General features: G+C 40.1%; 3 gene segments (V, D, J or C); all 3 read left to right on the top strand.

The window, feature by feature from the left end:
- Window positions 1–804: 804 nt before the first annotated feature.
- LOC123952182 lies at window positions 805–61,790 on the top strand. The segment is given in 8 exon segments: window positions 805–957; window positions 1,052–1,363; window positions 29,634–29,639; window positions 36,306–36,356; window positions 44,197–44,526; window positions 53,578–53,703; window positions 59,345–59,389; window positions 61,193–61,790. Coding segments are annotated over 8 exon segments (1,056 nt in total).
- A 16,942-nt stretch (window positions 61,791–78,732) lies between these two features.
- Window positions 78,733–94,473, top strand: LOC123951551. The segment is given in 5 exon segments: window positions 78,733–78,757; window positions 78,852–78,902; window positions 87,528–87,857; window positions 92,253–92,300; window positions 94,076–94,473. Coding segments are annotated over 5 exon segments (637 nt in total).
- Window positions 94,474–107,555: 13,082 nt separating this feature from the next.
- LOC123952180 lies at window positions 107,556–108,402 on the top strand. The segment is given in 2 exon segments: window positions 107,556–107,715; window positions 107,810–108,402. Coding segments are annotated over 2 exon segments (369 nt in total).
- The last annotated feature ends 13,494 nt before the right edge of the window (window positions 108,403–121,896 follow it).

The following is a 121,896-nucleotide window of genomic DNA, read 5'->3' as shown; positions in this document are numbered from 1 at the left end:
CAACCTGGTTTTATAGGACTATTATATTTCCTGAAATTCTACACTATGAGGACCCCAGAAATCATCTACTGCAACCAATCCAGTTTCAGATGAAACACCAATCCCCAACATTTCTCGAGCTTTTTCTATGCATCTGGGACAGGCCACATGCTTTACTCCCATTCCCTGCTCGCTCTGCATGCAACCTAATAAGGTCATTTTGACCAATGAGGAAAAGGAGACGACTAGCTAGCCGAAGACTGCAGAGCTGTCATGTCACGTTAGGGCATTTATCTTCTGAGGAGACCTCTGGGAGAAATGCTCCAGGGCTAGCTCAGGCGACCTGTTGCTTTTTCAGCAGGGATCTCTACCCTGTGCTTACCCCTGTCTCCAGTGCAGCCTGCATACCCATTGCTTTGTCAGTACTGAGTGGCCAAAGGAGGCTTGAGATGTGTCTCCAGCCAGACCTGGCTCACATCCCCACCTAATTCCCTGTAGGCATGCAGCCTTGGAAGAGTTACTCAAAATACCACCCAGGAGTTCCCTATTTCTAAATTGAGGGTAGTAGCATTCATCTCAAGGGTGACTTTCCGGATTCGGTCAAATGAGAAGCAGAAACCAGTTAGTGTGGTGCTCAGGTCCAGTCAAGGATTGCTGTTATACCACCGGTGCTCTCCTTGCACCAACAGTCCTCAGTGATTCTCATCCGCCTAACCGTTGATGTTCCCTCCTGCCTTGTGGTCAGACCTGCCCCAGCCCTCTGGCCCCTCCCTCTCTCCTCCCAGCCTCTTTCTCACTAGTAACTGCAGGTGCCTCTGGGAAACAGACACTCAGGTCTTCACCTGCCCTCTGCAACACACCCAGGTAGTCTCTTCCCAGAAGGTGCAGCCAGGAGGTCTCCCAGGGTTTCTTTCCACCAGGTGGGAGACAGAACCATGCTGGGTCCCCTTGCCATCCTGTGTGCTCTCCTGTTTCCCGGTAAGTCCTGACTCTTCCCTGGTGCAGAGTTAGGGGACACCCTGAGGTTCCTGGCCATCACTCTCTCACAGCTGTTCCCCTCTCCCCTCGGCAGGCGGTGGAGCATGGCTCAAGGTGAGTCAGACTGCTTTGTTGGTGGCACAAGTGGGCAGTTCAACTACTCTGGATTGCCAACTGGACAGCTCGGTCATGTACATCCACTGGTACCGCCACCAGGAGGATACGGCACCCAAGAGGCTCCTTTATCTAGACATGTTCAGTTCCAGTGTGCAATGGGATTTTCCCATGAAAGCGGAAAAAGTCAATGCCAAGAAGGGCAAGGATCGCTCCAGCTGTACACTGTCGGTGCTGAAACTGGAGAAAAGCGACGAGGGCGTATACTACTGCGCTGCCTGGGAATACCACAGCCTTGTGCTCTGACCAGATCCCTGAGCAAAAAGGTCTCTGTCTCCCAGGGCACTGAAGACCTGGCACATTCCAATGATTCTGGGTTTCTGGCATTGTCCTGGAGTCAGCTCTCAGCACTCCGACTCTCGCTAATGCCCCTTCCCCTCTGCACTGGTCCACTGCACAGAACCCTGGAAGCTAAGGGGCCCCTGGCATGCAAAACCAAGTAGCTGTCCAGTCTGGAGGGACTGCTCTGAAGGTCGTCTAGCGCAGCGTTTCTGAAGCATTTGGAGCAGAATCTGTGCGGCCCAATGGAGTGGCCACTAGCCGCTAGCCACATGTGGCTCCTGAAAACTTGAAACATAGCTAGTTCAACCTGAGATGGGCTGCTTGTGGAACATACAAGCCATGTTCTGGAACTATTAAAAAAAATACATGAAATACCTTCTTAATAATTTCCATGTTAATTACATGTTGAAGTAATGAAGTCGCCCTTGAGATGAATGCTACTACTCTCAATTTAGAACTGGTGAAATCCTGGTTTGGATATCTCACAGCAAAAATAATAATAATAATAATAATAATCCTAGAACTTATTTGTTTCATTAACTTTTTTTAAAATGCAACCTTAGAAAATGAGTCTCATATTGTGACTATCTTTATTTGTACTGAACGGAGTTGTGACAGGCTGGCGATTAAAGATTCCGGCCATCACCAAGGAAGAATGTGGGAGTAAAATATTGTGCAAATCATTTCAGATAGAGACTTACCATAAAATGATTGAAAACTGAAACAGGAAGTCGATTCTTGATTCCAGTTTTCAAACTGCTGTCCTGCCCACGGCTTATTACTTTGCAGTAGAAACTCAAGAGCAAAGCACAGAAAACAGTTGGTAGAACTAACTTCTCAGCACCCTCATGCACTGGCGTACCTGGTGCTCAACTCATGTGGGTGGACATGATCCTCAGGCAGGTTGATGCAAGAGCCTGGATGAGACCCAGGGCCCTCACTTCCAATTCTCCTTGAATGTTGCTCCATATGGAATTTGGGGGGCCTATTCCTTGGACTTCTGTTCTGTCATCTCTACAGGGAGGTAGTTTAACTACCACAGTAATGGGGTTGATCCTCTGTAATAAAGCAAAATTATACCAATAAGATATCACGATGTTTACTAAATTTTTATAAAATTTATCAACTTCTTGAGGGAAAAAAAGAAAAGAAAAACTCTATTACTGATCCTCCAGTACCAAACAGGAAAACACCTGCTGTCATATGTGGGGGAAAAGAAAAAGCTCTCTGAGGAAGTCTAAGCTGAATTAAATGCCTTCCATTTCAACTGAAGATTCAAATTTTATGTACAACTTAATAGCACTGGTAAACATGATTGCTGAAAGGAAAGCCCAAAACACTTGTAGGTAATTAGTCCCTCAGATTCATTGACTCCTCATCTGTCTCCCTGAGTTTTTGCACTAGGAGATTTATATTTAAAATGTGCCTGTTTGTGAAAAAGGCTATTGCCCCTTTCCTCTAATGAAGCCTGGGTCAAGACGAAGACCTCCAACATGTACAGGAGGTGGAGGAGAGGGAGGGACAGAAACTTACTTTTGCTCTGTTTTGGGGATATTCCTTCATTTGCCTTCCCCATATCCTAGCACTGAACCCTTTCCTCTCAGTGCCTGACACCATAGGGAAGTGATTCTGAGACCTGAGTATTAGAGAGAAATTAGCTAAATATGAAGACACTATCAGAGAAGTCATCCCAGGTCAATGTAAATCTGAGTTTTCAACATAGGTCCATAGTGTCTTTGAGTTACAACCTAAAAAGAGAGTGGCCCTGTGCATGGAGCAAACAACCCCTATGTGGAGGGAAAAACAAGTCATATTTGGAGTCATTTCCTCTAGCTGCCCTTCTCCTTGTGGAGAATTATTATATTATATTATATTATATTATATAATTATATTATATTATAATAATGTGGACATTATTAGAATGTACAAGACCAAGTATGGTGGTGACGCCATTGATGTTTGCTGAACTAGGACTGTCATTTTGACTATTAGAGAGGGATTCACATTACCTCATGGGTGGGGGATTTTGCATAGAGAGATGCTTGAAATATCCTGATGATTTGATCTCAACTCATTTATTTCATTTTTGAGATGGCTGAGACACATGATTTGACTAATAGATGCAGCATTATATTATGAAATTAATGCTGAATAATGTCTAAGAACATCTCATAAAATCATAGTTTCTTTGTTTTATTCTTTTTCTTCTTTATATTATTTATTTATTTGACAGAGATCACAAGGACGCCGAGAGGCAGGCAGAGAGGAAGAGAAGCAGGCTCTCTGGTGAGCAGAGAGCCTGATGCGGGGACAGATCCCAGGACCCTGGGATCATGACCTGAGCTGAAGGCAGAGGCTTTAACCCACTGACCCACCCAGGCGCCCCAGAAAATCATAGTTTCCATAATTCTATTATCCATTACCAACTGATCACACACATTAGTACTGTGGAAAAATTCTTGTCTGTTACATCAGAGTCATCTTCTAAAAATCACAATTCTGAAAATTTCTGGGCACACCTGGGGATCTATGTTGACTGTTTTGTGTTGGATGTTCTTTATGTTCCACTCCCTAGAAGGGGTTCAGGAACACAGTTTTGGGTAGAGGAAAGGGCACAACTTGGAGACGTCACTTCTAAACATTGGGAACAGGAGAGTTTTTACCATGACACTCATACCCTTATTGATTCATAGAAAAACCTGTATGGCTTTTGATTTTTTTAAGAAAGTTACTGAAAAACAGTATTCACATTTACTTAACATTACAGTTCTTCCATGTTATTGAGCACTTAGACGTACCATGTGATTTCTGATGGTTAGAAATATTTGGAATAGCCTCTGTCTTAATCACTATTTTCCCCCTCTTCTCCATCAAACTTTGCTTCATTTACAAAACAAAATCTTTTTTTTCTGCTGATTTGTACTGGCTCCATGTGCCAAGTTAGAGACAAGGTTCATGTTGGTGGAGCTCAGTGTACCTTCGTGGCCTGAGTGTTTCTTTCCCCCTCTGCAGAACAGATGCCAGGTATAAACAGTGACACCAATTCTGAGTCTTCCAACACTGCATTTTCATTTCCTCATTTTTTTAAAAATCCCTTTTGTCTACTTGCTGATGAGAGAATGAGACCCTCTCAAGCAGAATAGTACACAACCATAGCTTTATTCAACACAGTTGTTTCCCACTTTTATTGCCTGAAAGCCTTTCATAGAAGGTTGCTAGAAAATCAGCCTCATGTGTTCATCTGGATATGGAGAGAAAGATACGCTTTCAAGTATGACCCCGTGTTTCTTCTGCTGTGGGGGCATGGATTTCTCCCCAGGCAAATTAATAGTATGGGTGCTGAGGGGCACAAAGAATGGATACTGTGAAATTTCTCGTTTCCTCCTCAGGATTAATGCTCCACTTCCCCCCCTCCCAACCCAACCACCCATTGCTCTGTGTCCCAGGATCCTTGATCTTTGTAGAAACAGTCATGGGAATCTTTTTCCCATTTTCAAATGGAAAGTTGGCCAATGGAACCTGAAGATAAAAAAACCATCCCCATGTCATCTGAAAAAAGCATTTCTTCGTGGACACTAGATTTCCAAGCCAGTGGACCCTGGGAAAAAGAAACAAGTCCCTCCAGTGGGTTAGTTGGTATAAAAGGGAATGACTTCTCCCACATGCACCTCTTGTTCCTGAGCATGAACCTCTGGGTATGGCGGGAGTTGGCACTATATGTTGGCCCCTCTGAGAATGCAGGCCCCCTTCAGGGAGGGAGCCCAGACCTCACTCTCTTCCACTTCCCAGTCTCTTGCTGATGCTTCCACTGACTGGTAACAAACAGCAACCAGAGGATAAGGAAACCCATCTGTGCAGTCCCTGAAGGTCCACCTTGTAATGCCCAGGGCAACGTAAGGAGAGATCCACTGTCCACGTGGAGGAGCAAAAGAATAAAAATCAAGTAGTCGTCAAGTATGTGGGTAATATTTGCCCCCAAATAAGGAAAACAAATTGCAGAGTTGGGAGATTTTATCTAGTTCCTTTCATTTCACCTTCTACAAAGTCACCAAAGTCCCATCTTTAACAGAAGAGGATGGGCCCTGGGAAACTGGACAAGTATTGAAAAATTATCATTAAATGTTGTGCTTTTCTAGTTCACTAGCTTAATAGAGAGGAACGTATAGATTATTTTTAATGCTTTTGTTCTTCACTTAAATGAGGGATTCTTAGGGATTTGTCAAGTTATTAGGAAAGTCATCATCACCTAAGTAGCAAAGAAAATAAAGAGATCTCTATCTCTGTGTCAATAAATGATTACAGGGCTTTATGAACGAGTGTTACAATGAATTCAGTTCAGTGTTCTTGATGTTCTTTAATACAATAAACAAGTGTACAGTACTGAACCAATCCTAACTCTTACAAAAAGAAAGTAGAGAAATGCCTGCCACTTTCATAATGTCAACGAAAATTCTGCTTCTCATATTGGTTATAATGTATGTATCATTTCTGTCCTTCCTTCATCTACCTTTATGTCATGTATGAGTTAACATTTAAATGTCTGATCACAAACTGATCATTCCTATCTACTGTGAGTTCTGTCCCTTTGGTTTCTGTTTTTTACTTTTAAATAGAAGTTACCAAACAGTTACCGAAAATCTAGTTTTATTCTGGAAGTGGTAGAATCAGTATTTGTAATCCGTAGGTCAATAGATTTCTTTGATTCTTTTCTTTGTTCATTCAAAGAAAAAGAGCTAAGTTCTTTATGAAATTTAATAAACATAATATTCTGATAGGATGTTAATAGCTATTTTTTACTGAAAATTCCTTATGTAGTAGGTAGGCATTGTATTAAGCAGTTTATATACTTCTTGTTATGTAAAGCCTCAGTATTTGAGGAAAGAAGAAAGGGAGTCTGATGGATATCAATGTACCCCCCACAGATGTCACTAACTTTGTCCTAAATGTCTGGTTTGACATAATTTCCCATTGACTTGCATTCCTAGTTATAGACTATTATGTTGAAATGGTGTGGTTATCTCAGAGAGAAGTAAGCTGTTCAGAGATTTTCAGTAATTGTGAAAAGCTCATTCTCCAGGTTCTGGCAATGAACAAAGTGGAATTCCATCCATTTAGCTGCTAGCCAATATGCTTGATGTTCAGTTTGTGGAGGAAATCATGTGATCACCATGAAAATCCTGCAAATACACTTATATCATGGCAGAAAGAATTGATGCTTCGACAAGAACAGAATCTGCAGGGTGGAAACTTTACATCCCATGGCATGGTGTGAATCAGTGGTGGTGGGTTCAGGGCCGGTTATTGACAAGAAGGTTCTGATGAAGCGACCAGTCCTAAAGACCAGCTGGGCAAAGGGCTGGAAGAGGGTGGGAGGAAGACCGGAAGAACAAACTCTCTCCGCATGCATAGTGATGTCAACATGAGAATGAGCAGGAGACAAACAGAGAAACAGAGACGATGAAGAATGTGCCCAAGGAGATTGTCCTAATTTGAAAGAAGCTGTTCCAAACCAGAGGACACTATTTTCAATTGGTAAGGTTAGAACCTCCCTCCAAAATCAGAATGAGGAAGAAATGATTTGTATATCTTATCAACAATAATGACACTTCCTTCCCCTGTAAGGAACCCGGAGCTGCAGCCTCTGTTCGGTGTTACCAGTGTGCCCTGCTCATATATGCCTAAAGGAGGGAGCACCCTGGGCCCCAAAACCCATCCCATGCCCACCCTCCTCTATACCCTGAGCAGGGCTGTGTCAACCGGGAGCGAGAGTGACTTTTTCTAATTATTCTGCAAAGGATGTGGCCTTTTTTGTTTACTTAAAAAAGGAAACCTCTGTGCTAAGAGACTGTTCAGAAGGTAGTAACTACATGAGTTATGTAGACAAGATACAGCGTTTAAAAATAAAAAGGCTTTCTGACTCTAAAAATAAACTAATTTACAAAAAAGTATTGTCAAAGAATGAATGAGCATACTATTGTTTGAATCTAGGAACCAAATTTTATAATTTAAAGCCTTGAGGAAATCTGTCCATCATGAGCAATACAGTAAAAGAGCAACAACAACAAAAGTCAGCGTTTGCATAGACCCCATGGGTCTCGGACTGTGGAGTCAGAGGAGATCAGCTGGAGTTTCTCTAGTTGTCTTCTGTGGAAGAGATGCTCCCTCCCCAGTAACTGCTTTGAGATTAAGAGATGAGAAATCCAAGAACTAAGCATACAGCCTAGAGGAGGACTTGGTATTATCATCAGACATCAGTTTTAAATTTCACATCTGTCTCTACTCCTTACCATGAAATAATTGGGACAATTAATTTGGGAAAGTCTTCCTTGACACTCATTTGCAATATTTCTATCTATACTAGTTATACCTGCGTCTACATATCTGTCAGTGTCTGTCTCCATATCTATCTCTATCTACATATCTGTGTCTATATCTCTGTCTCGCTCTCTCTCTTTCCAGTTAGTAGCCTAAATGATACAACCAGAAATATCTATATCTATATCCACAGTAGAAAAAAAGGATAATTACTCAATGCTGTACTTATCAAAAAAAAAGTGATTTATTGGTACCAAAAAAAAAATCAATCTTTGGGTATCTGATGTGTCAGATGTATTTGGTCTCTTAAAACACATGTTTAGAGCCAATATGATGAGAACAAGAAATAGACAGCACTGAGACATCCTGTCCCCCCTACTGAAATTCTTTTTATACAGTCCAGAGAACACAGTAGATGAAGCCACGTGCAAGATACAAAGTATTAGAGGAGCCCGACATTCAGCCCCAGGAACCTCTCTTCAGTTCTGGACTCTCATCATTTCCACAGGACAACCTCTGCCCCAGTCCCAGCCTCAGCCTCAGCCCCCACCCTGTGCTCCCTGACAGGTACCTCAGTCCTAGAATCAAGGGGAAATGAGCAGACAGACACCAGCTGTGCCTTCAGGATGCCAGCCTTCCTGCTGCAACTTCTCATTGACGTGATTCCCTCCTGTGGAGAGCTTCTGCCTGAGAGTCAGGACATATCAGTTCCTTTCCTGAGATTTCCAGGGAATATCAGTGGTTCAGGCTGCATGAGAAGGGGCTTAAAATGGAGAGAGGGCACATGACTGAGGTCATAGACATGAGTATGAGGACCAGGTGTGGTGCCAAATGAAGGAAGATGAAGACCAGTGCTCCTGGGATACAAGTGCTCCCAAGTAGGACATTTTCTCTGTGTCTGTGACCTTCTCAGACCCTTCTCAGGGTCTGCACAAGCCTTGTCTCTAGTGCAGCCTCCATACACACTTGCTGAATTAATCTGTGAATTTGAATCCCAGGAAGCATTACTGAGGAAGCGCATTGAGAGTATTTCCTGTAATGAATCCTAAGAACGCATTCTGGTACTTTGAGAGAAATATATAGACCCCTCTGAAAACACATACATACTTATGTACACATACATATATATTCTTATTACATAGTGGTATATATTATATTATATATTAAAAGTACATATGGAAGAAATAAAATATCTTTTTTTTACAGATTTTATTTATATATATATATATTTGACAGACAGAGATCACATTTAGGCAGAGAGGCAGGCAGAGAGAGAGAGGAGGAAAGAGGCTCACTGCTGAGCAGAGAGCCCAATGCAGTGCTCGATCCCAGGACCCTGGGATTACGACCTGAGCCAAAGGCAGAGGCTTTAACCGACTGAGCCACCCAGGTGCCCAGAAATAAAATATCTTATTTAAGATTGCGGGTTCTAAACATAGATCCTGTGGTACAAGTCAGAATGGCTAAAATTAACAAGTCAGGAAATGACAGATGCTGGCGAGGATGCAGAGAAAGGGGAACACTCCTACACTGTTGGTGGGAATGCAAGCTGGTGCAACCACTCTGGAAAACAGCATGGAGTTTCCTCAAAAAGTTGAAAATAGAACTACCCTATGACCCAGCAATTGCACTACTGGGTATTTACCCTAAAGATACAAACGTAGTGATCCGAAGGGGCACGTGCACCCAAATGTTTATAGCAGCAATGTCTACAATAGCCAAACTATGGAAAGAACCTAGATGTCCATCAACAGATGAATGGATAAAGAAGAGGTGGTATATATACACAATGGAATACTATGCAGCCATCAAAAGAAATGAAATCTTGCCATTTGCAACGATGTGAATGGAACTAGAGGGTATCGTGCTTAGTGAAATAAGTCAATTGGAGAAAGACAACTATCATATGATCTCCCTGATATGAGGACGTGGAGATGCAACATGGGGGGTTACGGGGATAGGAGAAGAATAAAAGAAACAAGATGGGATTGGGAGGGAGACAAACCATAAATGACTCTTAATCTCACTCAACAAACTGGGGGTTGCTGGCGGTAGGAGGGGTTGGGAGAGGAGGATGGGGTTATGGAAATTGGGGAGGGTATGTGCTAGCATGGGTACTGTGAAGTGTGTAAACCTGGTGATTCACAGACCTGTATCCCTAGGGATAAAAATACATTGTATGTTTATTTAAAAAAAAAAAAAAGGAAAGATGAAAAATCAAAAAAAATAATAATAATAACTGGTGTGTCCAAAGCCTCCATTTTCTTATATGAAATATGAAGCCAATAATAAAATCACCCACTTAGTAGGCTTTGTGAAGATTAATGAGATAACAGAGCAATGTGTTCACCTACCATGTAGAAAATGCCTTCAATATTGGGTAAAGCTATTAGTTATGAAAAATAAAGAAAATAAAAGCTCTATTCTTGAAAGTGTTTAAAATAATAAATAAAAGATAAATTTTGCTTTCGTTTACTTCCATGTTTGAAATAATTCAAGGCGAGAAAACACATTTTTCCATGAATGTGTCTGAGATGACCATTTATCTCCCTTCTCGGCTCCGAGCATCTGAAACCCTCGTCTATGTCCAGGAAACACCACACCTTATGAATCTGAGTGAAAGAATGAATTTGTTCCCACTCTAGGAAGGAAAAATGTCAGACTGTTTCTTAGCCTTCCTTAAGCTACAGTTAGGTAGAAAGTGTGGGCTCCCCCAATTAGACACATTCACACAACTGCTACCCCTTCATACAACACATGCACAGAGACACTCATATGCACAAACACGCAGGACAGAAAGCGATGCAAGTGCATATGCACACTCATCCATGCACACACACAGATGCACACAGACATAAACACAAACACAGACCAGGGACTGTAGGGAAATGCCTAGCAGCCATGTGGGACCAGGGAACCTTTCTCCAGAGTGACCATGGGTGCCTTCTTTCTGTCTCCTAGTCCTTTTCATTCCCAGGATGAAGCTTCCTGCTTAGGAAGAGTCAGTCCTCTTAGTTGTAGGCCATTGACCTTCTGGTCTGCCGTCCTCCACCTCCACAACATTCAACTACCCCGTATGGATCACTTCAGAAATGGTATTTATTGGAAAGGGGGGAAAATAGAACAGCTGCCTCAGGAGGAAAACTCAGCCATCCTGGTTTTTCATCTCTTTTCTCCTCAGGCAGGACTCAAGCCAGAGTTCACATCAACTCCACATGGTGTGTGACAGAACCACACACAAGTTTTAGGCAGAACTGTTTCAAGTTTTAAGTCATGCAAATATTTAGAGAAAACCAGATGGAAATCATAAAAGGCAAGGTAAAAAGTTTTGCTGAAGAAAAGATAGAAGAAAACAGGAATATGGAAAAATAAATGCATAAACAAAATACTAATAATATGTGACTGATTTTCAAGGATAGTACTCCAGAGCGGTCACCAAAGATTTTTCACATGAAATTTTGGTGTAAATAATAACGGTTGACAGTATGAGGATATTGAATTTGTGAAATGATAGTAGTAGAAAACATATGTAATTATTATCAAAAGTTTAATGTTTTCAGAACCTGGACTAGCAGTTATTAGACTGAAAGGCTCTCAGTTATTTATTGTACACTATCTTCTGTGATAGGATTGTTATTGCAACTATTTTCAGATGAGGATTTTTTTTTTATTTGTTTATTTACAGCATAACAGTGTTCATTGTTTTGGCATCACACCCAGTGCTCCATGCAGTACGTGCCCTCCTCATTACCCACCACCTGGTCCCTCAACCTCCCAACCCCCCCACTCCCCCGCCGCCCCTTCATAACCCTCTAGCTGTTTTTCAGAGTCCATAGTCTCTCATGGTTCATCTCCCCTTCCAGTTTCCCTCAACTCCCTCTCCTCTCCATCTCCCCATGTCCTCCATGTTATTTGTTATGCTCCACAAATAAGTGAGACCATATGATACTTGACTCTCTCTGCTTGACTTATTCCGCTCAGCATAATTTCTTCCAGTCCCGTCCATGTTGCTACAAAAGTTGGGTATTCGTCCTTTCTGATGGAGGCATAATACTCCATTGTGTATATGGACCACATCTTCCTTATCCATTCATCCGTTGAAGGGCATCTTGGTTCTTTCCACAGTTTGGCGACCGTAGCCATTGCTGCAATAAACATTGGGGTACAAATGGCCCTTCTTTTCACTACATCTGTATCTTTGGGGTAAATACCAAGCAGTGCAATTGCAGGGTCATAGGGAAGCTCTATTTTTAATTTCTTCAGGAATCTCCACACTGTTCTCCAAAGTGGCTGCACTAACTTGCATCCCCACCAACAGTGTAAGAGGGTTCCTCTTTCTCCACATCCTCTCCAACACACGTTGTTTCCTGTCTTGCTAATTTTGGCCATTCTAACTGGTGTCAGGTGGTATCTCAATGTGGTTTTAATTTGAATCTCCCTGATGGCTAGTGATGATGAACATTTTTTCATGTGTCTGATAGCCATTTGTATGTCTTTGTTGGAGAAGTGTCTGTTCATATCTTCTGCCCATTTTTTGATATGATTATCTGTTTTGTGTGTGTTGAGTTTGAGAAGTTCTTTATAGATCCTGGATATCAACCTTTTGTCTGTACTGTCATTTGCAAATATCTTCTCCCATTCCGTGGGTTGCCTCTTTGTTTTGTTGACTGTTTCCTTTGCTTTGCAGAAGCTTTTGATCTTGAGGAAGTCCCAAAAGTTCATTTTTGCTTTTGTTTCCTTGGCCTTTGGAGACATATCTTGAAAAAAGTTGCTGTGGCTGATATCGAAGAGGTTACTGCCTACGTTCTCCTCTAGGATTCTGATAGATTCCTGTCTCACATTGAGGTCTTTTATCCATTTCGAGTTTATCTTTGTGTACGGTGTAAGAGAATGGTCGAGTTTCATTCTTCTACATATCGCTGTCCAGTTTTCCCAGCACCATTTATTGAAGAGACTGTCTTTTTTCCATTGAATATTTTTTCCTGTTTTGTCGAAGATTATTTGACCATAGAGTTGAGGGTCCATATCTGGGCTCTCCACTCTGTTCCACTGGTCTATGTGTCTGTTTTTATGGCAGTACCACGCTGTCTTGGTGATCACAGCTTTGTAGTAAAGCTTGAATTCGGGTAACGTGATGCCGCCAGTTTTGTTTTTGTTTTTCAACATTTCCTTAGCAATGCGGGGTCTCTTCTGGCTCCATACAAATTTTAGGATTATTTGCTCCAGCTCTTTGAAAAATATCGGTGGAATTTTGATCTGAATGGCATTAAAAGTATAGATTGCTCTAGGCAGTATAGACATTTTAACAATGTTTATTCTTCCAATCCAAGAGCATGGAACAGTCTTCCATCTTTTTGTGTCTTCTTCAATTTCTTTCATGAGTGTTCTGTAGTTCCTCGAGTATAGGTCCTTTACTTCTTTGGTTAGGTTTATGCCCAGGTATCTTATGGTTCTTGGTGCTATAGTAAATGGAATCGATTCTCTAATTTCCCTTTCTGTATTTTCATTGTTGGTGTATAAAAAAGCCACTGATTTCTGTACATTGACTTTGCATCCTGCCACGTTACTGAATTGCTGTATGAGTTCTAGTAGTTTGGGGGTGGAGTCTTTGGGGTTTTCCATATAAAGAATCATGTCATCTGCGAAGAGAGAGAGTTTGACTTCTTCCTTGCCAATTTGGATACCTTTTATTTCTCTTTGTTGTCTGATTGCCGTTGCTAGAACTTCTAATACTATGTTGAACAAGAGTGGTGAGAGTGGGCATCCTTGTCGTGTTCCTGATCTCAACGGGAAGGCTGCAAGCTTTTTCCCATTGAGGATGATATTTGCTGTGGGTCTTTCATAGATAGATTTTATGAAGTTCAGGAATGTTCCCTCTATCCCTATACTTTGAAGCGTTTTCATCAGGAACGGATGCTGGATTTTGTCAAATGCTTTTTCTGCATCAATTGAGAGGACCATGTGGTTCTTCTCTCTTCTCTTATTGATGTGTTCTATCACACTGATTGATTTGCGAATGTTGAACCAACCTTGCAACCCAGGGATGAATCCCACCTGGTCATGGTGGATAATCTTTTTAATGTGCTGCTGGATCCTGTTTGCTAGGATCTTGTTGAGAATCTTTGCATCCATATTCATCAGTGATATTGGTCTGAAATTCTCTTTTTTGGTAAGGTCTTTGCCTGGTTTGGGGATCAGGGTAATGCTGGCTTCATAAAAAGAGTCTGGAAGTTTTCCTTCTGCTTCAATTTTTTGGAAAAGCTTCAGGAGAATTGGTGTTATTTCTTCTTTGAAAGTTTGGTAGAATTCCCCAGGGAATCCGTCACGTCCTGGGCTCTTGTTTTTTGGGAGGTTTTTGATCACTGCTTCAATCTCATTGCTAGATATTGGTCTATTCAGGTTGTCAATTTCTTCCTGGTTCAATTTTGGGAGTTTGTAGCTTTCCAGGAATGCATCCATTTCATCTAGGTTGCTTAGCTTATTGGCATATAACTGTTGGTAATAATTTCGGATGATTGTTTCTATTTCCTTGGTGTTAGTTGTGATCTCTCCATTTTCATTCATAATTTTATTAATTTGGGCTTTCTCTCTTTTCTTTTGGATTAGTGTGGCCAATGGTTTATCGATCTTATTGATTCTTTCAAAAAATCAGCTTCTAGTTTCATTGATACGTTCTACTGTATCTCTCGTTTCTACCTCATTCAGATGAGGATTTTTGAGGCAGAAAGAGATTAAGAAATTTGCACAGATTCAGGCAGCTCCTAAGTGACATGAAAAAATGCTTTATTGACGTGGTGAGTTGCTCAGAATATGACGTGAACTGAAAGAAGAAGAATGCAAAACCCTGTGTATATTGCACCTGTGACTCATCAAGGAATCTGTAGCCCACACAGTAATATTTATGTCCATGCATCTGCGAAGAAGAAATCGAGAAATCCAGAGACCATAATGGAGAGAGTTTCCACTCCTGGTGAAATGCTCAAGGGAATTTTTATCTTCATCTTTGTCTTTTCTCCATTTCTTCAAGGATGATATTTATCCACGTGTCCTACTTAGCAGCTTTGTGAATTCCCTTGATTCAGTTGTCACTCCTCTCACCCTCGCTGTCCTGTTTTAGGGAGTGAAAAATACAAGCATCCATATCATGTAATTGCTATGAGGATGGAAAAGGTAAAGGACATCTAGAATAAAACATCAAGAATAAAAAATGCTCGCTAAGCATTAGCTCGTTTTTAGAGGGGTGAGGAAAAGCAGAGGGAGAGAGAATCTTAAGCATGCTCCACACTCAGCACAATCCCAACCTGCAGCTCAATCTTAAGACTTTGAATCTGAGCTAAAATCAAGAGTCAGACACTTACCAACTCAGCCATCCAGGTGCCCTACATATTTCCTCTTCTGAAAGTTAGTGTTTAATAAAGATGCAATATTGCAAAATATTATATTGAGAAAGTATGTTCATAAAATAGCTCCTGGCAAGTAGAAAAAAATCTCATTTCCACAGAAATCAAGATTCTTTCATTCCCTTCACATTTATGCCAACAGTCCTCCAGATACCACCAGTCTTATTTTGAGATGGGCACAGCAGCAAGAAGCCTACAAAACACAGTGCCCTCATTCCCTACAAGTGTACAGCCAGCACTAAAGGGCCAGAAATCGAACTCATCAACCACTTTTTTCATCCCCATTTCAGGCCATGCCATCCTGACACTAAGGCAGGAGGCATCCAGCCACCAGGTCCCCACTGTCCTGCCTGCTTCTGTAGGACACAGCCTGGCAGATGGGGTGTCATGACTCTAAGCATTCACTTTCTTCTTCTGGGCTCCTGAGTCACACTCCTGGACCATTTCCATCTAGATGAGGGGGCAAAGCAAATCTGTAATGTTTCTTATAATTATTAGAAGTTTGGGGAGCCTGGGTGGCTTAGTTGGTTAAGTGTCATCCTTCGTCTCAGGTCATGATCCCAGGGTCCTAGAATTGAGCCCTGTGTTGGGTTCCACTCAGCAGGGAATATGCTTCGCCATTTCCCCCCTTCTCGTACTCTCTGTCTGTGTCTCTCTCTCAAATAAATAAATAAAATATTTTCAAAGGAAGTTCATTTGGAAATGCTCTTCTTTTATTTACAGTTCCATCAAAGATGGAACATTTCCACATATCCATTTCACAAAAGTAAAGAAAAAATTATTTTAAGTAAAGAATAATATTGACATATATTGCAAGAAATCCAGGAAGATTTTTGAAATGGTAGTCATTCACTGGTAGGGGCAAAACCACAATCAGTCTTTGGAGCATCGGATTTTCGAAAGGTCAATAAAAATCCCAACTCAAAGTCATGTAGGTGGGAAGAGCAATGTTGAAGAGAAAGGTTTCTCAAATTTTTACTTCAACCCCTGACATAAATTTCATAGAAAAACAGGATGTTGTCATTTGCTACCGTGCCGATGGTACTCACCACCTTAGAACTGTGGAGACAGCCAACAGAAGATCTTCTTGGGTCTGTACCACCCACATCCTTCCCTACAGTTACAACCACAACCAGCCCCCTAGCTAGGGTCCCAGCATCAGTCTCCCCTGGTCTGAAACACTTCTAGAGCTTTCCAGGAAGCCATCCTGGATTATACTCGCACATATTTCCAGCTGACCTCAAGAGCTGTACTTTCAAAGTGTTCTTGGAGTGAAAGTCTTCTGTAGGGGCTGACAGCACACAGGCTGTACCATTGTCCATCATCTCAGCATCCGGAGAGGCAGTATGTGGGTAAAGCTCATGCTGAGACAGCGATTGATTGTGTGCCATTATTATTGCATGTAAAAAAAAATCCTTCTGTAACTTAATAATTATTGGTCCATTTTAAAACTAAAAAAAATTAGAGCTTAATGAATTTAGGCTTAATGTTTAGCCAAAGGTATTCTGTTCATGCCTTCTGAACTGGAATTCACCAAAAGGTTTAAGGGCTCTAATGCAATTCCTTAAGTGACCACTAGAGGTCCAGCGGATTAGAATTGGAACAAGGCCCTTTTGCTGGGAGGTGTGGGGAGGTTGGTGCCAGTATGATGTCATCACAACAGAGCTCAGAATTCATTGAGGTGGTTAGAGGGGCCACCATATTGGGTCACTGTTAATTCTTCCTGTGAAATATGAGAGAGAACCTGCCAAGAGCAGAAAAGCCTACCTGCATGTGTGTGGACGGAGAGTGTGTGGGGGGCTGGGTATGGATGGGTGTGTCCGAGTTCTTTCTATGTGTTCTCACATTTCAGCACATGTTACCCCTGTAACCCAGATCACCTAAATGTTCTCTTGCAGTGTTAGGAAGCACGTCCTACTCCTGAGATAACTGAAGTACTAAAGGGTCAGTGACTCATCCAGGTCACACAGCTGGTACAGGGTAAGGTGGCAGAGAAAGGGAGTGACGCAGATCAATTGGCTTCTCTTGATTATTGAACTAAACCACTTCTTCACTGCAGGACAATACAAGGAAAACTACATTGTCCCCGACATCAGGGGCAGATTAATATTGAACATTGAGTGACACAAATCATTCCAATGTGTTACAACACAAATGCAGGACCTGAGGGATTAGCTGTCTTCAGAGAATAAGTAAAATGCTAACAAACCATCAATTGACTTTTCAATATAAAATGCCTGTCGTCATGTTTATGAGCAAGTTTTCTGCAGTATGAGATTCCAGGGGGATGGTTGAATGGGTCTGAGAATCAATCCTGCCACACCCCAAAAGATCCATTTACCAGGAATTGCTTTCCAGATTGGGAGCCCACTTACACGGGGCACAGGAAGCCCCAGACCTGCTCACATCTGGGACAGATCAGGAACAACTCAGAGAAATATCTAAGCCACCACTTTTCTGAGAAACTTGAAGCAGCCCCACTCTTCAGCCCCTGACCTGTGGAGTTCTGTAACAGAAACCTCACTTCTTACCTTGTCACAGGGGAGGCAGCCCAGCCAATGAGATGCCACAGCTGAAATCATTCATTTTCTTGTCTCCCAAGCCTATGACTTGTCCTCCAGGAACTTCAGTCTACAGAAGAAACTCAGGAAATTATTTATTGTTGCTTTTTTTCCATATAATTTTTTTCTTGGGAATTTCTCTTTGCTTGCAGTTGGCTTTGGGCAGGTGAAGTTGGAGCAACCCACAATATCAATCTCCAGAGCAAGAGATGAGTGTGCCCGCATATCTTGCAAGGTTACCACCGAGGACATTAACAGAGAAGTCATATATTGGTACTGACTGAAGCAAGATCAGGGATAGGATATCTCACATTTTTCTCGACACATGTTACCTAGGGTCACTTAAGTGTGAAACAACAAACTTCCACTTCAACCTTGAAAATAAATTTTCTAAGGAAACAAGATGGGGCCATGTACTTCTGTGGCAGCTGGATTAGGACCCACAGCATCAGAGTTGACAAGAGAAACTGCACAAGAACCATCTTCAGGCCCTACTCAACCACATCCTTCTCAATATGGGCAACCACAGAGGCTGCACAGCTGGGGGCCCAGCCTGAGTCTCTCTGTTGTATTTCCTGAGGTTAGCAGGAAAACTTCATGGATTCTGTTCACACGGGTGAGCCCATATGAGTTTGACAATTATGGTACAAATGTAAGCAGTTTGCAGGACAATACAAGGAAATCCCACTAAATTATCCCACTAAATTAGGCTGTAAGGGAACCAGGAAAATACATAGTGAATGGTACCAAGGAAAACTGATTTGTCTGATAATGCACGGTAGAGACACATTTCTAGTACCTAAATGATTCAAAATGAAGACAGTAAATGTGTATAAAGACTATGCAAGTATTTCTTATTATTACTTTCCAATTTTATTCATGAGCATTACAGTTTTTTGGATCTGTGAAACATAAAAATTCCATGCTTTTATTACCATCCTATGGCCATATTGAAGGAACCCACTGATTGTTATATCCCTAAGTAAATGTCAGGTATCCTGGTCATAGAAGACACCAAGGTATAAATCGTGTACCATAGGGGTAGAAGCAACACTTCACTCCACATTCAGGGTCAATACTAGGACAAAAGGAGAACTCCTCCATTGGAACATATCCGGAGTACATCAGGTACCTCTAACATGGTGGAAACACCTGTAAGAACTTATTCTCCAGGATTCTGCAAGGAAAATAAAAATCCTGAATACAGATCAGATGATTAAAAAGCATAACACATGCTCCTATTATGTGTAAAGGAAAGATGGTGAAGGTCTTTCACAAATTACTAAGATTAAAAATTATGGTTGGGAATAATTTTCTGTACTCAGTAGCTGGATGATCTCCAGTTTTCAACATAGTGATACACACAAGTAATGTGGGAAATTACAAAACCTCCTCACCCATCCCCTTAGAGTCCCCTTTCAAATGCAGAGGAAAGTTCTTTACTTCAGAAAAACTTGATACTTGTGGTAATTGGATATCTGACCACAGAGTCACCATGCATACAGTTTACCTCTGGTTCCCTGAGATCATGACAACAGCTTCATTCTCTGTTTCTCCTTCTAAGAATCAGGGGGTGCTATCAAGGGCAGGATGTTATGGAAGCAGAAAGAATACCTGACCCAGCAGTGTCAGAAGCTTCTCAAGGTCAACCTGAGAATCTTTGTGTTCCATACCCTGCCCTTCATGATTCTTGACTGGAGTGGGTTCCAGGAGAATGAATCTGAGGGCCTAGATCTCAACAAGACCTCTCCTGTCTCCTAACACATCTACAGAAGAAAGGTAAGAAGACCCCCTGAATGAAATATGGAGTCAGAGAACAATGAACTCTTTCAAGAAAGAAGTGAATGAAGAGAGAGATTAAGCTTCTCAGAGTATCTGTCTCGAACATTTTTCACGGATTATTTTTTTAATTCGTTTATTTGTTTATTTACAGCATAACAATGTTCATCATTTTGGCATCACACCCAGTGCTCCATGCAGTACGTGCCCTCCCTATTACCCACCACCTGGTTCCTCAACCTCCACCGCCCCCCGCCCCTTCAAAACCCTCTGGTTGTTTTTCAGAGTCCATAGACTCTCATGGTTCATCTCCCCTTCCAGTTTCCCTCAACTCCCTCTCCTCTCCATCTCTCCATGTCCTCCATGTTATTTGTTATGCTCCACAAATAAGTGAGACCATATGATACTTGACTCTCTCTGCTTGACTTATTTCGCTCAGCATAATTTCTTCCAGTCCCGTCCATGTTGCTACAAAAGTTGGGTATTCATCCTTTCTGATGGAGGCATAATACTCAATTGTGTATATGTACCACATCTTCCTTATCCATTCATCCGTTGAAGGGCATCTTGGTTCTTTCCACAGTTTGGCGACCGTAGCCATTGCTGCAATAAACATTGGGGTACAGATGGCCCTTCTTTTCACTACATCTGTATTTTTGGGGTAAAAACCCAGCAGTGCAATTGCAGGGTCATAAGGAAGCTCTATTCTTAATTTCTTCAGGAGTCTCCACACTGTTCTCCAAAGTGGCTGCACTAACTTGCATTCCCACCAACAGTGGAAGAGGGTTCCCCTTTCTCCACATCCTCTCCAACACACGTTGTTTCCTGTCTTGCTAATTTTGGCCATTCTAACTGGTGACAGGTGGTATCTCCATGTGGTTTTAATTTGAATCTCCCTGATGGCTAGTGATGATGAACATTTTTTTCATGTGTCTGATAGCCATTTGTATGTCTTCATTGGAGAAGTGTCTGTTCATATCTTCTGCCCATTTTTCGATATGATTATCTGTTTTGTGTGTGTTGAGTTTGAGAAGTTCTTTATAGATCCTGGATATCAACCTTTTGTCTGTACTGTCATTTGCAAATATCTTCTCCCATTCTGTGGGTTGCCTTTTGTTTTGTTGACTGTTTCCTTTGCTGTGCAGAAACTTTTGATCTTGATGAAGTCCCAAAAGTTCATTTTTGCTTTTGTTTCCTTGGCCTTTGGAGACATATCTTGAAAGAAGTTGCTGTGGCTGATATCGAAGAGGTTACTGCCTATGTTCTCCTCTAGGATTCTGATAGATTCCTGTCTCATGTTGAGGTCTTTTATCCATTTCGAGTTTATCTTTGTGTACGGTGTAAGAGAATGGTCAAGTTTCATTCTTCTACATATCGCTGTCCAGTTTTCCCAGCACCATTTATTGAAGAGACTGTCTTTTTTCCATTGAATATTTTTTCCTGTTTTGTCGAAGATTATTTCACTATAGAGTTGAGGGTCCATATCTGGGCTCTCCACTCTATTCCACTGGTCTATGTGTCTGTTTTTATGCCAGTACCACGCTGTCTTGGTGATCACAGCTTTGTAGTAAAGCTTGAAATCGGGTAACGTGATGCCGCCAGTTTTGTTTTTGTTTTTCAACATGTCCTTAGCAATTCGGGGTCTCTTCTGATTCCATACAAATTTTAGGATTATTTGCTCCAGCTCTTTGAAAACTACCGGTGGAATTTTGATTGGAATGGCATTAAAAGTATAGATTGCTCTAGGCAGTATAGACATTTTAACAATGTTTATTCTTCCAATCCAAGAGCATGGAACAGTCTTCCATCTTTTTGTGTCTTCTTCAATTTCTTTCATGAGTGTTCTGTAGTTCCTCGAGTACAGGTCCTTTCCCTCTTTGGTTAGGTTTATTCCCAGGTATCTTATGGTTCTTGGGGCTATAGAAAATGGAATCGATTCTCTAATTTTCCTTTCTGTACTTTCATTTTAGTGTATAGGAAAGCCACTGATTTCTGTACATTGACTTTGTATCCTGCCACGTTACTGAATTGCTGTATGAGTTCTAGTAGTTTGGGGGTGGAGTCTTTGGGGTTTTCCATATAAAGAATCATGTCATCTGTGAAGAGAGAGAGTTTGACTTCTTCCTTGCCAATTTGGATACCTTTTATTTCTCTTTGTTGTCTGATTGCCGTTGCTAGAACTTCTAATACTATGTTGAACAAGAGTGGTGAGAGTGGGCATCCTTGTCATGTTCCTGATCTCAACGGAGAGGCTACAAGCTTTTTCCCATTGAGGATGATATTTGCTGTGGGTCTTTCATAGATAGATTTTATGAAGTTCAGGAATATTCCCTCTATCCCTATACTTTGAAGCGTTTTCATCAGGAATGGATGCTGGATTTTGTCAAATGCTTTTTCTGCATCAATTGAGAGGACCATGTGGTTCTTCTCCTCTTATTGATTTGTTCTATCACATTGATTGATTTGCAAATGTTGAACCAGCCTTGCAACTCGGGGATGAATCCCACCTGGTCATGGTGGATAATCTTTTGAATGTGCTGCTGGATCCTGTTTGCTAGGATCTTGTTGAGAATCTTAGCATCCATATTCATCAGTGATATTGGTCTGAAATTCTCCTTTTTGGTAGGGTATTTGCCTGGTTTGGGGATCAGGGTAATGCTGGCTTCATAAAAAGTGTCTGGAAGTTGTCCTTCTACTTCAATTTTTTGGAACAGCTTCAGGAGAATTGGTGTTATTTCTTCTTTGAAAGTTTGGTAGAATTCCCCAGGGAATCCGTCAGGTCCTTGGCTCTTGTTTTTTGGGAGGTTTTTGATCACTGCTTCAATCTCATTACTAGATATCGGTCTATTCAGGTTGTCAATTTCTTCCTGGTTCAATTTTGGGAGTTTGTAGTTTTCCAGGAATGCATCCATTTCATCTACGTTGCTTAGCTTATTGGCATATAACTGTTGGTAATAATTTCGGATGATTGTTTCTATTTCCTTGGTGTTAGTTGTGATCTCTCCCTTTTCATTCATAATTTTATTAATTTGGGCTTTCTCTCTTTTCTTTTGGATTAGTGTGGCCAATGGTTTATTGATCTTATTGATTCTTTCAAAAAACCATCTTCTAGTTTCATTGATACGTTCTACTGTATCTCTCGTTTCTACCTCATTGATCTCTGCTCTAATCTTGATTATTTCCCTTCTTGCATGTGGAGTTGGTTTGATTTGTTGTTGATTCTTCAGTTCTTTAAGGTGTAGAGACAGCTGGTGTATTCTGGAGAAGGTTCCGTGTGCACTTGAGAAGAATGAGTATTCTGTTGTTTTAAGGTGGAATGTTCTGTATACGTCGATGAGGTCCATCTGGTCCAATGTTTCATTCAATGCTCTTATTTCTTTATTAATTTTCTGCTTTGATGATCTGTCTATTTCTGAGAGAGGCGTATTAAGATCTCCTACTATTATTGTATTCATATCAATATGACTCTTTATCTTGATTAATAGTTTTCTTATGTAATTGGCTGCTCCCATATTGGGAGCATAGATATTCACAATTGTTAGATCATCTTGGCGGATAGTCCCTTTAAGAATTATGTAGTGTCCTTCTGTATCTCAGACTACAGTCTTTAGTTTAAAATCTAATTTATCTGATATGAGAATCGCTACTCCGGCCTTCTTTTGAGGCCCATTGGCATGAAAGATGCTTCTCCATCCCTTCACTTTCAGTCTGGGTGTATCCTTAGGTTCAAAATGGGTCTCTTGTAGACAACATATGGATGGGTCCTGTCATTTTATCCAATCTGCAACCCTGTGTCGTTTTATGGGCGCATTTAGGCCATTCACATTGAGAGTGATTATTGAGAGATAGGTTTTTATTGACATCATGTTGCCTTTGAAGTCTTTCTGTCTGTAGATTGTTTCTATATTTCTTTTTTTTTCCCATTTTATTTATTTTTTTCAGCATAACAGTATTCATTGTTTTTGCACAACACCCAGTGCTCCATGCAAAACGTGCCCTCCCTATTACCCACCACCTGTTCCCCCAACCTCCCACCCCTGACCCTTCAAAACCCTCAGGTTGTTTTACAGAGTCCATAGTCTCTTATGGTTCACCTCACCTCCCCAATGTCCATAGCCCCCTCCCCATCTCCCTATCCCACCTCCCCCCAGAAAACCCCAGTTTGTTTTGTGAGATTAAGAGTCATTTATGGTTTGTCTCCCTCCCAATCACATCTTGTTTCATTTATTCTTCTCCTATCCCCCTACCCCCCCATGTTGCTTCTCCATGTCCTCATATCAGGGAGATCATATGATAGTTGTCTTTCTCCGATTGACTTATTTCACTAAGCATGATACCCTCTAGTTCCATCCACGTCGTGGCAAATGGCAAGATTTCATTTCTTTTGATGGCTGCATAGTATTCCATTGTGTATATATACCACTTCTTCTTTATCCATTCATCTGTTGATGGACATCTAGGTTCTTTCCATAGTTTGGCTATTGTAGACATTGCTGCTATAAACATTCAGGTACACGTGCCCCTTCGGATCACTACGTCTGTATCTTTAGGGTAAATACCCAGTAGTACAATTGCTGGGTCATAGGGTAGTTCTATTTTCAACATTTTGAGGAACCTCCATGCTGTTTTCCAGAGTGGTTGCACCAGCTTGCATTCCCACCAACAGTGGAGGAGGGTTCCCCTTTCTCCGCATCCTCGCCAGCATGTGTCATTTCCTGACTTGTTAATTTTAGCCATTCTGACTGGTGTGAGGTGGTATCTCATTGTGGTTTTGATTTGTATTTCCCTGATGCCGAGTGACGTGGAGCACTTTTTCATGTGTCTGTTGGCCATCTGGATGTCTTCTTTGCAGAAATGTCTGTTCATGTCCTCTGCCCATTCCTTGATTGGCTTGTTTGTTCTTTGGGTGTTGAGTTTGCTAAGTTCCTTATAGATTTTGGATACTAGCCCTTTATCTGATATGTCGTTTGCAAATATCTTCTCCCATTCTGTCAGTTGTCTTTTGGTTTTGTTAACTGTTTCCTTTGCTGTGCAAAAGCTTTTGATCTTGATGAAATCCCAATAGTTCAATTTTGCCCTTGCTTCCCTTGCCTTTGCCGTTGTTCCTAGGAAGATGTTGCTACGGCTGAGGTCGAAGAGGTTGTTGCCTGCATTCTCCTCAAGGATTTGGATGGATTCCTTTCTCACATTGAGGTCCTTCATCCATTTGGAGTCTATTTTCGTGTGTGGTGTAAGGAAGTGGTCCAATTTCATTTTTCTTCATGTGGCTGTCCAATTTTCCCAACACCATTTATTGAAGAGGCTGTCTTTTTTCCATTGGACATTCTTTCCTGCTTTGTTGAAGATTAGTTGACCATAGAGTTGAGGGTCTATTTCTGGGCTCTCTATTCTGTTCCACTGATCTATGTGTCTGTTTTTGTGCCAGTACCATGTAGTCTTGATGATGACAACTTTGTAATAGAGCTTGAAGTCCGGAATTGTGCTGCCACCAACTTTGGCTTTCTTTTTCAATATTCCTTTGGCTATTCGAGGTCTTTTCTGGTTCCATATAAATTTGAGGATTATTTGTTCCATTTCTTTGAAAAAAATGGATGGTATTTTGATAGGGATTGCATTAAATGTGTAGATTGCTTTAGGTAGCATGGACATTTTCACAATATTTATTCTTCCAATCCAGGAGCATGGAACATTTTTCCATTTCTTTGTGTCTTCCTCAATTTCTTTCATGAGTACTTTATAATTTTCTGTGTATAGATTCTTAGCCTCTTTGGTTAGGTTTATTCCTAGGTATCTTATAGTTTTGGGTGCAATTGTAAATGGGATTGACTCCTTAATTTCTCTTTCTTCTGTCTTGTTGTTGGTGTACAGAAATACAACTGATTTCTGTGCATTGATTTTATATCCTGACACTTGACTGAATTCCTGTACAAGTTCTAGCAGTTTTGGAGTGGAGTCTTTTGGGTTTTCCACATATAGTATCATATCATCTGCAAAGAGTGATAGTTTGACTTCTTCTTTGCCAATTTGAATGCCTTTAATTTCTTTTTGTTGTCTGATTGATGACGCTAGGACTTCTAGTACTATGTTGAATAGCAGTGGTGATAATGGACATCCCTGCCTTGTTCCTGACCTTAGCGGAAAAGCTTTCAGTTTTTCTCCATTGAGAATGATATTTGCGGTGGGTTTTTCATAGATGGCTTTGATAATATTGAGGTATGTGCCCTCTATCCCCACACTTTAAAGAGTTTTGATCAGGAAGGGATGCTGTACTTTGTCAAATGCTTTTTCAGCATCTATTGAGAGTATCATAAGGTTCTTGTTCTTTCTTTTATTAATGTGTTCTATCACATTGATTGATTTGCGGATGTTGAACCAACCCTGCAGCCCTGGAATAAATCCCACTTGATCATGGTGAATAATCCTTTTAATGTACTGTTGAATCCTATTGGCTAGTATTTTGGCGAGAATTTTTGCGTCTGTGTTCATCAAGGATATTGGTCTGTAGTTCTCTTTTTTGGTGGGATCCTTGTCTGGTTTTAGGATCAAGGTGATGCTGGCCTCATAAAATGAGTTTGGAAGTTTTCCTTCCATTTCTATTTTTTGGAACAGTTTCAGGAGAATAGGAATGAGTTCTCCTTTAAATGTTTGGTAGAATTCCCCTGGGAAGCCATCTGGCCCTGGGCTTTTGTTTGTTTGGAGATTTTTGATGACTGTTTCAATCTCCTTACTGGTTTTGGGCCTGTTCAGGTTTTCTATTTCTTCCTGGTTCAGTTGTGGTAGTTTATATGTCTCTAGGAATGCATCCATTTCTTCCAGATTGTCCAATTTGTTGGCGTAGAGTTGCTCATAGTATGTTCTTATAATTGTCTGTATTTCTTTGGTGTTAGTTGTGATCTCTCCTCTTTCATTCATGATTTTATTGATTTGGGTCCTTTCTCTTTTCTTTTTGATGAGTCTGGCCAGGGGTTTATCAATCTTATTGATTCTTTCAAAGAACCAGTTCCTAGTTTCATTGATTTTTTCTATTGTTTTTTTGGTTTCTATTTCATTGATTTCTGCTCTGATCTTTATGATTTCTCTTCTCCTGCTGGGTTTAGGGTTTCTTTCTTGTTCTTTCTCCAGCTCCTTTACATGTAGGGTTAGGTTGTGTACTTGAGACCTTTCTTGTTTCTTGAGAAAGGCTTGTACCGCTATATATTTTCCTCTCAGTACTGCCTTTGCTGTGTCCCATAGATTTTGAACTGTTGTGTTTTCATTATCATTTGTTTCCATGAATTTTTTCAATTCTTCTTTAATTTCCTGGTTAACCCATTCATTCTTTAGAAGGATGCTGTTTAGTCTCCATGTATTTGGGTTCTTTCCAGCTTTCCTCTTGTGATTGAGTTCTAGCTTCAGAGCATTGTGGTCTGAAAATATGCAGGGAATGATCCCAATCTTTTGATACCAGTTGAGACCTGATTTGTGACCCAGGATGTGATCTATTCTGGAGAAGGTTCCATGTGCACTAGAGAAGAACGTGTATTCTGTTGTTTTGGGATGAAATGTTCTGAATATATCTGTGATGTCCAGTGTGTCATTTAAGGCCTTTATTTCCTTGTTGATCTTTGGCTTGGATGATCTGTCCATTTCAGTGAGGGGAGTGTTAAAGTCCCCTACTATTATTGTATTATTATTGATGTGTTTCTTTGATTTTGTTATTAATTGATTGATATAGTTGGCTGCTCCCACGTTAGGGGCATAGATATTTAAAATTGTTAGATCTTCTTGTTGGACAGACCCTTTGAGTAGGATATAGTGTCCTTCCTCATCTCTTGTTATAGTCTTTGGCTTAAAATCTAATTGATTTAATATAAGAATCACCACCCCAGCTTTATTCTGATGCCCATTAGCATGGTAAATTGTTTTCCACCCCCTCACTTTAAACCTGGAGGTGTCTTCGCGTGTAAAATGAGTTTCTTGTAGGCAACATACTGATGGGTTTTGTTTTTTTATCCATTCTGATACCCTGTGTCTTTTGATTGGGGCATTTAGCCCATTAACATTCAGGGTAACTATTGAGAGATATGAATTTAGTGCCATTAGTAGCCTGTAAGGTGACTGTTACTGTATATTGTCTCTGTACCTTTCTGATCTACTCCTTTTAGGCTCTCTCTTTGCTTAGAGGACCCCTTTCAATATTTCCTGTAGAGCTGGTTTGGTGTTTGCAAATTCTTTCAGTTTTTGTTTGTCCTGGAAGCTTTTGATCTCTCCTTCTATTTTCAATGATAGCCTAGCTGGATAGAGTATTCTTGGCTACATGTTTTTCTCGTTTAGTGCTCTGAATATATCATGCTAGCTCTTCCTGGCCTGCCAGGTCTCTGTGGATAAATCTGCCGCCAATCTAATATTTTTACCATTGTATGTTACAGACTTCTTTTCTCGGGCTGCTTTCAGGATTTTCTCTTTGTCACTAAGACTTGTAAATTTTACTATTAGGTGACGGGGTGTGGGCCTATTCTTGTTGACTTTGAGGGGGGTTCTCTGCATCTCCTGGATTTTGATGCTTGTTCCCTTTGCCATATTAGGGAAATTCTCACCAATGATTCTCTCCAATAGACCTTCTGCTCCCTTCTCTGTTTCTTCTTCTTCTGGAATCCCAATTATTCTAATGTTGTTTCATCTTATGGTGTCACTTATCTCTCGAATTCTCCCCTCATGGTCCAGTAGCTGTTTGTCCCTCTTTTGCTCGGCTTCCTTATTCTCTGTCATTTGGTCTTCTATATCACTAATTCTTTCTTCTGCCTCATTTATCCTAGCAGTGAGAGCCTCCATTTTTGATTGCACCTCATTAATAGCTTTTTTGATTTCAACTTGGTTAGATTTTAGTTCTTTAATTTCTCCAGAAAGGGCTTTAATATCTCCAGAGAGGGTTTCTCTAATATCTTCCATGCCTTTTTCGAGCCCGGCTAGAATGTTCAGAATCGTCATTCTGAACTCTTGATCTGACATATTACCAATGTCTGTGTTGATTAGGTTCCTAGCCTTCGGTACTGTCTCTTGTTCTTTTGTCTGTGGTGATTTTTTCTGCCTTGTCATTTTGTCCAGATAAGAGGATATGAAGGAGCAAATAAAATACGAAAAGGGTGGCAAAGACCCCGGAAAAATGTGCTGTAACCAAATGAGAAGGAACCCCAAATTGTGGGGGGAAGAAAGGGGATAAAAAGAGGTTCAGAAAAAAAAAAAGAAAAAAATTTAAAAAATAAAACAAATAAAGAAAAAATATAAAAGAGAAATAAAAAATATATATATTTAGATAAACTAGTCAAAAAACGTTAAAAAAGAAAAGGGTAAAAGTTTTAAAATATTTAGCAGAAGAAGAAAAAAGAAAAAAAAATTGAAAAAAGAAAAAAAAATTGAAGTAGCCGCAAGACTAAAGAATCATTGGGAGAAAGCCTTGAGTTCCGTGCTTTGCTTTCTCCTCCTCTGGAAGTGCGCTGCTTTCTTAGGAGTTGAAACTACTTTCCTTGATAGATGAACTTCGTCCTGGCTGGATATTTTGTTGATCTTCTGGGGGAGGGGCCTGTTGTAGTGACTCTCAAGTGTTTTGCTGGAGGAGGGATTGCACCGCCCTTACCGGTGGCCGGACTAAGTAATCAGCTCGGATTCGCTTTTGGGAGCTTCTGTTCCCTGAACGCTTTCCGTAGAGTTCCGGAGGACGGGAATGAAAATGGCGGCCTCCTAGTCTCCAGCCCGGAGGAGCCGTGAGCCTGGCGCCCCACTCCTCAGTGCACCCCCAGAGGACAGCACCCAATCACTCCCATATCCCCAGCCTCTAGCCGCGCTCTGAGCTCACCCAGCCCGCGACCAGTTCAAGGTAACCCCGAGCTGAGAGTTCAGTCCTTGGCTCTGTCTCTGCAGCCGGCTTCTCCGTTCTAATACCTGCGAGCTCTGCGACACTCCGACACCCCCGATCCTTCTGTGACCCTGCGGGACCTGCAGCCACGCTGACCCTGCGTGGGCTTCACCCTGGGTTAGCCTCTGGAGCAATGTCCCTCAGTGGAACAGACTTTTAAAAGTCCTGATTTTGTGCTCCGTTCCTCCGCCGCTTGCCGGGAGCCGGCCCCTCCCCACACGGTCTATCTTCCCGTCGTTTTAGATTCACTTCTCCGCCAGTCCTACCTTTCAGAAAGTGGTTGATTTTCTGTTTCTAGAGTTGCTGTTCTTCTTCTCTTCGATCTCCAGTTTGATTTGTAGGTGTTTGCAATGTTTAGATAAGCTATCAACAAAATATCCAGCCAGGACGAAGTTCATCTATCAAGGAGAAAGCAGATTCAATTCCTAAGACAGCAGAGCAATTCCAGAGGAGGAGAAAGCAAAGCACAGAACTCATGGCTTTCTCCCCATGATTCTTTAGTCTTGCGGCTACTTCAATTTTTTTTTCTTTTTTCAATTTTTTTTTCTTTTTTCAATTTTTTTTCTTTTTTCTTTTTTCTTCTTCTGCTAAATTTTTTAAAACTTTTACCCTTTTCTTTTTTAACATTTTTGACTAGTTCATCTAAATATATATATTTTTTCTTTCTTTATTATATTTTTTTATTTGTTTTATTTTTTAAATTTTTTTCTTTCTTTTTTTTTCTTTTTTTTCAGAAGCTGTTTTTATTTATTTTTTAAAAATGGAGGTAAGACATTTAAAATATCCTATAAGAAAATGGCAAAAGATATGAAAAGTTTATGAAAAGAAATATACAAATAGCTCTTAAACTTTTGCAAAGTTGATAAAAGAATAAAAGTTTGTAATTTCTCTGTTGACAAAGCTGTGAAAGAAAGCAGGCAATCATACATTTCTCATAAGATGCAAAACTACAGTCATTTCCTTGGGGAATTTGGAAATATCGAACAAAAGTTCATAGGCATTTGCTTTTCAACCTAGCAAAAATACTTTCAGAAATTTACTTTAAAGGCACAATCTCAACACTTTGAAAATATTATGTCAAAGGTATTCATTGGGTAACTGCAAAACGTGAAATTACATAAATATGCAGACGAAGTAGACTGCGTAAGTAAATGATGACACATGCTCACAATGGAGGACTATACAGTGTAAAATAGATGTAGGAGGCAAAATCAATTGTGTTTATATACTAGCAATTCACAATTGGAAATTGAAATATTAAAAAAATATCATTTATTATAGCCACAACTACAATATAAAAAAAAAAAAAAAACCTTTAGGACACATAGTGAAAATCTTTCTAAAATATGAAGGGTTTGTATGCTGAAAACAATAGAACTTTAATGAGAGAGTTGAAGAAGAACTAAATACATGGGGAGGTATACTATGTGCATAGATTGGAAGACTTAATATATATAAGATGTCAGAAGTTCTCCAAAGGGTAAGTAGATTTAGTGTAATCCCAATGAAAATCCAGGAGGACTTTTCATAGAAATCAATAAACTGGTTGCAAAATTCATACAAGTAGGTAAAAGGCATACCACTGCCAGATCAGTTTTCAAAAGAGTTTTAACACTACTATGAAACTTCAATGACAAGACTGCGGAGTATTAGTGAATTCATTGATACATAGCAAAGAGGAAAACAATTCAGAGCGAATGTGACCCTTAAGTGCTTAACTAATTTTTAACATGTTACCAAGGTAATCCAATGAACAGAAAATAGATTTTTCAACAAATGATATTGGAACCATTGTTCATCTATGTGAAGAAAACAACAACAACAACAAATAAAAAACAAGTAAAAATCAATACGAACCACCATATATACAAACTACTTAAAAATGTTTTATAGGTCGTAAATGTATAACTTGAAAAGTGAAAGTTCTGGATGAAAATACAGAAGAAATTTTTTGTGACCTTGGGTTTGGCAAAGATTGCTCAATTAGGACACCAAAAACAAGTTCATAAAAGAAAGGTTTGAGAAACTGTACTTTCTCAAATTTAACATTTCTCCTCTTGCAAGATTAAAAAAAAAAAAAAAAAAGGAAAATAGGAAATGTCAGGAAAATGGAAGGAAAAGCCATGTACTGGAATAAAATATTTTCGAAAGACAAATCAGGGATAAGACTGGTGTTCAGAGTACTAAGAGAAATGTCACAATTCAGTAAGAAATAAGCGTAATTTAAAAAGGGAGGGGCACCAGGTTGGCTCAGTGGGTTAAAGCCTCTGCCTTTGGCTCAGGTCATATTCCCAAGGTCCTGGAATTGATCCCTGCATCGGGCTCTTTGTTCAGCGGGGAGCCTGCTTCCTCATCTCTCACTGCCTGCCTCGGCCTACATGTGATCTCTGTCTGTCCAATAAATAAATAAATAAAAATCTTTAAATAAAAAAAATAAAACAGGAAAAGACAAAGAGTAGAATTTATTTTTCAAAGACAAATGAGGGATAAGACTGGTGTTCAGAGTACTAAGAGAAATGTCACAACTCAGTATGAAAATAAACCCAATTTAAAAAAGGAAAAGACAAATAGTAGAAATTAGGCTAAAATCATCTGAAATTTACTTCTCTGAATTATTTTATTATTTGTTATTATTTGTTATTTATCTTTAAGAACAATTTTTTGAGGAAAAATTTTTTAAATTTCAGAATATAAGACTTTCTACAAAATGATAGGTCAATGTTCTTCAAGAAAAATTATCAATGTCATTAAAAACAAACAAGCAAAATGCAAGCAGAATAAAAAAGAGAGGCAGAGGCAGAGGGTGGCAATGCTGGACTTTACCCCAGGACCCTGGGAACATGTCCTGACCGAAGGCGTCACTAACTGAAACACCCAGGTGCCCAGGTCTTTTAGACTTTTAATGTAAGGAAAATAAAAAAACAAACAAACCATAAATACGGCAGAGGAGACACATGAGCTCAGAGATGTAGAGAGGCAAAAACGGAACTGCTACAATTTTACAATAATATTCAAAAAAGTAGGAATGAAACTTAATGATTTGCTTGAGTCCTTCAGGGAATTGAGGTTGCAGGGTATATGAATTTTAGAAAAACTGGAGACAGACAGGCACTTGCAGGGAGAAACAGGAGGTGAGCCTTTACTCACCTGGGACAGAAGTTGTCAAACACATCCACCTGATCTGATGATTCAAGTAGAATTTGTTAATGCAATAAAAAAAGCTCCATAGACTGGAGGAAGAGTGTGAACCTTAGGAATATATAAGGGGTATTTTTGTGTCTTCTCCAGAGCCCCACACAATTCTTCCATGGAAGATCAGGGACAATCCAGAGAACACTTCCCTTGGTGCTGCAGGAGGAACAAGAGCTGCTATCCATCCAGAACTAATCTACCACCATAGAAAAAAGTGACTTCATTGCAGAGGAAGGCCCTGGTGGAATCCAATGGCAATTGAACGAAGGCAAAGGAGGCAACCACTGAAACTTTGCCCAGAAGATCTCCCCTCTGTCCAAAAGTAACAGGTTTTCATCTGCTCAAGGATGGGCATCCAACCACAGCTTGAAGTTGGTGAGTACCTCCTGCAACTGGGAATGCAATTGGAAATGTTCCACCTCTGGAAAAGAGGCGGGAATACTTGTGAAGGCCATGTCTTTAAGACTCGGTTTCACAGTATCTGCTTAAAATTGGGACTTAGTAAAATTATCAGTGAATGTCTGCTTCTGTGACCTTTTACCACCATGTTAGCAAACCTTGGGCAAAAGTCACAGTGGGACAGAGCTCAGAGAGCTTCGAGAGACAGACCCTTTCTGGGGAGCAGAACAAGGAGAGGATTCAAAGACAGGTGAAGAGACGAAGACAAAATACAACTAGAGGACTTTTACGTGTCTGAACTCTGACCAGAACAAATTTCAACCCCCATCACATAGCAACAACAAACTTCAAATCCAGCCTACTCCTGACCAGTTAACTCAAGCCCACGTGACCCAAAGTTACTTTTTCTTTATCTTTACCTCTGTGGGGACTAGGTTGGCTTTTGGACATGTGAATTTTTTCTGTTTCTCCATCTATAAGAAGTTTCCTGGGAAGGAAGCCATCCCAGTGTGTACAATGTTATACGATGAATGAATGATGAATGAATGAATGAACGATGGAAATTATAAAGCCTTTGGAGTGATAGAGAACTTCTTTGAATTCTTGCTCAGCCACGTAACTGACACAATCCAGGTAAGTTACTCAGTCTTTGTCATGCGGTTGTTGGGGACTGAAGAAGGTTGCATATAGGACAGGTCTAGCACAGGGTCAACACATCACAGGGTCCTTTCCCATTACAACAGAACTGCTTCCCTGACCCAGCTCAGCTAACACAGGAACTCAGAGACTATTTAAATGTCACAATTTACATTGTCCTCCAAACAACAGTAAAGTTCGCTTTCTTTGGAAAACCTAAGACTTGTGAATAGGAAGAGAGTCCAGGATAGTAAAACGAAGGATTTTTTTCCTCCAAGATTTCTCTTACTCACAGCAGTGTTGTAACCTCATAGCACCTAAAGTAATAACTATAGTAATTGTTCAAATTCTTCCAAATTGGTGAATTTTCTTCAGACTACTGATCACTGATCTATAAAATGTATGATGGTGTGTATAAAGTTCATTTTATAAATTATATAAAATGCATAAAGTTCTGCATAAAGTGGTGGGATTATTATCTCATTGTTATTATATACAGTAATAAGTCTTTTCTTCCAGTTTTCCTGATAGTCTTATACTTCCCCACACGCTTACCAAATAAGATGAGAAGTCCGTAACTCTGAGAGAAAAAGAGTTCAAGGATAGGTGGGTTTGAAGCAAAGCCTAAAGGAAGAAAGTGAACGTGTTGCCCCCAAAAGGAAGATAACATGGAGTTATTGTAACAGGGGTGTTTTGGTGCAGTCATCTGGGACCTGAGAGTTCTCTATGCCAGGGACATAGTAAAATGCCACTGAGACATATCTTACTGTTAAGGTCTTCCATTGGTTTTAAAACAAAACTTCCTCCCCAATCCTGGCCTCTGAAGAACAGGTTTGCTACCGCCTCCCCAGTCCTGATGCATGGCCATCTTGGAGAAAATTCTGACTATTCCAGGGAAACGCCAACCCCATGAATGAACATGTGACTCCAGCTTGATTTGTGTTGACTACACTCCTGTCTCTTGGGATCACTGTTTTCATGTCCACTGTCAATTTATGCAATTGCTTCTGACTTCTCTCCTTTGCTTTTCAAATGAAGATCGCAAAACGAGAATTTCTCAGGATCAAGTCTCCTTTGCCAGAACAGCAGACAGAAGCATGCACGTATGATGCAGTCTCTCTAGGGTCCTTGGAGAGCCCATTCGGCAGTGGTCCCAACAAAAAGAGAACTGCTGGAATGAATCCTGGATAGCTCATCCGGGATTATGAACGACACAAGCTCAATTCCTGCTTGGGATTGATAAGCGTCTTTTCCTTGATAACCCTTCATGTCTTTAAGTCTCTGGAAGCCCCACTATTGTGCATGCTGGGATCTTGCAATGTCACAGAGTCAGAAGGGATCTGTAAGGAAACCTTCTCCATCACTAACCCTCAACTCCTTTCTCACTTGAGCAGCCACAGCAGACCCTTTCTGGCTCTTAATCACAGCTTCATAAGCTGTTGGAAAAGGAGCAGCCTTTTGCACATAAGTAGCTTAATGCTCACACAGCAGATGGGATGTGGGAAACCAGGGAGGGCAATTGCCTTGTCCAAGCTACTTATCCACAGAGGCAAGGTCGCAGGTATATTTCCAAAGATCACAGAATAGCTTCCAAGAGGCTTCTTCTTTCAAGGTAGCAGAGGGTTTGTTTTCCAGTTTGAGTTTTAATAAAGAATCTGTTTTTCTGGGGCGCCTGGGTGGCTCAGTGGGTTAAGCCTCTTCCTTCGGCTCAGGTCATGATCTCAGGGTCCTGGGATCGAGCCCCACATGGGGCTCTCTGCTCAGCAGGGAGCCTGCTTCCCCCTCTCTCTCTACTTGCCTCTCTATCTACTTGTGATCTCTCTCTATATACCAAATAAATAAAATATTTAAAAAAAAAGAATCTGTTTTTCTGAGGGAGATAGAATTCTACAATTTTCCCCTTTATTCCAGGAAAATATTATCATCACAGAAAGTATTTTCTACTTTGCTTTCCTTGGTGAAGATTTGTGTAGCTGAATGGTAAATGTGGCTTACTAAAAAATGCAGACCATTGTCCACATTTCTCAATTATGTTTCTGTTGACATGTTAGCTTTTTCAGTTAGTGAAGCCTATTCCTTTCAGAAATATAACCCTAAACTGCTGACAGAGTAGGCCAGTGTTTGTGAGAACAGAAGAGGTTTCCTTTGATGCATCTCTGAGCAGTTTCACACACTTGAATACCTGGAAATCAAAACCGCTTAATTCTCTGAAAACTGTTTCTGGTAATTTAGAAAAGTCATTGGTTGACCACTTTGTCCTGATCTTTCTTTTCTTTTCTTTTTCTTTCTTTCTTTCTTCTTTTCTTATTTCACTTTCTTTCACCTTCCTCCCCTTCTCTCCCTCCCTCCCTCTCATTCTCTCTTCCTTCCTTCCTTTCTTCCTTTCTCTCTATTTCTTTCTCTCTCTCCCTCTTTCTTTCTGTCTCTCCCTTCCTCCCTCCCTCCCTTTCGCTCTCTTTTTATTTGCTTTCTTCATCTCAGTTTTCTATCAGCATTTTCCAGGATTGTTGCCTCCATCAAAGCAGACATTTTGATCAATTAATCTGAGGCAGATTTATAAAATATCACATGCCATGAAGCCTATATTCAAGATCTTTTAATGATCTCAAAAGACCAAACTGCCAGTACAAGGTTTCTACCTGCTGGCCCTGACAAGAACCTCAGGAGAAGGCTTACATTTCTGTAGAAGCTCTAACCAGTGTGGTAACCGTTAACCAGGCTGGATCAAGAGATCTGTAGAAGGAACTAAGCTTATAATAATTTCTCTTGGTAAGTAACTTTGTTATTTTTAGGTACTCTGAATGAAAAACTGATAGGTGCTTTTTAGAAAAAAATGTAGAATCAACTTAGCATTTAGACAGTAATTTTGCAGCTAATAAATGTTTCCATACATAGCAACAAATTTTCAGTTGTGTATGGAAATAAAACTACTTTGTGAATGGTTTATTGACTTCCTTGCTTGCAAGCATATTGAAATTCTACTTGAGAAAATATACACACAAAACTATAGATGCAGTCTTGAAATTAAAGTGTATCTGAGACCATGCCTGTGACGTATTTGTGTAAGTTATTTATTCAAGATGTTTTTCATGTAGGTGGCTTTTTAAGTGAGACACTCTTTGATGAAGTACCTATAGTCTTAATAGTGCTCCTTTCTTAATGAATACTGTTCCTTTCTCTAATAATCTGCAAAGCCTGCCTTGTTTCTGTGCTTTGTCTCAATCCTTAAGAGCATTTTACGGGGGATCTTCTTATTCCAATTTCACTGATGGGAACCTGAGACTTAGAGAGTCAGTTATTTGACTACATTCACATGACTAGTTACTATGGCAACGTTTGGGACCCGATAGATACTTGTTTGTTCCCTACTGCATGGTCTAACCATTATATGCTATGAGAAACATTAAGCCATAAATGTATTCTGAATATATAGTCTTTTGTAGTCTGACCTTTTAAATAGACTATGCAGTTGAATGAGTAATAGTGATAGCTCAAAATTTGTATGACTCTTCATGCAGAAAACAATGCTTCTGTTTCTCATCATGGCACTAAAATTGTTTCTCTTCCTCCCAAGACATCAAGTAAGTCATGTTGAATATGCATTTATTAAATTCTCACAATGTGATGCTTAGGGTATTTTTATAAAGGGACAAGTCCTTTTGAGACCATTCTTTTCTATCTTTCCGCATTGGGTTAAATCTGCTGGGACTCTGGAAGCTGGCAGAAGAACAGGAGCAGCTGTGCTGTATGCAGGACTCAGCTGCGGACCTTGGAGCTGCCTCTGCCCTCCTGCTGGGACAGCGGCAGAAAGACCAAACCAAGTTAGGATCTTCTGATGAGCAGCTCAGGGTTTTAAATCAATATCCTGGAACTTGTCAGGACAATCTGAAGTTCAAAGGAACAGTATTTCAGCAATAAATTGGTTAATATTTCTCACTCTTTAATAACTCATCTGTTCTTGTATCAGTGAGGGCCGAATTCTGGAAAGAATTTAATTTATAATCAAGCCAGATAACCACTCCTCAGCGTGTAGAGATAAAATATATATATATATATATATAATATTGAATATGCATATATTCAATTTTTAAATATTAACTTAAAAATTATTTTATTTTTAAATATTTATTTCTTAATATTATTTCTATCTTTATCCTTTTTAAAATCACAGAAATAGTAACTATAAATTACACTCTAGGAAAAGAACTGATATGATACATGAAAACCTTTTAAGAAAAAAGATTTAGAAGTTTCAGGAACATGGTGACTAAAGGTAAAATCAGACTCTCCAATGTGTGTGATTGAGATGGAAAAGACAGACCCAAGCTATCCAGGCAGAAGAGGGGTCAGGTTATCCATTCTTGACTATGTTCATATCTAATGTGAGTTTGCTTGAGATTCATCTTTATTTAATGTTAGCAGTGCCTATTTATATGTATATTTACATAAATATTAAAAGAATACAGAGACATTTTAAAGGAGGCACACAGGAAGTTTTCTGTAAAAGCTTTTCAGACAGTGTAGCTGGAGTAGCTCGTGGTACAAAAAAGTGCTTGGTCCTGGCACATTGCTCAGGGTTACAGGTAAGATATTTTTAAATTCTTCCCTATAAGGTAGGGGGAGGAAGTAGGTGATGTGGGTCGTGGTGGGAGGCAGGGTAGGTGCTGGTGCTGGCTCAGAATTCTAAGTTTGGTCCGAGTTTGGTCATAAATATCAGTGGGTTACTAGAAGAGGTTGTTGACTCTGTCCCAGTCCTGGGGGTAGTTGTGCCTGATCTAGCTTGCAGGACATTCACAAGGAGCCAACTAGCTAGAGCATCTGGAGTTCCTAAGAGGTAGAGCCGTTAATCCCTTAGGGATTTCTTTGTTGAGAGATTTGTAAAGAAATTTGTGTATCTTATTTATTAGATTCAAAAATAACCAAACGAAAGGAATGAACAAAAATTGATAAACTTGCATTTTTGTGTGAAGGCAATTCATATCAGATATCGACATATTTAACTGTACAAACATATCCAAGAATGTCAAAGCTAGGTTTGGTTTTTCTAAATTCAGCCTAGTAAATTTTTTCATTCTTCATTAGACTTAGAGATAAAATTTTGCCTGGATGAGGGAGAACATCTCACACGGAGGTTTCTACCCTACAGGATCTAGTTGAATAAGTGTTTTCAAAGAATTTTCATAAGACTTGTGAAACTTTGGAAAAATGAAAGGAAAGACATATTTTGGTGTTTTTCTTGCTGTCATTATAGGCACACATGGATTCACAAATTAAAAAGCAACTTTCTAGTCCTGTTTTTTTCCCAATTGACTGCAATATTAACTTTAGCTATCTAATTAATGATGTAATTCAGAAGGTCCTGAAAACTTGTTTTGGGAGATTGTGGTGCAGAGAAAAATGTAGAGTTTTAATTCAGGATCTATCACTTTCTATATAATCATCTTCAGCAAATAAATTTAGAGTTATTGATTATCACTTTCTTAAAATTATAAAGTTATAAAAATATATGCCCACTAGGGAAAAATGGAAAAGAGAAAAAAATAAAGTGTTAAAGATTTATAATGACATATATACTGTTAACATTTGCTGTATTTCCATCCATTCTGTCAATGTAGCCACCATCTCAAGTAGATGTTGTGAAAATAAATGAAATTAAATATGAAAATATCTACTGCATAAGTTGGGACATGACCCATCATTAAAAAAGTCAGTCCTACAAATTCCAATTGTCACCCAATGGAGTTCTTTTTAAATCGGGAGTATAGAGAAATGTATTCATTTTGATCTAGTCTACAGGACACTTTAGAACAATTTGGTCAGGATTTGCCGAATACTTTCAATTTCTAAGACTCATTGTTACAAGTTTCTAAAAATAAGCAGAATGTAGTAAGCAATACCTCATATATTGTTAGCCTCAACCTAAGCCAATCTCTCCCTTTCCAGTGGAAATGTCTGGATGTAAATAAGGGAGAGGTTTTATAATTGAATATATAAAATTATACTAATGTACATAAAAATCAAATATTTACTTTTTTAAATAAAATGTTGTATTTTTTATTTATTTGAGAGCCAGAGCATGCATGCATGAGAGACAGAGAGAAAGAGAGAGCACACAGGAACTGGGGAGAGAGCAGACAGAGAAGGAGAAGCAGACTCCCACTGATCAGGGATCCCACGGAAATGTGTTCTATCCCAGGACTCTGGGGTCATGACCTTGGTCATGACACTTAACAGACAGAGCCACCCAGGCATCTCTCACATATTCACTTTCAATAGTTTATGTCTTCATTGGGCGCCTGGGTGGCTCAGTGGGTTAAGCCACTGCCTACGGCTCAGGTCATGATCTCAGGGTCCTGGGATCAAGTCCCACATCGGGCTCTCTGCTCAGCAGGAAGCCTGCTTCCCTCTCTCTCCCTCTGCCTACCTCTCTGCCTACTTGTGATCTCTCTCTGTCGAATAAATAAATGAAATCTTTTAAAAAAATAGTTTATATCTTCATTGGACTATGCCTATAAATTAAAATTATATTATTGCAAATAACACCTGAGAAATACTACTTTTTGTGCCTCAAATTTCTATAAAAATTGTGTTCAGATTCTTCACAAGCTTCTAAAATGTATACATTAGAACAAATTTCTGAGTCATCTTAGGGTCGGAATGTAAATTTGGGGTTGCCATTATGATGAGAGCATTGGATATTTAATTGAAAGACATTTATCCACTAGAAAATAAAAGCCTTTTTTCATTTATTCTGTCATTATGTATATGTACAATGTAAGCATATGGTATAGAGTCCCAGGTATATTTAGTCCCAGGTAATATTTACCAAATCCATCTGAAACTTCTTAATTTTTTTTTTACTGGTACTACCTCTAAACTAGATTTAATTGAGTTTATTTTAGGTTAATATCATGTCCAAGTGCATTGTTTAATCAAAGTAGAGTATTAGAAGACCATTTTTTAAAATGAGAAGTTGCCCAAACTGAAACATAAGGCAACCTCTGTTTTATGAGGCATAATTTGGGGGATGAAAGCTTCCTCTTATGCTCTGACATTTCAGTGTGTTTGAATTCTGAATGTCTTGTATTTATATCACAGAGTGGGATTTTCAAACTTCTTCTCCCATTTTTCCTTTTTTTATTATTATGTTAGTCACCATACTGTACATGATTAGTTTTTGATGTAGTGTCTCCCATTTTTCATGTCAACTTCAAGGTAGACCTCACTAAATTATCAGGCTCCGGGCAGAAACAGAAAGGAGCTCTAATATACAAACTATTTTTCATTTACTAATACTGCCTATTTACAAAATCTGTTTGAGAAGGCCTAAAATAAAATATGCAAGTACAGTTCGGCAAAGAAATAAAAATAGAAGATCAAAAACATTAAGGGAAGTAGAAGAAAAAAGGCCCGTGATTATCTAGTACAAAGTGTAGGGTACAATTTTATGTTCAAAGGTAGGAGAAACATGTATTAGAATACATACTTTTTATTAACTGAAAAAAATGAAGCACACCAAATTTTCACACATGTTGTTTTCCCCATCACGACATGAGAAAAAGACTGCAGTGCATGAGTCCTTTAGCAGGAATGTGAAGTCAAAGAGTGGGCATTTCCTTCCACATACATTTTACGAAATGGAAGAAATGATCTTTAACAAATGCATTTCATGCTCCCACTGCATCTTTACTGTGGGCATCATGACATTTAATGTCATTCACAGATGGTGACCTTCAGTAGACCTGGTCAGGCAGGTGACAGTCTAGTGATCTAACATGACATAGGTCCAATTGTTATCCCAAATACTGCATTCCCATTAGTAAGGGAAAGTTTTGTCCCATGAGAATAAAATGTCATGTTGGAGTAACAATAATCACAGACAAATTGCTAATAATTATGGTAATGTTAATTATAATAATAATGTCTAATTTTCATAGCATGTTTAGATGAGGAAATCTTAGAAGAGATTTTTCTGTCAATCCTTCTGGTAAAGGTCGGCATAGACTACATTGTGCAAACACTGTAACAGCATCCGACCTTGTGTCCAAGTGGATTTGCATGAAGTGCTCATGCAGAACATGTGTAATAGTCTTGAAAGAATTTGACTCAAGAACAAAGTTGATCAGGTAGCTTGTGTGAGTTGACACATTGTCTCTTCTGAGGGAGAAAGTGTGTTGTCAGAGAGTCTGGACTTTGGAATCTGACGTACCTGAGCTCCAGCTCCACTTGTTGCTTTTGTGAACTTGGGTGATTATTTTCTGGTCTCAGCTTCCTAATCCAAAAGATGGGATAACAGGATGTATGAGTAGGGGCATATGCAAATTAAATGAGAGACTGTAAATAAGGTACTTGGCACATAACATATAACAGGTGCTGCAAACATGTTGCCTCATTTCAAATCTAGAGGGAGAATCGCATCCAGATTCACAGTACCATACTTAATTGAAAGTGTCATTGCATTTGGTTAATTTACATATAATTCACACAGCTTTATTTTTTTTTAAATTAATTTATTTATTTTTATTTGCTTATTTACAGCATAACAGTGTTCATTGTTTTGGCATCACACAGCTTTATATTCATCAAATATATAAGCTCAGGCAGTCTACTGGAAAATTTTTCTGATTATGAATAATATAAATGTATTAGAAGAAATTATTTACTTTGTAAACCAGTCTCTATTTTGTAAATCAATGAAATGATTGTGGCCATAAAAAACAATCTTAATAAGTTTAATAAAGAATAGTGAAGGGCACCTGGGTGGCTCTCCTCTAAAGCAACTGGTCATGATCTCATGGTAGTGGAATTGAGCCCTGAGCTCTGTGTTGGACTCCAGGCTATGTGGAGCCTGCTCAGGATTCCCACTCCCCTTCTTGTTTTGCCTCTCCCCGACCACTCTCTCTCTCTTAAATAAATAAATAACATCCTAAAAAAAGGAAAGTTGAAAAGAATATATAGTATAAATTCTATAAAATATAGGCACAAATCATAAAAAATGAAGAATATTACTTAATGCTCAGTTAACTATCACACTGAAAAAGTTATGGAAGTTCAAGATACCTTTTATCCTGAAAAGAATGAAACCCCAGGACTCTAGATAAAGAAAAGTGACAGGAGATAGGCCTAATGTCTTATCATCCAGATTTTCCCAAGCTCATGATTGGATTATCAAGTTCTTTACTTTGATGAATCAGAAGTGTTCCTAACAGAAACCAAACGTCATAAGATGAAAATCAGATTCTTTAATGTATTGAGTAGGGGCAAAAATTATGGGGATACCATGTACTTTGAAAAATAAATCTTGCTTTATATAATGTGCTTTTTAAATTGAAAACCAAAATATATGGTTGAGGAAAAATACAGTGTTTTCTATTATATTCAGCAAAATACTTTTTGTACTATAAGGAAATTGTACAAAATTAAAACAAGTGCAGTATGATCTAATACCTATTTATAGCATGAATTAAAGAACTCATCATTGTTTACTCATGCAGTATAAAAATCAGGAGCTGTGGGGCACAGGCAAGAATTCTGAGGAATTTTTTGTCCTTTCTTTTCAAAGGAGAAATCCTAGTCTTTTCTTAGGAAATGGCCATGAAATTATAATTCTACCTCCAAACTACTGGAAAGAGAAAATTAATAAAGGATTTGTGTTTCAGTTTGGACTCAAATCGGAATGAGCATTACTATTTAAAATTAATTAATAATGAATGTATATCCAAAGAATATCCCAGTCTCCAAGTGAAATACCCTTGAGAACCATGATATTTCATTATATAATTTCACATTCTATTTATAAGAAACTCTGACCAGAACAGTTAACATTACATCATTATATGTGACTTTATTCAGCAGGTGAAATGAAAGAAAATTGAGGGGTACTACAACAAGTTCAGCAGTCTTAGAGGGCAGATTCAGATTTGGAGGGAATTGCTAAGAGTCAAAATGTGGTGTCTTCTCAGTAAAGCTTCAACCCCAAATGAAATTCCAATATAAAATTAGCTTTTAGGGAACATTTCCTGAAGCAAAACAAAATTCTGACCATTACATTAATTGATTACGTTACTCTAAGAACATTTCTGAAAATAATCAATTTTATTTTCAAATAGAAGTTTTGTGTATATGGCCATTTTGTTTCTAAATTTCAGGCATTGTAAATTATTTGGAGGTGCAGCATTAAACACTGTCCTACTCAAAATCCCACAGTAGTCCAGATATGAGAACAAGATGTTCTATAAAATCAGAAATCAAGGAGAAGAATTCTAGTATTCAGGAATGGGCTTGGAACCCCTATTTGTAACTAAAAGAGTAACTTGATAGATTTCCATTCAAACAAGTGACTGTATTGTTTAAAAATATTCCATGTTTTGATCTAGGCTCTTTCACTTAATGTCTGTGACTTTGTCACGTTTCATAACCTCTAGATGCTCATTTCCCATGGAAACTAAGAAAATAAACACCTCATAACCCCCTGCACATGAAAAGCTACAGCAAGCATTAATTCTATAGCAACTTTCCTCCCCTTTACTATGTGCTGGTTGTTTCCAAACCACACAATGTCTGTGTTTCTCTAGTTATGTTCTAATTGTTATTCCATTTTCTTCAACAGATAAAAGTCCTGATGAAGATATTTCTCCCAAGCCCACAGTTTTTCTTCCTTCATTTGCTGAGGTAGAAGTCCATAAGGCTGGAACATATCTTTGTCTTCTTGAGGACTTTTTCCCTGATGTTATCAAGGTAGATTGGCAAGAAAAGGATGACAAAACAATTCTGAAATCTCAGCAGGGAGACACCATGAAGACGAAGGACACATACATGAAATTCAGCTGGCTGACCGTGACTGGAGCATCAATGGATAAAGAACACAAATGTATCTTCAACCACCAAATTAATAGGAGAGAAGTTGTTCAAGAGCTTCTTTATCCTTCAATAAACAAAGGTATGTGCACATAAAAATGAATACAACCACACAGAACACTTTGTTTCAAAGGGAAATCCCTACCTATTCTGTTAAGTATTTTTTTAAAGAATTTATTTATGTATTTCACAGACAGAGGTTACAAGGAGGCAGAGAGACTGGCAGAGAGAGAGAGAGGAAGGGAAGCAGGCTCCCTGCTGAGTAGAGAGCCTGATGCAGGGCTCAATTCCAGGACTCATGACCTGACCTGAGCCTAAGGCAGAGGCTTTAACCCACAGAGCCACCTTGGTGCCCCTTTTCTGTCAAGTATTAATGAAAACAAATATATATAATATTTCCTCTAATGTTGTTTTATTTAATGATGGCATAAATGTCCCGCTATTTCCCAACAGAATTCAAATAGTATGGGCTTTGAAGGCACCAGGATACCTCACTCAGTTCAGTATCTATTCCTCATTTATTTAGCTCAGGTCAAGATCTCAGGCTCTTGAGATCAAGACCATCGTTAGGCTCCATGTTCAGCAGAGTCTGCTTGAGTTTCTTTCTGTCTGCCTCTTCTCCCTGTGTTCTTTCTTTCTCAAAATAAATAATGAATCTTTAAAATAAAATAGTATGGCCTATGGAACATACAGAGAAAAAAAGAAAGACAAACTCACTTAGCCTTTCTCACATCAGTTTCATCATCCAAAATATTATTGTCACAGTGATATAGTTTCTACTTATTGTATGGATTAAATGAAACAATACATGTGAAAGCACCTAGCAACCTTGCACATAAGAAAGGTTCAGAGAGGGGCACCTGGGTGACTCTGTTGGTTAAACGACTTCCTTTGGCTCAGGTAATGATCCTGAAGTCCCAGGATCAAGTCCCACGAGGGTCCCTACTCAGCAGGGAGTCAGCTTCTCCCTCTGACTCTACCCTCTCTCTCTCTCACTCCCTTACAAAAAAAAACAAAAACAAAAACAAACAAAAAAAAAAAACTTTAAAAAATTATTTCAGAGCAATATCCTCACTTTATTTTTTCAGTGTTCCAAGATTCATTGTTTATGCACCGCACTCACTGCTCCATGCAATACGTGCCCTCCTTAATACCCATCACCCAGCTCACCCATCACCCACTCCCCTCCAAAGCCCTCAGTTTCTTTCCAAGAGTCCACAGTCTCTCATGATTCATCTCCCCCTCCAATTTACTCCAATTCACATTTCCTTTCCTTCTCCTAATATTCTCCCTGTTATTCCTTATGCTCCACAAGGAAGTGAAACCATATGAGAATTGACTTTCTGCTTGGTTTATTTCACTCAGCATAATCTCCTCAAGTCCTGTCCATGTTGATTCAAAAGTTGGGTACTCATCCTTTTTGATGACTGGGTAATATTACAATTCAATATATGGACCATACCTTCTTTATCCATTCATCTGTTGAAGGGCCTATTGGCTCTTTCCACAGTTTGGCAATTGTGGCCATTGTTGCTATGAACACTGGGCTACATATGGCCCTTCTTTGCATTAAATCTGTATCTTTAGGGTAAATACCCAGGAGTGCAATTGCAGGGTCATAGGGTAGCTCTATTTTTAATTTCTTGAGGAATCTCTGCACTGTTTTCCAAAGTGGCCGCACTAACTTACATTGCCAGCAGCACTGTTTGAGCGTTCCCCTTTCTCTACATCCTCTCCAATGCTTGTTGTTTCCTGTCCTGATAATTTTGACCATTCTAACTGGCATAAGACAGTACCTCAATGTGGTTTTGATTTGAGTTTCCCTGATGGCTAATGATGATGAGCATTTTTCCATGTGTCTGTTAGCCATTTGTATGTCCACTTTGGAGAACTGTCTATTCATGTCTTATGTCCATTTATTTGACCTGATTATCTCTTTTTTGGGTGCTGAGTTTGAGGAGTTCTTTATAGATTTTGGATATCAGCCCTTTGTCTATAGCATCATTTGCAAATATCTTCTCCCATTCAGTGAGTTTCCTCATAGTTTTGTTGACTCTTTCCTTTGCTGTGCAGTGGGGTTTTACCATGATGTAGTTCAAAAGTTCATTTTCACTTTTGTTTCCTTTGCCTTTGGAGACATGTCTTGAAAGAAGTTGCTGTGGTCTATGATGAAGAGGTTACTGCCTATGTTCTCCAGGATTTTGATGGATTTCTGTCTCACATTGAGGTCTTTCATCCATTTCAAGCTTATCTTTGTGCATGGTATAAAAGAATGGTCGAGTTTCATTCTTTTCTATGTAGCTGTCCTATTTCCCCACCACCATTTATTGAAGAGACTGTCTTTCCTCCCCTGGATATTTTTTTTTCCTGCTTTATCAAAGATTAGTTGACCATGGGTTGAGGATCCATATCAGGGCTCTCTATTCTGTTCCATTGATCTATGTTTCTGTTTTTGGGCCAGTACCATGCTGTCTTAGTGATCACAGCTTTGTAATATAGCTTGAAATCAGGCAACATGATGCCCCAAGCTTGGTTTTTCATTTTCACCATTTCCTTGGCAATACGGGGTCTTTCCTTATTTGAAACAAATTTTAAGATTGTTTGTTCTAGCACTTTGAAAAATGCCTGCGAAATTTTGATCTGGATGGCATTGAAAGTATAGATTGCTCGGGCTGTAGAGACATTTTAACAATGTTTATTCTTCCAATACATGAACATGGAATGTTTTTCCATCTTTTTGTGTCTTCTTCAATTTCTTTCATGAGCATTCTATAGTTCCTCCAGTACAGATCCTTCACCTCTTTGATTAGGTTTGTTCCCAGGTATCTTGTGGTTTTAGGTGCTCTAGTAAATGGAATCGATTATCTAATTTCCCTTTCTATATTTTCATTGTTAGAGTATAAGAAAGCAACCGATTTCTGTTCCTTGATTTTGTATACTGCCACATTACTGAATTGGGTGTGGAGTCTTTTGCGTTTCCCAAATAAAGTATCATGTCATCTGCGAAGAGAACGAGTATGACTTCTTTGCCAATTTGAAAACATTTTATATCTTTTTGTTGTTTGATTGCTGTTGCTAGGATCACTACTATGATGTTGAACAACAGTAGCAAGAGTGGGCATCCTTGTTGTCTTTCTGATCTCAGTGAGAATGCTGTCAAGTTTTCCATATGAGAATGATATTCACTGTGGGTTTTTCATAGACAGATTTTATGAAGTTGAGGAATGTTCCCTCTATCCCTATACTCTGAAGAGTTTTAATCACAGAAGAATGATGTATTTTGTCAAATGCTTTTTCTGCATCAATTGAGAGGATCCTGTGTTTCTTCTCTCTTCTCATATTGATTTGTTCTATCACATTGATTGATTTACAAATGTTGAACCAAACTTGCACCCCAGGGGTAAATCCCACCTGGTCATGGTGGATAGTCACTTTAATATACTGTTGCATCCTATTTGCTAGGATCTCGTTGAGAATCTTGGTGTCCATATTGGTCAGGGACATTGTTCTAAAATTCTCCTTTTTGATGGGAGCTTTACCTGGTTTGGGGATTAGGGTAATGCTGCCTCCATAGAAAGAGTCTGGAAGTTTTCATTCTGTTTCTATTTCTTGAAAGAATGTCAGGAGAATAGGTATTATTTCTTCCTTGAATGTTTGATAGATGGCCCCAGGGAATCTGTCAGGTCTGGACTCTTGTTTATTTCGAGGTTTCTAATCACTGTGTCAATCTCGTTACTAGATATTGGTGTATTCAGGCTGTCAATTTCTTCCTGTTTCAGTCTTGGAATTTATAGGTCTCCAGGAATGCAAGCACTTTTATGTTCCTTAACTTACTGACATACAGTTGTTGATAACAATTTCTGATGATTGTTTCTATTTTCTAGGTGTTAGTCATTATCACTTCCATTTCAGTTATAACTTTGTTCATTTGGGTCCTCTCTCTTTTCTTTTGGATTAGTCTGGCCAGTGGTTGATCGACCATATTAATTGTTTCAAAGAACCAGCTTCTATTTCATTGATGTGTTCTACTGTATCTCTAGATTCTAACTCATTGATCTCTACTCTAACCTTAATTATTTTCCTTCTTGTGTGTGGGGTTGGCTTAATTGGTTTTTGATTCCCCATTATTTAAGCTGTAAGGAGAATTTGTGTATTTGGGATTTTTAAATTTTGTTTGACTGAGGCTTGGATGACTATATATTTTCCCCTTAGGACTGCCTTTGCCATATCCTATAGGTTTTGGACTGATGATTCTTCATTCTCATTGGTTTCCTTGAGTTTTTTAAGTTCTTTTTTGATTTCCTGGTTGATCCAAACATTTTTGAACAGGATGGTCTTCAGCTTCCAAGTGTTTGAATTCCTTCCAAACTCTTTCTTGTGGTTGAGCTAAAATGTCAAAGCATTGTGGTCTAAGACTATGCAGAAAATAATCTTAGTCTTCTGATATTGGTTCAGCACTGATTTGCAACACATTATGTGGTCTATTCTGGAGAAAATTTCATGTGCTCTCAAGAAGAATGAGTATTCTGTTGTTTTAGAGTGGCATGTTTTCTATATATCTATGAGGTCCATCTGATCCAATGTTTCATTCAAAGATCTTGTTTCTTTGATGATTTTCTGCTTAGATGATCTCTCTGTTGCTGGGGGTGGTGTGTTAAGATGTCCTAAAATTAATGTATTCATATCAATGTGACTCTTTCTTTTGATTAACCGCTGGCTTATGTAGTTGACTGCTCCAATGCTAGGGGCATAAATACTTAACAATTGTTAGATCTTCTTGGTGGACAGACCCTTTAAGAATGATTAGTGTCCTTTTGTATCTCTGAATACAGTCTTTAGCTTAAAATCCAATTTATTTGATATAAGATTCACTACTCCAGCTTTCTTTTGAGGCTGGTCACTTTCAGTCTAGGTTTATCTTTAGGTTCCAAATATGTCTCTTATAAACATCATATGGGTGGGTCCTGTCGTTTTATCCATCTGCAACACTGTGCTATTTTATGGGTGCATTTAGGTCGTTCACATTGAGAGTGATTATCAAAAGATAAGTTTTTATAGTCATGATGTTGCCTATGAAGTCCTTGTTTCTATAGATTGTCTCTGTAATTTCTGTTCTATGTTACTCTTGGGTTCTTTCTTCTTTTATAGAACCCTCCTTAATATTTCTTGTAGTTCCAGCTTTATGGTCACATGCTCTTTTAAATCTTACCGGTCTTGGAAGCTCTTTATCTCTCCATCCATTCTGAATGTCAGCCTTGCTGGATAAAGTATTCTTGGCTGCATGTTCTTTTCATTTAGTGCCCGGAATATGTCTTGCTAGCCCTTTTTAGCTTGCCAGGTTTCTGTGGAAGGTCTGATGTTATTCTGATGGTCCTTCCTCTTTGCATAAGGAATCTCTTCACCCTAACTGTCCTTAACACATCCTCTCTGAATTTATGACTCGTGATTTTCACAATTAATTGTCTGGAGATTGTTCTAGACTCATTGATTTTCTGGGGTGTCCTCTCCGCCTCTAGAAAATGAACACTTGTTCTATTCCCCAGATTAGGTAAATTTTCATCCAGTGTTTTTTCAACTATATCTTCTAATCCTCTCTCTCTCTCCACCCCCTCAGGGATCCCAGTAATTCTGACATTGGAATGTTTCAAGGCATCATTTATTTTCCTAATTCTGTTTTCACGGTTTTTAAGCTGTTTATTCTAGGTCTTCTCCTGATACTTCTTTTCTATCATCTTTTCTTCTAGATCATTCATTTGATCTTCTGCCACATTTACCTCAGCTGTTAGAGTATTGAGATTAGATTGGATCTCATTGATAGCATTTTTAAGTTCTGCTGGATCAACTCTTATTACTGTCCTTAGAGTTTCTATTTTGCCATTAATGGTCTTCTCCATCCTAGTCATTGTCTGGATAATTGTTACCTTGAATTCTATTTCCAACATATTGTTTATGTCCATATCCAATAATTCTGGGGCAGAGGTCACAGTCTCTGAATTTCTCCTCTCTTGGGTGTTCCTCCTCCTAATCATTTTGATAAGGGATGCTTGAGGATGTATACTGGATATATCAAGCATGATCCAGTCAAGGTGCACCTTGCACAGTTTTGGAGCAATCTGGAATCCCCACCAAAAAGAAAGAAGAAAGAAAAAAGAGAGAGTAATGGAGGAAAAAAAAAACTAGCCAAAATGAGCCCGAGAAGTAAGATTTATAAGGTACATAAAGAAAAATACCAACAAGAAGACCAAGAAAAAGAACAGAAAAGAAAAAGAAAAGAAAAAAACAGCCAAAATGAGCTCCAAGAATAAGATTTATAGAGTACATAAACAGAAACTAATACACATAAACACTGACAGAATAAGATGGGAAGGTGTTTATAAACCCTTGATGTGGGCGAGGAAGGTTATTTCATTTCATCCTGAGTGTATCCTGTTATGTTACAGGGAAATTAAAACTGTTTTATATAGGGGTAGTATTGAATAGGGGAAAAAAAAAAGACTACCTTGAAGCTTATATCTATATCTATATCTATATCTATATCTATATCTATCTATCTATCTATCTATATATATATATATATATATATAAAAGAAACACAGGTTTAAGTATGAAAAAAGTTCAAGTGAAAAAATTATTATGTAATGTGTTGTATTAAACATCTAGTTGTAGTGATAAGTTAGTTAAAAAAATAACAGAATAAGAATGAGAACAAATTTTTAAAAACATTGTGCTTATGAAATATACAGTTTTGGGGGCAATAATGGGGGCTTAATATATTGTTTTCCCCCTATTGTTGGGGTTATTCAGTTTTATGGAGATCCTGTGGTTATTGTCTTCTTGTTCTTTCAGTTTGTCTTCTGGGGGCAAGGCCTGTGCATTGTTTTTCAGTCAGTTTTGCCTGGGCTGAATTGCCCTGCCACCTATCAAGGGGCTGGGTTCTGTGGAAACCAGCTTTTCAAGTTTTGGTTCTATGGAGGCTTTTGTTCTCTCATGGCTTTTTGTGGCTTTTTGGAGGGTTCATGCAAAGTAAACTGTCCACACCCAGATCTCCACCTCAGAGAGAAGCCTCAGTCTACTTCCCTCTGGATTGTTCAGAATACACAGACTTCCCCTCTGCAAACTCCATTGAACACTGCAACCTGCCATAGGCATTGCCTGCTCCCACCACCTCAGTGGTCATCCTGAGGTCCACACTTGTCTCTGCACCCCCGTGCCCTAAAACTGTGAGCAATATTGGTCCAGGTGAGTCTGATTCTGGTGGCTGCTTTTGCCGACTGTCTGGAGTCCACGTCCATCCTGGGTGCACTCAGACCCAGTGGCAGTGCAGGTCATGGAAGGCTGTGGGCCCAGGGACCTCAGGCAGGAGCTTATACCAGGCTCTCTCAGGTATGGGCAGGGGTGTACCCCACCCCAGTGGTGGTGCAAGCATTGGAAAGCTGCGGGCTCAGGGACCACTGGCAGGAGCCCCTGTTGGGCTCTCTCAGGCTTTGGTGGGAGCAAGCTGTGACCCCCCTGAAACCATGGGCTTAGGTCCGTTCCTGTGGCCACCCAATTCTACCAGTTGCTCCTCAAGAACCTTTGTTCTTCTCGTGTGGTTTTAACAAGACTCCAAGTTAATGCTGGTCTGCGAGCACAGGACACTTTCATATTGTTGTTTACTTCCCAATGTGTCGCTTCTAGTGGCTCCCTCCCTTCTGTTTATCCTCTGCTAACAATCCGAACACTCCCACTCTGCTTTACCCCTCCACTGATGATCTTCTGCCCCCGTAGAAATCCAGACGTGTATAATCTTACATCTCAGGCCGATTTCATGGGAGTTCAGAGTGTTCTAGTAGATATTTAGCTCACTATAGGGGACTGGTTGAAACAGGGTCTCTTACTTCTCTGCCATCTTGCCAGAGTGCCCTGCCGCTTTTTAAATGAAATGTCCAGAAGGTCTACTTTTCATGATTTTACTTGATCAGGAAAGAAGAGCAATTACATATCTTTCAAGAATATTCTTCTCAGCATCACAGTCCTTTTCACTTTAATGTTGATCTACTCAAAGTATGACCCATTAACAATGAGTTACAGGGCACAAAGTGCTGTTCATTTGATGGAACCGAATCACAGCTCAACCTGAAATAGTAATTTGTCAATTGAGGATTTAGTGTAATCTTGTGTTTTTCAGATTTGAATTTTATATACCAGAAAAAGGTGAAGTGTCATAAGTAAAGATTGGGTGAGGCTCACATGCATAAAGTTTATTTCATTCTACAAAATGAATATATTTCTTTCCATTAGTAAAGCTGTTCAGCAAACATTAATCCATTCCTAGTGAATGCCAGGCTGGAAGGGGTGTGGGATGAACTACTATCCCAATGAGAATCATTACCATAATGCAAATAGACTTTTCCTAATCACGCAGGGTCCATTTTGATTCAGGTATGATATAGGCATCATGTCCCAATGGATCCCCATTGGTGTAGAGATCAGTTTAGATCTTGTGGGCAGTCAACTGAAAGTACCCTAGCCAACGGTGATCCAGTAACTCAGTAGATTCAATCACATCCTGGAATAAACAACACAGACCAAGGCTACAGAAGGCTCTTAAGAAGTAGCCAGTTTATACTTTTCACTGTGATTCACAAGCAATTTTTAAGCAGTGGGAAACACACATAACAAGAACTGTGAAGAGCTTTCTCTATACAAGTTTAAATTTCTGAAGTAAATCTTTTTCTTCTTGGAATGTTGGGGGAGGGGGGAAAGAACCCATATGCCTAAAATTGTAACACTCAGTTTAAGGCTCCAAGTCACTAAACAAAGACTTAATACCTAAACCAAGTATAATTTCAACCCTTCAGAAGAGTAACATTTACCCAGTCAACATGGGCATTTCCTGATCAGCCCCAGAAAGATTCCTGATGGATCCCCTCTTTCCCTTTGGGAAGGTGACCTTGCCTAAAATAATGGATACTTTGCCAAGAATTTTCTTTTTCTGCTCCCTCTCTATTGTTAAAAAGATTTCCTTTCCTCTAATCCATTTGAGTTCCCCTCTACTTCCTAGATGGAATGCTGAGTGATTCATTAATAGACTGATTAATAATGCTATTAGATCTTTAACATTTACTTAGTTCCAATTTTTGTTCTTTAACAGGTTTGATGGCTGTGACAGAATCTGCAGTGGACTCCCAGGGACAATCAGAAACAAAGCGAACGACAGAGCTGGTGACCGTGAGTCCTTTGAATTCACGATCTTTCTCACCTGATCCAATGGCTGTGGGTGAGTTCTTGGCTCTATGCTCTATTCTCTTTTTGTTCACACTCCTATTGTAACTGATTTTGCTTTACAGGGCAGGCCAGCTTAGGCTGGCAGAGTGTTATGCTAGGGATAAGTTGAGGTAGCATCTTTTTTTTTTTTCAGCTCTGTTGAGCTTGTATATTTGCCCAGAAGGCAACTGAACTGGCTCACAACCAAGTCCCTAAATTTTCAGACCGAGTTCCTCATGTGGAACCCTCAGGAAGTGTCCAGGAGAATTGGTGTTGCATGAGAGTCTTCTTTGGCCAGAGCTCAGTAACATCTCTTACTGGCCATACACTAATGTGTGCATCATTTTTAGTCTTTAGTGTAGACCATGAGTTGTGGGACAGAGGGAGAGGAAAAAGCAGACTTCCTACTGAACAGGGAGCCTCAAATGGGGCTTGATCCCAGTACCCTAGGATCAGGACATTAGCTGAATAGAGATCCTTAATGGACTGGGCTGCCCAGGTGAGCCCAAATTGCAAATCTAAAAGTCCTTTTGTGTTTCAAGGAATTGGCTTGGTAACCACCAGGTTGGAGACCTCAAAAGTACAAAACAGTTCCCATCGTCTAACTTGTCAGGTCCATAAATCTGGAACAACTGCTTACTATCTGGAAGCTCCATGCCTGCTCCCTCTGCAGCTGGACGTCATTCCAATGCCAGTTGGTACATGTTGTCAATATGCCCTTGTCATTGTTTGTATATTTTCTGGGTGGGATTAAGCCTTTCCTGCCAAGAGGCTGATGTCCTCATTGTGGCAAAGACATTGTTAAAAATGGGTTTCCCCTTTGGGGGACACCTTCTGTGAGCTCCAGTGACTAGGGCACATAATTCACAGGGAAAATCACAGGAGCCTTTAGGAAAACCTTGCAAACTTCCTGGAATTGTCTCAGTGTACAAACGTCTTCTGGTCCTTTGGATGTGAGTCCTCAGTGTTTGATGCTCAAGTCTGTCGTCATCAGGTTACAGAATCCTTCTTAGAGCACAATTAAAGGGTCCTCTCAGTCACAGGATGAAGCCTGGTGATTAGGTATGTAAGACACAACATCAGAGGAAGATAGCCCTGGACATTTCCAGTAGAAGTGGGACATTACCAAGTGTTCCTGCTCTAGAACTAATAGTTGAACCTTGTACACATTCCAAAGCTAAAGAAGTCTTCGCCTGACCCCTAGTTCTGCCCAGACACTGGAGTTTCTGAATCAAATTGAGGGAAAGAGAAGTAGCTGACATCCAAAGAGACTGCTTTCATCTAGACAGGGGTTCAAAGCTTCATACTTTTAATATGAAATACTTTGTCCCTCTTTTCTTTTCCTTTACACTGTCAATGGCCTGTACCTCCCAGGTCAATGCCAAGAGGCCTAATCTCTGGAATCAGAGCTACCTCCAGAAAATATAACCCTGGTCCCAATTTCTCTCAAGGTCAAAAAGACATCTCATTGGTTGATTACATAAAGTTATATTGGGAGTTAGTTAGGAATTACCAAGAAGCCACCGGGATTCACTCCTTTGGCTGGCCCTACTTCCTTGGGGAGGGATAATTATAAAGAAGTACAATCAAGACCTTTCCCTTCATTCTTGAAGTTGTTACAGAAGCCCTCCTAAATCAAAGTGTAGCCTCCCCCCAAAAGCAAAAAGCAAACAAACAAACAAACAAACATTACTCTTTGACGCTGACCAAAGCAGTTCTTGAAAGTAAAATAGCCCTTGATTATGACTCAGCTGAGCAAGATGGATCTTTGCTGATACATCTTTGATACACCATGTACCCAGTTGAACACTATTGGGTAAACTAAAACCCAATAACATTAGATCACGGTGCAAGCCATGTGGCTTAACAGAGTTACTCTTTAATAGGGTCTTACTTACTTATTTGATTTAATTGCTTTGAGTCTTTGGGACTATGACAAACATGAGGAATTATCCTGCTTAGAGGCATCATAATAATCTGCCGGGTGTGTTATGTCCTCTCAAAAGCTTTCCATGCAAATTCAAAGTCAGTAATCTCCAAGCAAAGGATCTAAGATGGGAACATTACAAAGAATGAAGAGAATGACCAATTCAAAAATTGTAAAGCTGAAGTTGAAACCTGTGACTATCATAAGGGTTAAGCAAAAAGGTCAAGACCTGTTAATATCACCCAGAGGAACAAGAATGACTGTGAGAATGTCAGAGCAGTTGCTGAGAGTGGTGTTAATGCCTTCAGTTTAGAACCCATCTCTCAGTTCAGCTGAGAGTCTGATCAAAAGGCAGAGTTGTTAAAAAGGAAAACCACAGGCTCAAAATGTACTCAGTTAGCTTAAGGCCACAAGTCATTAAAGTCTTCATACCTACCCAGCTGCAGAGTCAACACCCAGAAATGCAACCTTTAATGAGTGGACATGGGAACTTCCTGGTCCGCACTAGGAAGTTGACAGATTGTCCCCCTCCATTCCGCATAGGAGGATGACCTTGCCTAAGCCAATGGTTTCCTTGCTGATAATTTCTTTTTCACTCCCTATCTTGAATAACCTCTTTCCTATTGGCCTTTGAAGCTCCTCTCTACATCCTAGATAGGACGATGCCTGACTCATGAATAGGTTTATAAATAGAGCCAATTAAATCTTTAAAATTACTCAGTTTTGAATTTTTGTTATTTCCCAGATTCCTAGTTTGTCCAATGACCAAATTCCTGTTAAACATTTACTTTTACCTAACCTTTGATGAAGATCAAATGAAATTATGCCAGTGAAAATGCTTGTTGAAAACACAACATGGATGAGTTTATTCCTATATTCATTGTATTTATTTATATATTTTCCTAAAACTAACTTAAGTAAGATTATAAGTCAGCCCTAAGTTTTCTATTTCCTAACAGAAAGGAAGCAAACGAGCAAGGCATAAATTTAATGTAACCCTTTGGCTGAAGTATCCTGTTAGGTTTTGATTTCTCTAGTTTGCAGAGAAAAGTAGAAAGTACAGTAAGTTTTATGGTGAGAATTTTGGTAAGGGAGAAGTTCCTGTGTATATGATGTGTTTTACTTAGCATTTCTGAAAGGAATGTCTCCATGTTCTTCTCATAGTAACAAAGTTAATTAAGGCATTTCTGTTAATGCAATTCTATAGCAGATTTCTAATACTCGTTCATGAAATTTTCTTTTTTATTTTTACTGTTTTATTTATTTATTTGAGAGAGAGAGAGAGAAAGAGAGAGAGAGAGGGAAAGAGAGAGAGAGAAGCAGATTCCCTGCTGAGCAGGGAGCCTCGTGTGTTGCTAGATCCCAGGATCCAGGTATCATGACCTGAGCCAAAGGCAGATGCCCAACTGACTGAGCCTCCCAATATCCCTGTTTTTGTTTTTGATAAAAACTTGTATATATGTGTATAGATACGTGAAAGCAAAGAATAATGAAATGATTCTCAAAAGAGATAAAACTCATCTTGTCCTCATTTTTGAGCAGCCTTGAGAAAGAGCACCTAGAACACACATACAGGTTTTATATGAAACTTGTTATTTTACTGTCTTATGTCAAACAATACATGATGATAAGAGATTTTCATTTATCTTTTCTAAAGTTTTATTTTACTGACAGTTAGTAAACATACAGTGTTATATTAATTTCAGATATAAATATGATCAATAAAGTCACTGCATGGAAAAAAGGGAGATCTTTAAGGCACTGTAAAGTTAGCTCTTGAGGATATTTTAACATCTAACATCTAACAACTGCAATAATTATCTATAGTTGTATATAGTATTTTATATACTGTATATTGTATATAGTAATTATCTACAATATAATCATCTAACAATTATAGTAATTACAATTATAATTAACATAATTATAGTAACATTTTCTTTCCTGGGATTTACTCAAATGTTATATCTCAAAAAGATTTCTTCAAGAGCACAAGAAAATAAGATTGTGTGGAGTACATAAAATTGCACACCATAACCATGTCTCTGTGGACAAAGATAAATAGAAAAGAAAAGGGATAAAACAAAAGAGCCTTGCAACTCTCTCTTCCTGCATCCTGTGGTCAAAGATCATTTTACTGATTTTTGTCTTTTTATGTATGTTTGGTGCTTTTGTGTTTTGTTTTGTCTTCTACACTATAGGTAAATACAACTCCATTTTTGTGTGTGTTCAGAGGGCTCTAAATGTGACTTGGTCTTCATTCTATCCCTGCAAACAAGTTCACATTCAGGGGTGAATGTGTGGCTCAGTTGGTTAAGCACGGGCCTTTGGCTCAGGTCTTGATCCCAGCCAGGGTCATGGGATTGAGCTCTGCATTGGGCCGCCTGTTTATTTTTTTATATTTTTAAATTATTTATTTATTTGACAGAGAGAGAGAGAGAGAGAATGAGGAAGAGAGGGGTATAAATAGGGGGAGCTACAGGCAAACGGAGAGGGAGAAGCAGGATCCCCACTGAGCAAGGATCCTGAAGGGTGGCTGGATCCCAGGACCCAGGATCATGATCTGAGCCAAAGAAAGCCACTTAACCGACTAAGCCACCTGGGTGTCCCTAGGTTCTCTGTTTAGTGGGGAGTCTGCTTCTCCCTCTACCTTTGTCTCTTTTCCCTGCCATGCTCTCTCCCTCTCAAATAAATAAATAAAAGATTTTTAAAAATGAGTATCTGTAATGAAAAGGTCATTTGCTAAGATGAAAGACTAAGATATCTGAAAGAGATGGTGTTTGACAGTGCACAATGGGGAATTATGTTCGATTTCTATGGGGTGTTTTCTGAGGTGCTTTTCACATGCTCTCACTCATCTAATGCCCACAACCATTCTTTGAGGGATGGGTCTAACAATCACTGGTATAATTTTGCAAGGTACATAGACTTTAAATATTATTTCCTTCTGGGTAAGACAGAGTCCTCCAAATTCAGCTTATATGAGTGTAACTGGGGGATCAGATGACATAATACATGTGAACCTTTAACACAGTGTCTGGCACAGTAATAATCATTTAATAGGTATTAGCTTTCATTCATATTGTTGTCATGTCTGCAAATACCACCACTCCAGAAAATCATGTGTGGTATCTGAGGATACTGATTTGAAAGGTAGGTGATTTGAAAGGTAGGACTGCTTTCTTTTGCTTAGATGGGAAATTGACCTAAACCACACCCCTTCCAACATGTAAGATTCTGCTGTGATTCTAGGCTTGGATGGATTCATCTTGGTAACAGCACTTCACATCAGCAGTGGGTGCTGAGGACTATATAGCAGCCAGTTTCTGGTTATTTTTCCATTCAACAAGTTTGTATAGGACACCTACTTTGCAGTAGGCACCGTGCTAGGAGCTATGAGCAGAGAAGGAAAACAAGATAGTCTTAGGCATTTACCCTCCAGCTGTGGGGGAAAAAAAGAAAGAAATGCATAATACATGAAGTTCAACATGTGCAGAAATATAATTTTGAATTGATTTATTGAATTACACAGACTCAGAACAATCAATTCTGGAATTGTGGGGCTCATATTTGTAAAGGCTCTCCTCTCTGATTACTAATTATTATATCTACCTATCTATCTATCTATCTATCATCTAATTATCTATCATCTATCTATCCATAACACAGACACACATCAAATAATGGATTTGAACAATTGAATAATACATGCACTCATTTCTTTCAGAGCTTGCTGCTATTAACGCCACAAAATCTCTGAATGATGAAAATGGTAAGATTTTGTCTATGTTTGCCTTTATTCTGCGGTAGCATTTTTTTTTCCCTCCTCATCAACATCACCATTGAACTTCCCTGGCTTCTGGGAAAACCTCAGAATCACTGGATCTTGAGCAATAAACTGAATGATGTTTTAAAACAATCTATCATCTCTCAGGAATCATTATCACACAGTAAATGTTGGTTTGGGTGTGAGAGGACTATAAATTAGGGGTGCAGGGATGTGCTCTCAATTCTTTTAACGATGGAATTCATTCACTTCTGTGACCTTTGTTACTACTGAATGAAGAAAACAGGATATGAATTGCTTCTAGATTTTTTTTTTCAGATTGCTTCTAGATTTAAAAAAAAAAAAATTGTTCTTGCTGGAAGTTAATAACATGAACTGACCCTGAGAGCTTCTTGTACAGAAGGTGTGCTGCACTGTGAGTGCATTTTGTTTAATTCTCCTAATACTCACTGTGAAGGATTTTATTCCCATTTTACACAGGAGGGCAATGAGCTAAATTTATTTGTCTCCATACCACACACCAAGATTGAGGGCTTCATCCCAGACCATCTGAATTAAGAGTTCAAATACTATCTTAGTTTTTATTCTTGCTTAATCCCCAAAGCCGAGACTCTGAGACAGGTGTACACATGGGGAGGGGTGTGAGTGCAGGGCTTCTGGTGCCACAGAGTAGAGGTAAACTCCAGTCTTTTAAGTATCAGTTCCATGTCTACAGCTAAACTATTTACATTTTCTGAGCACACCTAAAATGACACAAATAACATCTAACTCAGTCATGGAAGATGTAACGTGACATATGTGAAAGGTCTAGCATAGGAATCTCACTTAGCTGCTACATTGTAAGTACTAGCTCCTGGCGTTGTCTCCCCACATACGAACAAAGGTAATGATGAAGAGCATTGGTTCTAGCTCTGCTGATCCAACCTCCGTGTCCAATATCAAGGGACTTGTGGGCTCTAAACATCATCATCACCTTCTTCGTTATCATCATCTTAATTTATAGTTTTGCTTAATCATTTTGATGTCTTTGTTATTTTTTGCATGTGAATATGCAGAATTTTGTAGAGCAGCTGAGAAAGTGTTCTTAAATGATGTATGGCTGGGATTGAGTTCTGGCTTCTGGTACTTACTACTTACATGAAATCAGCCCTTCTCTCTCTGTCCTCGGTTTATTTGTAAAAATGGGAGTGAAAATAATAATAATCTCATAGGTTATTGAAAAATTAAATAAGGTTTAAGTTTTGCATACAAAGTTGCCAAAATAAGTAACAGCTAGTTTGTACTTAATGGATATTGCCTCTTACTCTTTTTTTTTTAATGAGTCAGATTTATAAGACCCAGACACAATACTGATGTGTTACGAAGTCCAGGTATTGTATCTGTTTTAAACTAATTGTTATCAATGAAATTTCTACAGAACTTATATTGCCTCCTATTCTTCTTAGAAACATGGTAGGGAAGAATGAATGTTCAAAACTATTTATCACCAATGCCTTTTTCCCATTGGATTTATTCATTATAAACATAAACTTACTTTTTATTACTTTGGAAAGTTCTAGGTGAATTTCACAGGTGTTTGAGTGACTTGACCAGCAAACTCTGTTCTGAGTTGTCTTGGGGACGATGGAGGTGGAGATGGTGATGATGTAGGTGTTTATTCTCCAGTTGTGCTGGTGTGAGTGTGTCACTTCAACCTAAGTCATCAGAGTGTATACAGTTACCCTTCACCCATTAATCAGTCCTAGCCTTTCAAAACAACATGGGAAATTAATGAAATGCTTCTTTTAGAAACCCTGCAGCTGCAGCTCATGAACACATCTGCCTACTATACCTACCTCCTCCTCCTCCTGACGAGCCTGATCTACTCCGTCATCATCGTCATCTGTCTGCTTGGGAGTCCAGCACTCAGTGACAATGGGAAGAGTTCCTAACAGATGGTGGCACAAGGTGTCACTTCTTGCCATTGGCTAGTGTCCCTAAAAGTGTCTGCTGAGGATCTAGGGAGACTCCTTTCTGAGATTGGGTTCTTTTAGGTCACATGTGTCTTTTTCTTGTGTCATTATCTGAGAACAGGCTTACAAACCCCTGGGCAAACAGAAGCTTTCACTCTGCAGCTAGAACAAATCCTGCCATGACTCAGGGGTGGGGCCAGGGGGCATCCACAGAGTCTTTTGCACCACCCCCTCATCGGTGTCCACCAGCTCCCAGCCACCCAGTTCCCATGCCTCTGGGTACAGCCAGCATACACCTTACAGCTGCATTCCTTGAACTCTTTAACCAGACAACTGCCTTGAAGTCTTTATTTTATGCACCTGGAAGCCATCATGCTTGTTACCTGACATTTGTGTGTTTTTCATAATAGGCACAATAAAAGCAATCAAAAGTCTTCTTTGGCCTCTGTGTAATTTATTTGGTGCTAACTGAGAGTCCAAAGTAAAGGACAGCCTGACAACTGAGTCTTCCAATTCAGCATCACTTGTAATAATGGTCAGTTCCACATTTCTAGTTCTTTCTCTGAGATGGTCCTTATCATGCTTTCCTTGGGGGCACTGATCCTAGGTGAGCCACAGACAGTGAAGGTTTCCAGGTTATTTCTCCTTCAAAGTTTAGCAGATTCAGACTCATTTGGTTTAATACACTCTGGTGGTGACACTATAACATGTCGCATGACTGGTGGCTGCGCTCAGACCTGTCCCAGTGTGTCACAGGCACTAAATTTCCTGAATTCACAAGAAGCCCCAGAGATCTGCACTAACACTGAAAAGGTAAAATGGCTGAGGGGTTAAGGGCTTGACTTCTGAACTCCAAATGCTTTGGCTTAAATCTTGGTTCTATAGCTATTTGAACTCTCTGTGACATAATGTTTTCATGTGTCAAATGGAGTTGAAGTGACCCCTCTCTTGGAGTTGTGTGGATAAAATGAGTTAACTTTCCTAGGTACCTGTGAGTGCTCAAAAACATTAGCCTCTACTGCTGGCAGCTCTAAGTTAGAAATAAGAGAAACACACATGTACACATGCACGCACACTAACAATTAGGGCACTCATTAATATGTGTGTATATTTCTACACACATGGATGTAAAACAAAATATTCGGTGATTGTTTATTTTTCTATTTTTGTTATCAAATTCATTTAACTTAGTAACTTCAGCATATTAGAATTTAAACCATATGTCATCTAAAATTGGGAAGGATTTTTTCTTTATTTACAATCAGATTCAGTTCTTGTAAACAGGAGCTTTTGGATACCAATTTGATGTTCCCATGTGGAAAAAACATAAAGCCCACAAGATACAAGAAAGAGGAGATTTAATATTGATCTACTCCTTGTTAAAAATTTCTTCAGACCTCTTAGGACAAATGTCTGGACCCACTCAGACATGTGGAACTATTTCTGCACGTGGAAAGCATGGAGGCACAGAGAGAAACCAGCAAATTACTTAAGCCCTGTGGGCTAATGTCACTACTAGGGTCCTAGGCACTGTGTCCTGTGACTTCCAACTCCCTAGCACTTTCCTTCCCAAACTGGACCTGGCCTGCCCTGCACTGGGAGGTGCATACAGGGGGAGGGTGGTGGTCATGGAAACAGTGTGGGTGGAAGGAGGGTGCTATGTACCCCTTCAATTGTGGTTGATTCCTGCAACTGCTTGACGTCAAACTGCCCCTGCTGGTTGGGGCTCTGCAACCACTGGCTCTGGTGTTGAAAGATGAAATAAGAACAGTTAAACCACAGCCAACTTTGCTCATTTCCAAAAGGCCACAGCTAATGGAAAGAAAATATGCATCTGCACACATTCTCCTGCTCTCAAATATACTCTCTGACTGTGGGTGATGGTCCCTCTATTTATACCCAGTCCATTCTTGTAGCTGCCATGGGAGTTAGGATTGTATGCCCAAGGCTGCGGAGTTGCTGCACACTCAGTCCACTCCGACGACACTGTTCTGAAGGAAACAGCAGAGATTTCTTGCTAAGCAGGGTGACAGAGTCCCATGCGCATGAGGTTACGAGCACAGGGTGACTGTAGACGACACAACAGCAGGTGCTTCTTTCCTCACAAGAGCACATGGACATATGGAGGCTCTGGGTTCAACTGTGTCACTGAATTTCACAGACTGAGTCATGCCAGTCCCCTACAGGGACAAGTGACTGCAGAGCCAGGCTGAGCAATGCTCAGTAGAAGACTTGCACAACAGATAAGTGTGTTTGGGGGGGTGTGTGGAGGAGAGGAGGGCTGTTCAGTGATGTGAGCATAAAAAGTAAGTGTCCACACCCACACCCCACCCAAGCATGGAACAGATTGTGCCCAATGCCGGGATCCAATCTGTCCAGGCCTTGGGGAAACAAAACTCTACTGCAGAGATCACTGCTTTGGCTTTTACAGTCTGACTTCACAAAGCATATTCCCACCATAACCTCACTCCTCTTGTTCTATACTGAGAACCAACTTCAGTGTGAGCTTTGGCTTTCTTGAGCATGGGCCCATGTTACTCCTTCAGCCCAGCATATGGGAGAGAGCTCTTTCTCAGTGTCAACTATAAATTCACCTCTTGCTTGGACATCATCAGTGGACCTGATGTATATTTGACTCCCCACCTGACACAGGATATTATGTGACCATACCACCGAGTTCTGGAGATTTGGGTCCCAACGCCAGAATGCACATACCCTCCTCGCCCCCTTCTCCACCTTACAAAACTGTTTCTGGTTAATCCTCAGACTCCCACACCCCTCCTGGTGGCACTTCTGTCATTTGGTCTATTCTCAGAAGAGCACAGATGGAGCTCACTTGACCTGCACAATTGCACACATTTGTGTCATTACATCCAGTAATTTTTCATTCATGAAATAGCTCTGACAAAATAATACTTGCTTTCCTTCATGCATATTTTTCTCTAAAACCAGAAAAAGCCTAAATGTCTAAGAATAGAAAAAAGTCGGTAGTGGGGAGTCAAGATGGCGGGGAAGTAGGAGGAGGCACCATTTCAACCTGTACCCTAAAGTGAGCTGATTACCTACCAAAGAACTCCGACCACCCATGAAATCAGCCTGAGATCAGAATTATACACGTCTGGATCTCTACAGGAGCAGAAGATGCCAGTGGCAGGTAAAGCAGACTGGGAACGTCTGACTGATATCGGAAGATAAACAAAAGGGGGAGGGAGCCACCAGAGGTGACCAATCGGAAAGTAACACCCCAACACGAGAGTGCTCTGCATCTGGGGACCAGCATTAACTTGGAGTCTGGTTGAAAGCACTCAAAAAACAAACAGCAAAGGATCGCGGGGGGTAATAGTGGGAACCTGGGCAGTTAGGGTCAGGGACCTAAGTCCCCAGACCCAGGACAGCCTCCCCTGGCGCGGAGCCAGAGAGAGTGGGGCGGAGAAATCAGGTCTCCGTCCCTGAGCCGCCAGTGCACTTGAATGCCAGCGCGCCCGAGAACGAGTGGGGTGTGGCTCCCCTGAGGGGCTGGGAGCCTGGCCAGAGGGCAATCCTGAAACACGTGCGTCCCACACCCTCCCTTGGGATAGGTGCTCATAGGCACTAGCCTGGAGCTCTGGCAGCCGTAAAACCAGACATTCCCAGCCCGGGACAGCGGGAAAATCTAAGTGTGAGATCTCTGCTCGGAACCTCTCTGGCGGTCTGGAGCTGCCTAGACAGCCACCACAGCCCTGGTTTTGGGTACAAGGAGGAGCTCCTGCATCCCCAGGGACAGTGACTCAAAACCGACTCTGCCAGCAGCTTTTGCAAAACAGTCTGAGGCTTCTCTCTGAGAGGGAGGTTGGGGTGCTGTTTGCTCTCCTCTAAACCTCCAAAAACCATCAAAAGCTGTCAAGGCGAGAGAAAGCATATGAAAGAACATAAAAACCCCCAGAGAACAAAAGGCTGAAAAAAACAGTTTCCTGAAAAAAAAAAAAGAGCTCACCCCCTTGAGGGGAGCGGGAGGACCTAACTCAGCGAACATCATTGTCTGAAAACCCATGTGGCAGGCCCCTCCCCCAGAAAACCAACCAGGAAGGAAGAAAAAAAAAAAGACTACAAGAGAACAATCACCACTACTTCATAAATACAACTTTTACTTTTAACTCTTTACCAATATTTTGGTTCTTTTTTTTTTTATACATACAGATAATTTTTTAACCTATTTACCATCACACCAAGATGTCCAGTACATCAAATTCTTTAATAACCTTCTAACCTGAACTTTTTGATACATACACCCGTGTTTTTCTTTTGTTTTTCTATTTTTTTAATTCTTTTTTAATTTTAACTTAGTTTAGTCTAGTTTATTCTTGTTTAATTTTTATTTTCTACTATACATATAGAGTTAAACTTCAAGGTAATCCCCTTTCCCCAATCAATGCTGCCCCTATAGGCAAACCAGTTTCTAATCCCCCTGTCACTTAGGAAAGTTGAGTCCCTTAACAAAAACATCAAGATACCTTCAGGAAGAATCAAAATAACCTTCCTCACCCACACTGAGAATCTATAACCATTCTCCCAATTTTTCCTTCTGTCAGTGTTTCTGTGAATTTGTGTTTGTCCTGATAATATATAAACCTTATACTTGGGGTTCTTTCTGATAAGGTTCTTCCCTTTTTTTTTGCTTATATATACATTTTTTTTTCTCTTGTCATATACTTTTATCACTCTTTTTGTCTCTCTGTTTTTGTTTGTATACTCCACAAATCTTACCTTGTGGCCCATTTGGGCTGAGCCTTCTCTTGTATCTTCCCTTTTTTTCCTATCTCTCTCTCTCTTTTTTTTTTCTTTTTTCTTTCCCCCCTTTTTTTCTTTCTTCTTCTCTATTTCTTTTTCTTCTCGTTTTTCTCTCATTTGGGTGGGGAATCCTGATTGCACAGAAGCGTTCCAGGGTGCACATTGACTGCACCACAATCGATAAGTCCAGCTGCATCTGTTTAGTCATCTCTTACCAAAATGACTAGGAGGAGGAATACCCAACAGAAGAAAAATACAGAGGATGGACCTTCTGCAACAGAGCTAATGGCTATCGACATAGACAATATGTCAGAAAAGGAATTCAGACTAACAATTATCCAGGCAATAGCTAGGTTGGAGAAAGCCATGGATGACCAAACAGAATTGATTAGGGCAGAACTGAAAGCCACCAGGGATGATGTTCACAATGTTAGGGCAGAACTGAAAGCCACCAGGGATGATGTTCAAAATGCTCTCAATGAGTTCCAATCCAATCTAAATTCTCTAAAAGCTAGGGTAACTGAGACAGAAGATAGAATTAGTGATCTGGAGGACAAACAGATAGAGAGAAAGGATCAGGAGGAAGCCTGGAACAAACAGCTCAGAAGCCACGAAAACAGAATCAGGGAAATAAACGATGCCATGAAACGTTCCAACGTCAGAATTATTGGAATCCCTGAAGGGGAAGAAAAAGAAAGAAGTCTAGAAGATATAGTGGAAGAAGTTGTCTATGAAAATTTTTCCAATCTCACGAATGGAAACAACGTTCATGTACTAGAGGCAGAGAGATTTCCTCCCAATCTCGAAAGTCCTCACTACACCTTATAGTTAAAAGGAGGAATTAAGTTTCACGACAGACCCTCTTAAAAGCAGCTAGGACAATGAAGCTCCTTACATACAGAGGAAAGCCCATCAGGATAGCGTCAGAAATTTCCACAGATACCTGGCAAACCAGGAAGGGCTGGAAAAATATATTCAGAGTACTAAATGAGAAGAACATGCAAGAGGATGTGGAGAAAGGGGAACCCTCCTCCACTGTTGGTGGGAATGCAAGCTGGTGCAACCACTCTGGAAAACAACATGGAGGTTCCTCAAAATGTTGAAAATAGAACTACCCTATGACCCAGCAATTGCACTACTGGGTATTTACCCTAAAGACACAAACGTACTGATCCGAAGGGGCACGTGTACCCGAATGTTTATAGCAACAATGTCTACAATAGCCAAACTATGGAAAGAACCTAGATGTCCATCAACATATGAATGGATAAAGAAGAGTGGTATATATACACAATGGAATACTATGCAGCCATCAAAAGAAGTGAAATCTTGCCATTTGCCACGACGTGGATGGAACTAGAGGGTATCATGCTTAGTGAAATAAGTCAATCGGAGAAAGACAACTATCATATGATCTCCCTGATATGAGGACATGGAGAAGCAACATGGGGGGTTACGGGGATAGGAGAAGAATAAATGAGACAAGATGGGATTGGAGGGAGACAAACCATAAATGACTCTTAATCTCACAAAACAAACTGGGGGTTGCTGGGGGGAGGTGGGATTGGGAGAGGGGGAGGGGGCTATGGACATTGGGGAGGGTAAGTGCTATCGTGAGTGCTGTGAAGTGTGTAAACCTGGCGATTCACAGACCTGTACCCCTGGGGATAAAAATACATTATATGTTTATTAAAAAAAAAAAATTTGGAAGGGGACCGAACCATAAGAGACTATGGACTCTGAAAAACAACCTGAGGGTTTCGAAGGGTCAGGGGTGGGAGGTTGGGGGAACAGGTGGTGGGTAATGGGGAGGGCACGTTTTGCATGGAGCACTGGGTGTTGTGCAAAAAGAATGAATACTGTTACGCTGAAAAAATAAATAAAATGGAAAACAAATAAATAATGTGTGATATTACACCATCTCCTTAGAGTCCACTTTCAAATGCGGAGGGAAGATCTTTACTTTGGAAAACCTTGATACTTGTGGTAATTGGATATCGGACCACAGAGTCACCATGCATACAGTTTACCTCTGGTTCCCTGAGATCATGACAACAGCTTCATTCGCTGTTTCTCCTTGTAAGAATCAGGGGGTGCTATCAAGTGCAGAGATGTTATGGAAGCAGAATGAATTCCTGACACAGTAGTGTCAGAAACTTCTCAAGGGCAAACTGAGGATCTTTGTGTTCCAAACCCTGCCCTTCATGATTCTTGAATGGGGTGGGTTCCAGGGGAACCAATCTGAGGGCCTAGTTCTCAACAAGGCCTCTCCTGTCTCCTAACACATCTACAGAAAACGGTAAGAAGACCTCTCTGAATGAAATATGTAGTCAGAGAACAATGAACTTTTCCAAGAAAGAAGTGAATGAAAAGCTGAATTAAGCTTCTCTTAACTGTTTTGAGTATCTGAGTATCTGTTTTGAATATTTTACACCGATTATTTTATTCACTTCTCAGAAGAGCAGTACATGAATATATTGAATTGCCAACAAGGGGAGATGGAGCCATTCTGACTTTTCAGCACAGGACAACCATGAAACACTACAGTGATGAGTAGGAGGGAAAGGACAGTCTTATTTATGTGGTTCTGAAGACACAAGATTCAATGTAGCCATTGAAAACCTGTTTTTAGAAGAATTATGCATGAAATTTACAAATTTAGTGAGGGCCAGAGCAAATTTCCTCAGATTTGGGCATTTCTAAGATGTGAATGTTAAGCTCCAAGGGTCCCAGAACATGTCACCCCAGTAGAGGACTTGATCAAGATGGAGGGAAAATGTAGAGTCAGTATTTTCAGCACTAATGCTGTCAATGTTTTTGTTTTGTTTTGTTTTGTTTTGCATTTAATAAGGGCATTATTTATATAAAAAAGTAAAATAAAATTGTATATATATAACACTTATAATGGTTATATATTGATATTTTCCCATCTAATACCATTAGAACTCTGTAACTCCTTGAAAAATAAAGAAAAACTAAAAAGATAGAATTAGCCATAATGACAATAATTTTTAACATAGAAGAGGGGGGTCTGCAAACTCTCCCCTGCCAGACAAGCCCCAGTTTTGTAAACATTTTTTGAAACACAACCTTGACCTTGTGCTTACAAATTGTCTGCAGCTGCTTTGCACTACAAAGGCAGAGTTGAGGAGTTGAAGCAGAGATCCACAAAGCCTGAAATGTTGACCATTTGGTCCTCTATTGAACATGTTTATCAATCATTGCCCTAGAATAATATACTGAGTGGTGCCTGGGTGGCTCAGTGGGTTAAAGCCACTGCCTTCGGCTTAGGTCATAATCCCAGGTTCCTGGGATCGAGCCCCGCATCGGGCTCTCTGCTCAGCTGGGAGCCTGCTTCCTTTCCTCTCTCTCTCTGCCTGCCTCTGCCTACTTGTGATCTCTGTCTGTCAAATAAATAAATAAAATCTTAAAAAAAAAAAGAATAGGAGTCAAGATGGTGGGGAAGTAGGAGGAGGCACCATTTCAACCTGTACCCTAAAGTGAGCTGATTACCTACCAAAGAACTCCGACCACCCATGAAATCAGCCTGAGATCAGAATTATACACATCTGGATCTCTACAGGAGCAGAAGACACCAGTGGCAGGTAAAGCAGACTGGGAGCTTCGGACTGATATCGGAAGATAAACAAAAGGGGGAGGTAACCAATTGGAAAGTAATACCCCAATACGAGAGTGCCCTGCGTCTGGGGACCAGCATTAACTTGGAGTCTGGTTGAAAGCACTCAAAAAACAAAGAGCAAAGGATTGCGGGGGGTAATAGTGGGAACCTGGGCGGTTAGGGTCAGGGACCTAAGTCCCCGGACCCAGGAAAGCCTCCCCTGGCACTGAGCCAGAGAGAGTGCGGCAGAGAAATCAGGTCTCCGTCCCTGAGCAGCCAGTGCACCTGAAAGCCAGCACACCCGAGAACGAGTGGGGTCTGGCTCCCGTGAGGGGCTGGGAGCCTGGCCAGAGAGCAATCCTGAAACGCACGCATCCCACACCCTCCCTTGGATATCTCTTGGGATAGGTGCTCATAGGCACTAGCCTGGAGCTCTGGCATCCGGAAAAACCAGACATTCCCAGCCCGGGACAGCGGGAAAATCTCAGTGTGCGATCTCTGCTCGGAACCTCTCTGGTGGTCTGGAGCTGCCCAGACAGCCACCGCTGCCCTGGTTTTGGGTACAACGAGGAGCTCCTGCATCCCCAGGGACAGTGACTCAGAACTGACTCTGCCAGCAGCTCTTGCAAAACATTCTGAGGCTTCCCATTGAGAGGGAGGTCAGGGTGCAGTTTGCTCTCCTCTAAACCTCCAAACACCATCAAAGGCTGTCAAGGCGAGAGAAAGCAGATGAAAGAACATAAAAACCCCCAGAGAACAAAAGCCTGAAAAAAACAGTTTCCTCAGAGCCCACCCCCTTGAGGGGAGCGGGAGGACCTAACTCAGAGAACATCATTGTCTGAAAACCCACGTGGCAGGCCCGTCTCCCAGAAAACCAACCAGGAAGGAAGAAAAAAAAAAAGACTACAAGAAAACAACCACCACTACTTCATAAATACAACTTTTATTTTCAACTCTTTACCAATATTCTGGTTCTTTTTTTTTATACATACAGATAATTTTTTAACCTATTTACCACCACATTGAGATGTCCAGTACATCAAATTCTTTAATAACCTTCTAACCTGAACTTTTTGATACATACACCTGTGTTTTTCTTTTGCTTTTCTATTTTTTTAATTCTTTTTTAATTTTAACTTAGTTTAGTCTAGTTTATTCTTGTTTAATTTTTATTTTCTACTATACATATAGAGTTAAACTTCAAGGTAATCCCCTTTCCCCAATCAATGCTACCCCTATAGGCAAACCAGTTTCTAATCCCCCTGTAACTTAGGAAAGTTGAGTCCCTTAACAAAAACATCAAGATAAATTCAGGAAGAATCAAAATAACCTTCCTCACCCACACTGAGAATTTATAACCACTCTCCCAATTTTTCCTTCTGTCAGTGTTTCTGTGAATTTGTGTTTGTCCTGATAATATATAAATCTGATACTTGGGGTTCTTTCTATGAAGTTCTTCCCCCCTTTTTTTTTTTCCTTATATATATATATATTTTTTCTCTTGTCATATACTTTTATCAGTCTTTTTGTTTGTCTGTCTTTGTTTGTATACTTCACAAATCTTACCTTGTGGCCCATTTGGGCTGAGCCTTCTCTTTTATCTTCCCTTTTTTTCCTATCTCTCTCTCTCTCTCTCTTTTTTTCCTTTTTACTTTTCCCTTTTTTCTTTTATTGATATGAATACAATAATAGTAGGAGATCTTAATACGCCTCTCTCAGAAATAGACAGATCATCAAAGCAGAAAATTAATAAAGAAATAAGAGCCTTGAATGAAACATTGGACCAGATGGACCTCATAGACATATACAGAACATTCCTCCCTAAAACAACAGAATACTCATTCTTCTCAAGTGCACATGGAACCTTCTCCAGAATAGACCACATACTGGGTCACAAAGCAGGACTCAACAGATACCAAAAGACTGACATTATTCCCTGCATATTCTCAGATCACAATGCTTTGAAACTGGAAGTCAATCACAAGGAAAAGTTCAGAGGGAACTCAAACACCTGGAAGCTAAAGACCACCTTCCTTAAGAATGCTTGGATCAACCAGGAGATCAAAGATGAACTTAAACAATTCATGGAAACCAATGAGAATGAAGACACTTCAGTCCAAAACGTATGGGATACAGCAAAGGCGGTTCTAAGGGGGAAATACATAGCCATCCAAGCCTCCCTCAAAAACATTGAAAAATACAGAATACACCAGCTGTCTCTACACCTTAAAGAACTGGAGAATCAACAACAAATCAAACCAACTCCACATGCAAGAAGGGAAATAATCAAGATTAGAGCAGAGATCAATGAGGTAGAAACCAGAGATACAGTAGAACATATCAATGAAACTAGAAGCTGGTTTTTTGAAAGAATCAATAAGATCGATAAACTATGGGCCACACTAATCCAAAAGAAAAGAGAGAAATCCCAAATTAATAAAATTATGAATGAAAAGGGAGAGATCACAACTAACACCAAGGAAATAGAAACAATCATCATAAATTATTACTAACAGTTTTATGCCAATAAGCTAAGCAACCTAGATGAAATGGATGCATTCCTGGAAAGTTACAAACTCCCAAAATTGAACAAGGAAGAAATTGACAACCTGAATAGACTGATATCTAGTAATGAGATTGAAGCAGAGATCAAAAACCTCCCAAAAAAACAAGATCCAAGGACCTGACGGATTCCCTGGGGAATTCTACCAAACTTTCAAAGAAGAAATAACACTAATTCTCCTGAAGCTGTTCCAAAAATTGAAGCAGAAGGAAAACTTCCAGGCTCTTTTTATGAAGCCAGCATTACCCTGATCCCCAAACCAGGCAAAGACCCTACCGAAAGGAGAATTTCAGACCAATATCACTGATGAATATGGATGCAAAGATTCTCAACAAGATCCTAGCAAACAGGATCCAGCAGCACATTAAAAAGATTATCCACCATGACCAGGTGGGATTCATCCCTGGGTTGCAAGGTTGGTTCAACATTTGCAAAGCAATCAATGTGATAGAACAAATCAATAAGAGAAGAGAGAAGATCCACATGGTCCTCTCAATTGATGCAGAAAAAGCATTTGACAAAATCCAGCATCCGTTCCTGATGAAAACACTTCAAAGTATAGGGATGGAGGGAACATTCCTGAACATCATAAAATCTATCTATGAAAGACCCACAGCAAATATCATCCTCAATGGGAAAAAGCTTGCAGCCTTCCCTTTGAGATCAGGAACACGACAAGGATGCCCACTCTCACCACTCTTGTTCAACATAGTATTGAAGTTCTAGCAACGGCAATCAGACAACAAAGAGAAATAAAAGGTATCCAAATTGGCAAGGAAGAAGTCAAACTCTCTCTCTTCGCAGATGACATGATTCTTTGTATGGAAAACCCCAAAGACTCCACCCCCAAACAACTAGAACTCATACAGCAATTCAGTAATGTGGCAGGATACAAAATCAATGTACAGAAATCAGTGACTTTCTTATACGCTAACAATGAAAATACAGAAAAGGAAATTAGAGAATCGATTCCATTTACTATAGCACCAAGAACCATAAGATACCTGGGAATAAACCTAACCAAAGAGGTAAAGGACCTGTACTCGAGGAACTACAGAATACTCATGAAAGAAATTGAAGAAGACCCAAAAAGATAGAAGACCGTTCCATGCTCTTGGATTGGAAGAATAAACATTGTTAAAATGTCTATACTGCCTAGAGCAATCTATACTTTTAGTACCATTCCGATCAAAATTCCACTGGTATTTTTCAAAGATCTGGAGCAAATAATCCTAAAATTTGTATGGAATCAGAAGAGACCCCGAATTGCTAAGGAAATGTTGAAAAACAAAAACAAAACTGGCGGCATCATGTTACCCGATTTCAAGCTTTACTACAAAGCTGTGATCACCAAGACAGCGTGGTACTGGCATAAAAACAGACACATAGACCAGTGGAACAGAGTGGAGAGCCCAGATATGGACCCTCAACTCTATGGTGAAATAATCTTTGACAAAACAGGAAAAAATATTCAATGGAAAAAAGACAGTCTCTTCAATAAATGGTGCTGGGAAAACTGGACAGCGATATGTAGAAGAATGAAACTCGACCATTCTCTTACACCATACACAAAGATAAACTCGAAATGGATAAAAGACCTCAACGTGAGACAGGAATCTATCAGAATCCTAGAGGAGAACATAGGCAGTAACCTCTTCGATATCAGCCACAGCAACTTCTTTCAAGATATGTCTCCAAAGGCCAAGGAAACAAAAGTGAAAATGAACTTTTGGGACTTCATCAAGATCAAAAGATTCTGCACAGCAAAGTAAACATTCAACAAAACAAAGAGGCAACCCACGGAATGGGAGAAGATATTTGCAAATGACAGTACAGACAAAAGGTTGATATCCAGGATCTATAAAGAACTTCTCAAACTCAACACACACAAAACAGATAATCATATCAAAAAATGGGCAGAAGATATGAACAGACACTTCTCCAATGAAGACATACAAATGGCTATCAGACACCTGAAAAAATGTTCATCATCACTAGCCATCAGGGAGATTCAAATTAAAACTACATTGAGATACCACCTGTCACCAGTTAGAATGGCCAAAATTAGCAAGACAGAAAACAACGTGTGTTGGAGAGGATGTGGAGAAAGGGGAACCCTCTTCCACTGTTGGTGGGAATGCAAGTTAGTGCAGCCACTTTGGAGAACAGTGTGGAGATTCCTGACGAAATTAAGAATAGAGCTTCCCTATGACCCTGCAATTGCACTGCTGGGTATTTACCCCAAAGATACAGATGTAGTGAAAAGAAGGGCCATCTGTACCCCAATGTTTATTGCAGCCATGGCTACGGTCGCCAAATTGTGGAAAGAACCAAGATGCCCTTCAGTGGATGAAAGGATAAGGAAGATGTGGTACATATACACGATGGAGTATTGTGCCTCCATCAGAAGGGACGAATACCCAACTTTTGTAGCAACATGGACGGGACTGGAAGAGATTATGCTGAGCAAAATAAGTCAGGCAGAGAGAGTCAAGTATCATATGGTCTCACTTATTTGTGGAGCATAACAAATAACATGGAGGACATGGGGAGATGGAGAGGAGAGTGAGTTGAGGGAAACTGGAAGGGGAGATGAACCATGAGAGACTATGGACTCTGAAAAACAACCAGAGGGTTTTGAAGGGGCGGGGGGGTAGGAGGTTGAGGAACCAGGTGGTGGATAATAGGGAGGGCACGTACTGCATGGAGCACTGGGTGTGATGCCACAACAATGAACACTGTTATGCTGTAAATAAACAAATAAAAAAATAAAATTAAAAAAAATAATATACTGTGAGTGACATTTATTTGTATTTTGTTTCCCTTCTTCTCAGTGTTTCCTTAATGACCTTTGGTGACATAGCCATCCTGCCCATACTCTTACTCTAGATAAATTGCTTGAAGTATCATTGATTCATTTTCCTCACTTGAAAATAGAAAATATAATCATATTTAACCGAAGAAACTGTTTAGAGGGGTAACTTAAATTATACACACAAACTTCTTCCAAGAGCTTGGAACATATCTAATGCTCACTATATTCAGGTTTTACATTGCTAATGTGGGTTATTATAGCATATTTGAAAGTAATATAACAAAATATGAAACAAAACCTATAACCTAGTCTTATTTTTTTTATTTATAGTAACACAAATAGATCACCTGCTGACTTTTATGGGATTCTTCCATGGCTGTCCATTTCCTAACTGTCTATGACTGCTTTTGTGCTACAATAGCAGATGTGAGGACTCAAAACAGAGACCTTAGGCCAAAACTAAATAAAATACTTGTTATCTGACCCTGCAGAGAATATTTGACAACAATTTCTGTGCAAGAAAGAGGGACAGAGCTCAGAGAGCTTCGAGAGACAGACTCTTTCTGGGGAGCAGAACAAGGAGAGGATTCAAAGACAGGTGAAGAGACAAAGACAAAATACAACTAGAGGACTTTTACGTGTCTGAACTCTGATAAGTACGAATTTCAACCCTCATAACATAGCAAGAACAAACTTCAAATCCAGCCTACTCCTGACCAGTTAACTCAAGCCCAAGTGACCCAAATTCATTTTATATTTATCCTTACCTCTGTGGGACTAGGTTGGCTTTTGGACATGTGATTTTTTTCTGTTTCTCCATGTATAAGAAGTTTCCTGGGAAGGAAGCCATCCCAGTGTGTACAATGTTATACAATGAATGAATGAATGAATGAATGAATGATGGAAATTATAAAGCCTTTGGAGTGATAGAGAACTTCTTTGAATTCTTGCTCAGCCACGTAACTGACACAATCCAGGGAAGTTACTCAGTCTTTGTCATGGGGTTGTTGGGGACTGAAGAAGGATACAGGACAGGTCTAGCACAGGGTCAACACATCACAGGGTCCTTTCCCGTTACAACGGAACTGTTTCACTGACCCAGCTCAGCTAACACAGGAACTCAGGGACTCTTTAAATGTCACAACTTACATTGTCCTCCAAACAACAGTAAAGTTCGCTTTCTTTTGAAAAATCTAAGAATTGTGAATAGGAAGAGAGTCCAGGGTAGTAAAACAAAGGATTTTTTTTCCTCCAAGATTTTTCTTACTCACACCAGAGTGTTGTAACCTCATAACACCTAAAGTAATAACTATAGTAATTGTTTAAATTCTTCCAAATTGGTGAATTTTCTTCAGACTACTGATCACTGATCTATAAAATGTATGATGGTGTGTATAAAGTTCGTTTTATAAATTATATAAAATGCATAAAGTTCTGCATAAAGTGGTGGGATTATTATCTCACTGTTATTATATACAGTAATAAGTCTTTTCTTCCAGTTTTCCTGATAGCCTTATAATTCCCCACACACTTACCAAATAAGCATGAGAAATCCGTAACTCAGAGAGGAAAAGAGTTCAAGGATAGGTGGGTTTGAAGCAAAGCCTAAAGGAAGAAAGTGAACGTGTTGCCCCCAAAAGGAAGATAACGTGGCATTATTGTAACAGGGGTGTTTTGGTGCAGTCATCTGGGACCTGAGAGTTCTCTACGCCAGGAACATAGTAAAATGCCACTGAGACATATCTTACTGTGAAGGTCTTTCATTGGTTTTAAAACAAAACTTCCTCCCCAATCCTGGCCTCTGAAGAACAAGTTTGCTACCACCTCCCCAGTCCTGATGCATGGCCATCTTGGAGAAAATTCTGTCTAATCCAGGGAAACGCCAACCCCATGAATGGACATGTGTCTCCAACTTGATTTGTGTTGACTACACTCCTGTCTCGTGGGTTCACTGTTTTCACGTCCACTGTCAATTTATGCAATTGCTTCTGACTTCTCTCCTTTGCTTTTCAAATAAAGATCGCAAAACGAGAATTTCTCAGGATCAAGTCTCCTTGGCCAGAACAGCAGACAGAAGCATGCACATATGATGTAGGCTCTCTAGGGTCCTTGGAGAGCCCATTGAGCAGTGGTCCCAACAAAAAGGAGAACAGCTTGAATGAATCCTGAATTGCTCACCTGGGATTATGAATGACACAAGCTCAATTCCTGCTTAGGATTGATAAGCGTCTTTTCCTTGATAACCCTTAATGTCTTTAAGTCTCTGGAAGCCCCACTATTGTGCATGCTGGGATCTTGCAATGTCACAGAGTCAGAAGGGATCTGTAAGGAAACCTTCTCCATCACTAACCCTCCACTCCTTTCTCACTTGAGCAGCCACAGCAGACCCTTTCTGGCTCTTAATCACAGCTTCATAAGCTGTTGGAACAGGAAGGGCCTTTTGCACATACGTAGCTTAATGCTCACACAGCAGATGGGATGTGGGAAACCAGGGAGGGCAATTGACTTGTCCAAAGCTAGTTATCCACAGAGGCAAAGTCGCAGGTATATTTCCAAAGATCACAGAATAGCTTCCAAGAGGCTTCTTCTTTCAAGGTAACAGAAGGTTTGTTTTCCAATTTGAGTTTTAATAAAGATCAATTTTTCTGTGGGAGATAGAATTCTACAATTTTGTCCTTTTATTCCAGGAAAATATTGTCATCACAGACAGGATTTTCTCCTTTTGCTTTCCCTGTGAAGATTTGTGTTGCTGAATGGTAAGTGACTTACTACAAAATGGAGACCATTGTCCACATTTATCAAGTATATTTCTGTTGACATGTTAGTTTTTTCAGTTAGTGAAGCCTATCCCCTTCAGAAATATAACCCTAAACTGCTGACACAGTAGGCCGGTGTTTGTGAGAACAGAAGAGGTTTCCTTTGATGCATCTCTGAGCAGTTTCACACACTTGAACACCTGGAAATCAAAACCTCTTAATTCTCTGAAAACTGTTTCTGGTAATTTAGAAAAGTCATTGGTTGACTCTTGGTCCTGATCTTTTCTTTTCTTTTCTTTTCTTCTTTCTTTCTTTCTTATTTAACTTTCTTTCTCTTTCCCTCCCTCCCTCCCCTTCTCTCCTTCCTTCCCTCTCTCTCTTCCTTCCTTTTTTCCTTCCTTTCTCTCTCTCTCTTTCTTTCTTTCTTTCTCTCTCTCCCTTCCTCCCTCCCTTCCTCCCTTCCTTTCATCCTTCTCCCTCCCTCCCTCCCTTTCTCTTTCTTTTTGGTTTCTTCATCTCTATTTTCTATCAGCATTTTCCATGATCGCTGCCTCCATCAAAGCAGATATTTAGATCAATTATTCTGAGGAAAATTTATAAAATATCACATGCCATGAAGCTATATTCAAGAACTTATAATGGGGAGCACCTGGGTGGCTCAGTGGGTTGGGTCGCTGCCTTCAGCTCAGGTCATGATCTCAAGGTCCTGGGATTGAGTCCCTCATGGGGCTCTCTGCTCAGCAGGGAGCCTGCTTCCCTCTCTCTCTCTCTCTCTCTGCCTGCCTCTCTGTCCACTTGTGATCTCTCTCTGTCAAATAAATAAATAAAATCATTTTTTTTAAAAAAAGAACTTATAATGGCCTTGAAAGGCCAATCTGCCAGTACAAGGTTTCTACCTGCTGGCCCTGACATGAACCTCAGGAGAAGGCTTACATTTATGTAGAAGCGCTAACTAGTGTGGTAACCGTTAACCAGGCTGGATCAAGATATCTGTAGAAGAAACTAAGCTTATTATAACTTCTCCTGGTAAGTAACTTTGTTATTTTTATATACTGTGAATGAAAAACTGATAGGTGCTTTTTAAAAAAATGTAGAATCAACTTAGCATTTAGACAGGAATTTTACAGCTAAAAAATGTTTCCATATATAGTGACAAAATTTGTCACTATATATGGAAATAAAACTACTTTGTGAATGTTTTTTTTATTTCCTTGCTTGCAAGCAGTTGAAATTCTACTTGTAGAAAATATACACACAAAACTATGGATGCAGCTGAAATTAAAATGTATCTGAGACCATGCCTGTGACATATTTGTGCAAGTTATTTATTCAAGATGTTTTTCATGTAGGTGGCCTTTTAAGTGAGTCACTGGTTGATGAAGTACCTATAATACTGCTCCTTTCTTAATGAATACTGTTCCTTTCTCTAATAATCTGCAAAGCCTATGTTATTAGTTTTGATCTCATCTTTAAGAGCAGTGCAAAAAATTTAACTCTTACAGTGGATAATTATAGAACTTCAATAAATCAACATAATGTTATTACTCTAATTTCTTAGTGGGTAGGCTGAGTTGTTGGGAGTCAGATACCATACTGCCTTGTTTCTGGGTCTTGTCTCAGTCCTTAAGAGCATTGTACGGGGGATCTTCTTATTCCAATTTCACTGATGAGAGTTCAGTTATTTGCCTACATTCACATGACTAGTTACTATGGCAACGTTTGGGACCCAATAGATACTTGTTTGTTCCTTACTGTATGGTCTAACTATTATATGCTATGAGAAACATTAAGCTATAAATGTATTCTGAATATATAGTCTTTTATAGTCTGACCTTTTAAATAGACTATGCAGTTGAATGTGTAATAGTGATAGCTCAAAATTTGTATGATTCTTCATGCAGAAAACAATGCTTCTGTTTCTAATCATGGCACTAAAATTGTTTCTCTTCTTCCCAAGACATCAAGTAAGTCATGTTGAATATGCGTTTATTAAATTCTCACAATGTGACGATTAGGGTATTTTTATAAAGGGACAAGTCCTTTCAACACCATTCCTTTCAATCTTTCTGCATGGGATCAAATCTGCTGGGACTCTGGAAGCTGGCAGAAGAACAGGAGCAGGTGTGCTGTATTCGGGACTCAGCTGCAGAACTTGGAGCTGCCTTTGCCCTCCTGCTGGGATAGCAGCAGAAAGACCAAACGGAATTAAGATCTTCTGATGAGCAGCTCAGGGTTTTAAATCAATATCCTGGAACTTGTTGGGGTAATTTGAAGTTCTAAGGAACAGTCTTTCAGCAATAAATGGGTTAATATTACTCACTCTTTAATAACTCATGTGTTCTTGTATCAGTGAGGGCTGAATTCTGGAAAGAATTTAATTTATAATCAAGCCAGATAACCACTCTTCAGTGTGTAGAGATAAAAAGTGTATATATATATATATATATATATATATACCTATAGAATACTGAACATTCATATATTAAATTTTTAAATATTAACTTAAAAATTATTTAATTTTTTAATATTTCTTAATATCATTTCCATCTTTATTCTTGTAAAAATCACAGAAATAGTAACTATAAATTACACTCTAGGAAAAGAACTGATATGATATATGAAAACCTTTTAAGAAAAAAGATTTAGAAATTTTAGGAACATGGTGACAAAAGATAAAATCAGACACTCTAATGTGTGTGATTGAGATGGGAAAGACAGACCCAAGCTGTCCAGGCAGAAGAGGGGTCAGGTCATCCATTCTTGACTGTGTTCATAGCTAACGTGATTTTGCTTGAGGTTCATCTTTATTTAATGTTAGCAGTGTCTATTTATATATATTTATAGAAATATTGAAAGATTACAGAGACATTTTAAAGGAGGCACACAGGAAGTTTTCTGTAAAAGCTTTTCAGACAGTGTAGCTGGAGTAGCTGGTGGTACAAAAAAGTGTTTGGTCCTGGCACATTTCTCAGGGTTACAGGTAAGATATTTTAAAATTCTTCCCTATAAGGTAGGGAGAGGATGTAGGTGATGTGAGTCGGGGGGTGGGAGGCAGTGTAGGTCCTGGTGCTGGCTCAGAGTTCTAGGACTGGTCCGAGTTTGGTCATAAATAGCAGTGGGTTACTAGGAGAGGTTGTTGACTCTGTCCCAGTCCTGGGGGTAGTTGTGCCTGATCTAGCTTGGAGGACATTCACAAGGAGCCAACTAGCTAGAGCATCTGGAGTTTCTAAGGGGTGGAGCCGTTAATCCCTTAGGGGTTTCTGTGTTGAGAGATTTGTAAAGAAATTTGTGTATCTTATTTATTAGATTCTAAAAATAACCAAAGGAAAGGAATGAACAAAAAATTGATAAACTTGCATTTTTCTGTGAAGGCAATTCATATCAGGTATCAACATATTTAACTACACAAACATATCCAAGAATTTCAAAGCTAGGTTTGGTTTTTTGAAATTTGGCCTAGTGAATTTTTTCATTCTTCATTAGATTTAGAGATAAAATTTTGCCTGGATGAGGGAGAACATCTCACACAGATGTTTTTACCCTACAGGATCTAGTTGAATAAGTGTTTTCAAAGAATTTTCATAGGGCTGGTGAAACTATGGAAAAATGAAAGGAATGACATATTTTGGTGTTTTTCTTGCTGTCACCATAGGCACACATGGATTCACAAATTGAAAAGCAACTTTCTAGTCCTGTTTTTTTACCAATTAACTGCAATATAAACTTCAGCAATCTAATTAAATAATGGTGACACAGAGGTAATTCAGAAATCCTAAAAACTTTTTTTTTGGGGAGACTGTGGTGCAGAAAAAAAGGTGGACTGTGAGTCAGGATCTATTACATTCTATACAATCATTCTTCAGCAAATAAATTTATATTCATTGGTTATCACTTTCTTAAAATTATAAAAATAATATATGCCCATAAGAGAAAAATTGGAAAAGAGAAAAAAATAAAGATTTATAATGACACATATTCTGTTAACATTTTCTGTATTTCCATCCATTCAGTCTGTCAATGTAGCCACCATCTCAAATAGATATTGTGGAACTAAATGAAATAAATATGAAAATATCTATTGCATAAGTTGGGACATGATCCATCATTTAAAAAGTCAGTCCTACAAATTCCAAGTATCACCCAGTGGAGTTCTTCTTAAATCAGGAGTGTAGAGAAATGTATTCATTTTGATCTAGTCTACAGGTCCCTTTAGAACAATTGGACAGTATTTGCAGAACACTTTCTAAGACTCATTGTTACATGTTTCTAAAAATAAGCAGAATGTAGTAAGCAATACCTCATATATTGTTAGCCTCAACCTAAGCCGATCTCTCACTTTCCAGTGGAAACTTCTGGATGTAAACCAGGAAGAGGTTTGTAATTGAATATATAAAATTATTCTAATGTACATAAAAATCAACTGTTCACTTATTAAATAAAATGTTTTATATTTTATTTATTTGAGAGACAGAGCATGCACACATGAGAGAGAAACAGAGAGCGAGAGCACACAGGAGCTGGGGAGAGAGCAGACATAGAATGAGAAGTAGACTCCCACTGATCAGGGAACCCAAGGCAAGGTTCTCTATCCCAGGACTCTGGGATCATGACCCTGGTCAAAGGCAGACTCTTAACAGAGGAGTCACCCAGTAATCCCTCAAATATTCACTTTTAATAGTGTACATCTGCATTGGATTATGTCTATAAATTAAAATTGTATTATTACAAATATCACCTGATAAATACTGCTTTTTGTGCCTCAAATTTCTGTAAAACTTGTGTTCAGATTCTTCACATGCATCTAAATTGTATACATTAGAACGAATTTCTGAATCATCTTAGGGTTGGAATGTAAATTTGGGGATACCTTTATGATGAGAGCACTGGATATTTAATTGGAAGAGACATTTATCCACTTAGAAAATAAAAGCATTATTTCATTTATTCTGTCATTATGTATATGTACAATGTAAGCATATAGTATAGAGACTTCAGTCTTTTTAGGTAATATTTACCAAATCCATATGAAACTTCTTAATTTTTTTTTTACTGGTACTACCTCTAAACTAGTTTTAATTGAGTTTATTTGAGGTTGATATGTTGTCCAAGTGCATTGCTTAATCAAAGTAGAGTATACAAAGACCATTGTTTAGAATGAGAAGTTGCCCAAACTGAACATTAGGCAATCTTTGTTTTATGAGGCATAATTTGGGGGATGAAAGCTTCCTCTTATTCTCTGCCATTTCAGTGTGTTAGAATTTGGAATGTTTTATATTTATATCACAGAGTGGGATTTGTAAACATCTACTCCCATTTTTCTTTTTTTTATTCTTATGTTAGTCACCATACAGTACATGAGTAGTTTTTGATGTAGTGTCTCCCATTTTTCATGTCAACTTCAAGGTAGACCTCACTAAACTATCAAGCTCCAGGCAGAAACAGAAACAAGCTCTAATATACAAACTGTGTCTCATTTATTTATACTCAGTACTCACATTTATATATATATTTATACTCATATTTATTCTCACTTATTTATACAGTTGGGCAATGGAATAAAAATAGAAGATCAAAAGCAAAAGGAAGTAGAAGAAAAAAGGCCTGTGATTATCTAGTACAAAGTGTAGGGTACAATTTTATGCTCTAAGGTAGGAGAAACATGTATTAGAATACATACTTTTTATTAACTGAAAAAAATGAAGCACACCAAATTTTCACACATGTTGTTTTCCCCACCACGAAACGAGAAAAAGACTTCAGTGCATGAGTCCTTTAGCAGGAATGCGAAGTCAAAGAGTGGGCATTTCCTCCCACATACATTTTGCAAAATGGAAGAAATGATCTTTAACAAATGCATTTCATGCTCCCACTGCATCATTACTGTGGGCATCATGACATTTATTGTCATTCACAGATGGTGACCTTCAGTAGACCTGGTCAGGCAGGTGACAGTCTAGCGATCTAACATGACATAGGTCCAATTGTTATCCCCAAATACTGCATTCCCTTTAGTAAGGAAAGTTTGGTCCCATGAGAATAAAATGTCATATTGGAGTAACAATAATCACAAACAAATTGCTAATAATTATAGTAATGTTAATTATAATTATAATGTCTCATTTTTGTAGCATGTTTAGATGTGGAAATCTTAGGAGAGATTTTTATATCAATCCTTCTGGTAAAGGTCGGCATAACTACATTGTGCAAACACTGTAACAGCATCCGACCTTGTGTCCAAGTGGACTTGCATGAAGTGCTCATGCAGAACATGTGTAATTGTCTTCAAATAATTTGACTCAAGAACAGAGTTGATCAGATAACTTGTGTGAGTTGACACATTGTCTCTTCTGATGGTGAAAGGGTGTTGTCAGAGTATCTGGACTTTGGACTCTGACGGAACTGAGCTCCAGCTCCAGCACTTGTTGCTTTTGTGAACTTGGGTGATTATTTTCTGGTCTCAGCTTCCTAATCCAAAAGATGGGATAACAGGATGTATGAGCAGGGGCATATGCAAATTAAATGAGAGACTGTAAATAAGGTACTTGGCACATAACACATAACAGGTGCTGCATAGATGTTGCCCCTTTCGAACCTAGAGGGAGAACTGCATCCGGTACGGAGAATTGTATCCAGTATGGAGAGTGGTGTGTAACCAATCATACTGAGAGAGTAGAAATTCTCCAGAGGATTTGGCTCTACTAACCACTCTAGTGGAAAATTACCTTACTGTCCACTGATATACAAAAAAACCCCTGAATTTAGAGGTATTTGCTTAACGGAATTTTCCCTCACTTGGCATAAAAATGATATTCAAATTTGGGATTTTTAAAAAAATTTTAAGTTGTAGCTACATTAACCTTAATCCTTTATCTTATGATAGCATGTCCATCACCAAAAATTTTGGGATTCATACTGGTATTCAGTAGAAAAACAACAAAATTTTAAATTTTATTTAGAAAATACTTAGGAATATATTTATAAATACAGTTACCACTATTTTTTTACTACTTTTAGATATACTTAGAAATGTCATCAATTGAAATTCATATTTACATGGGAAACAGCTTTAAGTATTTCTAATAAAAAATGAGAAGAATAAAATAGAGAAATTTTGAATTATATTAATATGCAGATTCAAAGTACCATACTTCATTGAAAATGTCATTGCATTTGGTTAATTTATATATAATTCATACAGCTTTATATTCATCAAATTTATAAACTCAGGCAATTTACCTGAAAAATGTTCTGATTATTGATAATATAAATGTATTAGAAAAAATTATTTATTTCATAAACCAGTTTCTATTTTGTAAATCAATGAAATGATTGTGGCCATAAAAAACACTCATAATAAGTTTAATAAAGAATAGTGAGGGGGTAAGGGGCGCCTGGGTGGCTCAGCGGGTTAAGCCTCTGCCTTCAGCTCGGGTCATGATCTCAGGGTCCTGGGATCGAGCCCCTGCATGGGGCTCTCTGCTCAGCAGGGAGCCTACTTCCTCCTGTCTCTGTACCTGCCTCTCTGCCTACTTGTGATCTCTCTCTCTCTCTCTCTCTCTGTCAAATAACTACATAAAATCTTAAAAAAAAAAAAAGAATAGTGAGGGGCATCTTGGCGGCTCTTAGATTAAGTGTCTGGTCATGATCTCATGATAGTTGAATTGAGCCCTGACCACTGTGTTGGACTCCAGGCTGAGTGTGGAGCCTGCTCAGGATTCCCACTCTCCTTCTTGTTCTACCTCTCCCCCACCACTCTCTCTCTCTCTCTCTCTAAAATAAATAAAACAAAATTGAAAAAATATGTAATATAATTCCACAAAATATAGGAACAAACCATATAAAATGAAGAGTGTTACTTAATGCTCAGTGAACTATCACATTGAAAAAGTTATGGCAGTTCAAGGTACCTTCTATCCTGAAAAGAATGAAACCCCAGGACTCTAGATAAAGAAATGTGACAGGAGGTAGGCATAATGTCTTACCATCCAGATTTTCCCAATCTCATGATTGGATTATCAAGTTCTTTACTTTGATGAATCAGAAGTATTCCTAACAGAAACCAAACTTCATAAGATGTAAATTAGATTCTTTAATGTATTGAGTAGCGACAAAAATTATGGGAATGCCGTGTACTTTGAAAAATAAGTCTTGCTTTATATAACATGCTTTTAAAATTAAAAACCAAAATTTACAGTTGAGGAAAAATACAGTGTCTTGTATTATAATCAGCAAAATACTATTTGTACTATAAGGAAGATGTACAAAATTAAAACAAGTGCATTATTATCTAATACCTATTTACATCATGAATTAAAATAACTCATCATTGTTTGTTTACTCATTTAGTATAAAAATCAGGAGCTGTCATGCACAGGCAAAAATTCTGAGGAATTTTTTTCCTTTCTTCTCAAAGGAGAAATCCTAGTCTTTTCTTAGGAAACGGCCCATGAAATTATTATTCTAGCTCCAAACTACTGGAAAGAGAAAATTAATAAAACATTGGTGTTTCAGTTTGAACTCAAATTGGAAAGGGTATTACTATTTATAACTTGAATCATTACTTATTAATAAATGTATAACCAAAGACTATTCCAGTGTTCAAGTGATATGCTCTTGAGAACCATGATGTTTCATTATATAATTTCACATTCTATTTACAAGAAACTCTGACCAGAGCTGTTAACATTATATCTTTGTAGGTGACTGTATTCAGCAGGTGAAATGAAAGAAAATTGAATTACAAGTTCAGCAGTCTTAGAGGGCAGATTCAGATTTGGAGGGAAATGCTAAGAGTCAAAATGTGATGTCTTGTTAGTAATGCTTCAACCTCAAATGAAATTCCAATATAAAATTAGCTTCTAGGGAACATTTCCTGAAGCAAAACAAAATTCTGACCATTACATTAATTGATTAGGTTACTCTAAGAACATTTCTGAAAATAACCAATACATTTTTTTAAATAGAAGTTTTGTGTATATGGCCATTTTGTTTCTAAATTTCAGGCGTTGTAAATTATTTGGAGGTGCAGCATTAAACATTGTCCTATTCAAAATCCCATGATGGTTCAGATATGAGAACAAGATGTTCTATAAAATCAGAAATCAAGGAGAAGAATTCTAGAATTCAGAAATGGGCTTGGAACCCCTATTTGTAACTAAAAGGGTAACTTGATAGATTTCCATTCAAACAAGTGACTGTACTGTTTTAAAATATTCTGTATTTTGATTTGGCTCTTTCCCTTAATGTCTGTGACTTTGTCAAGTTAAATAACCTCTAGAACCTCTTTTCCCATGGAAACTAAGAAAATAAGCACCTCATAACCCTCTGCGCATGAAAAGCTACAGCAAGCATTAATTCTATAGCAACTTTCCTCCCCTTTACTATGTGCTGGTCATTTCCAAACCACACAATGTTTGTGTTTCTCTAGTTATGTTTTTTTTAATGATTTTATTTATTTAGTTATTTGATAGACAGATCACAAGTAGGCAGAGTGGCAGGCAGAGAGAGGAAGGAATCAGGCTCTCTGCTCAGCGGAGTTCCATCCCAGGACCCTGAGATCATGACCTGAGCTGAAGGCAGGCTTTAACCCACTGAGCCACCGAGGCGCCCCTATCTAGTTATGTTTTATTGTTGTTCTATTTTCTTCAACAGATAAAAGTCCTGATGAAGATATTTCTCCCAAGCCCACAGTTTTTCTTCCTTCAGTTGCTGAGGTAGAAGTCCATAAGGCTGGAACATATCTTTGTCTTCTTGAGGATTTTTTCCCTGATGTTATCAAGATAGATTGGCAAGAAAAGGATGACAAAACAATTCTGAAATCTCAGCAAGGAGACACCATGAAGACGAAGGACACATACATGAAATTCAGCTGGCTGACCGTGACTGGAGCATCAATGGATAAAGAACACAAATGTATCGTCAACCACCAAAGTAATAGAAGAAAAGTTGATCAAGAGATTCTTTTTCCTTCAATAAACAAAGGTATGTGCACATAAAAATGAATACAACCACACAGAACACTTTGTTTCAAATGGAAAACCCTACCTTTTCTGTCAAGTATTAATGAAAACAAGCACATAGAATATTTTTGCTAATGTTGTTTTCTTTAATGATAGCATAAATGTCCCGGTATTTCCCAATAGAATTCAAATAGTATGGGCTTTGAAGGCACCTGGATACCTCACTTAGTTGAGCATCTGACTCCTCATTCAGCTCAGGTCATGATCTCAGGCTCTTGAGATCAAGACCGCCGTCGGGTTCCATGCTCAGCACAGCTTCTTCTTGAGTTTCTTTCTGTCTGCCTCTTCTCCCTCTGTTCTCTCTCTCCCAAATTAAATACTGAATCTTTTAAAAATAGAATGGCTGTGGAACACACAGAGAAAAAACTTAAAGACAAACTCACTTAGCCTTTCTCACATCGGTTTCATCATCCAAAATATTATTGTCACAGTGATATAGTTTCTACTTATTGTATGGATTAAATAACCAATACACGTGAAAGCGCCTAGCAACCTTGCAAATAAGAAATATTCAGAGAGGGGCGCCTGGGTGACTCTGTTGTTTAAACGACTGCTTTTGGCTCAGGTAATGATCCTAAAGTCTCAGGATCAAGTCCAACATGAAGGTACCTACTCAGCAGGGAGTCAGCGTCTCCCTCTGACCCTACCCCCTTTCATGCTTTCTCTCTCTCTCATAAATAAATAGATAAATAAATAAATAAATACAAACTTTAAAAAATTATTTCAGAGCAATATCCTCACTTTTTTTAATATAATTTTATATTATTTTTGTTAATGTTCCAAGATTCATTATGTACCACACTCACTGCTCCATGCAATACGTGCCCTCCTTTCTTTTTTTTTTTAAAGATTTTATTTATTTACTTGACAGATAGAGATCACAAGTAGGGAGAGTAAGGCAGAGAGAGAGAGAGAAGGAGGAGGAAGTAGGCTCCCTGCCAAGCAGAGAGCCCAATGCGTGGCTCGATCCCAGAACCCTGGGATCATGACCTGAGCGAAAGGCAGAGGCTTTAACCCACTGAGCCACCCAGGCGCCCCAATACGTGTCCTTCTTAATACCCATCACCCAGCTCACCTAATACCCACTCCCATCCAAAACCCTCATTTCCTGATCAGCCCCAGAATGATTCCTGATGGATCCCTTCTTTCCCTTTGGGATGGTGACCTTGCCTAAAACAATGGATACTTTGCCAAGAATTATCTTCTTTCTGCTCCTTCTCTATTGTTAAAAAGGTTCCTTTTCCTTTAATCCTTTTGAGTTCTGCTCTACTTCCTAGATGGAATGCTGAGAACCTCTGGGTGCTTTGAACACCTGCCGCTGGACTTCATTCCACTGCCAGTTGGTACATGTTGTCAATATGCCCTTGTCATTATTTGTATATGTTCTGGGTGGGTTTATGCCTTTCCCTGCCAAGAGGCTGATGTCCTCATTGTGGTGCAGACAGTGTTAAAAATGGGTTTCCCCTTTGGCAGACATCTTCTGTGAGCTCAGTGACTAGGGCACATAATTCACAGGGAAAATCACAGGAGCCTTTAGGAATACCTTGCAAGCTTCCTGGAATTGTCTCAGTGTACAAAATTCTGCTGATCCTTTCGATGTGAGTCCTCAGTGTCTAGTGCTCAAGCCTGTCATCATCAGATTACAGAAACCTTCTTAGAGCACAACTAAAGGGCCCACTCAGTCACAGGATGCAGCCTGGTGATTATTAAAAAATAAAGTGAGGATATTGCTCGGAAATAATTTTTTAAAGTATTTATTTATTTATTTATTTATTTATTTAGGAGAGAGAGAGAGATAGTGAGAGAAAGCATGAAAGGGGGTAGGGTCATTATCAGAGGAATTATCAGTGGTATTATCAGAGGAAGATAGCCCTGGACATTTCCAGTAAAAGAGGGACATTACCAAGTGTTCCTGTCGTAAAACTAGTAGTTGAACCTTGTACACATTCCTCAGCTATGGAAGTCTCCACCTGACCCCTAGTCCTGCACAGACACTGGTATTTCTGAATCAAATTGAGGGAAAGAGAAGTAGCTGACATCCAAATAGACTGCTTCCATCTAGACAGGGTTTCAAAACTTCATACTTTAAATATGAAATCCTTTCTCCCTCTTTCCTTTTCCTTTACTCTGTCAATGGCCTGTATCTCCCAGGTCAATGCCAAGGGGCCTAATCTCTGGAATTAGAGCTACCTAGCAGAAAATATAACCCTGGTCCTAATTTTTCTCAAGGTCAATAAGATATCTCATTGGTTGATTACCATAAAGTTATATTGGGAGTTAGTTAGGAATTACCAAGAAGCCATTGGGATTCACTCCTTTGGCTGGCCCTACTTCCTCGGGGAGGGATAATTATAAAGAAGTACAATCAAGACCTTTCCCTTCATTCTTGAAGTTGTTGCAGAAGCCCTCCTAGAGCAACGGGTAATCCCCCCCAAAACAAACAAACAAACTAACTAACTAACAAATAAACAAAACCCTTTACTCTGACCAAAGCAGTTCTTGAAATTAAAATAGCCCTTCATTATGACTCGGCTGAGCAAGACTGGATCTTTGCTGTAGGCAACACCATGTTCTATACCAAGTTGAACACTATGGGGAAAATTAAAATCCAATAACATCAGATCATGGTGCAAGCCATGTGGCTTAACAGAGTTACTCCATTAACAGGGTCTTTCTTACTTATTTGATTTTAATTGCTTCAAGTTATGAGGACTATGGCAAACATGAGGAACTCTCATGGCAACTCTCTTTTCCTGTATCCTCTGGTCAATGATCATTTTTCTGATTTTTGTCTTTGTATGTATATTGGGTGCCTTTGTGTTTTGTTTTGGCTTCTACACTATAGGTAAATACAACTCTGATTTTGTGTGTGTTCAGATGGCTCTAAATGTGACTTGGTCTTCATTCTATCCCTGCAAAGAAGTTCACATTCAGGGGTGAATGGGTGGCTCAGTTGGTTAAGCATGGACCTTTGGCTCAGGTCTTGATCCCAGGGTCATGGTATTGAGCCTTGCATTGGGCCCCCTGTTTACTTTTTTATATTTCTTAATTATTTATTTATTTGACACAGAGAAAGTAAGAGAATGTGAGAGAGAGAGAGAGCATAAGTAGGGGGAGCTACAGGTAAGCAGAGGGAGACGGAGAAGCAGGATCCTCAATGAGCAAGGAACCTGAAGGGTGGCTGGAACCCAGGACCCAGGATCATGAACTGAGTCAAAGAAAGCCACTTAACCAACTAAGCCACCCAGGTGCCCCTGGGCTCTCTGTTTAGTGGGGAGTCTGCTTCTCCTTCTACCTTTGTCGCTTTCCCCTGCTCATGCTCTCTCCCGCTCAAATAAATACATAATTTTTTTTTTGAAAAATGAGCATCCTTAATGAAAAGGTCATTTGCTAAGATGAAAGACTAAGATTTCTGGAATAGATCGTGTTTGACAGTGCACAATGGGGAATTATGTTCGATTTCTATGGGGTGTTTTACAAGGTGCTTTTCACATGCTCTCACTTATCTAAATGCCCACAACCATCCTTTGAGGGATGGTTCTAACAATCACTGGTATGATTTTACAAGGTACATAGACTCTTTAAATCTTATTTCCTTCTGGGTAAGACAGAGTCCTCCAAATTCACCTTATATCAGTGTAACTGGGGGATCAGATGGCATAATACATGTGAAACTTTAACACAGTGTTTGGCACAGTAATAATCATTTAATAAGTATTAGCTTTCATTCATATTGTTGTCATGTCTGCAAATACCACCACTCCAGAAAATCATGTGCGGTATCTGGGGATTCTGAAGCTTGTGTGATTTGAAAGGTAGGACTGCTTTCTTTTGCTTAGATGGGATATTGACCTAAACATGTAAGATTCTGCTGTGATTCTAGGGTTGGATGGATTCATCTTGGTAACAGCACTTCACGTCAGCAGTGGGTACTGAGGACTGTACAGCAGCCAGTTTCTGGTTTTTTTCCATTCAATAAGTTTGAATAGGACACCTACTTTGCAGTAGGCAGTGTGCTAGGAGCTATGAGCAGAGAAGGAAAACAAGATAGTCTTAAGCATTTACCCTCGAGCTGTGGGGGAAAAAAAAGAAAGAAGTGCATAATTCATGAAGTTCAACATCTTCATGTGCAGAAATACAATTTTGAATTGATTTACTGAATTACACAGATTCAGAACAATAAATTCTGGAATTGTGGGGCTCATATTAGTAAAGGCTCTCCTCTCTGCTTACAAATTCTTATCTATCATCTACCTATCTATCATCTAATTATCTATCATGTATCTATCCACAACACAGTCACACATCAATTAATAGATTTGAACAATTGAATAATACTTGCACTCATTTCTTTCAGTGCTTGCTGCTATTAACTCCACAAAATCTTCTCTGAATGATGAAAATGGTAAGATTTTGTCTATGTTTGCCTTTATGTTCTGCTGTAGCATTTTTTTCTCCTCATCAACATCATTGAAGTTCCCTGGCTTCAGGGAAAAACCTCAGAATGGCTGGATCTTGAACAATAGATTGAGTGATATTTTAAGACAATCCATCATCTCTCAGGAATCATCATCACACAGTAAATGCTGGTTTGGGTGTGAGAGGACTATAAATTAGGGGTGCAGGGATGTGCTCTGAATTATTTCAACAATGGAATTCATTCACCTGTGACCTTTGTTACTACTGGCTGAGGAAAACAGGATATGAATTGCTTCTAGATTTTTTTTTTCAGATTGCTTCTAGATTTAAAAAAAAAAAAAAAAGTTCTTGCTGGAAGTTAATAACATGAACTGACCTGAGAGCTTCTCGTACAGGTGTGCTGCACTGTGAGTGCATATTGTTTAATTCTCCTAATACTCACTGTGAAGGATTTTATTCCCATTTTACACAGGAGGACAATGAGCTAAATTTATTTGTCTCCATACCACACAGCAAGATCTAGGGCTTCATCCCAGATCATCTGAATCAAAAATTCATATACTATCTTAGTTTTTATTCTTGCTCTAATCCCCAAAGTCGAGACCCTGAGACAGGTGTACACATGGGGAGGGGTGTGAGTGCAGGGCTTCTGGTGCCACAGAGTGGACGTAAACTCCACTCTTTTAATTATCAGTTCCATGTCTACGGCTAAACTATTTACATTTTCTGAGCACACCTAAAATGACGCAAATAACATCTAAGTCATAGAAGATATAACGTGACATATGTGAAAGGTCTAGCATAGGGATCTCACTTAGCTGCTACATTGTAAGTACTAGCTCCTGGCATTGTCTCCCCACATATGAACAAAGGTAATGATGAAGAGCATTGGCTCTAGCCCTACTGATCCAACCTCCGTGTCCAGGATCAAGGGACTTGTGGGCTCTAACCATCATCATCACCATCTTCATTATCATCATCTTAATTTGTAGTTTTGCTTAATCATTTTGATGTCTTTGCTATTTTGTGTGTGTGAATATACAGATCTACAGAGCAGCTGAGGAAGTGTTCTTAAATGTAGTGTTGCTGGGATTGAAATCTGGTTTCTGGTACTTACTACTTGCATGAAATCAGCCCTTCTCTCTCTATCCTCGGTTGATTTGTAAAAATGAGAGTGAAAATAATAATAGGTTATTTAAACATTAAATAAGGTTTAAGCTTTGCATACAAAGTTGCTAAAATAAGTAACAGCTACTTTGTACTTAATGGATATTGCCTCTTATTCTTTTTTTTTCATGATTCAGATTTATAAGACCCAAACACAATTCTGATGTGTTACAAAGTCCAGACATTGTATCTGTTTTAAACTAATTACTATCAATGAAATTTCTACAGAACTTATATTGCCTCGTATTCTTACTTCAAAACATGGTAGGGAAGAAGGAATGTTAAAAGCTATTTATCACCAATGACTTTTTCCCATTGGATTCATTCATAAGCACAACCTTACTTTTTATTCCTTTGGAAAGTTCTAGGTGAGTTTCATAGATGTTTGAGTGACTTGACCAGCAAACTGTGTTCCAAGTTGTCTTGGGGACGGTGGTGGTGGAGATGGTGATGTAGGTGTTTATTCTCCAGTTGTGCTGGTGTGAGTGTGTCACTTCAAGCTAAGTCATCAGAAGTGTGTACAGTCACACTTTGCCCATTAATAAGTCCTAGCCTTTCAAAACAACACTGAAATTAATAAAATGCTCCTTTTAGACACCCTGCAGCTGCAACTTGGGAACACATCTGCCTACTATACCTACCTCCTCCTCCTCCTGAAGAGCCTGATCTACTCCGTCATCATCGTCATCTGTCTGCTTGGGAGACCAGCACTCAGTGGCAATGGGAAGAGTTCCTAACACATGGTGGCACAAGGTGTCACTTCTTGCCATTGGCTAGTGTCCCTAAAAGTGTCTGCTGAGTATCTAGTGAGACTTCTTTCTGAGATTGGGTTCTTTCAGGTCACGTGTGTCTTTTTCTTGTGTCATTATCTGAGAGCAGGCTTACAAACCCCTGGGCAAACAGAAGCTTTCACTCTGCAGCTAGAACTAATCTTGCCATGACTCAGGGGTGGGGCCAGCGGGCATCCACAGAGTCTTTTGCACCACCCCCTCATCGGTCCACCAGCTCCCCAGCCACCCAGTTCCCATGCCTCTGGGTACAGCCAGCATACACCTTACAACTGCATTCTTGAACTCTTTAACCAGACACCGGCCTTGAAGTCTTTATTTTATGCACCTGGAAGCCATCATGCTTGTTACCTGACATTTGTGTGTTTTTCATAATAGGCACAATAAAAGCAATCAAAAGTCTTCTTTGGCCTCCGTGTAATTTATTTGGTGCTGAGAGTCCAAAGTAAAGGACAGCCTGACAACTGAGTCTTCCAATTCAGCATCACTTGTAATAATGGTCAATTCCACATTTCTAATTCTTTCTCTGAGATGGTCCTTATCATGCTTTCCTTGGAGCACTGATCCTAGGTGAGCCACAGACAGTGAAGGTTTCCAGGTTATTTCTCCTTCAAAGTTTAGCAGATTCAGACTCATTTGGTTTAATACACTCTGGTGGTGACATTATAACATGTTGCATGACTGGTGGCTGTGCTCAGACCTGTCCCAGTGTGTCACAGGCACTAAATTTCCTGATGTCACAAGAATCCCAAGAGATCTGCACTAACACTGAAAAGGTAGAATGGCTGAGGGGTTAAGTGCTTGACTTCTGAATTCCATATGCTTGGGCTTAAATCTTGGTTCTATAGCTATTAAACTCTTTGTGGCATAATTTTTTCATTTGCCAAATGGAGTTAAAGTGACCCATCTCTTGGAGTTGTGTGGATAAAATGAGTTAACTTTCCTGGATACCTGTGAGTGCTCAACAACATTAGCCTCTACTGTTGGCAGCTCTAATTTAGAAATAAGAGAAACACTCATGTACACATGCACACACACTAACAATTAGGGCACTCATTAATATGTATGTGTATATTTCTACACACATGGATGTAAAACAAAATATTCAGTGTGTGGTAAGTGGTGAAAAAGGTAGTGATGGTTTATTTTTCTATTTTTGTTAACAAATCTATTTAATGTAGTAACTTCAATATATTAGAATTTAAACAATATCTCATTTAAAATCGGGAAGGATTTTTTCTTAATTTACAATCAGATTCAGTTCTTGTGAAACAGGTGCTTTTGTAAACCAAGTAGAGGTTCCCATGTGGAAACAACATAAAATCCACAAGATACAAGAAAGAGAAAATTAAATTTTGATCTAGTCCTTGTCAAAAATTTCTTCAGACCTCTTAGGACAAATGTCTGGGCCTTTACTCAGATATGTGGGACTATTTCTGCACGTGGAAAGCATGGAGGCACAGAGAGGAAACTAGCAAATTACTTAAGTCGTGTGGGTTAATGTCACTGCTAGGGTCCTAGGCGTTGTGTCCTGTGGCTCCCAACTCTCTAGCACTTTCCTTCCCCAACTGGACCTAAGCTGCCCTGTACTGGGAGGTGCAAAGAGGGGGAGGGTGGTGGTCCTGGAAACAGTGTGGGTGGAAGGAGGGTGCTATGTACTCCCTCAAATGTGGTTGATTCCTGGAAGTGCTTGAAGTCATACAGGCCCATGCTGGTTGGGGCTCTCAAGCACTGGCTCTGGTGTTGAAAGATGAAATAAGAACAGTTAAACCACAGCCAACTTTGCTCATTTCCAAAAGGCCACAGCTAATGGAAAGAAAATATCCATTTGCACACATCCTTCTTCTCTCAAATATATGTGTTTGGGGGAGGGTGTGGAGCAGAGGAGGGCTGTTCAGTGATGTGAGCATAAAAAAGAAGTGTCCACACCCACACCTCACCTAAGCATGGAACAGAGATTGTGTCCAATCCCGGGTCCAATCTGTACAGGCCTTGGGGAATCAAAACTCTTACTGCAGAGATCATTGCTTTGGCTTTTACAGTCTGATTTCACAAAGCATATTCTCACCATGGACTTCTCTCCTCTTGTTCTATACAGAGCACCAACATCTGTGTGAGCTTTGGCTTCCGTGAGCATGGGCCCCGTGTTATTCCTTCAGCCCAGCATGTGTGAGAGAGAGCTCTTTCTCAGGGTCAACTGTAAATTCACCTCTTGCCTAGACATCATCAGTGGACCTGGTGTATATGTGACTCTCCACCTACACAGGATATTATGTGACCACACCACCGAATTCTGGAGATTTGGGTCCCAACGCCAGAATGTACATACCCTCCTCGCCCCCTTCTCCACCTCACAAAATTCTTTCTGGTTAATCCTCAGACTCCCACACCCCTCCTGGTGGCACTTCTGTCATTTGGTCTATTCTCAGAAGTGAACAGATGGAGCTCACCTGACCTGCACAAATGCACACCTTTGTGTCATTACATCCAGCGATTTTTCATTCGTGAAATAGCTCTGACAAAATAATATTCGTTTTCCCATCACACATATTTTTCTCTAAAACCAGAAAAAGTCTAAAGGTCTAAGAATAGAAAAAAAGTCAAATAATTATTATATTTCTATGAAACATTTTGCACTAAAATTTATATTTATGTATTAGACAAGAATTCTGTAAATACTCATGCTATGATGCAAAAGCAAATATGTAATGAAAAACCTGTATATCCCATAAGACCATATTTATAAAAATAAAAACCTGTGTGAGTGTGTGTGTGTGTGTGTTTGCAAATCAGAAAGTGAGGAAAATAACAAGTTGATTTCCGTCATTTCTGGATCTTCCAAAATCTCTACAGCAAAATGACTTTATTACTTTTACATTAGAATTTAAAACAAGATATGAATAATAGCGGCGATATGACCACAATTATGTGAACGTGCAAACACAAAATGAGAAAGAGACAAACTGTCCCCAGTGATGTGTCACAGAGTTCACAGGTTCTGTGATTCTTGTTCTCTGCACATTTTTTTAAAAAGTCTGTGTTACTGTCACAATCAGGGAAGGGACATAAAAAAAGTAGCCACAGGAAGATCAGGGTAGCAGGTGAGGGACAGAGCCGACTCACACACGAAGGAAGCAGCCTGCGTCACAGTTGGTTTAATCCTCTCAGATAATATACCTCAAGTAGGATATTTTCTTTTCCTGAGAATGTCTGATGCATTATAGCCAAAACCCTATCTGGTACAGACAAATAAATACCAGAGAACCTTAAGAAAAGATGTGTTCCACATCTTACCTCATCAATGTCACAGAGTTCAGGAGAAGTTTGTGGTAAAATACATAGACAAAGGCATCGCTGTTGGGAGGCTTCACTTTCCAGCCTATTAAACTGCTGTAGAGACACTGGGGCAGATCACATGCCTTCTCACCCGTAAACGAGTCTGAGGAGATGGTCATCCCACGTCTTCCTGTTTCTAGGCTCACTGCCCACCTGTCAAGATAATGGCGTTTGAGCCTCATGGAGCTGACATGTCTTGGGATTATTTGGGAGTTCTAAATAAAGCCTAACATTGGATGAAAACATAGTAATATGTAAAGCTTACGTAATTTAAAAGTGAAAGTTAGCAAGGTCCTCTTTATGGTCAACAAATCTTCCCATGAATGAGAAAAATAAAACTAGACTAGAGCAACAGAAGTGACTATTTAGGTGGTTGGGAAATGTCCAATTTGACAATTGTCTGACAATAGTTTATATCTGAAAACCTACAGAATTCAGGAACAACAGCAGCACTCGTCTACATTGCTCCTGTTCTTCCCTCAGCTTCCACATGGAGCATCATGAGCCAGAAGTTTCCTCCAAAATAGGAGAGGCCTTGTGAATGGGATCCAAAGTCACACAGTGTAAGGAGCTGGGTCAATCTGGGATGGGAGCGATGCGAAGGTGAGCTGACAACTGTGTGGTGTGCAAGCAGGAAGGCCGGGGGCTCCGCTGGTCTGCGCTTGGGGTCATGACTGCAGCGAGCATGTGCTCGGCTGAAGCTGTGTGCGTGCTTAGCAGCGACTCAAAAGAGCCCAAACCAGCCACACACGACTGCTGACACTGACGTGATCGTCTTATGCAGAGGAGCCATGAAAAGACTCAAACAGTACAGCTGAGAAGACTTACACTTGAGCATGTACAATCTATGTGCTAATTGCGTAAAATAGGAATGTGCTCCCCAAGACCTACAACAAAACCATTTGGCAAAAGTGAAGTCTTAATCAAGTTGCTGGGGCATATCCCTAAGAAACCTTGGCAACCATGAAGCTGTGTAGATGCAGGGTGATTCCCAGGACGCTAGGCTGAAAAATAAAATAACTAAGAAAGAAAACAGGAGAGTCATGAGCAGCCATATACCGCAGGAGATTGAATATCACAGATTAAGTCCAAGCAACTTTCTCAGCATGCAAACAGCAATGAAAGCAACCTTTTGGGAAAAAGTCACAATCTCAAGTTGCTACAATATATTTTCAAGAAAATATTTTTGAATAAAAAATGATAAGACCGTCAAAGAATCACAAAGGTGTGGCCATTGTTAGGGGGTAATAACCCCTACCACTCAATACAAACTCTGAGCTGTGCAGTTCCTCTCTATAGGAGACAAATACTTAGAAGTAGCTATAACAAGTTTATGTTCAAAAACACGTTTAAAATACTCAAGAGGATCTCAGCTCTGTTCTTGGTGGCTGCTAAGGCATCCCTCCAGCATCCTTCCTTGGAGCCCACAGTGGGGGAGGGGCGCCTTCCCCACTGGGCTGTGGCCCCAGGAAGCCAGAACCCGAGCTTCTGCGCCTCGCCCTGCAGCCAGGCCCATGGCATTGTGAGCCTGCAAGGGAGCCCTCCTTGGCTCGGGGGACTCCTGGCCCCTCCCTGCGCCATGCGCCCATAGCTAGGAAGCCTGAACTCACCTGGGCACTGAGCCCTTAGTGGCCATCATCGCCATTGCCGCCATTGCAGGGACTGCTGTTGGCGTGGGAGGCGGGCGCTAGAGGCCTGCAGTTGGGCTGTGGCCCTGGGCCCTGGGCTCCCAAAGCACGCTCTGCATACAGGGCTAGCAGGAGCGAGCTCAGCTTCAGCCTGTGCACAAACCCCATGTGCACGGTGCTGCTCTGCCTGGACCATGGTGACTGCGACTTCCTGGAGCTGCTGGTGGTGGACAGGAACCAAAAATAAACAAATAAATGAAATAAATACTAAAAGGCAAAAATACATATTGTATGAAGAATACCAAAGTTACAACACAAACATGTATTTAAAAGAAATAAAATCTAGAATAGAAAAGTTGTAACCTGAAATGAAATATTCACTAGAGAGCTTAAGAGAATAGTTTCATTGGCAGAAGAAACAATCTCAGCACAGAAGAACACCTCCAACCTGATAAAGGGCATCTGTGAAAACCCACAGCTGACATCATAGTTAATGCTGAAGGACTGAATGCTTTTCCCCAAAGAACAGAACAAGACTGGGATGTTTGCTTTTGACATTTCTATTTAACGTGGTAATACAGATTCTAGTGAGGGCAACTAGAAAAAATACAAAGATCTCTAGTAGATTAAAAAAGAAATGCCAAAATGTCTTCATCCACAGATGATATGGTCTTGTTTGTCGGTAATTCCATAGAATCTACACGCACACAAATCCAAAAGTAGAATTCATGAACAAGGTCAGCATCATCACAAGATACATGATCAATGTACAAAATATCAGTTGGATTTCTATATACTGTCTTGACCACTTGAAAGTGAAATTTAGGAAACAATTCCATTTACAATAGAACCAAAAGAAATAAAACATTTAGGAATTAATTTAAAAAAAAGAGCAAAGCTTGTATGTGGAAAAATATAAGTATTGCAGAGAAAAAATTAAAGACTATCTAAATAAGTCTAGAGAGGATCCATGTTATGGATTAGAAGAATCAATATTGTCATGATGGTAGTTCTTAGCAAATTCATTAAAGATTCAGTGCAGCAGGCATTTGGGGCACAAGTTAACAAGCATACACTAAAATTACCATGAACACCCAAAACACCTTGAAAGGGAAAAAGTTAGAGGACTGATAATGTTCACCCTTAAGAAGCACTGGGCAGAAGGGGCTCACCGAATATTGTACTTGGATGATGAGACTGATGATGCTGCACACACAGAGGGTGTGGAGAGCTTTGTCACTGACACATCAAGTCTGAGGGGCTGCAGGCAGGCCTTTCAAGCACAGGCTTACAGCACCTATGAAGCCACGGAAGACCCGAGGGTCGCTGACTCTTAGAGTTGCTGTCTCAGCTCAGCCTGACTGGTTTCCATCTCTCTTTCCCTGAGGGACAGGGCTGTTCAGATGCTCACGGTACTTAGTGTCCTAGGACTGGGATCACCAGGAACAAAGAGGTGCAGGCTGTTTCAGGTGTTGGAATGTCCTTTCCCCCAGGGCTCACACTGTCTTCTAGGGAAGCCTGGCCTGACAGCTGGAGAGAGGAGCCACGTTCTCTCCCCACCTTGTCCTCCACCTGCTCTGGATTTCTTCTGGGCTCACTGAAGAATGGAGACCGGAGACCCACCTCACACACCCCCCCAAGCCCCTACCCCCGTTGAATGCAATTCCCTTCAAATCAGCCCTTCCAGGGTCTTCCTTCTAGCTCAGTCCGTAGCTGCTCTCAGGAGCCTAAACTGGGGGACACTAACTGGCTCTTCTTCTGCCTCTTGAGGTGACATTTTGAAATCAAGTAACCACATCACCATCCAGGCAAGAACGGAATGGGATGATGGGGAACTCCCAGCCGAAAGCCCCTGAGGAAAAATCTGGATGGACAGACATGACCAGGAGAGAGAATTGCAGTCTTCAGGAGCTCACACTGAAAAAAAAGGTTTCAATATTATAGACGGTGATGGTACAGAACATGTGGGAGGCTGGACCTGTGATAGGATCACTTTGGGATAAAAAGGTCACGGCTGTCAACAGCTGACAAACACAAAATCCGGCACCATTTGAATTAGACATTTGACATTGGGAAGGCACCTGTTGCCAAAAGACACCTGTCTGAGCCAGAAGATCCTAATGCCTGGAAGCTTTTCCAGGCCCAGCTCCTGCCCACATCACTCTGTCTCCAGCCCTTGAACACAGAGCAGGCCAATGTGGGTTTCTCCATGGTGCCCCATCCCTCCCTGGCTGGTGGTATTCTCCCTCCTCCCAAGGTCCAGCAGGCTAGTGTGCTGGCAAACTATATTTTGTCCCCCACAAGGTCCAGCTGGGAAAGGTAGTGTCCCCACAGAAGGAACTCCTGAAATGCAGAGGTCTGGCTTCCCTATTTGTTGGGGAGCCCAGAGATCAGCCACAGGACTTTGACCCTCCATCCCCCAGCTAAGATTCCCAATAACATGACACCAGGCCAGAGTCATGTCAGGATTAGACTGAATGACAGCATGGGGATCAGAGGACTCCCAGTGTACAGAGCCCCTGAGCTGTCAGGGACAGTCTTGCTGGTGACAGCCAGTCTGGGCAGCAGCACGAGTGTCTGTCACTGTCAGTGGAAGAATTAATGCAGTGGCTGCAACCAGGGGCACAAGAGCAGCACCGAGGAGCAATGAACTGGGGGGACAGACAGATGGACAGACATGGATTGACAGGAAAGCTGTTCCATGTATATGAATGTAAATATGCATATCCACAGGCAAATCTCTGTAGTTTTTACAGGTATGTATGACACCAAGCCTCTCAGTCTATTTTCTCATTTGAGGCTAGGGGAATGGGGGCACTGCAAGGATGAGCCACTCACCAAAAACTACGACTCACACTAAGTACACAGTTGGAAAAGGCAGTTTTCCTGCTTTGTATTTCTGGGCCCTTCCACTCACTAAGTGACTCTTTGCTGTAATAGACTTCACTTAACTGGTGAGCAATAGGAAGATGATCAGGTGCAGGAAATCCCTGCAATGGCCAGGAGGGGGTGGTAGAAGTCAGTGTAAGTAATAAGTAAAACAACACAGTTCTTAAGTTGGAAGCACATTATTTAAAACAAATGAAAAACCTAATAAGATCACAATTCGCATTCAAAGCAACAACTGAGAGAACATAAAATAATATTTGAGTAAAAAACATCCAAGCAGGTTACATAGCGCACATGCTTCAGTAACCTATTAACCTGGCTGACTTGCAGTTCTCGGTAAGCTCTTTTTAGTGGGGCCACTCAACCTCCCAAAGACTCTGCCATCTTCAGAATGGGATGAATTACACCTACTTTAGACTTGCAAGGAAGGAACCCATATGTACCATGTATCGCATTCAATAAAGTGTATTTGACGTTATTTAATGGATCAATGCTTACTGTTACGAACTTTAAAAAAATTACTCTCTCTAAAAGACAAGCAACTATTACTACACCAGTGCTAGAAGAATTCCTGCTGTGTTCTGAGGTCCCGCACGGTTACCGGAATGACTGCTCTTCAAGAACAGCTTCTGCTCTTTGCTCCCTTGACATGTGAGAGATATTCCTAAGTTCTGTAAACCTCTCTGAAATTTTTCTCATGACCTTACTTACTCTTAATGCTTAGAGCTTAAAACTAACTCTCTCTGTCTCTGTGTATGTGTGTGTGTGTGTGTGTGTGTATATATATATATAGAGAGAGAGAGAGAGAGAGAATTCTACCTGTATAGAATGGATGCTGTGACAGGTTTTGCATTTGTTAATCTTGTGTTTAAATCAAGGCTCCATTAGTTATGTGACTGCACAGATGAAGTATTTTAAGATTTCAATGAGCTGTCCTGCCAGATCTGGTTGTTATATCTATGTTGGTGTGCTATTATAAGAAAAAAGAGGTTATAAGAATCACATCGTACTTCGGACTGGCTGATAATATTTATTTACAAAGTGACTAACTCAGTCCAATCCTTGGCCCATGGTGTATGGTGTCTGGAGAGTGAGCATTATTATTCCCATTTACAGGGATTTGACCAAGGACACACACCTCCAGGTGGCAGGGCTTGGACTGGAGCTGTCATTCTATCCTTGTCAGTGCAATAAACCCTCCCAGAATTAGGAGGTATCATTCAGACTCTCCCAAGTGTCCCATTTGGCAGCTCTGAACTGAGAAGGACATCCCCCCTCAGCACATCATTGATCAGATGACATCGTTGGCGTGGAGGGAGCTGGGCTCCCAGGCTGAGCCCCATGGCTGGACATTCCTGACGTCAGCAGGTCTGGAAGGCTGCCAGGCATGTGGAGTCAGTCTGAACCTGCTGTTCCCTGCACACCGTGAGCACCTGGCACCTCAGAGCCTGTGGGAAAAGCAGGCAGATGCGAAGCTTTGGCTGAGGTTCTGAAGTAGATTCTTCTTATTACCATTTTGTTTTAAGAAGACTCTTGCTGCTTTAGTATGAGATCAATTTTATATTTTCCTAATTTTGAAACCACAAGTTGGAAGGTCTTCCAGGGCTATAAGACACTGAGCTTGGGGCAGCCTCCTGTCCCTGACACATGGGGTCCCTGAGGAAAGGATAGTCAGCCAGAGTCTCTTCCCTTCCCCCCTTCCCGGCTTCTGTGATGACACCTGTCGTTTGTATGCTTTTTGATAATAACCATTATAACAGGTGTGAGTGAGGTGACATCTCTTTGTGGATTTGAACTACATTTCCCTGAATTTCAGATAAACAACAAATAATTTTGTACTTTGTGTCCACATATTGCATAGCACTTTGCAACTTTTCCCCCCAATAAATCTGTTAACCCTAGGTGAGTCTGCCTTTTTCCTTGAGGAACAAAAGAAATTATCTAACATATTAATTTTCTGTGCACATACACACATACACTCACACACTCCCTCACACACATTTCCATATATCCTTTGAGGAGAATCAAATGTATACCAACATAATTCATCTTCATTTCTTCAAATAAATTCTATTCAGGGATTATCAGATTTGTTAAACTATTTGGAAAGTCCAATGTGATGAATTTTCAAGGAGCCTGTCATCATCTGTGGACTGAGAGTACCATTGTGCCTACAGAATTTTATTATTGTCAAGGATTACAAAAATAAGTTTATATTTGGAAAGGCACCTGGACCTGTGCCTGACACGTGGGGGGGTGCTCTGCATGTAGTGACTGAATTTAAATGCCAGGCATTTAAGTTCACACAGTAGAGTAAGTTGCACAGAGTAGAGAGGAGGGGGTGGGGTTCTAATCCCGCCTCAGCTGCGCAAGGTCCTGTCATGTTGAATGAGTCACCTGAACTAGGGAGCTGTTTTCTCATCTTTAAAGATGAGGACTGATGAGGCTTCTGGAATGGGGGCTTTCCTTTTCATCTTAAATGTCTAAGCCTCTGTAATCCTATAGCTTGTGAATGGCCAGGATACTACCAATGACCTGTTTTTAAAAATGGGGTTCTTAATCTAACAAATGAGAATTATTTTTAATAAAAACTGTGTATTCCACACAAATTATTAAAACATCTAAATTAAAGATGAAAAGAATATCTTATCTAAAGTTCTCTCAACCAAACATATCAATGGCTTTCCTGTTTTGGGTTTTTAGTCTTTTTGTGCTCGCTAAGAGTTGACATCACATGAACATCCAATTTATTCCCTCTGACTTAGTAAAGAAGTCAAACTGGATTAGATCTCACATTCTCCCAGGGTCAGAAGGGAACTGTCCCTGTTCAGGGAAAGCATGCCAGCCTCTCAGAGTTTCAGTGAAAATTCCAAGCTTCAGCACCTGACTCTTTCCACAGTGACTGCCTGAGTCCACACCTGTTCTGACCCACTGTCTCTCCCCTGCAACTGAGGTCTGAGGGCATCAGAGCAGTTTCATTCATAGCAGCTGCAGGATGACCTGGAGGTATAGGGAGTGTTGCTGCCTCAAGAGCCACCTGATTTCTCTCTTCCTGGAGAACACAGGGTCTTGCTCAGGAACCTCCACTCTCTACATGAGTGTGGGGTGAAGTCTTAGCTACCCTTTGTGTCTTGCTCAAAAGTTTCCCTTATTATTTTTTTAAAATGTGCACATTTTTTCACAATATGACCTTTCAGCACCACTTCCACAAGAGCACAGATGTACCACAGCAGGAAGAGAAGTAGAGGGACACAATTGTCACCTGTTGAAATTCATTTCAGGCCTAGGATGGATCCATTCCTGCCTGGAGTTCCAAGGCAACAAACTGAAACTGAGGTAACTTCCCTGTCCCTGTAAATGCTGCCCTTCACCAAAAACACAGTATACCCAATTAAGAAGGCACCAAACACCAAGAATCTGCAATGATTCCCCTGTTCTAAGTAAGATCAGATATGCAACCCCGGCCAATCAACCTAAGCCAAACACCATCTCCTTATCCCCTGACTGACCTGCTATTCCTCCCTTTACTGCGTCTTAGTCTCTATTAAACTCCCTCTTGCCCAAAACCCCTGGGGCAGAGTGCTCCCCGGCTTTTGAGTCTCTGAGCTCCCCAATCCATGGACTGTTCTCCTTTGAAGAAAGGGCACCACACCCTACAGGCTGAGTTGTTTTACTTTTGTCATTTGTCTCAACCAGGAGAGCATTTGGCTGGAGGTTTGGCAGGAACTAAGACTGCTCATAGCAACAGGTGTTGACCCTTTAATGTCAGCAGTGTTTGAAGACAAATGGGAACAGTAATTGAGAGAAACAGAGTTCTGAATGTGGACAATGTGATATAAAATTTATTTTCATAAAAGAACAGAAGGTTATGGATTTTCTCCCCCAAAGGAAGATGTCCTTTTTGGTGAAAATCTAGAAAGAGAGAAAGCAGGAAGAGAAGAATTCATGGGCTTTCTCACCGCCCACACTGCTCATCTTCCATATGCAAACTCTTTCCACCTGTTGTTATGCTGTGCAGATGTCAATCCCCATGGTCACCACCATTCTCACTCTCTTCCTTGCTTAACATTTAGCAGAGCTGCCCTAGACACCTGCTGAAGGTCTGAATGATGGCCCTGGATTATTCTTTTAGCAGAATATTCTAGTCACCACCTCACCAGCTCAGCACAACCTCAAAGCCTGCATTTTGGGACACTTGAGCCTTGAATCTTGGCTAGAGCTCAGCATGTGTGCCTCTCAGTGTTTACCCAGAGGAGGAGCTCAGGAGCTGGTTCTCCTAGTGGGTGTGAAGGACCCACCTCCCTGCCCCAGCCAAGTCCCCTTGCTGCCTTCTCCTTCCAGCCAAACAGGCTATCATTAGCACAGCTAATTACCATAACTAGACCCAGGAAGTCCTCCTCTACTTTAGATAACAGGCAAGGAAACTTGTACTTACTTTACTACCTTTACCTCTGGAAACTTCATTTCAGATGCCGATGCCTTTCTCAGCTGACCCTTCCCGAGGCCCTGCCTTTACCATTTCTGAGGATCTCACACTGGATCTGACAGGTCCTGCCCCCTGGTCTCCTCTGCCCCCTGGCCCAATGCAGGTTTCTTCCTTTGACCACACACAAACACACACACACACACACACACACAACCTGGTTTTATAGGACTATTATATTTCCTGAAATTCTACACTATGAGGACCCCAGAAATCATCTACTGCAACCAATCCAGTTTCAGATGAAACACCAATCCCCAACATTTCTCGAGCTTTTTCTATGCATCTGGGACAGGCCACATGCTTTACTCCCATTCCCTGCTCGCTCTGCATGCAACCTAATAAGGTCATTTTGACCAATGAGGAAAAGGAGACGACTAGCTAGCCGAAGACTGCAGAGCTGTCATGTCACGTTAGGGCATTTATCTTCTGAGGAGACCTCTGGGAGAAATGCTCCAGGGCTAGCTCAGGCGACCTGTTGCTTTTTCAGCAGGGATCTCTACCCTGTGCTTACCCCTGTCTCCAGTGCAGCCTGCATACCCATTGCTTTGTCAGTACTGAGTGGCCAAAGGAGGCTTGAGATGTGTCTCCAGCCAGACCTGGCTCACATCCCCACCTAATTCCCTGTAGGCATGCAGCCTTGGAAGAGTTACTCAAAATACCACCCAGGAGTTCCCTATTTCTAAATTGAGGGTAGTAGCATTCATCTCAAGGGTGACTTTCCGGATTCGGTCAAATGAGAAGCAGAAACCAGTTAGTGTGGTGCTCAGGTCCAGTCAAGGATTGCTGTTATACCACCGGTGCTCTCCTTGCACCAACAGTCCTCAGTGATTCTCATCCGCCTAACCGTTGATGTTCCCTCCTGCCTTGTGGTCAGACCTGCCCCAGCCCTCTGGCCCCTCCCTCTCTCCTCCCAGCCTCTTTCTCACTAGTAACTGCAGGTGCCTCTGGGAAACAGACACTCAGGTCTTCACCTGCCCTCTGCAACACACCCAGGTAGTCTCTTCCCAGAAGGTGCAGCCAGGAGGTCTCCCAGGGTTTCTTTCCACCAGGTGGGAGACAGAACCATGCTGGGTCCCCTTGCCATCCTGTGTGCTCTCCTGTTTCCCGGTAAGTCCTGACTCTTCCCTGGTGCAGAGTTAGGGGACACCCTGAGGTTCCTGGCCATCACTCTCTCACAGCTGTTCCCCTCTCCCCTCGGCAGGCGGTGGAGCATGGCTCAAGGTGAGTCAGACTGCTTTGTTGGTGGCACAAGTGGGCAGTTCAACTACTCTGGATTGCCAACTGGACAGCTCGGTCATGTACATCCACTGGTACCGCCACCAGGAGGATACGGCACCCAAGAGGCTCCTTTATCTAGACATGTTCAGTTCCAGTGTGCAATGGGATTTTCCCATGAAAGCGGAAAAAGTCAATGCCAAGAAGGGCAAGGATCGCTCCAGCTGTACACTGTCGGTGCTGAAACTGGAGAAAAGCGACGAGGGCGTATACTACTGCGCTGCCTGGGAATACCACAGCCTTGTGCTCTGACCAGATCCCTGAGCAAAAAGGTCTCTGTCTCCCAGGGCACTGAAGACCTGGCACATTCCAATGATTCTGGGTTTCTGGCATTGTCCTGGAGTCAGCTCTCAGCACTCCGACTCTCGCTAATGCCCCTTCCCCTCTGCACTGGTCCACTGCACAGAACCCTGGAAGCTAAGGGGCCCCTGGCATGCAAAACCAAGTAGCTGTCCAGTCTGGAGGGACTGCTCTGAAGGTCGTCTAGCGCAGCGTTTCTGAAGCATTTGGAGCAGAATCTGTGCGGCCCAATGGAGTGGCCACTAGCCGCTAGCCACATGTGGCTCCTGAAAACTTGAAACATAGCTAGTTCAACCTGAGATGGGCTGCTTGTGGAACATACAAGCCATGTTCTGGAACTATTAAAAAAAATACATGAAATACCTTCTTAATAATTTCCATGTTAATTACATGTTGAAGTAATGAAGTCGCCCTTGAGATGAATGCTACTACTCTCAATTTAGAACTGGTGAAATCCTGGTTTGGATATCTCACAGCAAAAATAATAATAATAATAATAATAATCCTAGAACTTATTTGTTTCATTAACTTTTTTTAAAATGCAACCTTAGAAAATGAGTCTCATATTGTGACTATCTTTATTTGTACTGAACGGAGTTGTGACAGGCTGGCGATTAAAGATTCCGGCCATCACCAAGGAAGAATGTGGGAGTAAAATATTGTGCAAATCATTTCAGATAGAGACTTACCATAAAATGATTGAAAACTGAAACAGGAAGTCGATTCTTGATTCCAGTTTTCAAACTGCTGTCCTGCCCACGGCTTATTACTTTGCAGTAGAAACTCAAGAGCAAAGCACAGAAAACAGTTGGTAGAACTAACTTCTCAGCACCCTCATGCACTGGCGTACCTGGTGCTCAACTCATGTGGGTGGACATGATCCTCAGGCAGGTTGATGCAAGAGCCTGGATGAGACCCAGGGCCCTCACTTCCAATTCTCCTTGAATGTTGCTCCATATGGAATTTGGGGGGCCTATTCCTTGGACTTCTGTTCTGTCATCTCTACAGGGAGGTAGTTTAACTACCACAGTAATGGGGTTGATCCTCTGTAATAAAGCAAAATTATACCAATAAGATATCACGATGTTTACTAAATTTTTATAAAATTTATCAACTTCTTGAGGGAAAAAAAGAAAAGAAAAACTCTATTACTGATCCTCCAGTACCAAACAGGAAAACACCTGCTGTCATATGTGGGGGAAAAGAAAAAGCTCTCTGAGGAAGTCTAAGCTGAATTAAATGCCTTCCATTTCAACTGAAGATTCAAATTTTATGTACAACTTAATAGCACTGGTAAACATGATTGCTGAAAGGAAAGCCCAAAACACTTGTAGGTAATTAGTCCCTCAGATTCATTGACTCCTCATCTGTCTCCCTGAGTTTTTGCACTAGGAGATTTATATTTAAAATGTGCCTGTTTGTGAAAAAGGCTATTGCCCCTTTCCTCTAATGAAGCCTGGGTCAAGACGAAGACCTCCAACATGTACAGGAGGTGGAGGAGAGGGAGGGACAGAAACTTACTTTTGCTCTGTTTTGGGGATATTCCTTCATTTGCCTTCCCCATATCCTAGCACTGAACCCTTTCCTCTCAGTGCCTGACACCATAGGGAAGTGATTCTGAGACCTGAGTATTAGAGAGAAATTAGCTAAATATGAAGACACTATCAGAGAAGTCATCCCAGGTCAATGTAAATCTGAGTTTTCAACATAGGTCCATAGTGTCTTTGAGTTACAACCTAAAAAGAGAGTGGCCCTGTGCATGGAGCAAACAACCCCTATGTGGAGGGAAAAACAAGTCATATTTGGAGTCATTTCCTCTAGCTGCCCTTCTCCTTGTGGAGAATTATTATATTATATTATATAATTATATTATATTATAATAATGTGGACATTATTAGAATGTACAAGACCAAGTATGGTGGTGACGCCATTGATGTTTGCTGAACTAGGACTGTCATTTTGACTATTAGAGAGGGATTCACATTACCTCATGGGTGGGGGATTTTGCATAGAGGGATGCTTGAAATATCCTGATGATTTGATCTCAACTCATTTATTTCATTTTTGAGATGGCTGAGACACATGATTTGACTAATAGATGCAGCATTATATTATGAAATTAATGCTGAATAATGTCTAAGAACATCTCATAAAATCATAGTTTCTTTGTTTTATTCTTTTTCTTCTTTATATTATTTATTTATTTGACAGAGATCACAAGGACGCCGAGAGGCAGGCAGAGAGGAAGAGAAGCAGGCTCTCTGGTGAGCAGAGAGCCTGATGCGGGGACAGATCCCAGGACCCTGGGATCATGACCTGAGCTGAAGGCAGAGGCTTTAACCCACTGACCCACCCAGGCGCCCCAGAAAATCATAGTTTCCATAATTCTATTATCCATTACCAACTGATCACACACATTAGTACTGTGGAAAAATTCTTGTCTGTTACATCAGAGTCATCTTCTAAAAATCACAATTCTGAAAATTTCTGGGCACACCTGGGGATCTATGTTGACTGTTTTGTGTTGGATGTTCTTTATGTTCCACTCCCTAGAAGGGGTTCAGGAACACAGTTTTGGGTAGAGGAAAGGGCACAACTTGGAGACGTCACTTCTAAACATTGGGAACAGGAGAGTTTTTACCATGACACTCATACCCTTATTGATTCATAGAAAAACCTGTATGGCTTTTGATTTTTTTAAGAAAGTTACTGAAAAACAGTATTCACATTTACTTAACATTACAGTTCTTCCATGTTATTGAGCACTTAGACGTACCATGTGATTTCTGATGGTTAGAAATATTTGGAATAGCCTCTGTCTTAATCACTATTTTCCCCCTCTTCTCCATCAAACTTTGCTTCATTTACAAAACAAAATCTTTTTTTTCTGCTGATTTGTACTGGCTCCATGTGCCAAGTTAGAGACAAGGTTCATGTTGGTGGAGCTCAGTGTACCTTCGTGGCCTGAGTGTTTCTTTCCCCCTCTGCAGAACAGATGCCAGGTATAAACAGTGACACCAATTCTGAGTCTTCCAACACTGCATTTTCATTTCCTCATTTTTTTAAAAATCCCTTTTGTCTACTTGCTGATGAGAGAATGAGACCCTCTCAAGCAGAATAGTACACAACCATAGCTTTATTCAACACAGTTGTTTCCCACTTTTATTGCCTGAAAGCCTTTCATAGAAGGTTGCTAGAAAATCAGCCTCATGTGTTCATCTGGATATGGAGAGAAAGATACGCTTTCAAGTATGACCCCGTGTTTCTTCTGCTGTGGGGGCATGGATTTCTCCCCAGGCAAATTAATAGTATGGGTGCTGAGGGGCACAAAGAATGGATACTGTGAAATTTCTCGTTTCCTCCTCAGGATTAATGCTCCACTTCCCCCCCTCCCAACCCAACCACCCATTGCTCTGTGTCCCAGGATCCTTGATCTTTGTAGAAACAGTCATGGGAATCTTTTTCCCATTTTCAAATGGAAAGTTGGCCAATGGAACCTGAAGATAAAAAAACCATCCCCATGTCATCTGAAAAAAGCATTTCTTCGTGGACACTAGATTTCCAAGCCAGTGGACCCTGGGAAAAAGAAACAAGTCCCTCCAGTGGGTTAGTTGGTATAAAAGGGAATGACTTCTCCCACATGCACCTCTTGTTCCTGAGCATGAACCTCTGGGTATGGCGGGAGTTGGCACTATATGTTGGCCCCTCTGAGAATGCAGGCCCCCTTCAGGGAGGGAGCCCAGACCTCACTCTCTTCCACTTCCCAGTCTCTTGCTGATGCTTCCACTGACTGGTAACAAACAGCAACCAGAGGATAAGGAAACCCATCTGTGCAGTCCCTGAAGGTCCACCTTGTAATGCCCAGGGCAACGTAAGGAGAGATCCACTGTCCACGTGGAGGAGCAAAAGAATAAAAATCAAGTAGTCGTCAAGTATGTGGGTAATATTTGCCCCCAAATAAGGAAAACAAATTGCAGAGTTGGGAGATTTTATCTAGTTCCTTTCATTTCACCTTCTACAAAGTCACCAAAGTCCCATCTTTAACAGAAGAGGATGGGCCCTGGGAAACTGGACAAGTATTGAAAAATTATCATTAAATGTTGTGCTTTTCTAGTTCACTAGCTTAATAGAGAGGAACGTATAGATTATTTTTAATGCTTTTGTTCTTCACTTAAATGAGGGATTCTTAGGGATTTGTCAAGTTATTAGGAAAGTCATCATCACCTAAGTAGCAAAGAAAATAAAGAGATCTCTATCTCTGTGTCAATAAATGATTACAGGGCTTTATGAACGAGTGTTACAATGAATTCAGTTCAGTGTTCTTGATGTTCTTTAATACAATAAACAAGTGTACAGTACTGAACCAATCCTAACTCTTACAAAAAGAAAGTAGAGAAATGCCTGCCACTTTCATAATGTCAACGAAAATTCTGCTTCTCATATTGGTTATAATGTATGTATCATTTCTGTCCTTCCTTCATCTACCTTTATGTCATGTATGAGTTAACATTTAAATGTCTGATCACAAACTGATCATTCCTATCTACTGTGAGTTCTGTCCCTTTGGTTTCTGTTTTTTACTTTTAAATAGAAGTTACCAAACAGTTACCGAAAATCTAGTTTTATTCTGGAAGTGGTAGAATCAGTATTTGTAATCCGTAGGTCAATAGATTTCTTTGATTCTTTTCTTTGTTCATTCAAAGAAAAAGAGCTAAGTTCTTTATGAAATTTAATAAACATAATATTCTGATAGGATGTTAATAGCTATTTTTTACTGAAAATTCCTTATGTAGTAGGTAGGCATTGTATTAAGCAGTTTATATACTTCTTGTTATGTAAAGCCTCAGTATTTGAGGAAAGAAGAAAGGGAGTCTGATGGATATCAATGTACCCCCCACAGATGTCACTAACTTTGTCCTAAATGTCTGGTTTGACATAATTTCCCATTGACTTGCATTCCTAGTTATAGACTATTATGTTGAAATGGTGTGGTTATCTCAGAGAGAAGTAAGCTGTTCAGAGATTTTCAGTAATTGTGAAAAGCTCATTCTCCAGGTTCTGGCAATGAACAAAGTGGAATTCCATCCATTTAGCTGCTAGCCAATATGCTTGATGTTCAGTTTGTGGAGGAAATCATGTGATCACCATGAAAATCCTGCAAATACACTTATATCATGGCAGAAAGAATTGATGCTTCGACAAGAACAGAATCTGCAGGGTGGAAACTTTACATCCCATGGCATGGTGTGAATCAGTGGTGGTGGGTTCAGGGCCGGTTATTGACAAGAAGGTTCTGATGAAGCGACCAGTCCTAAAGACCAGCTGGGCAAAGGGCTGGAAGAGGGTGGGAGGAAGACCGGAAGAACAAACTCTCTCCGCATGCATAGTGATGTCAACATGAGAATGAGCAGGAGACAAACAGAGAAACAGAGACGATGAAGAATGTGCCCAAGGAGATTGTCCTAATTTGAAAGAAGCTGTTCCAAACCAGAGGACACTATTTTCAATTGGTAAGGTTAGAACCTCCCTCCAAAATCAGAATGAGGAAGAAATGATTTGTATATCTTATCAACAATAATGACACTTCCTTCCCCTGTAAGGAACCCGGAGCTGCAGCCTCTGTTCGGTGTTACCAGTGTGCCCTGCTCATATATGCCTAAAGGAGGGAGCACCCTGGGCCCCAAAACCCATCCCATGCCCACCCTCCTCTATACCCTGAGCAGGGCTGTGTCAACCGGGAGCGAGAGTGACTTTTTCTAATTATTCTGCAAAGGATGTGGCCTTTTTTGTTTACTTAAAAAAGGAAACCTCTGTGCTAAGAGACTGTTCAGAAGGTAGTAACTACATGAGTTATGTAGACAAGATACAGCGTTTAAAAATAAAAAGGCTTTCTGACTCTAAAAATAAACTAATTTACAAAAAAGTATTGTCAAAGAATGAATGAGCATACTATTGTTTGAATCTAGGAACCAAATTTTATAATTTAAAGCCTTGAGGAAATCTGTCCATCATGAGCAATACAGTAAAAGAGCAACAACAACAAAAGTCAGCGTTTGCATAGACCCCATGGGTCTCGGACTGTGGAGTCAGAGGAGATCAGCTGGAGTTTCTCTAGTTGTCTTCTGTGGAAGAGATGCTCCCTCCCCAGTAACTGCTTTGAGATTAAGAGATGAGAAATCCAAGAACTAAGCATACAGCCTAGAGGAGGACTTGGTATTATCATCAGACATCAGTTTTAAATTTCACATCTGTCTCTACTCCTTACCATGAAATAATTGGGACAATTAATTTGGGAAAGTCTTCCTTGACACTCATTTGCAATATTTCTATCTATACTAGTTATACCTGCGTCTACATATCTGTCAGTGTCTGTCTCCATATCTATCTCTATCTACATATCTGTGTCTATATCTCTGTCTCGCTCTCTCTCTTTCCAGTTAGTAGCCTAAATGATACAACCAGAAATATCTATATCTATATCCACAGTAGAAAAAAAGGATAATTACTCAATGCTGTACTTATCAAAAAAAAAGTGATTTATTGGTACCAAAAAAAAAATCAATCTTTGGGTATCTGATGTGTCAGATGTATTTGGTCTCTTAAAACACATGTTTAGAGCCAATATGATGAGAACAAGAAATAGACAGCACTGAGACATCCTGTCCCCCCTACTGAAATTCTTTTTATACAGTCCAGAGAACACAGTAGATGAAGCCACGTGCAAGATACAAAGTATTAGAGGAGCCCGACATTCAGCCCCAGGAACCTCTCTTCAGTTCTGGACTCTCATCATTTCCACAGGACAACCTCTGCCCCAGTCCCAGCCTCAGCCTCAGCCCCCACCCTGTGCTCCCTGACAGGTACCTCAGTCCTAGAATCAAGGGGAAATGAGCAGACAGACACCAGCTGTGCCTTCAGGATGCCAGCCTTCCTGCTGCAACTTCTCATTGACGTGATTCCCTCCTGTGGAGAGCTTCTGCCTGAGAGTCAGGACATATCAGTTCCTTTCCTGAGATTTCCAGGGAATATCAGTGGTTCAGGCTGCATGAGAAGGGGCTTAAAATGGAGAGAGGGCACATGACTGAGGTCATAGACATGAGTATGAGGACCAGGTGTGGTGCCAAATGAAGGAAGATGAAGACCAGTGCTCCTGGGATACAAGTGCTCCCAAGTAGGACATTTTCTCTGTGTCTGTGACCTTCTCAGACCCTTCTCAGGGTCTGCACAAGCCTTGTCTCTAGTGCAGCCTCCATACACACTTGCTGAATTAATCTGTGAATTTGAATCCCAGGAAGCATTACTGAGGAAGCGCATTGAGAGTATTTCCTGTAATGAATCCTAAGAACGCATTCTGGTACTTTGAGAGAAATATATAGACCCCTCTGAAAACACATACATACTTATGTACACATACATATATATTCTTATTACATAGTGGTATATATTATATTATATATTAAAAGTACATATGGAAGAAATAAAATATCTTTTTTTTACAGATTTTATTTATATATATATATATTTGACAGACAGAGATCACATTTAGGCAGAGAGGCAGGCAGAGAGAGAGAGGAGGAAAGAGGCTCACTGCTGAGCAGAGAGCCCAATGCAGTGCTCGATCCCAGGACCCTGGGATTACGACCTGAGCCAAAGGCAGAGGCTTTAACCGACTGAGCCACCCAGGTGCCCAGAAATAAAATATCTTATTTAAGATTGCGGGTTCTAAACATAGATCCTGTGGTACAAGTCAGAATGGCTAAAATTAACAAGTCAGGAAATGACAGATGCTGGCGAGGATGCAGAGAAAGGGGAACACTCCTACACTGTTGGTGGGAATGCAAGCTGGTGCAACCACTCTGGAAAACAGCATGGAGTTTCCTCAAAAAGTTGAAAATAGAACTACCCTATGACCCAGCAATTGCACTACTGGGTATTTACCCTAAAGATACAAACGTAGTGATCCGAAGGGGCACGTGCACCCAAATGTTTATAGCAGCAATGTCTACAATAGCCAAACTATGGAAAGAACCTAGATGTCCATCAACAGATGAATGGATAAAGAAGAGGTGGTATATATACACAATGGAATACTATGCAGCCATCAAAAGAAATGAAATCTTGCCATTTGCAACGATGTGAATGGAACTAGAGGGTATCGTGCTTAGTGAAATAAGTCAATTGGAGAAAGACAACTATCATATGATCTCCCTGATATGAGGACGTGGAGATGCAACATGGGGGGTTACGGGGATAGGAGAAGAATAAAAGAAACAAGATGGGATTGGGAGGGAGACAAACCATAAATGACTCTTAATCTCACTCAACAAACTGGGGGTTGCTGGCGGTAGGAGGGGTTGGGAGAGGAGGATGGGGTTATGGAAATTGGGGAGGGTATGTGCTAGCATGGGTACTGTGAAGTGTGTAAACCTGGTGATTCACAGACCTGTATCCCTAGGGATAAAAATACATTGTATGTTTATTTAAAAAAAAAAAAAAGGAAAGATGAAAAATCAAAAAAAATAATAATAATAACTGGTGTGTCCAAAGCCTCCATTTTCTTATATGAAATATGAAGCCAATAATAAAATCACCCACTTAGTAGGCTTTGTGAAGATTAATGAGATAACAGAGCAATGTGTTCACCTACCATGTAGAAAATGCCTTCAATATTGGGTAAAGCTATTAGTTATGAAAAATAAAGAAAATAAAAGCTCTATTCTTGAAAGTGTTTAAAATAATAAATAAAAGATAAATTTTGCTTTCGTTTACTTCCATGTTTGAAATAATTCAAGGCGAGAAAACACATTTTTCCATGAATGTGTCTGAGATGACCATTTATCTCCCTTCTCGGCTCCGAGCATCTGAAACCCTCGTCTATGTCCAGGAAACACCACACCTTATGAATCTGAGTGAAAGAATGAATTTGTTCCCACTCTAGGAAGGAAAAATGTCAGACTGTTTCTTAGCCTTCCTTAAGCTACAGTTAGGTAGAAAGTGTGGGCTCCCCCAATTAGACACATTCACACAACTGCTACCCCTTCATACAACACATGCACAGAGACACTCATATGCACAAACACGCAGGACAGAAAGCGATGCAAGTGCATATGCACACTCATCCATGCACACACACAGATGCACACAGACATAAACACAAACACAGACCAGGGACTGTAGGGAAATGCCTAGCAGCCATGTGGGACCAGGGAACCTTTCTCCAGAGTGACCATGGGTGCCTTCTTTCTGTCTCCTAGTCCTTTTCATTCCCAGGATGAAGCTTCCTGCTTAGGAAGAGTCAGTCCTCTTAGTTGTAGGCCATTGACCTTCTGGTCTGCCGTCCTCCACCTCCACAACATTCAACTACCCCGTATGGATCACTTCAGAAATGGTATTTATTGGAAAGGGGGGAAAATAGAACAGCTGCCTCAGGAGGAAAACTCAGCCATCCTGGTTTTTCATCTCTTTTCTCCTCAGGCAGGACTCAAGCCAGAGTTCACATCAACTCCACATGGTGTGTGACAGAACCACACACAAGTTTTAGGCAGAACTGTTTCAAGTTTTAAGTCATGCAAATATTTAGAGAAAACCAGATGGAAATCATAAAAGGCAAGGTAAAAAGTTTTGCTGAAGAAAAGATAGAAGAAAACAGGAATATGGAAAAATAAATGCATAAACAAAATACTAATAATATGTGACTGATTTTCAAGGATAGTACTCCAGAGCGGTCACCAAAGATTTTTCACATGAAATTTTGGTGTAAATAATAACGGTTGACAGTATGAGGATATTGAATTTGTGAAATGATAGTAGTAGAAAACATATGTAATTATTATCAAAAGTTTAATGTTTTCAGAACCTGGACTAGCAGTTATTAGACTGAAAGGCTCTCAGTTATTTATTGTACACTATCTTCTGTGATAGGATTGTTATTGCAACTATTTTCAGATGAGGATTTTTTTTTTATTTGTTTATTTACAGCATAACAGTGTTCATTGTTTTGGCATCACACCCAGTGCTCCATGCAGTACGTGCCCTCCTCATTACCCACCACCTGGTCCCTCAACCTCCCAACCCCCCCACTCCCCCGCCGCCCCTTCATAACCCTCTAGCTGTTTTTCAGAGTCCATAGTCTCTCATGGTTCATCTCCCCTTCCAGTTTCCCTCAACTCCCTCTCCTCTCCATCTCCCCATGTCCTCCATGTTATTTGTTATGCTCCACAAATAAGTGAGACCATATGATACTTGACTCTCTCTGCTTGACTTATTTCGCTCAGCATAATTTCTTCCAGTCCCGTCCATGTTGCTACAAAAGTTGGGTATTCGTCCTTTCTGATGGAGGCATAATACTCCATTGTGTATATGGACCACATCTTCCTTATCCATTCATCCGTTGAAGGGCATCTTGGTTCTTTCCACAGTTTGGCGACCGTAGCCATTGCTGCAATAAACATTGGGGTACAAATGGCCCTTCTTTTCACTACATCTGTATCTTTGGGGTAAATACCCAGCAGTGCAATTGCAGGGTCATAGGGAAGCTCTATTTTTAATTTCTTCAGGAATCTCCACACTGTTCTCCAAAGTGGCTGCACTAACTTGCATTCCCACCAACAGTGTAAGAGGGTTCCTCTTTCTCCACATCCTCTCCAACACACGTTGTTTCCTGTCTTGCTAATTTTGGCCATTCTAACTGGTGTCAGGTGGTATCTCAATGTGGTTTTAATTTGAATCTCCCTGATGGCTAGTGATGATGAACATTTTTTCATGTGTCTGATAGCCATTTGTATGTCTTCATTGGAGAAGTGTCTGTTCATATCTTCTGCCCATTTTTTGATATGATTATCTGTTTTGTGTGTGTTGAGTTTGAGAAGTTCTTTATAGATCCTGGATATCAACCTTTTGTCTGTACTGTCATTTGCAAATATCTTCTCCCATTCTGTGGGTTGCCTCTTTGTTTTGTTGACTGTTTCCTTTGCTTTGCAGAAGCTTTTGATCTTGAGGAAGTCCCAAAAGTTCATTTTTGCTTTTGTTTCCTTGGCCTTTGGAGACATATCTTGAAAAAAGTTGCTGTGGCTGATATCGAAGAGGTTACTGCCTACGTTCTCCTCTAGGATTCTGATAGATTCCTGTCTCACATTGAGGTCTTTTATCCATTTCGAGTTTATCTTTGTGTACGGTGTAAGAGAATGGTCGAGTTTCATTCTTCTACATATCGCTGTCCAGTTTTCCCAGCACCATTTATTGAAGAGACTGTCTTTTTTCCATTGAATATTTTTTCCTGTTTTGTCGAAGATTATTTGACCATAGAGTTGAGGGTCCATATCTGGGCTCTCCACTCTGTTCCACTGGTCTATGTGTCTGTTTTTATGGCAGTACCACGCTGTCTTGGTGATCACAGCTTTGTAGTAAAGCTTGAATTCGGGTAACGTGATGCCGCCAGTTTTGTTTTTGTTTTTCAACATTTCCTTAGCAATGCGGGGTCTCTTCTGGCTCCATACAAATTTTAGGATTATTTGCTCCAGCTCTTTGAAAAATATCGGTGGAATTTTGATCTGAATGGCATTAAAAGTATAGATTGCTCTAGGCAGTATAGACATTTTAACAATGTTTATTCTTCCAATCCAAGAGCATGGAACAGTCTTCCATCTTTTTGTGTCTTCTTCAATTTCTTTCATGAGTGTTCTGTAGTTCCTCGAGTATAGGTCCTTTACTTCTTTGGTTAGGTTTATGCCCAGGTATCTTATGGTTCTTGGTGCTATAGTAAATGGAATCGATTCTCTAATTTCCCTTTCTGTATTTTCATTGTTGGTGTATAAAAAAGCCACTGATTTCTGTACATTGACTTTGCATCCTGCCACGTTACTGAATTGCTGTATGAGTTCTAGTAGTTTGGGGGTGGAGTCTTTGGGGTTTTCCATATAAAGAATCATGTCATCTGCGAAGAGAGAGAGTTTGACTTCTTCCTTGCCAATTTGGATACCTTTTATTTCTCTTTGTTGTCTGATTGCCGTTGCTAGAACTTCTAATACTATGTTGAACAAGAGTGGTGAGAGTGGGCATCCTTGTCGTGTTCCTGATCTCAACGGGAAGGCTGCAAGCTTTTTCCCATTGAGGATGATATTTGCTGTGGGTCTTTCATAGATAGATTTTATGAAGTTCAGGAATGTTCCCTCTATCCCTATACTTTGAAGCGTTTTCATCAGGAACGGATGCTGGATTTTGTCAAATGCTTTTTCTGCATCAATTGAGAGGACCATGTGGTTCTTCTCTCTTCTCTTATTGATGTGTTCTATCACACTGATTGATTTGCGAATGTTGAACCAACCTTGCAACCCAGGGATGAATCCCACCTGGTCATGGTGGATAATCTTTTTAATGTGCTGCTGGATCCTGTTTGCTAGGATCTTGTTGAGAATCTTTGCATCCATATTCATCAGTGATATTGGTCTGAAATTCTCTTTTTTGGTAAGGTCTTTGCCTGGTTTGGGGATCAGGGTAATGCTGGCTTCATAAAAAGAGTCTGGAAGTTTTCCTTCTGCTTCAATTTTTTGGAAAAGCTTCAGGAGAATTGGTGTTATTTCTTCTTTGAAAGTTTGGTAGAATTCCCCAGGGAATCCGTCACGTCCTGGGCTCTTGTTTTTTGGGAGGTTTTTGATCACTGCTTCAATCTCATTGCTAGATATTGGTCTATTCAGGTTGTCAATTTCTTCCTGGTTCAATTTTGGGAGTTTGTAGCTTTCCAGGAATGCATCCATTTCATCTAGGTTGCTTAGCTTATTGGCATATAACTGTTGGTAATAATTTCGGATGATTGTTTCTATTTCCTTGGTGTTAGTTGTGATCTCTCCATTTTCATTCATAATTTTATTAATTTGGGCTTTCTCTCTTTTCTTTTGGATTAGTGTGGCCAATGGTTTATCGATCTTATTGATTCTTTCAAAAAATCAGCTTCTAGTTTCATTGATACGTTCTACTGTATCTCTCGTTTCTACCTCATTCAGATGAGGATTTTTGAGGCAGAAAGAGATTAAGAAATTTGCACAGATTCAGGCAGCTCCTAAGTGACATGAAAAAATGCTTTATTGACGTGGTGAGTTGCTCAGAATATGACGTGAACTGAAAGAAGAAGAATGCAAAACCCTGTGTATATTGCACCTGTGACTCATCAAGGAATCTGTAGCCCACACAGTAATATTTATGTCCATGCATCTGCGAAGAAGAAATCGAGAAATCCAGAGACCATAATGGAGAGAGTTTCCACTCCTGGTGAAATGCTCAAGGGAATTTTTATCTTCATCTTTGTCTTTTCTCCATTTCTTCAAGGATGATATTTATCCACGTGTCCTACTTAGCAGCTTTGTGAATTCCCTTGATTCAGTTGTCACTCCTCTCACCCTCGCTGTCCTGTTTTAGGGAGTGAAAAATACAAGCATCCATATCATGTAATTGCTATGAGGATGGAAAAGGTAAAGGACATCTAGAATAAAACATCAAGAATAAAAAATGCTCGCTAAGCATTAGCTCGTTTTTAGAGGGGTGAGGAAAAGCAGAGGGAGAGAGAATCTTAAGCATGCTCCACACTCAGCACAATCCCAACCTGCAGCTCAATCTTAAGACTTTGAATCTGAGCTAAAATCAAGAGTCAGACACTTACCAACTCAGCCATCCAGGTGCCCTACATATTTCCTCTTCTGAAAGTTAGTGTTTAATAAAGAT

The sequence above is a fragment of the Meles meles genome, chromosome 10 (assembly GCF_922984935.1).
Source record: "Meles meles chromosome 10, mMelMel3.1 paternal haplotype, whole genome shotgun sequence".
Lineage (NCBI taxonomy): Eukaryota > Metazoa > Chordata > Mammalia > Carnivora > Mustelidae > Meles > Meles meles.
Note: the sequence above shows the minus strand (reverse complement) of the source record. Positions and strands in the feature narration are given on the sequence as shown.